This window comes from Conger conger, chromosome 6 (genome assembly GCF_963514075.1).
Source record: "Conger conger chromosome 6, fConCon1.1, whole genome shotgun sequence".
In the NCBI taxonomy this organism is placed as follows: domain Eukaryota; kingdom Metazoa; phylum Chordata; class Actinopteri; order Anguilliformes; family Congridae; genus Conger; species Conger conger.
The window spans coordinates 26190301-26333451 of NC_083765.1; the positions used below are offsets into that span (position 1 = coordinate 26190301).

At 41.8% G+C, this 143151-nt stretch overlaps 8 protein-coding genes, 2 long non-coding RNA genes and 1 other non-coding gene across 15 annotated transcripts in view; 8 read left to right on the forward strand and 3 right to left on the reverse strand.

Moving 5' to 3' along the window:
- LOC133130862 (NACHT, LRR and PYD domains-containing protein 3-like) overlaps nucleotides 1-2339 on the forward strand; it is a 13591-nt gene extending 11252 nt beyond the window's left edge. For all 4 annotated transcript variants that reach the window (XM_061245787.1, XM_061245788.1, XM_061245786.1 and 1 more), the window contains one exon: nucleotides 1-2339. This exon is cut by the window's left edge and continues 37 nt beyond it. In XM_061245787.1, the coding sequence (XP_061101771.1) occupies nucleotides 1-457 (457 nt within the window). In that variant the 3' untranslated portion in view covers nucleotides 458-2339.
- A 5135-nt stretch (nucleotides 2340-7474) lies between these two features.
- patl1 (PAT1 homolog 1, processing body mRNA decay factor) lies at nucleotides 7475-23222 on the forward strand. The gene is made up of 18 exons (XM_061245497.1): nucleotides 7475-7604; nucleotides 8778-8880; nucleotides 9104-9471; nucleotides 11964-12044; nucleotides 12447-12647; nucleotides 14439-14540; nucleotides 16742-16828; nucleotides 17044-17240; nucleotides 17575-17719; nucleotides 17969-18086; nucleotides 19312-19409; nucleotides 19916-19975; nucleotides 20075-20220; nucleotides 20574-20733; nucleotides 21352-21477; nucleotides 22191-22282; nucleotides 22434-22583; nucleotides 22873-23222. The coding sequence occupies exons 1-18, from the start codon at nucleotides 7590-7592 to the stop codon at nucleotides 22892-22894; spliced, it is 2271 nt and encodes a 756-aa protein (XP_061101481.1). The 5' UTR covers nucleotides 7475-7589; the 3' UTR covers nucleotides 22895-23222.
- A 7285-nt stretch (nucleotides 23223-30507) lies between these two features.
- trnar-ucu (transfer RNA arginine (anticodon UCU)) lies at nucleotides 30508-30599 on the forward strand. The gene is given in 2 exon segments: nucleotides 30508-30544; nucleotides 30564-30599. It is a non-coding gene; the product is annotated as a tRNA-Arg (tRNA).
- Nucleotides 30600-31833: 1234 nt separating this feature from the next.
- Nucleotides 31834-53477, forward strand: osbp (oxysterol binding protein). Its single transcript, XM_061244719.1, is given in 19 exon segments — nucleotides 31834-32321; nucleotides 32467-32637; nucleotides 33477-33685; nucleotides 33848-34013; nucleotides 35103-35214; nucleotides 35631-35829; nucleotides 36154-36268; nucleotides 36901-36958; nucleotides 37127-37294; nucleotides 37422-37667; nucleotides 41099-41219; nucleotides 41345-41448; nucleotides 41539-41634; nucleotides 41766-41823; nucleotides 41826-41926; nucleotides 41928-41957; nucleotides 42259-42484; nucleotides 44588-44626; nucleotides 47912-53477. Coding segments are annotated over 18 exon segments (2325 nt in total). The 5' UTR covers nucleotides 31834-32321; nucleotides 32467-32503; the 3' UTR covers nucleotides 48055-53477.
- Nucleotides 53478-53631: 154 nt separating this feature from the next.
- Nucleotides 53632-58147, forward strand: LOC133131358 (uncharacterized). Its single transcript, XR_009709011.1, has 2 exons — nucleotides 53632-53722; nucleotides 55335-58147. It is a non-coding gene; the product is annotated as an uncharacterized LOC133131358 (long non-coding RNA).
- A 12049-nt stretch (nucleotides 58148-70196) lies between these two features.
- LOC133131519 (transport and Golgi organization protein 1 homolog) lies at nucleotides 70197-82007 on the reverse strand. Its single transcript, XM_061246900.1, has 25 exons — nucleotides 81970-82007; nucleotides 81453-81581; nucleotides 80801-80882; nucleotides 80508-80610; nucleotides 80139-80262; nucleotides 79211-79246; nucleotides 79057-79124; nucleotides 78749-78816; nucleotides 78225-78247; nucleotides 77881-77950; nucleotides 77691-77808; nucleotides 77252-77393; nucleotides 76937-76972; nucleotides 76778-76845; nucleotides 76594-76615; nucleotides 76024-76111; nucleotides 75802-75940; nucleotides 75450-75582; nucleotides 75291-75323; nucleotides 75118-75211; nucleotides 74155-74293; nucleotides 72885-73002; nucleotides 72596-72645; nucleotides 71235-71320; nucleotides 70197-70882 (listed from the first exon to the last, which is right to left on the reverse strand). Exons 2-25 carry the CDS (start codon nucleotides 81567-81569, stop codon nucleotides 70695-70697), a joined length of 2145 nt encoding a protein of 714 aa, XP_061102884.1. The 5' UTR covers nucleotides 81570-81581; nucleotides 81970-82007; the 3' UTR covers nucleotides 70197-70694.
- Nucleotides 82008-82860: 853 nt separating this feature from the next.
- On the forward strand, nucleotides 82861-90701 carry LOC133131355 (uncharacterized). 2 transcript variants are annotated; one of them, XR_009709010.1, is made up of 4 exons: nucleotides 82861-82912; nucleotides 86377-86498; nucleotides 89925-89999; nucleotides 90246-90701. It is a non-coding gene; the product is annotated as an uncharacterized LOC133131355 (long non-coding RNA). The 2 variants fall into 2 exon arrangements; XR_009709009.1 differs by lacking the exon at nucleotides 82861-82912 and adding an exon at nucleotides 85298-85443.
- Nucleotides 90702-92906: 2205 nt separating this feature from the next.
- LOC133131439 (uncharacterized) lies at nucleotides 92907-96644 on the reverse strand. Its single transcript, XM_061246807.1, has 2 exons — nucleotides 96546-96644; nucleotides 92907-94744 (listed from the first exon to the last, which is right to left on the reverse strand). The coding sequence occupies exon 2, from the start codon at nucleotides 94711-94713 to the stop codon at nucleotides 94069-94071; it is 645 nt and encodes a 214-aa protein (XP_061102791.1). The 5' UTR covers nucleotides 94714-94744; nucleotides 96546-96644; the 3' UTR covers nucleotides 92907-94068.
- A 13608-nt stretch (nucleotides 96645-110252) lies between these two features.
- On the reverse strand, nucleotides 110253-125845 carry LOC133131183 (titin homolog). Its single transcript, XM_061246402.1, has 27 exons — nucleotides 125708-125845; nucleotides 125286-125341; nucleotides 124779-124907; nucleotides 124131-124212; nucleotides 123838-123940; nucleotides 123442-123568; nucleotides 122051-122086; nucleotides 121898-121965; nucleotides 121590-121657; nucleotides 121066-121088; nucleotides 120558-120627; nucleotides 120325-120442; nucleotides 118037-118178; nucleotides 117725-117760; nucleotides 117566-117633; nucleotides 117306-117403; nucleotides 116980-117023; nucleotides 116812-116899; nucleotides 116590-116728; nucleotides 116238-116370; nucleotides 116079-116111; nucleotides 115906-115999; nucleotides 114930-115068; nucleotides 113789-113906; nucleotides 113500-113549; nucleotides 111864-111949; nucleotides 110253-111511 (listed from the first exon to the last, which is right to left on the reverse strand). Exons 1-27 carry the CDS (start codon nucleotides 125805-125807, stop codon nucleotides 111324-111326), a joined length of 2436 nt encoding a protein of 811 aa, XP_061102386.1. The 5' UTR covers nucleotides 125808-125845; the 3' UTR covers nucleotides 110253-111323.
- Nucleotides 125846-127272: 1427 nt separating this feature from the next.
- ccdc86 (coiled-coil domain containing 86) lies at nucleotides 127273-134579 on the forward strand. Its single transcript, XM_061246667.1, has 4 exons — nucleotides 127273-128012; nucleotides 130740-130869; nucleotides 133631-133705; nucleotides 133980-134579. The coding sequence occupies exons 1-4, from the start codon at nucleotides 127372-127374 to the stop codon at nucleotides 134118-134120; spliced, it is 987 nt and encodes a 328-aa protein (XP_061102651.1). The 5' UTR covers nucleotides 127273-127371; the 3' UTR covers nucleotides 134121-134579.
- An 8137-nt stretch (nucleotides 134580-142716) lies between these two features.
- LOC133131449 (microtubule-associated tumor suppressor 1 homolog A-like) overlaps nucleotides 142717-143151 on the forward strand; it is an 8825-nt gene continuing 8390 nt past the window's right edge. Inside the window, exon 1 of the mRNA XM_061246818.1 lies at nucleotides 142717-142811. Within this exon, the coding sequence (XP_061102802.1) occupies nucleotides 142755-142811 (57 nt within the window). The 5' untranslated portion in view covers nucleotides 142717-142754. The remainder of the gene's footprint in view (nucleotides 142812-143151) is intronic.

A 143151-nucleotide genomic window follows, 5' to 3' on the forward strand; every position in this document is an offset into this window, starting at 1 on the left:
TTCAAATGTGGTCCTTTCTGAGGGGAACAGGGGGGCGCTCCGTAAATATAAGGCTTTTGATGACCAGTACACTCCACCACTGCTGTGCAATGAGGCGCTGACTGACCGCCACTACTGGGAAGTGGAGTGGGGGCCAGGAAGCTTGGAGCTGGGGGTAGCCTACAAAATACTCAACAACTTTGGTGAGCTTGGAAATGACGACCAATCCTGGATCATAAGCTGCGACCCACAGATGATCGTGGCTATTCATAATAAAACACACACACTCATAATGACCTTACATGCCCAGATCAAATACAGGGTGGGAGTGTATCTGGACAGGCCAGCTGGTACCCTGGCCTTCTATAAAATCACCTCCAAAGGACCTATCCACCTGCACACCTTCAATGCCACCTTCACCCAGCCCCTCCACCCAGCTTTTAAACTCAGTTTTGATGTCCCTGTGACTCTGTGCTAGTTATTCGCCAACCTACATTTTAATAATATAAAGAGGTTTATATGTGTCACATCCTAAACTCTAACTAACCAGCGATCAAGATTTGTATGTGTTCAATACAAATCATACAATGAACACATATGGCAGCAATTACACATACAAAATGTATGTTAAATAATAGGAAGGTTTGACAAATGTCATGGCAAATGTATGCACAGAGATAGGGATAAATAGTGTATACATATGTGGTGAGAAATGTGTGAGACAGTTCACTGTATACTGTATGTGGTCATACAAAATTTAGCATGTAGAAGTCTTTACCCAAATAGTTGTTTAAGTATTGCAATGTCAATTTGTGATAGCCTAAATAGCCCTTCAACCCTATCATGGTGGTGTACAGATCTACCTAATACATTGCTCACTGTGTGCACCTTCACCCCTTTTCTTAACATAAGCATGGAAATGACATACACAAAATCTAATGGTTACTATTCTTGAACCCTTCTGACTACAGGCATAATTGCCATAATCCTGGTGTCTTCAGAAAGCTCACCCTTTGGGGTTTGTCTTTCAAGAGTCAAATAAAATTAAGAGAAGCTCAAACACAGTGAAAGTGGAATATTTTCTTCTCACTGAAAAGATTTTGTTTTAGAGTGCATACATATTATTGTAGCAGTGCCTAACACGCTTAGAAACACAATGGAGACAAATCCACTTTTAAGTTTGATGACAATATCACCAAAAACTAGCATTCTGCATTGTTTTTTTCAAAGCTATGTCTAGGCAGTTTTCCAAAAACCCTATCATAGTGGTGTACAGGTCTACCTAATACATTGCTCACTGAGTGCACTTTAACCCCTTAAATATCACCCCTTTTCTTAACATAAGCATGGAAATGACATACCCAAAATCTAATAATTTACAGAAGCTCAAACACAGTGAAAGTGGAAGATTTTCTTCTCACTGAAACTATTTTCTGTTTAGAGTGGATACATATTATTGTAGCAGTGCCTAACACGCTTAGAAACACAATGGAGACAAATCCACTTTTAAGTTTGATGACAATATCACCAAAAAGTAGCATTCGGCATTGTTTTTTTCAAAGCTATGTCTAGGCAGTTTTCCAAACATTTGAAGACTCCAAAGGGACACATGGATAATAAGTGATATTATATATGTGTATTATACACTCAGTGAGCACTTTATAGGGTATTAGACTTCTACTACTGTAGCCTATCCACTTAGAGTTATGATGTATTGTGTGTTCAGAGCTACTCTTCTGCTCACCACTGTTGTAATGTAGTGTGCTTATTTGCGTTACTGTCACCTTCCTGTCAGCTCTGACCAGTCTGGCCATTCTCCTCTGACGTCTCTCCTTAACAAGTCGTTTCTGTCTGCAGAACTGCTACTCATTGGATTTTTTTTATTGTTTTTTGCTCCATTCTTTGCAAAATCTAGAGACTAGTGTGCATGAAAATCCCAGGAGATCAGCAGTTTCTGAGATACAAACCACCTTGTCTGTCACCAACAATCATTCCACAGTCAAAGTAATTAGATCACATTTTTTCCCAATTCTGATGGTTGATCTGAACATTAACTGTAGCTCCTGACCCGTATTTACATGATTGTATGCATTGCACTGCTGCCACACAATTTGCTGATTAGATAATGGCATGAATAAGTATGTGTAATAAAGTAAAAATGTTCCTAATAAAGTGCACTGTGAGTGTATGTGTAAAATACTGTATTGTGCTCACTAATGTATACCATACCAAGGTTTTAATATATTTGAGGCTGAGCTGGGAAAGGGCATTCCATGCATTTTACCTCTACAGGTTAAACTGCTATATTGTTTTTCAGTCTGTATGTATAAATATAATAAACAAGGAGCCTGATGACAGTAGATTGGATTGAAAGACTTATTTGTATTACCATTTAAACAGTAAGTTTTTTGTTCATCTCATTTTTCTCCAAATTATGTAACAAACTCTCGAAATATCCTTTTAACTCATGTCATCTATGCATACATTAAATAATAGTTCCTTTTACACTTTTCACATATTCATGAAACAATCTTATAAATTCTGTCGTTTGTAAGAATTTAAGGACTATTTCTAATTTATAGAATGATAGCTTTGTTTTCGCCAGATGAAGATTTTAAGGAGGGGAAATACGTTGGGGAGTCTGCATAATGCAGTGGGTGCAAACACACATTATTAAAACACATGATATTTTTACCACATTGTATTTAACCAAATGTTTTAACAACCATAAAATGTGAGCTCTATAACCTCAAACAATTTCAGATTGCCTATTAAACTAATTTAGACCTATCTGGTTAATGTAGCAGGTAAATTCATTTTGTCATTTAGTGCTTGCACAATCCACAGCAGTGGTTCACAAGGGTCCCCAATTTTTTTTTTTACCTTACGTAGTTAAATACATTACATTGCTAATGTTCATTTTAGTTACATAGTACTTAGTAGAATGCTGTGAAGTTATTAGGTAACGTTATAAGCTAGCTGCAACAGACAACGCTAACGATAGCCTCATTCTGTCTTTGTAACGGAATGTTAATTAACTTAGTCCCTCACAATTGACACTTACTTTTATGAAATGTCAAATACGTTTTTTAAACCTTTTTGGTGTAATGAAGCACCTGCTTCGATCATCAATACCACAATATCATAGCTAATGCTGCGTTCCAGACAACTCGGAAGTCGAGTTTTTCCTACCGCCTACCTGGAAAAGTGCACTCAAAGTCTTACTTGTGAACTCGGGGCAAATCCATCTACCCCAACTTCACAAGAAGCAGTTGTCTGACGTCACACAATAATGGCAGTGCCCATGGAGGCACACATCATAAATAGAATGGTAAATGGAATGCAGCATAACTTCCGGAGTGGAGTCTGCTTGAATCTTGGAGGTCGGCAGTAGTCTGACAGCCCGTCCACAGTTAAACTCATTGGTTGTCTGCAATGTCAATCGGTGCTTGTTTTTATCAGTCAGTCTGGAAGTCAGCAAACAACTCTGCACACAACTAGAACAGTTGAAAAAGATTCTGGGCTGCAACCCCGGAAGCCCCCCAAAAAAGTGTTTGCCCCAGCTGTCACCCTCTCCTTGTGCGTTCCTCATACAGCAACAAGTGGAGAACATTGTAAAAGTACAATAATCATTACAGCAATATATTGTATACCAATATATTGATTGAGGCCCATTGATTGAAGTTTGTCAAATACCTAACCCTCATCAACACGTCAAACACATTCCACATGCTATTTATTTTGCAAAAGCAGGCTTGCTCCTTATTTATAAGCATACTGAATACTAATAAAATATTTAGAATGCATTTAGATGCTCAGTGATATAAAATGGGGTTACTTCAATGAAAATGCTCTCAATATTGGAGACAAAGATGTATTCATGGTCTTCCTCAGAATATTTATATGAGCAGCTCGAGCAACGAGAGATTCCTTGGAAATCCTCCAAAGGAAGTCCTAGACGTAGACATCGCAAAATAGCAGAAGGTTTCGTTACTCAGGCAAAACAAAAAACAAAAAAAACGCACATAATGACACATAATGTTATTTGCTAAAACGCTTCTCAGCCGTTACTTCAATACCATACCACACCACAAGCCGGTACTAGGCTGAGCTGAAGTTACTGTTTTTTTTTGTGGATGGGGGATCACGCATTTACTGTGCAAACAGATTTGTCAGGGGCGTGGGACACAGGTAAAAACCAGAGACTAGAACAGAACAGAGCATAACCTTGCACTAGTCGAAAACGAGTTATATGAGTCCAGTCTCGTACGTGGGCTTCTTGTATTCCGGAGAGCCTATACAAAACACAGATAATAGAATTCCTATGTACAAGTACTTTTGTAGAAGTATGCATGGATAATTCCTCCAGAGACATTCTAAATAAACAAAGGGCATTCATGCCATGAGCCTTTTCCTATAATTTGTGATAAGCTCAGAGAACACATTTGGAGGGATTTTTTTTACCATTCCTCCATGCAAAACTTTTCATAATCATTGTTATCCTTGGCATACCCCCCTCTTCTTTTCATGGGATTTAAGTCTGGAGACTGAGATAGCCATTGCAGAACATGCAATGTTGTTTTTATTTATCTACCATTTCTGTGTGGATTTTGATGCATCTTTTGAGTCATTGTCCTGCTGGACAATCTAACTATGAGTCTTAGCTGCTTGGAAGAGGCAACCAAATTTTCTGCCAAGATTTCCTGGTACTTTGTTGAATTCATTGTACCATTGATCTTAAATTAGTGCCCCTGGACCACTGGCAGCAAAAGATCTCCAGAACATCAATGACCCACTGCCATGTTTGATAGTAGGTATGAGGTGCTTCTCCTTGTATTAATTCAATTTTGCTGCCAAAAATGTTGATGTTGGTGTGTTTGGCTAAAATTATCTGACCATTGCATTCTTTTTTTAAAATTGTGCTCAATAAGGGCCGTCTTCGTGCCACTCTTCCAATACTCTACCAATCTCTGCAACTCTTAAACTGTGATCCCTAGGTTACTTATGATCTCCGTCACCATCTTCCTTACTGTCAATGGGGGAAAGTTCATTTTTCGTCTTCAGGGCAAATTTGCAATTCATAAGTTTTATGCTTTTTTAAATTATTGCCCTTAGTGCTAAGCGGTATGTTTAACAGTTTATGTATTTTTTGCACCCATTACCTGACTTGTGATGGTCAATTCCTCTTTGTGTCTTCTGAATTAACTGTTTGGCTTTGGCTTTTCCCATTCTGATGGTTGACAAAGTGATTTGCATACTTGTTACCTCATTTTTTATACTCTAGTGAAACAGTGAGTGATTGAATGACACAATATACAGTCCCATCCAAAAGTATTGGAACAGCAAGGGCAATTCCTTTGTTTTTGCAATACAAGCCAGTATTATTCAACACACATCTACATGTAATAAAACAGGTAATAAACATGTTTATACAAACGTAATTAAAAATGTATTTCATTTGAATTAATTTTAAAATATGAAAATGGGAATGTGTGTCTACTGTCAACATCACTAACATTAGCAACAGCTAGTCATCCTGCTGACTTAACTGGCTGTTCATAAATTAACTGATTTCAGAGCACTCTATGACATTAAAACCAGAGCACTCTGAAATCAGAGCAGTGTGAATTTACAAACGCACCCCTAGATATATTAAACTACTTAGAACATAGCACCTTTGGTATTAGACCATCCCATTTTTAGATGAGCAACAAAAATTGAACAGAAAGTATTTAAGTAAAAGAAAGTGAATCACACTCAATATTTGGTAGCATATCCCTTACTTGCAGTATCTGCATCAAGCCTGCAACCCATTCACATCACCAAACTTGCATTATTAATTTGTGATGCTTTTCCAGGCTTTTACTGCAGCCTCTTTCAGTTGTTGTTGTTTCGGGGATTCCCTTCAATCTCCTCTTCAGCAGGTGAAATGCATGCACAATTGGGTTGAGCTCTGGTGATTGACTTGGCCAGTCTAAAACGTTCCACTTTTTCCTCCCTAATGAAGTCCAATGTTGTGTTGGCAGTGTGTTTTGGGTCATTGTCTTACTGCATGATGAAGTTCCTCCAAGTAGTTGGATGCATTTCTCCATAAGTTTGCAGTCAAAATATTTTTGTAGACTTTGGAATTCATCCCGCTGCTACCGTCATTAGTTACATCATCAATAAAGATTAGTGAGCCCACTCCAGAAGCAGCCATGGAAGCCCAACGCATGACACTTCCTCACTGTGCTTTACAGATGAGCTCGTATGTTTTGGATCATGAGCAGATCCCTTCTTTCTCCACACTTTGGCCTTTCCATCACATTGGTGGAGGTTAATCTTGGTCTCATCAGTCCATAAAACTTTGTTCCAGAACTTTTGTGGCTCATCTCTGTACTTCTTTGCAAATTGTAATCTCGCCTTCCAATTCTTATTACTGATGGTTTGCATCCTGTGGTATAGCCTCTATATTGCTTCTCCCTAAGTCTCTCTAACATCTGAGATACCTTGACCCCTGCCCTGTGGAGATTGTTTGTGATGTCACTGACTGATGTTTTGAGGGTTTTCTTCACAGCTCTCACAATGTTTCTGTCATCAACTACTGCTTTCCTAGGTCGACCTGTTCAATGTCTGTTGTTCAGAACGCCAGCGGTTTCCTTCTTTTTTCAGGATATTCCAAGTTGTTCTACAAGCTATTCCCAAAGACACCTCTCTGGTCTTCATGTTTCCTAACACAAATGCAGTCTTCACAGGCAAAACCCAAGGCTAAAACCAAGAGTAGACATTCAGAACTATTAATTGTTTAACCAATCAATCTAACAGGACACATCTGGACAACAGGAAACACCTGTCAGTCACATGTTCCAATACTTTTGTACACCTAAACATTTGGTGTTCTGATGCAAAAGGTGATATGTTCTAAGTTGTTTAACAAATTGAGAAACCAATACCAGGAAATAAAAGCTGAAATTTGGATCTCATGTATAGCTTTTGACCTCAAACTCAACTTGCTGTTCCAATACATTGGGGATTGTATATTACACATATTACAGATTAGTTCAGTTAATGTCCTTCAAGTTAAGTACCCAAACCTTCTCTGCTTTTATTAGAAAGGAAAAAAGGATATCACGTACCCCATAATAATCAGAACAATGTTGATTATATGCTTGCCTTGTGAAGGTAGGAAGTCAAGATTTGATTAGCTTTTCCTTCATAAAAAATTATGCCATGACATGCCTTTTAGAACTCATGACAAACTTCTGAAAAGATCATTATCTCGTGCGGACACCCTACTACTACTACTACTACTACTACTAGCATGTCACAATGAAATGATAGCATTCGTCCTATGTGAACAATAATGATAATATTTATAATGAAATGTGTTTGTCTTCGCCAAGGGGAGATTTGATTGTTTTTTTCCATGGTTATTGATGAAAGAGACGATTTTTTTTAGGTTGTATCGGCAAATAATGGTGCCATACTGGAAACTTGGTAACTTATAGCGCTCGCAAAACCTCGCCCTCAACTTAGGCGCGCGTCCACAAAGTGGCGCGTTCACAGCACTCGCTGCTGTGACACTGGGGAAAAACCTAGCGAAGCTTTTACCTATCCCGGATTCGACATACATGTTCCGTTTTCAGGTAATGCAAGTTTGTCGTAACTAACCCTGTTTGTAAACGTATTTAAGAAAGCGTTACCCTATGTAGCTACCATCTTTAAACGGGCTTATATATCCATGTCGGGAGCGGAACGAGATATTGTTTACAGGCATCACTCTAATAAATTCTCACTTGCGGCCTAAAGCACCGGCGTTTCCGTGTCAGTCTCCCCTTCGCCAGAGAAGTCAGGCCGGGCCATCTATGTTTCAAATGCACGACCAAGTAACTGTATTTGGCTTCTTTTTCACGATTGAGCGATTATGGTTAGTTGCGACGTATATCTGTTTTCTACGTAGTTTGATACTAACGATAATCAGAGTATAGAAACCAATAATAAAGAATTCTGAAACGAAATGCGCTCGTCTAGTTTGGTACGTTAGCTGGTTAAATTAGCTGGCCATCTTTACTAACCAAAGGAAAAGTGCGGTTTGTGTAACGTGAAATATGATGTAGCACTTTCCTATTTAGTTATATAAGAGACGTTAGATGTAATGGTAATCTTCAGAACAAAATAAGTGAAAGGCCAAAGCCTGTGATAATTGGCCTTTAGCATTATTTTATTGGACCGTAACATACAAAACGTTGCGCCAACGCATGCCTCCATCTAGCTAGCTAGACTGGTAAATGCTCGGGTTTAGCGACACTCTGGCATTACCAGTTAACTAGCTTACTTGCGCTGACATATTTTCACATGTCGCTAGGGGACGTTAGTCGTTTGCTAACAAGCGTAGCCTTTTTTTTTTTTTTAATTTTTTTTTTTTTTTTAATACCTCCGTTAACTGCAAGTTAACTGTGATAGCCAGTCTATTCCAAATGCGCGTAACGTTACTCGTCTGATCTGCGAACTTTGATGGAACCCCGCCACGAAGGATATATGGTCTGTGCGAACCCCCTTTTTTCCAATTTATAGTTGCATGCTGTAGTATGAGGAAATGTCGAACGACGGCTAGTTTTGTTTAGGGTAAGAACCATTGACTATAGCTTTACTCCTTGACAACGCTGACGCATACCCAGATTAAATTGAATCTTAAAAATACTCAGTGAAACGTAAGTAAGGTGGAAACTAGCTGTTTAGCCGGTGATCTGACCTGTCCGTAAATGCTGTTCAATTTACCAAATGACTGTTTTTATACCTTTTTTCATTTGGTCTGCTAGTCCCTGGATGATGACTGTACGCTTGAGGAGGAAGAGGGGCTGGTGGAAGAGGAAGATGAGATCGACCAGTTCAATGATGATACTTTTGGGGCCGGTGCAATAGGTAAGGGCCACTCTATCAGCAGGCTCTTGTTTGGGATCCTATCCGCAACATCCCTCTTCTGAAAAGCATGTGAAAAATGTTAGTGTCTTCAAATAATAAAACATAAGGCTAATGTTTCTGCTACATCTTTCTCATTCAAACTCTGCCTGGTCAGAAATTATGGATCCAAATGGAAATACCTAAAAATATATTAAATAAGCGTCTCTCTCGCTGTCTCTCTCAGACGATGACTGGCAGGAAGAACATGCACGTCTGGCTGAGTTGGACGAGCGAGTACGGGATGGGGTGGGAGGCAGCGGGGATGTGTCTACTGCATCCCTCCCTGCTCCTGCCAGATGCATCCCCTCTTCCCTGCCGCCTCCAGGGCTGGAAGAGAGGGGGGGTGGGGACTTGGCCGAATCCCTCACCAGGCTGATTCTGGGGACAGACCCTGCCATTGCAGGGGTGGGTGCGGCCGAACCTGACCGAGTCCGCCTGCCCCCGCCCTCACACCAGCAAGCCCCGCCCTCCACCCTTCCTGGTGCTTCGCATCCGCTACTTGGTTACCAGCAGCACCAGCATTTGCTACGCCGGGGGACGGCGCCCCTTCAGGTGAGTCACTGAAGGCACAGGCCACCTGTTCACCACCACTGGGCTCACTGCACCATAATGCGTGGTAAACGGACCACAGTGGGGGCGACATGGCTTAGGCAGTAAGAGCTGGCAGTCGTCTGGCAGTCGGAGGGTTGCCAGTTCGATCCCCAGTCCGGGCTGTGTCGAAGTGTCCCTGAGCAAGACATCTAACCCCCAAATGCTCCTGACGAGCTGGTCGGTGCCTTGCATGGCAGCCAATTGCCGTCAGTGTGTGACTGTGTGTATGAATGGGTGAATGAGAAGCATCAATTGTACAGCGCTTTGGTTAAAGGCGCTATATAAATGCCAACCATTTACCATTTACCAGTCCAGGTGCCTTAGCATTTCACTTTCAAATGTGACCGTTTTCCAGTCCAGTGCTTGTGTCAGTGAGAGATGGTGGTACAGTGAGATCATATTTTGGACTAATTGCACCATTTCTCAATGAAGAGCCTGATCCTGCCTGGATCACTACTTACCCCTTTAATTATTTAGCGCTGAATCCAGGTTTGCTCAGTATTCCATTTTCCAGCAGTCATTATGCCCTATTCTCAGGGCTTGACATTCACGTTTTGAGCTACTTGTCCGAAGGCTAACATTTTTTAAATTGTCTGAACAAAGGCCAAAAGGCCGACAAAGACTATGATCTGTTAAATTGACAACTTGTAACAAATTCAATCCTCTGTCTGTGTCTGTGTCTGTGTCTGTGTCTGTGTCTGTGTCTGTGTCTGTGTCTGTGTCTGTGTCTGTGTCTGTGCGTGTGCAAGCATGTGCACGTGTATGTGTATGTGTATGTGCTAGGGCTGGACAGTTTCCTAGTACTTTTTTTATTTTTTATTCATTGTGCCATTGATCTTAAATGGTGTCCTTGGACCACTGGCAGCAAAACATTTCCAAAACATCAATGACCCAGCGCCATATTTGACTTGGTATGAGGTGCTTCTTCTGGTATGCATTCCATTTGCCGCCAAACATTTCGATGGTGTATAAAGCCAAAACGTTCAATTTGGTCTCATCTGACCATAGCACTTTCGTCCAGTCATGTCTTTGTGCCACCCTTCCAAAGAAATGGAGGTGCCATTTCGTGTTAAAGCAGGAAGTGATGGGCCACAATATAGTTCCTTTTGACTGAGATTAACTAAATAAAAATAAAATTGTATTGCTAATTTCACTTTGTTTGCTTTTATTTACAATTTATTTAAAAGATGAGATTACTAAATCCAAAACTTTGAGAGTAAATGTATTGAAATAAAAGTATTGGTTTTATTTGCACTTCATTGTACATTGCTCTTGTTAAAAGCATCTGCTAAATGCTGTTAATGTAATGGAGTGTAGTTTTCCCATCTGTTTGAGTAGAATATATACATCGTCATCAGTGTTGTTTATTATATGCCGGCTTTTTTCTCCATTTTTATTAAGGGTGCCTATAATTCTAGAGCCCACTGTATGTCACTTGTAAACATTTTAGCTATGTGAAAGTAAAAGTTGTCTCTTTATGAACGTATGTCATTTCAGTGGTGTTTGAGCGTGTTCTCACTTGTAAATGGATATGGAATATATTGCACATTTCCCATGTCCATATCACAACTTCACTCTTGTCAAAACGGACACAAGTAGCCGTCCTTTAAACATGAGCCGACAATGATCAAAGTGATAATAATGGCGCTGATAATGGAGATGGTTATGATGGATTTTTTGTAAAGTTGGCATGAATGCTGATTTACACATTTAGAAGTTGCACCTTTGAGACCCACTATGCCGCCTTTGCTGCCAAGTATCCAGCTTGCACTGACATGTCAAACAGTGCATGAACTTCCACATCATGCAGCATCATATAAATGTCCAGATATTTTATCCTCTGTGCAGTTTGCGCTATTCAGTCATGTTCCAGAGTTGCCATTCTAAATCAACATCACCTGTTCTTTTTTCCATTATTTTTGTTGATTGTGTTACTCCTCAATTATGCTAAACAGAAATTAATTTCATAAAAAATGTCAGCCTTTGCGATTTTACGAATTGCGTTATTTTAAATCGCGGTTTCTGTGTGAAATAGATTCATTGTTCAGCCCTCGTATGTGCATGCATTTTTTTGAGTGTGGATCAGTGTGTGTGGATCAGTCATCCGTAAGATGGTGATGCTTAATTATAGCATGAGCTAACTAGGTGTCATATATCAGAATGGCCGAGATCATTTGAATCGGGAATAGGACCTGGATTAGAAAAGTGGAATTACCTTAATCCCCTGGACAAGGATACCGGTGTTTGTGCATGTGAAAATGAATAATTTCTGGAGCTAGAGAAAAGGCATATAAAGAACCAGCCTAACTCCTGAACTTCGGTGGGAATGTGGTGTTATTCCCCAGTCAATCTCTGGTACATTTTGTGTACATTTTTTTGACAGTTGGGAAAAACCTATTCCATACATTTCCATAAATGAAATCCTGTCTATCTGCTTGTGTTTTTCCTCTCAGATGAACTCTCACAGTATTTGGGAGAACAACATGGGCTTCGGGCCGGTCAGTGTTGCTCCTGGACTCGGTGCTCACATGGAGGTAACTGTGTAGCTCTTTCTAATCTAATAGAGTCTAATTCAGTTGGCGGTGAAATGGCTGCTCTTTCTGTTGTCACGACACCGCATTAAAGGATGAAATTCCTTTGAACTCCAAGTATTAATTTCAACCAATGCCTTGAATAATTAAGTTTATAAAAGCTATGTTAACCACTTAATTGTTCGGACTTCACCGATTCCAGTGGTAATCAAGTAATCAGAACACTAAATGTAAACGATTTCAAAAGCAAAAGTGTGTGTTAATAAAAAATCATGAATTATACTTTAGGAATTGTAATTAATGTTGGGATAGAAACTAGTATAATGCTGGACTGTCCTGGATCAGGGTTGGGAATGAAAACATTTTTCCCGTTGAGCATGCTCTGGTCATGTCTTTCACTTCCAGGACAGCCCTCTCATGTCCATTATCAAGGAGGTGGGGCTGCCTAAGCGTCCTCCACCAATCAGAAGCGACGAAAACCGGGACCTGTCAGAGAGAGTCCCGCCCCCTCGCGCTTCTTCGCCTGTGATAGGCAGCCCTCCTGTGAGGGCAGTGCCCATTGGAACTCCTCCCAAACAGCCAATGAGCCATGTGCTCAATCAACAGGTCAGTGCCCTGCTTCCCTGTTTGGGGAGAAATGCCAACTCATCCTTAATAGTGTGAAAAGAACTGATGGATGGATTGAGCTTACTTACTGATGAAGCGATCAGTTCATGTTAAGTGAGGCTAAGCTGTTCAGCAGTGACTTGACATATCCCTAAACTGGTGTCTACTCTCTCGCACACAAACACACACACCCTCTGTTTCCTTACTGTAGATGTGGTATAAACACATTTGCCTTCTGTACTTCAGTTCATATTGGCTTTGAGTTTATTGTATCCTATGTAATAAGAGTAATGGATTAGGGATGTTGCCAAATAGTTCTTCCATCCAAATTTCTTCAATATTATTTGTATTTGGAAGCTTATCCATATAGCTGTGATAATGAGTGGGGAAAAAACTGGGTCTCTGGCTTTCCTTAATTGACGTCAGATAAGAGGGGGCGGCGTTCAATTGTGCTCATGAGCCAGTTTTGTGGTAGAGTTATTGCTTGATGGACACGTTACACTGCTGAATAGTTGCATTTTGACAAGTAAAGTTTACTTATAATTAAATTCAAATTTATTAGTAGTATTATTATTATTATCATTATTATTATTATTATCCTTTATTTATACAGGGTAGGTTGACTGGGCACACGTGCTCTTTTTCAGCAACACCCTGTTAATGCCCCAAAAGTAGCCTAACATGCATGTCTTTGAATTGCAGCGGGAATTTAAAGTGCCTTTTCCAGCTGGGTGTGCCCGCCTGTTCTGATACTGAAAAGATCATGCTGGTGTTTTGGATACATTTTGTGTCGTCTGAGTAACATTGCTGCAAACCAATTTTCATTGGTTCAGCATACTACAGCGTTTTCCATTGCTGAATTAATTTTATTTACCTTCCCAGCAGTCATCGCTTTAAATTTCCTTATGCTATGAATATCTTGTACAGTTGCTTGATGGGTAATCCAATATTGATAGGTAGTCCAAATAATTTTTTCAAGTTAAGTTAGATTCCCGTTAAATTTTAAAGCGTGGATTGATAAGAGAAGAGGAAGAAAATGTAAGACGGAATTTTTAACCAGCTGATGACATTCTCTGTGCTTTGCTAAATGTCACTCCATCACAACAAGTGGAGTGACATTTAGCAGTGGCACAAAGAATACTTTTCTGCCATTGAGAAAGTTAAATGATTGTTAGCATTTTTTCTAAACTGACTTTATTATCTGAAATGGAACTATGGTTCTTTTAGCGGAGCTTGTTTGACCGGAGGAGTTTAACCAACATATTGTATTATTACCCCAGTTGTTTTTCCACTTGAATAGTAATTCTTTTTCATTGTATCTAACGTTAACAAGATTTCGGGGGTTGTGTTGCCTCCTAGGATATTTTGAGCTCATTTGCCTGGGTGCCATAAAATATTTAGCTCAATTGTTAGCCATCTACCTGTACATTTGCATAACATGTTAGTCTGTCGTGATACTTCATTATTATAGGCTAAAAGGTGATGGTGGAGCGATGCTTTAATATCCCAACAATCGGTGTGCCAATGACAAAAAAACAGAAGAGCCTGGATTGTCAGCCAAGTTTTTTTTTCTTTTTTCCTCCCTGTGACGCAAAGCCCACTTCCGTTTTATCCCAATACAAATATGAATACAAATAATTCTGTGTCAAATACATATACAAATACAAGTAGTGGCCTCTCTGTACACCCCTATAGGGCTGTTCCTGCTGTATAGTTATATTGCTGTTGTGCTTATTGACCCTATCTCTGTTTTAGTGGTAAGTGCACCCCTGCCTCTCTTGTCTGTTTCAGCTCCATTGCCCCACTGCTGTACATGTAAGAGCCCCAGTCCAGCACCGATACCCCCCTCCCTTTCCTGAACGCCTGTCCCCCAACACCTTGCTCAACATCGCTGTGAGTGTCTCCTCCCTTTCTGTCCATTCTTCCTCAAATTATTCCCTCATTTTTTATTCTTATTATTGTCAACATTATTGCCAAAGCTTGCACTGTCCAACTCTCAATGCCGTCTAATATTTTCCAACCCCATTGGACCCCATTTGTGCTAAAATCACTAAATGCAGCTCAGAAAGGCAGTTCTTCATAGATCAAATTGCCCTATAAACAAGATATTTAGGATGCCAACTAATTTGTCAAAAATATCAGCTGGAAGCTTGTAATTCTAAGGTTTGGATTTGCGTACAGTCACTACTTTCCACATATCAAAAAAGCAATTCACTCCGTTTTTTCGGTAAGAATACAAAGATTGTAATTAGGGTGCAAATTTTAAGAAATTTCCTTGATCGGTTTTTGGTCATATTAATAAACCATCTCAAAAAACAAAAGTTAGTAAACAAAACATCTTGGCAAAATGTCCAGGAGACCTGCCATCCTCAGCGACTAATGCTAGGTATTACAAAATAGTGTCAGTCTGCTGGCAGCATCTGCTGGAATTAATGAACATTGCTGCAGTGTATTTGGAAGTATAATCCAGTATCTCTGTGAAGTAGTTTGGCTGGATGCAAGCATATATGGTAAATGGTAAGCAATAATATTGCACCTTTATCCAAAGTGCTGTACAATTGATGTTTTTTTTTTATTTCACCTATTCATACACACACCAATGGCGATTGGCTGCTATGCAAGGCTTAGGTGTCTTGCTCAGGGACACTTCAACACACCCAGTGCGAGATTGAACCGGCAACCCTCCGACTGCCAGACAACTGCTCTTGCCATCTGAGCCAATGTCGCCATCTTATAACTATAATGTATTGAAGTAGAAAATGCGTAAAACTGCAGACTCGCGGTTGCAGTTCGCTGCAGTTGCACACCGGGGACCGGGGTTCGATTCTCGGTCCTGCCAAAAGCCAAGTTTGGCCGGCTCACGTGGAGCAGCAATAATTGGCTCGCTGCTCCAGAGGGAGGGACTTGGCAGGGTTAGTAGATCGCCGCACAAAAACAGCACCTCGGGCGCCTCGGAATCAAGGTTACAACTTGGTAGGCGAGACGGCTTGAAGAAGGCGTGTTGCTCTCCCGTTGGCCGCCGAGGGACGGGGTGTGGGCGGTGTATCTAATACTAGCTCTAATTGAATCAGACGGGGTCCAATTGGCTACCAAATTGGGTGAAAAAGGGAAAAAATTCGGATAAAAAAAAAAAAGAAAATGTGTAAAACTGTGGAAGTATAGAAAATATTGACAAAATGCTGATAATGAATATCTCCCATTAAGGACAGCGTAAAAGTTAATGTTACTGAATGGCTGGTTGAAATAACAGTAGCTGGACTAGCTGCAAGGTTTAAAAATAAATAAATAAATAAAAACCCAAGAAGTGCTTGCTAATGTTACCTATGATTGTTGCCTAGAGCTAGTTTGACCAAATGTTAGGCAGTCTAACTTTCTGGCAGCTCAGTTTATAATGCTACTTTCTTATCCTATCTTAATTTCGTTTATTATTTCTCTTGTTTTTACTGTTTTTCCTTCACATAGACACCTGCACAAGGATGCATGCAGGCTCATATTTCATTGCCAGCTAGCTAGCTGCCTACGTTTCTTCTGGGTGCTGAAGCCTGCCATGCTTTGGGACTTGTAGCTCTAAGTAGTTGTACCTAAGTGTTCTTCCCATAGAAGTGTGATTCGCCATCAGCCACACTGTTATCATAGAGTTTAGTGAATGGATGTTGGTGGAATCACAAATTAGTCGATTGCTCTTGTTCTGTGTAAATTTAATGCTGTTTTGTATGCTACACAGGGCATGAGCCACCTTCTGTATAAATTAAATTATAACTGAATTTCACCAAAACAACAGGGTTGATATACCCCAAATTTGATCATTTAATTTAATCAATAAAATTTCTAACTGCAAATCATTTATCAACAATTATTCATTAGCATCCCTAATTATAAAGATGAATTATGCTGCTGACCAAAAAGTGCAACGACACGATAAATTAATTCAGGTTTCAGTCCTTTCATAGGATGTGTTGATCATAATTTTTTTTTTTTAAATGACACTGGCCTTATGCACCAAAATGTGATTTCAGTTTCCTCACCATGAGTTCATTGGATTTTCTGTTGGTAGGTTGTGATTTGTTATGAGTGTCCATGTCTGCCTGTTCCAGAACTCTCCACTGTGCAGACACCCATTTTCAGCTGGAGTGGGCCCCGTCCTGTCCCAGATCCAGCGTGCCCAGCTGCTCAGCTCTCAGGTAAGAGGCACCTCACTGCAGTGCCCTCTCTCATACCCGTCAGTCCACTTCCTACCAGTATATCACTCACGTGCTTAACGTTCAGTAATATAATGGAGTAATTCGTAATGCAAAATTATTTTTCTTTTACTCCTGATTGTACAAGTAGTAATGTATAATGGAGTCTCTAACAGTACAGCCACATATCTTCCTCCCTCACTCTTCCTTTCCCGCAGGTGGGGGCCTTCCCCAGGGGTGGTCCTGCTCCTCCTCTCTTACCTGGGGGTGGCGGGGGGTTCAGACCATTTTTCGGGCAGCCCCCTCCAAGGGTTGGACCCCATATCCCCCCGAACCACAATGCAGTTCGCCACAACACCACCCACCTCCACCCTCAGCATCGGAGAATGCTGACGCAGAGGCTACAGAGCAGAGGGTGAGTGTTTGTGTGCGCGCGCACTCCTCCCTTTGTCCCCCCCTCCTGTCCCATCTCCTTTTCCTGGCCCCCCCTCCCCCAGTCCTCTTTTTTCTCTTCTTCTGTGATAGATGGATACTTTGTATTAAGTTACCTTATTTGTAGTCTTTCATTGTGGTTTAAAGTGAGCAAATCACATTATCCTAATTCAGTGCTAAATTGTGCTTATTATAATAGCATATTTAGTGTTATAAATAATAGCATAAATAAAGTCTGTGGTGATTAGATCATAGCCAGGACTACCTCGCTCACCCTCACCCACTTTCGGTCTCTGTTTCTGTCATCCCCCCAACAGTGACAGAGGGGGCAGAGTCGGGGACAGGCGGATCAGGGACCCTTACAGTAACCTGATGACACAGCGGGAGAAAGACTGGGTGGCCCGCATTCAGATGATGCAGCTACAGAGCACTGACCCTTACCTGGATGACTACTATTACCAGGTTGGCATGGGGCTAATTGCTCAGCTGTCAGCCATCCCATTGGGCACAGCTTATGCTGCCGCTGCTGATTGGTTAAAGGCTGCAGGCAGGGAGCACAGACTTGCTCCTTTGTGGTGATGCGTGCATTTCAGTGTGTGTGTTACGCATGCGTCCGCAGCTCTGCATTATGGGCGGCTGCAGCTGTTGTGTGAGGCAGACCCGTAAGTGGGCAGCAGTTGAAGGGTTTTTAATTATTATGTTGTTGCACAGAATTACTACGAGAAGATGGAGAAGAGGCAAGAGCGGGATAGGGACAGCAGCAGGAAGGAGCACACTACCAAACTCATCACTCCCCAGGTGGCAAAACTGGAGCACGCTTACAAGCCAGGTAACCCCCTCTGCTGACCTGCCCATCACATCTGAAGATATCCTACTGGTAAACCAGAAATACCAGCTGTACCATGTGATAAGTAATAATAATACACTTTATTTATATTGCACTTATCCAAACTAACAGTACGTCACAAAGAAAACCTGAGTGAGACAGACAGTGAGTGTGTGTAGGTGTGGGTGAGACAGACAGTGAGTGTGTGTAGGTGTGGGTGAGACAGACAGTGAGTGTGTGTAGGTGTGGGTGAGAGACAGTGAGTGTGTGTAGGTGTGGGTGAGACAGGCAGTGAGTTTGTGTAGGTGTGGGTGAGAGACAGTGAGTGTGTGTAGGTGTGGGTGAGAGACAGTGAGTGTGTGTAGGTGTGGGTGAGACAGACAGTGAGTTTGTGTAGGTGTGGGTGAGAGACAGTGAGTGTGTATAGGTGTGGGTGAGACAGACAGTGAGTGTGTGTAGGTGTGGGTGAGAGACAGTGAGTGTGTGTAGGTGTGGGTGAGACAGACAGTGAGTGTGTGTAGGTGTGGGTGAGACAGACAGACAGTGAGTGTGTGTAGGTGTGGGTGAGACAGTGAGTGTGTGTAGGTGTGGGTGAGACGGACAGTGAGTGTGTGTAGGTGTGGGTGAGACAGACAGTGAGTTTGTGTAGGTGTGGGTGAGAGACAGTGAGTGTGTGTAGGTGTGGGTGAGACAGACAGTGAGTGTGTGTAGGTGTGGGTGAGACAGACAGTGAGTGTGTGTAGGTGTGGGTGAGACAGACAGTGAGTGTGTGTAGGTGTGGGTGAGACAGACAGTGAGTTTGTGTAGGTGTGGGTGAGACAGTGAGTGTGTGTAGGTGTGGGTGAGACAGACAGACAGTGAGTGTGTGTAGGTGTGGGTGAGAGACAGTGAGTGTGTGTAGGTGTGGGTGAGACAGACAGTGAGTGTGTGTAGGTGTGGGTGAGAGACAGTGAGTGTGTGTAGGTGTGGGTGAGACGGTGAGTGTGTGTAGGTGTGGGTGAGAGACAGTGAGTGTGTGTAGGTGTGGGTGAGACGGTGAGTGTGTGTAGGTGTGGGTGAGACAGACAGACAGTGAGTGTGTGTAGGTGTGGGTGAGACAGACAGTGAGTGTGTGTAGGTGTGGGTGAGAGACAGTGAGTGTGTGTAGGTGTGGGTGTGACAGACAGTCAGTGTGTGTTGAGAGCTTTTAATGGACTTGTCACAGCGCAGTGTTCTCTGCATCCCACAGTGCAATTTGCTGGCTCCCTGGGGAAGCTGACCGTGTCTAGTGTGAACAACCCCAGGAAAATGATTGATGCCGTAGTGACCAGTCGTACTGACGATGAGGTGACCCTTTTTTCCCTGCTTACCGTCTGTGTATGTGTGTTTGCACTCACGCACAGGAATCATCTCTCCTTCCTTTTCCCCTTTCACTCACCCACACTCTCTTAGTGCTCCGATCGCTCCTGATTCTGTCATTCTTTTCTTTTTTCTTTTTATATATATAGCGCCATTATCCAAAGCGCTGTACAACTGATGCTTCTCATTCACCCATTCATACACACACTCTCACTCACACACCGACGGCGATTGGCTGCCATGCAAGGCGCCGACCAGCTCGTCAGGAGCATTTGGGGATTAGGTGTCTTGCTCAGGCACACTTCGACACAGCCCGGGCGGGGGATGAAACCGGCAACCCTCCGACTGCCAGACGACTGCTCTTACTGCCTGAGCCATGTCGCCCCATTCTTTCTCTGACCATTCACCGTTCTCACATGCTCATGTCTTCTTGATGACTCACTTATCACTGGATAAATTCTTTTCACTTTAACCGATCCCTGTCTTGTCCCCAGGAGAAGAGGGAGAAGCAGGTCTGGAACAAGCGTAGGCAGATCCTGTACACAGTGGAAAAGGTAAGCGAGCATTCAGTCCGGAAGACCACTTCAGTGGAGTGTAATCCATGGTCATGCCACCCAGTAAATCCACTACCCCCCACCCCCCCCTACGTTTAGATGTACAGCCTGCTGTTGGAGGTGCAGGACTTTGAGAAGAAGTTCATCCAGACTCCAGAGGAACAGAGAGAAGCTCTGCTGGAGCAGCACAAGACCCATACCCTGCAGCTATACAACACGCTGAGAGAGAGGGAATGGGACGACCGGTGAGACCTTTCGTTTGTACACAGCATTGAGGTAGAATGTAGGAGAAGACGGTGGACAGATGAGGGAGTGAGTGTTTAGTCTAGATCCGCTGGTTGAGGTTGTTCTTGGACCTTAGATGAGCAGGTTCTCATCATGACATTCGATTCCCATATCCAATGTGCTTTTACTATGCTTGAATAGACTTTAAAGCATTCTTTTGCGCCTCGAGTGCCTTTTCACCCATTTGCTTCTTTCCACTTTTTTCATAAGTTTCAGATTCTTCATTGGATTCTTAAAATGCATATCGCAGAGCTTAGATGGTAAATTGTGTGCCAGAACATGAAACATTTGTATTTCCTTTCTCCTCCGCTAGGGTGAGTGACGAGCAGTGTCTGATGATCATGTCTGTGAGGAAAGGGAAGCGGCTTGTCTCCCGGCTTCTTCCCTTCCTGCCCCCACCGCAGGCCGCCGCTGTTGTCATGGCAATCGCCCGGAACATGCCGGCGCTAGCTAAGAAGGACAAGCAAGACCAGGTGTGTCCCGTTGCAGCCTGAGGAGATGGGACGAGTGTTGGGGAGGCATGCAAAGACTAGTGGTGGACCTACATGGGTTTTTGAATGGCCGATTCCAATACCCATATTTCGAGAGCCGGGCAGCCCATATACTGATTATTTTTTGCACCTGATGAAATGCAAAAATGTAATGACAACCAATGACTCAAAAATTGCTGACGTTTCTGTCTTTATAATCCTCACGTATGGCGCCAATGTGATGTAGCAGTATAGCTGCAAAAAGTAATCAGTCTCATAAAATTACTTGTATCTTAACTATATAACAAAAAGTATAATTGGCCAACTTGTGTATAAAATAATTGAGTTGTTACTATAGTGCCTGACCAGTAATAAAGTAAACATTTTCCTAATAAAGTGCTCGTGAGTGTATGTCCGTCTATTTGACTTAATTTTGCTTGCTGCGTGTCATCAGTCTTCCATCATTGGCGACTTAATGGTGGTAGCCACAGTACAGTTCTGTGGTACGAGCATTAGTTAAAAATTAGGTTGACCTCTAGTAAAGACCTATAGAGCTGGGGCAGGCTGCAGCAGCAGCAGTTTCTCTGGCCTGCAATGTGTGTCTCTCTCTGTCCTGCCCAGGTGCTGTGCTGGCTGGTGGAGCCAGTTGCTGTGGTCATCCAGTCTCTCTCCAGCTCTGCCCTCACAGACCTGCTGCAGGAGCTCCAGGGCAGTGAGGGCCAGCTCCCCCGTGTGCTGCAAAATAAGGTAAGCCCACGTACACTGTAGAGCTGCATTACCCATGGGAGCTTCAGGTTGCTGTATTTGTACCTGTAGGGTAGATTTGGTTTGCAGTAGACGAGTCATCCGCCTTGACACACATTTTAGAAATGACAGATAGTAGACAAACATAATTTTAAAAAAAACACGACATAACTCAACCACATTTTGAATTAATTCATGAAAACTTTATTGCTCCAAATAGAAATTGTTTTACACAAGAACCTTAGCATGAACACACAATCATTAAATAATAATTAAACATTAAACATTCAACATTCAGCAAAACAAATTTGACCCTTTATTGCTACATTGTAGACCTGGACATAAATGCTTATGTACAGAAATGAAAACAAAGCTCCTTCCTAGTTTTTAAATGTATATCTTACTTTTTTGATTGTACTTTTATCATTTTTATTTGATTTCAGGTATACCACTTTTTAAAAACTTTTATGAATCTGTTTTATGTGATTTTTGTTTTATTTCTGTAAAGAAGATTTCCTTCCATTTTACGGCGTGAAACGTGCTACATAAGTAGTATATTATTTTTCACCACGACCCCCAAGTCATAAGCACAACCCAGCTGCCCTGTTATTAAAGCCTGGGCAAAAGCTGTCTAATGTTGAGCAAAACATTGATGGCCACAAATTCCTAAATGCCTCTGGCAGAGGGTTACAATATCTCTCCCCCCTCCCCCTCAGTTTGGTGTGACACTGCTGTACCTGATTCTAAGCGAGGGCGAGAGGATGCAGAGCTCTGATCCAAACTGTCAGTTAATGGATGACAACCGATGGTAAGTCAATGCAATAGCCCACCAGCAACTTGAGAAATGTTCTACATCATTGCTTGTATAGCATAGAATGGAATGACTATGTGTGTTATAATGGAATCTACAGTCCGATGCCTTTCTCTCTCCTTCCACCTTCTCACTGTCTCTCTTTCAGGACAGAGCTGGTGTTCTCTGTGACCAGGGAGCTGTTGAACGTCCCTCCCTCCTCTCTTTCTCCTCCACTCTTCACCCCTCCAAACCTCCTCTCGCTCTTCTCTCGCTATGTAGACCGACAGCGCCTGGAGCTGCTTCAGGAGAAACTTCAGTGAGTCTGACTGATCACGCACACTTACCCGACATCCTTTCCCATGTCTCCTTTATGGTACCTGCACCGGCAAGATGAGGCAACATTAAGATGACAATGTTTTATGGATTCTAATGCTGATATATTTGAATAGTATTTAAAGTACACGCATGCACATACACTGAAACCTGCACTGTTAAAATGTGTATGCGAGTTGCTCCACCTCATACATGCACTTGGGTACACAGTGGGTGTTTTTAATCCTTCTGTCTTGCTCTTTCTCCCTTTCTTTCCCCTCTTTCTCTCGAAGGATCTCAGCTCTGTCTAGGTAGAAGTGGCTTCACACATCACGAATATCCCTTTGAGGAATGGCCGTTTGTGCATCTGTATGTGTATTCCTGTCTGAGCGACTGGTCAGGGAGTTCTTTGGTTGATACAGATTTTAATCCTGCAAGAAATGTCTCACTTTTTTCTTATGTTTATTAGGTGTGCGTGCGTGCATGTGTGTGTGTATGTGTGCGCGCGTGCGTGTGTGCACAGGCGTGCACCCTCATGCTAGCCTGTGCGAAGAGATTCAAATGGAAGTCACATTTTTAAAAAATCTTGTTAACATGATGCCCATTAATGAAATTAAAATTATTTCTATTGTATAAAGTTGAACCATCTCTTGGTCAGTCTGTCGCCATTCAGAACGGGCTTGACTGAAGCCCACAGCCCAACTGCTAGACTAAAATGCACACCTACTCGGGCACCCTACCTGTGCCAGAAGGACCTGGAGTCTCTGGGATTTGTCACCTGCTCCCTGATACTGGCAAGATGTCCTGCGAATCTGCAGTCTGCAGTACAAGCGGAAGATACATTTTTTAATTAGTATTGATCCCATTGAGACAACGAGAGGGAAAAAAGGCCATTATTGCATGTGAGGGAATATATAATGTCAGAGGAAAAAAATTTTTTGGGGGTACTTTCCCTTAGAAATTTCCATTGAGTAAAGTGTCTTATGCAGAGATCTAGTAGCCGGACCTGCCAACTATGCCCAAAAGTCCAGTACCACATGAACCTCCCCAGTGAGTAAAGTTGTAACTAAGCCCACTGGCACCATTGATGCATGCACAGTGCCAACGGTTACATGTGGATTTCAAAAACCACTAGCCTTACCAGCCAACTGTGTCTGAAAATGGCAGCACCACACAAAGCTCCCCAGTGACTAAGGTTTTATCAAGTCCCACTGGCACTGTTAATGCATGCTCAGTGTCACCAGTCACGTGTGGATTTTTGAATATGCACTATTGCACCTACTAATCATCTCCAGGACTATACACCGTTTAGCTGTAGGATTGACTAAAGAGATAAGTTTTGAGCCTACATTTAAAGGTAGAGAGTGTCCGGGGAGATTATTCCATAAAATCTGAGCTCTATAACCAAATGCTCTTCGTAATTTTAGATATACTTGGAATTTTTAAATAGCCAGCATCATGAACAACATAATCTTGGAGGAGTGTAAAGAATAAGTAACTCACAGATTTTCTGGAGCCAAGCCTTTTAAAGCTTTAGAAGTTAACTGGAATTTATAATCAATTGTAAATTTAATAGGCAGCCAACGACGGGTTTTGAGCGCCAGACTTGTATGCTCAAATTTCTTGGTTGTAGTAAGAACCCTGGCACATGTACAAGTTGTAGGCATTTTAGAGCTGAATTGATTTAACCAGACAGTAAAAATCATAGTAATCCAGCCGTGAGGAAACAAATGCAAGCACCATCTGTTCAGCGTCCTGGAGGGACAACCTCTTCCTTAAATTGGAAATCTTCCTCAGGTGGAAGAAGGCCACTCTGATCATATTATCAATATGGGCCAGGAAAGACAATTCTGAATCTGAACCCTGGAGTGTTCAGAGGACATTACATTACATTAATGGCATTTGACAGACGCTCTTATCCAGAGTGACTTACAGTTGATTAGACTAAGCAGGAGACAGTGTGCAGATCTTATTGTGGCTACACTGGGGATTGAACCACCAAGCTTGTGGGTCCCAGTCATGTACCTTAACCACTAGGCTACAGGCCCCCTCAGAGGACGTATTGTTGACCCGAACAAACAGATCTGTCAGAAAGATGAGGTTAAGTAGGGCAGGAATGGACATACAGCCACAATCCAGGGAGAGAAACAAATACTCAAATTACTAAGGTGAGGACTGTTTCAGTCCTTTGGTGCTTCCTGACCCCAGACTGAAACGTGATATACCCCTTGTTGGCCTGTAGGAAAGAAGAAATCCGATGAACTACACATTTCTTAAGGATCTCTAAAAATGGAAGTTTTTGAAGTAGGTCTATAATTGGTTAGGACAGTGGGATCCAAATTTGGTTTCTTGAGTATAATGGCTTGATTTCTCCCATCTTAAAAAAAATATAGGAACATAAACAAAATAATTATTTTTTTAAATCCTGTCAACTCCTCGGGCAACTGCAACTGGTTGCAAACACTTCCTGTAGCCAGCTTAGAGTCTTTCAATTCTTGCTTCTGGAATTTTTCCCCATTCTTCCTGACAGAACACCTCTAGCTCAGAAATGTACGGCATGTTTGAAATCTCTCCACAGATTTTCAATAATATTCAAGTCTAGGGACTGTGGTGGTCATTCTAAAACCGTCATCCGTATGCTTTGGATCATGTCTTGCTGGAATACCCAACCTCTCTTCAACTTCACTGTCGGGACTGAGCTTTGAACATTAGCCTCTGTAATCTTTTGGCTATTTGGTGGAATCCATTTTCATAGAGAACTGGCCCCTAAAAGTACACCTAGGGCAACAGTGGCAAGGGAAAAACTCCCTAGCTAACAGGAAGAAACTTTGAGCACATAATTTTGTCACCAAAGAAATTAAAGTCATTGCAACTAAATTGTATTGAAACACAGGGATCAACATGATTCTTAGTCTAGCAACATTGATAAACAGGTGCCAAGATTGTTTCTATTTTCGTCTATTAAGGTAGAGAGGAACGTGCTATGGAGAGAGTATGTTTATAGGTTAGTGGGCTGTCTTTCCAGGCATGAAGGAATACCTGCAATTTGGTAGGAATGCTTCTGAGCATTTCACACCAGGTCTCAGGCCATTCCATCTGAATTTATTGGTCTTCCAGACCTTGTCTTGAATTCAACTGTTCCCTGTATCTTCCACTTTTAAAAAAGTTTCTGACAGTGGGAATAGGTAGTTTGAAATGTTGAGTTTTTGTTGCCTTCGCCTTCTTGGTGGAAATGAACCATCTTCATTCTGACATCCTTGGGCAAAGGTTTAGAGCAGGGGTGTCAAACTCCAATCCTGGAGGGCTGCAGTGTCTGCAGGTATTTGTGGTTTCCTTTCAATCAGCAGCCAATTAAGGCCTTGAGAAGAAGGTGTGTGGACTCCTTAGCCACAAAAACAGTTATTAAAAATGTATCTCTCGTGCTGAAACACACCAAAAACCAGCAGACACTGCAACCCACCAGGACTGGAGTTTGACACTCCTGTTTTAGAGGAACCCATGGTGGTTAACACCAGACAGAACAGGCACTGCTGTTGGATACTTTAGAATGCATGTTACTTCAGAATAAAAAGTTGAGCCCAGGAATTATATTCACCTGACTCATTGATGGACACTTGATTGAAACGGCTAACGTTTTAACCAGTTAACGTTTTTATTTATTGTATTTTTTATATATAGTGGTAGTGGTAATTATTATTTTATTTTTTTACGTTTATAAAAACATTTTTAAGACTTCGATATTTTGATTGGAGTTATCGGTTGCCTACAACAGTGGGGTCATACAATTTCAGAGTAGCTAAATTAACATGATTGCGGCACCACCTATTTGAAAATGCAGCAGAGTGCATTGGCAGGCAACATTTTGAAGAGGATAATCTGTAAAACCTTTAGTGTAAATATGTTGCATCAAAGTTAGGTTCAACAACTACGTGATATAACGCGCACCAAAAGCATCATGACAAATTTCTAGATGAAGGAAAACGATAGTGATCTTCTAAATGCAATTTAAATGTGAGTGCAATTCAACCAGAAAGGAGCATATTGCACAGCATGTCACTTGTATAATAACTACAGACATGTTGCCGCTTAATTTTGTTAAGCTGAATAAAGGCTTTCTTGATCCCATGGAATTGTTAGAGCCGGAATATACCATTGATCAAGATCACTACAGCGCAGGTAGGGACGGATCAGACTACAGCAAGATAAAATTTGAACTTCTTGCAGTCTGTAACATAACATGATGGATGGGCACTACATGGATGGGAAATTAAAATGACTGCACTGCAAGATCACAGCATAGACGAGAGGCACACGGCCAAAAACACCACAGCTCATCTTAGATCTGATTGGAATCAGAAACCTCACTTAATACCTTTAAAAGTAAATGAAACAGAACGGCATGATATGGGAAAAACCACAGTGAGAAGTCCATCCACCCATTATCTTAACCCGCTTATCCTGAACAAGGTCACAGGAGGGCTGGAGCCTATCCCAGCATACATTGGGCGAAAGGCAGGAATACATCCTGGACAGGTTGCCAGTCCATCGCAGGGCACACACACCATTCACTCACACACTCATACAATTGCAATTTAGACTCTCCAATCAGCCTAACCTGCATGTCTTTGGACTGTGGGAGGAAACCGGAGTACCCAGAGGAAACCCACGTGAACATGGGGAGAACATGCAAACTCCTCACAGAGAGGCCCCGGCCGACCGGGATTTGAACCCAGGACCTTCTTGCCGTCAGGTGGCCAACTGCACCATCTGTGCCGCCATATAATGAGAAATGACGCTTCAAATTTTGGCAAGTGGTTTTGGCAGCTTTCTCGAGATAAATAAGCACCAAAGATTTTTTCTATTGCAGCCCTTGGTTGGGAGTTGAATTAGCAGGAACCTCTGGCTATAGGTAGCCTATGTTCTGTGCCTTTCCTCATGTAGCGTCCTATCTTGGAATTGATGTTTAGAGTTGCCATTTTCAGGCAATCACCCCTTGTCAGTCTCATGCCTTTGAAATATTTGGAATTTGGAAATATTACCGGTGATGCCCTGCTATAGACATGTTGCCTTTTGTGCAACCATAAATTATAGTTATAGTTATAATAGCTAATTTCAGACTTCTAACGGTCCAAAGTTGTTGCAGCAACAAACACGCTCAAACCACAGCACTGTTTATCCCACCCCTTCTCTGTGAATGGGGTGACGTTCAAAAGCCATTGGCCGTGGCAATTAGAACCATTTTTCAACCAATGAGCTTGAATTATTGCATAGCTGTACAATCTTTTGGTACAGACTGCCGGCCTGTAAACTGCATATTTTGAAACCCAAATTTAAGGACTATAAACACAGGCAGTGGGTGAGCCAACATGTCAGTGAACTTTTTTCAGTGATAGGAAGGGATTTACAATGGTCTTGTAACAATGTTTTAACAAAAGAATTGTATCAAAGTCATTTTTTTCGCCCAAGGTTTTTCTGTTCTGGGTAGGCACAAGCGCAGTGCATCTGATATAGGCAGTAACATTGGAAAGGGAAAATAATAATGGTACATATAATGCCACAAATGAAACTGTAATAATACATGGGGAAAATTATGTGATAACTTGTTTACACCAGTTTTAATTTCCTGCATCTGTCTGTGGGGAATTTGATAATTATTTTACTGCGCTTTATTGCCTCATTGAGGTACACCATATTGTATCCACCCCTGCAAACCAGAGTGGGGTATTCCAGAGGACGGAAAGGTGGAGCACATAGTGTTGATGCATTCAGTATGGAGAGAGGGTGACGAGTCTTTGTAACAAATTATATTCAATGCTCATTCTAGTAGCAAATGTAATGTATATAGTACCATTGTTAATGGACTGATTTGAGGATTTTACACTGAGCAAATTGTCACCCTGTACTGTAAATAATAAACACCCTTACACTGGAAGAGTTATTGCATCTTTGCCATCTTGGTGGAGCCCTGGTAATGCCTGGATTGGGTCAGAGTGACCCTCACCCCAAGGTGGGGTGTGACACCTAGTGATCATCTTTTTAAAAAGTAACAAAGAATAAAAAACATGAAAATAAAAAGCAAACTTGCTTTAAAATAGGCAAAAAGGTCTGCTGTTTTACACACTGTCCTGAAATAAATCCCCAGTCCATCTGAAGAAAATGTGCATTTAAAGGAGTTGGGCGTTTCAAGGGGTGATTGCCTGAAAATGGCAACTCTAAACATCAATTCCAAGATCGGACACTGCATGAGGAAAGGCACAGAACATAGGCTACCTATAGACAGTGGTTCCCGCTAATTCAACTCCCAACCAAGGTCTGCAATAGCAACTCATTTCAACTTTCATGACGTTGTGACATCACAATATGCTTGTTCGTTTCAGCCATACGTTTCAGCCATAAGTTTCAGTGAGGGCCACCATATAGCCAGAACACATCAAAGCACTTGGCACAGACTGCATTCAGTTCGTTGGTGCTAGCCAGCCAATCAGAACAGAGGTTAATTGATATCAATGTATTTTCTCTGTCATTATAACCAGGTTGTCTTGTATGAGTGTATTAATATCTGTACTTTCTGTACATTTAATTTATTGATAAAACCCTTGTAGCTAGCCGGATTGAGCTCTGGGTATTTTCTGCCATATAAGTTAATCAAATAAAATGGATTACACTGTATGAAAATAAAATGTCCAATAAATTACCTTTAGCTAGCCATGTTTTAATTGCACAAAAATTGTTACAAAAATAGTCTAATTTGGCTCATGATTCCAGGTAAAAGCAGGAAATTTCAATTACAATACAATGTTGTTGAAAAACGTGCTTTGTACTCTTAGCGCAGAACAAATGTGCCAATAATGTGCCAGATAGCCAAATGGTATTTTTGCCTCATACATGTCTCATCCTCTCTGATAGATTAATGTAACCGCCATACTTTGATCTATCAGAGGGGATGGGACATGTATAGAGGTCTTTCAATGCTTGAAATGTTTGAACAACATTGTATTATAATGTCCGGCCGGCTTTTACCTGGTAAAGGAGACTATTTTTGCACTAAAAGTGCATAAAGCAACACCAAATCTATTACTGTAGCATTCACACATACCACCCCTGCACAATATTGTAAAACAATTTAGAAGAAGGTAGGAAACTGATGCTTTTATATTTGCTTTTATATTACAGGTAGCCTATTAATTGGCGTAACTGGCTAGTTAAAATATTGTTTCTTAATATTTTGTAACAGGTATTAATGTTACCCCACTTATCTGCAGCGAGCTACCCAGATAGCTTGCAAGGTAAATTCGCTTGTCTTTTTCCTGTTATTCAACGATTATTTGATAATTAAACGCAAGCCTTTTCTTGTAATGTAGAGGAAGAAATGTAATGTAATTAAAATAACAGACGTTAAAATTCGCCCTCCTCCCACAGTCAAGCAAGTAGAATGTTGGTAGGGATACGTACCCGGATTGGCCAATTTTTGGTAGGGAAACCTGCCCCGATTAGCCACGTCCTACCATTTTTTGGTAGCGATACGTGCTCTGATTGGCTGCCTCCTCCAAATTTTAGTTAAAAAGTTGGTAGCGAACGGGGATTTGATTGGATTTCGTTAAACAAAATGTACAGAGATTCACAGCCTCCCTAGGTTGAATGTTCTCGCCACTTTTAGACAAATCGGCTAATAACTGAAGGAATAGGCTGCAATAATAACAACAGTAATACTACATATTGACAACAAAACAAGACGCCAGCATGTTACACATCTTTACTGAATAGAAACTTGGTTTCTATTTTACTTAAATATGACGCTAGCGAGCATAAATGGGGAAATATCTGGTCTCTAGTAGCGTGCTAATTGCGTGCCATTGTTACTTGTTGTCTTTAGTAAATTGTGAGCCCTAACAGTACATGTAAGCTATTTCAGAGTTCTATCAACAGGTGGCTCCGTGGCGCAATGGATAGCGCATTGGACTTCTAGTCAAACACATGATAAGTGATTCAAAGGTTGTGGGTTCGAGTCCCACCGGAGTCGCATCTTTTGAATTTAATTTTTTTTGTTTATATAGAAAAACTGAAAGATGTACTTTCACTTTGTGCCAAATAAATAGACAATTCTCAATGAATGTGTCCTACAATGACGGCCTTAAGGTTGCACTGTTTACGATAGACGATAATAGTTAACGCTAGTCTACAGTGAAACAATACGGATCTCCGGGCGACTAAACGCAGTTAACGAACTATTCCCATCCAAATTTTACCTATATGATCATATGAACTGTATTACAACGAAATTGGTTAATAGAAAATGAAAACACAACAGCATATCATTAACTTGCTCCAAATTCTCAAAGATTGAGCTAAAACAGTGCTCATGGTCATGAAGGTGTGTAATTTCTTATTATTATGAGGGTTATTTGCATCTATTACATCTATTATGGACAATAATTTGGCCTTTATCTTCGTGTAATCAGCAAGCTTTGGTTTACGAACGATAGAGGTTACAATGTCCACTATATCCTCCCTCCTGTCACTAAAAACAACCCGCTAGTCAGATATGCTAGCTAACTATGAACTAGCCAGACAGCTAACTTCCTTGTTGGAGGGGGGAGAGTCGGAGAGGTAGGCAGAGGTGTAATTCGCTCAGCAGTGGTCTGATTTAGCTTCCTAGCTAACCTACATTTAAAAAAGCGAATTGGTTGGCAAACTATGCCATACATTTATATACGAGGTCAGCTTCAAGGGTTACATTTTCTGTGTTGTCAGAAATATGGATGACGATGTTTTTGAGGCTATATCATGCTCATAGCTAACGTTTATGTAGCCCGGTGGCTAGCATGCTAGCTAGTGTTAGCTCCAGAATGAGAACGACGAAGTCGCTAAAATGACAGTCGGAAACTGCTGGGACTTGTATTAGCTTTGTTTATTTGAATGACATTGGGTTTTTAATTTTGACGAAGGTCAGGTAGAGCGAGTTAAACCTTAAATCACGCGCGTATGTGCTGTTAATATTATTATTAATAATAATATTATTTAAATAGCGGTACTAAATGGGTCGATGTCAGGGTACTTCACAAAGAAGATTCGGTTGTCATTGCTGTGAATTGGGTGTCACGACTTACTGTAGCGCCAGGCTTTGCAGCAGTATGGTGCTGTGTGGAAAGGCCGAAAATAATGCGATGGTGTTTTGGGGTTTCTTTAAATGTTCACTAATGGTAGCTAATGTTAACTAGCTCTTTGCTTTATATGTCCTGGTTGTTTACATTTGGCAATTATTAACAGTATGTACTTGTAGTCAAACGTTAGCTAGCTCGAAGTAGCCTGCTTACTTTTGATATGCTACGTATGGCCACGTAGCAATTTTTCTAGATAGCTAGTGACCTCACTATAAGTTATATATAACTTGGCTAGCTATGCCTGCCAGGGGAGCACCTACTAGCTAGCTATTTATCTAGTTAGCTGTTATCTGCTTGCTTTGTAACTAACGTGTTGGTCTCTCCAGAGCGTAATGCATTATTAACGAAGTGATTTGCGAACTAGTTATCTAGCCCATGAATCTGTATGAGTAGCTAGCTAGCTAGCTAGGTAGCTAGCCTTGCTTACATGCCCAGATAGCTAAGTTAAATGTTGTAGCATCATCAAATCTGTTTGGCTTTGGTGTTCGGCAGAATAGCTAGCTAAAGCTAAACTCCAACAATCACTTGGGCTGGCTAGCTAGGTTACCGGCATTAGTTTACGTTATCGTTGTCTATTAACAGTTACGTTATCGCTTGTTGGATAATTCACGTTAGCTTTCTGTTCACGTTAGAAACACTGACATTACGTAAATTGAATAATTGAGTATTAAATCTTATCTTTCTATTACGATTATTTAATGTCCCCTTTTGCGTTTTTGTTTTCAGGCCCTGATCTAGAAACGTGAAGGCGGGGGCTGTCGTAATGTCGGAGCCCAAGGCATCCACTCCGACACCCGGAGACATGTACAAAGGCTGGCTCTTCAAATGGACCAATTACATAAAGGGATATCAGAGGCGATGGTTTGTCTTGAGCAACGGCTTGCTGTCCTACTACAGGTATTTATGATGACGGCTATGATCCTGATTTCAATGAACTAAGGTCACTCCTGTAAAACGAGATTTGGTTAAAAAAAAAAAAAAAAAAAATCAACTATCCTAGGTAGTGCATTGTCACTAAGCTCTTGTATTTTGTCATATCAACGTGTCTTGCGCTATTGATTAGCTGGGGTGTCATGGGGGGCCTTGAGATAATAGGAAATTATTGAAAGCTTCAATCACTAAAAATCAAGATATATAGCTAATTAGTCCACTCAGTAAATAACACAAAGTGTGAAATTAAAAATACATAAAGTAGTAGCCTTTTAAATTTCTTTAGTTGCTATGAATGGGGGAAAGAAAGTAATTTTTCTTTTTCTTTGTATATGTTAAAAGTTTATAAGGGCTTGGGAGCAAAAAGATTAAGAAGCCACTGGTGCTAGTCTGTATCTGCTAGAACCACAATGCTGCACTGAAGTAGTAACTTTTAGCCCACGGTGTGCTTTCAATTATTGATTAACCTTTCTGTTCTCCATGTGCATGCGTGTGAAAGAACAGCTTTGTTTGCACAGCAGTCAGATATATTGTAATTCGGACATTCAACAATGCACACAATAGTCCTTAGAAGAGAACTGTTCATGTCATCTGAACACTGTTCAACAGTTTTACCAGTTGTTTCTGTCAGAATCAGTGGTTCAATCGAGGCAACAAAGTCACTGGATGTACCCAAACCCTCTGTCTCTTTTTGTTCTTGTCCATCTCCTTTTTCACCACTCTTCCTGTTTCCATCCCATCTCTTTTCTCTTACCTCCATATTGCTTTTTTCTTTTCTTTTCTTTTTTTCTCACCCACTCCAAAAGGACGCAAGCGGAGATGGGGCACACATGTCGAGGCACCATCAACCTGGCAACAGCGAATATTGCTGTTGAGGACTCATGCAACTTTGTCATCTCTAATGGCGGAGCACAGACGTATCACCTGAAGGCCAGCTCAGAGGTGGAGAGGCAGCGGTGGATCACTGCTTTGGAACTAGCCAAAGCAAAGGCTGTGCGCATGCAGGCCGAGTCAGGTGTGTGAACCTTTGGATCTCATGCTTAAATAGGCTACCTGCACGCCTGCTTCCGGAACTCCTATTGGTTATTTGTATGACTTTAATCAGTCTCAAAACTTTTACAAAATATTTGCAGCTGCCGAACCGACCCTTTCTCTCCCAACCCCTCCTTTTCTGCAGATGATTCAGGCGATGACTGCTCCACGTCCTCTCCCCCTCCCTCCGGACAGGGTGGGGGAGCTCGCAATTCAGAGGTGCAGTCCACACTGCGCACTCTGGGGAGCAAGGTAGAGGACTTGAGCACCTGTAATGACCTCATTGCCAAGCATGGCTCAGCATTGCAGAGGTCAGTTCTCTCTCTCTCTCTCTCTCTCTCTCTCTCTCGTTTTATTTTCTAGACTGAAGGGAATTAATGAGGAATTCATAAGTGCTATTTATCTTCTCCTATTGTCATCTGAATAAATGTGATTGTTTGTTCATGCCTCGCAGGAATTTATTAATGATACTGATGGTATTCACACATCTGGGCAGTTAATTGTATCATAGTTGTGCTTTGGTTTCGAACATGGAGGACTGAGAGTATATTAGTCCGGTTGCAGAAATACGAGAATTTTCAGAAAGTTCCCAGAACTTTCTGAATTTATTGATATATATAACTTCAGTAATTTACACAGCAGTTGTGTTTTAAACAAGTCTTTACAAAATGAGATGATAGTATATGGCTGTGGCTATCTTGTCCATTCATTTTAAGTTAGTTGACTGGAACATTAAAGCAAAAATTTAATTTTTAATTAATTTTCTCCAGATTGCCCACATGGGCCAATCATTCACAACAATGTATGAACATGAATGATCTGTCAATTGACAGCATTTCTAGTCATCTTGAGCATACAATTCTAAAGTTTAATCACATCACATTCAATTAAAGTTAAATCATGTTAATTTTGTTTAGCAGATGCTTTTATCCAAAGCGACATAGAAAAAAAGTACTAGTGCCTAGTCTACACATATCAATGACCAATTGGTTTGTAAATGTAAAAACTTGCTCCAATTTCTCAATACATCTAATGTCTTCATATTTGTTACGTCATTCAAATTTCATAAATTCTCGTTGATTTCACAAAAATCTGGAGGGGAATCCGTTTACATCCCAATTATTTTCTCTGGTCTGCGGAATTATGTGGAAAAACAGGATTAGGACAGTTCTTTTTTGAATTACCAATTGCTGATAAAACAAGTTTTATTCTTTAATTTCAATTGAAATTGGTGCCAGGATGTTGAATTTGAATGAAAATAAATGTAATTAATTGAAAAGAAATTCCAATGGCTATTTTTTTTTAAGCTACATGTTTTGTTACGATAAATTAAAATGTCTTTTTAAGGAGCACCAAAAATTCAGAATTGACCTTAACCCTGAAAGTAACCGTTTGCTCAGATCTCTGTCAGAGCTTGAAGGCGTACGGCTCGGAGGAGAGACTGGTGACAAGATTCGGCAAGTGACCGAGAGGGCGACACTGTTCCGCATCACCTCCAATGCCATGATAAATGTGAGTCTCAAACTTGTGTTTTCTCTGCAGAAAAAATGGTTGAAACTGGACCTGAAAACGATCGCCATGATTGTGGTCACATTTCAAAATAATTATTTTTCCCCTAACCTTTTTCTGCACACTATTGAAAATAATTTCATCGCTGTTTAGTGTCTGAATAACTGCCCATCGTTATACCATTCCTGCATTGCACTTGTGGGGTATGACACATGGTACATGTACTGTACCCCTACAAGTGCAAGTTATGATTAAAAGCCAGAGAGTTTATAGTACAAATATAATTATAAAAGAAGAGGTGTCTGAATCATGTCAATGGACTCTGATCTTGCTCTGAGAGGTTGATTGCCTGTTCAAGATGTGTGAGCACAGGGGGGGGCTCCTGATGTGACTGTTTGATGGGTCTCTGATTGCTCCAGGCATGCCGGGACTTCCTGGCCCTGGCTCAGACCCACAGTAAGCGCTGGCAGAAGGCCTTGCAGGCGGAGAGGGAGCAGAGGGTGCGGCTGGAGGAGACCCTGGAGCAGCTGGCCAAGCAGCACAACCACCTGGAGCGGGCCTTCAGAGGGGCCACTGTGCTGCCTGCCTCGCAGGCCAGCCCGAGCGGAGAGGCCAAGGGTGAGCCCCAAAAAGCAGGTTCCCAGCGTCAACCCTCCCGACCACTAGCCCCAAAGCTACACCTTCGCTGTAGTTCCCAAGTGCTTCCGCTGTGCTCTCATGTCATGTGCCATTGCTCGGTCAAGATCCAGCTCAGCTCTGTATCCCTGATGCTAACATGGTGTTTGGCTGTTATTTGTTTAATCATTTATGGGCCTAATGGCAATAGTTTTTTCTTTATTTATTTTTTAATGTATCATTGCTACTCTCCATCTTGCTTGTTCGCTTGCTCTCTCACCATCTGCCTGACTCCCCTGTGCTTGGCTCTGCATCTCTCATTCTTAGGCTCTGCCTCTGGTAAAGGGGACGCAAGTGATGAGGATGATGAAAATGAGTTTTTCGACGCAATGGAAGACGTGGCCGAGTTCATCACTGTACCAGCCGATCCCAAGTACCACAAGTCTGTTCCCCCTCTCTTTTTCCCGTTTAACTGCTTCTTTTGACAGCTGTGACAATACTCAAACAGCCTTTAAACAGTAGTAGGCCAGCTGCCTGTGTTCACAGTCTATTGATTTGTCAGTACAGAATATTGGTGCACTATTCTCAGCTGCCATGTTGCACATGACCAGCCACAGGAAGAAGAATGCAAGCTCAGCAACCCAGCTAATAAATAAAACCTTAGGGCAGGCGTGGGGAACTCCAGTCCTGGAGGGTCGTAGTTCCTGCAGGTATTTGTCATTTCCTTTCAATCCACAGCCAATGACGTCATTGAGGGCAAGATGTGTGCACTTTTCAGGCATAAATGACTTGGATTAATCACTCGTGCTGAAACATGCCAAAAACCAGCTGACACTGCGGCCCTTCAGCACTGGAGTTTAAGGAAGGTTGAAGCTCCACCGTACTTGTATGTTCTCACCCCCCCCCCCCCCCCCCCCCGCAATTAAAAACCTGGCTTTAATTGGTTTCTTCTCTTCCGATACACATTTCTGTAGCCAACTTAGTATTTTTTATGGCCAATTTGTACTTTATTCTTTCTTTTACCCCCATGCCACTTGAAAGTATTTTACAGAAATGTTTTCTCCAACCACCCAGGAGGTCAGGCAGTAATATCAGTGGTATCAGCAGTGAGATTGGAATGGATGACCAGTCGGTGAGTGACTTTCTGAGTATGCGTACTGGTTTTCAGTGTGTGTGTGTGCATGAATGCTGGTGTATGTTGCTGTCTTGTCAATCACTGATTTTTTTTTAATCAAGTCTTTTAATAAATCATGTGAAGGGTGCCATCAGGTCTTTATTGTCCTCCTTGGTTGTGATACAGCTTGATGAGCAGTCCCTAGCATCCAATCCAGAGTCGCCCCAGTCCCAGGAGGTGGAGCCAGTGAGGAAGAGGCGGACTCGTATACCCGATAAGCCCAATTATTCCCTCAACTTGTGGAGCATCATGAAGAACTGCATCGGCAAAGAGCTGTCCAAGATCCCCATGCCTGTAAGTGTTTGTCCTCTTCAACTCATCGATCTTTGTAACTATTATTTCTCCCTTCCTCTTTCACCCTCCCTCCGCTCTCTTGATTATGTCCTAGTTTATGCTGACCCCTGCCTCACTACCCCTGCAGGTGAACTTCAACGAGCCAATCTCCATGCTGCAGCGTCTCTCCGAGGACCTGGAGTACTCGGAGCTGCTGGACAAGGGAGCCAAGTGCCAGAGTTCCCTGGAGCAGCTGTGCTATGTGGCAGCCTTCACCGTCTCCTCGTACTCCACCACTGTGCACCGCACCGGCAAGCCCTTCAACCCCCTGCTAGGAGAGACCTTCGAGCTAGACAGAGTGCGGGAGAGCGGGTACCGGTCTCTGTGTGAGCAGGTGGGGGCAAGCGATGGGATGGATGTGTGTGCGTGACAGAGTTATGCAGGTCTGTCTGTGTGTGAGAGTTAGAGGTCAGTGTGAGTGTGGGAACAAGTGAGTGAGTCTGTCTATAGCAGTATCTGCATTAGATATTTAGGTCTCTGTGAGTACAGTAGGTGTGTGTGAGAGGTTGACGGGTTTGTGTGGAGGTGCATTAGAGAAAAAGCATGCCAAGGTCATTAGAACAAACTACAGAACAGGTCAGATAAGGTCCAATTCACATAGGATCAGTTGTACAGCCATGAACATTAAGTCTAGTACACGTAAGCGACCAAGTCTAAGTAATAATGTCAGGAACTAGAGTATTAAGATAAATACAGAATAAAACAGTCTTAGTTGAAACTACAATGTACAACAAGGGGCTAAAAGATTGAGACGGGTAAAACGAGTGGAAATAGAGCACAGTACTCCCGCATAGTACTGTCAAGTTATAGTGTGACAAGGTGAGTCTTTATACTGTAGTGGAAAATGGGCAGTGAGTGAGCAGTTCTTATAGGAATGGGGAGGTTGTTCCATCACTGGGGAGCTAGGGTGGAGAAGCTCCACAGTCGGGACAAGTGAGAGCCATTCAGGTGGCTGCATGTGCAAGTTGCCATGTGGCAGCAGAACGGAGTGGTCAAGCTGTTGTTGTGTCAGGTTGAATTATGTCCTTGAATTATGCGGTGACTGAGTTCTTGTCATAGCTTTGTGAGGGATGAAGAGCAGCTCCATCCTGTCAAGGTTGAGCTTTAGATGGTGCCGAGCCATCTGCAATGAGATGTCTCCCTGGCAGGCAGTTATTCTCTCATTAACCTGTATGGCCGAGGGAGGGAAAGAGGATATTTTTACATTACATTACATTATTGGCATTTGGCAGACGCTCTTATCCAGAGCGACGTACAACAAAGTGCATACCCATAACCAGGGATAAGTTCGCTGAAAGACCCTAGAGGTAAGTACAATTTCAACTGCTACCTGTACAACAAAGATAAGGACAAGGGCCTTTGATATGTATCATCACATCATCACATGATATGAGAAGCCATGTGAAGCAATTACTGAACAAGAGATTTTGTGTAAATGGAATACTGCAGAGTCCAGTTCAGAGTCCTGTGGGAGACCTGGTAGGACCTATCCGCAAGATAAGAAGCAAACCAAGAGAGGGCAGCTTTGGACAGAAAAGGCAGTAATGATACTGGTCAATAGTTCCTAACATCAAAGGGATCTAAGGTTGGTTTCATAAGGAGTAGGGTAACATGAGCCATCTTAAAGTCTGGGAGAGCATTACTACTGGCAAGGCAGCCATTAATAATGAGGACGGATAAGGATGGAGCCCACCAGTTATAGACTTGAGGACAGCTGATGGGATAGGGTCAAGCAGTGGTTGCGTGATTGTTTGTGATGAGTTGAAGTATGTCCCTGGGTTCCAGCACCTTGAAGGAGGTCAGTGCAGCAGTGGGTGGTGATTAGTGCTGGGGACAAAATATAGTCTCAATTCCTTTGTTGTTGCAGTACACTCAATATATGTGGGGCAGAGATGAAAAGATGAACACAAGACAAAAGTATAGAATTTCAGCTTTTTATTTCCAATGGGGGCACATTGGCTCAGGCAGCAAGAGCAGTCATCTGGCAGTCGGAGGGTTGCCAGTTTGGTCCCACCCTGGGTCTGTCAGTGTCCCTGAGAAAGACTCCTAACCCCTAAAAGCTCCTGACGAGCCTTGCATGGCAGCCAATCACCATTGGTGTGTGTGTATGAATGGGTGAATGAGAAGCATCAATTGTACAACGCTTTGGATAAAAGCACTATATAAATTCCAACCATTTACCATTTATACCTAGATGTTTTAAACTACTTAGAACATAACACCTTTGGAATCAGACACCCAATTTTTAGGTGAGCAGAGAATATTTAAGTAAATGAAAGTAAATAACACTTCATATTTGGGAGCATATCCCTTGCTTGCAAAACCTGCATCAAACCTGGGACCATTGACATAACCAAACTGTTGCATTCTTCTTTTGTGATGCTTTTTCAGGCTTTTACTGTGTTTTTACTCTGTATAAGAGTGTCTGTTAAAAGATGATAATGTAATGTCAAAAAAAGGGTTTGCCAGGCTGCGGCTAGCTGTAATTGTACTTCTGTGGTGGCAGTACTGCACTTGAGCTAAGGCATAAAGGTTAGAGACCTCTTATTGCCACTGAGGTTGTGTATGAGCGCATCACAGCTCTGCAGAAATACTGCACGGGTCAATACAGGTAAGACAATCTGGACAATCAGCTGCCAGAGTCCTCTACCGCTCTCATTTCCCCTGTTTTCATCTCCACTGTGTAGCCCCCCATACAGTACGAATTTACTTGAAACAAGGTCCTCAACCTCACATATAAGGCTCGCTCTCTGCCCCAGACTACATTACCCAAGCTGCTTCACTTTGACACCCATGCCCAGCCCACAAGGACCTTTTGCAAAAATGCACACCATAGTGACAGGTGACATTTTTTCAATAGCTCCCCAGCGTTTGAATCCTAATTTATGAAAGCCAACTCCCTTATATACTCAAATTACTTTGCCTGTGTTTTCTTTGATTGCTTCCATTTTGCCTGCATTTCAGGTAATTGATTATTTCATTTGAATTGTAATTGTATTTTACTTTTACTTGATTTTACTTGATTGTGATTATGTAATTTTCCTATGCATTGAGTATGGGACAAGAACTAAATGCATAACATGTATCACGCTCTTATCCAGAGGGACGTACAGTTGATTAGACTAAGCAGGAGACAATCCTCCCCTGGAGCAATGCAGGGTTAAGGGCCTTGCTCAAGGGCCCAACGAGCTGTGTGGATCTTATTGTAGCTGCACCGGGATTGGAACCACCGACCTTGCATGTCCCAGTCATGTACCTTAACCACTACGCTACAGGCTGCCCCACGATCATGTCGGGAATTGAAGTTTTGTGCCGCTTCGCAACCCTCACATATGGCAAGGAAGCGTAAAGGGCATTCAGAACTGCAGTGCTGTCTGCAAGGCTCTGATTCTGAAGCTTCTCTGGAAGGGAGGACGGCCTCAGGGCAACACTGCCATCTAGTGAGACGCCTGTAATTGCAGGAGAACTCTGCCGGTGAAAGGGCTGAAAAGCGCTTGAATGGTTTTGATAATTTAGATTTTTCCCCATTCTGATGGTTGATCTGAATATTAACTGAAGCTCCTGGTCCATATCTGCATGATTTTATGCATTGCACTGCTGCTACTCGATTGGCTGATTAGATAATCTCATTAATAAGTAGGTGTACAGGTGTTCCTAATAAGGTGCTCAGTGAGTGTATATAATTTATATATAGTGTTCATATCACTGACTGAGATGGAGTGTGAAGCTCATGTTCTGTTTTACCCCTTCCCCCCACGCACACAGGTGAGTCACCACCCACCTGCAGCAGCGCATCATGTGATCTCTGAACGAGGCTGGACCCTGAGGCAGGAGATTGCCGTCGCCAGCAAGTTCAGGGGAAAGTACTTGTCCATCATGCCTCTAGGTGAGATTGGGGGAGGGGTTATGCTTGGGGACAAGTTGGGTTAAAACGAGAATCTACTTATTAAATCTTGTTAAATCCATGTTTCTGTGTGCAATGCCTCTCTCTCACCTGTCTCTCATTTCCAGGTTCAATCCACTGTATATTTGAGAAGAGCAACAATCACTACACTTGGAAGAAGGTCACCACCACTGTCCATAACATCATTGTAGGAAAGCTGTGGATTGACCAGGTGAGAGAGGAGAGATGGAGACCATCATAAGTACATCCGTACTCACTCCTTTGGGTCTCTTCTTCACTAATTATGCTCTCTCCCTCTCAGTCTGGGGAGATAGACATTGTGAATCATCGTACAGGAGACCGCTGTCACCTCAAGTTTGCCCCCTACAGCTACTTCTCCCGAGATGTGGCCAGAAAGGTAGGAATCGCCAGCCCTTGCCTTTCTGTCGCAAAGGCTGTGCTGTTTTGGAAAGCATACTTCTAAGGTCCTTGCTTAGTGTCATTCCTCAGCCGTGTGTGTAGGTGGAGTTTCTCTCTCCCTCTCTGTAGGTGACTGGTGTGGTGGCCGATAAGGAGGGGAAGGCTCACTTCGTCCTGTCGGGGACATGGATGAGAAGATGGAGTTCTCGCGGGTGATGCAGAGCAGCAAAGGAGGGGAGAACGGGACTGAGGGCAAACCCAAGACTGTGTATCAGACGCTGCGCGCACAGTGACCTGTGGAGGAAGAACCCGCTACCGTGAGTGCAAATGCGAGTATGCTGGGACTGTGTAAGCACTGTCATAATGCAGCAGTGCCGTTTGTATCCTCTCTATTCGGCATGTTTTCCACACTCACTCACACATTCTCGATATCTCTCTCCTCTCTCTCTCTCTCTCTCTCTCTCTCTCTCTCTCCTCTCTCTCTCTCTCTCTCTCTCTCTCTCTCTCTCTCTCTCTCTCTCTCTCTCTCTCTCTCTCTCTCTCTCTCTCTCTCTCTCTCTCTCTCTCTCTCTCTCTCTCTCTCTCTCTCTCTCTCTCTCTCTCTCTCTCTCTCTCACAGGAGGGTGCTGAGACCATGTACTACTTCTCCTCTCTGGCTCTGACGCTGAACGAGCCAGAGGAGGGCACGGCTCCCACAGACAGCCGGCTTCGCCCAGACCAACGCCTGATGGAGGACGGGCACTGGGAGGAGGCCAACGTGGAGAAACAGCGTCTGGAGGAGAAACAGCGCAGTGTGCGCAGGGAGAGGGAGAGGGAAGCTGCCCGCACTGCCAACTCTACCGAGGAGGGTGAGCAGGAGGCCAGCCTTAAAAGGCATTTAACAGTGCCATTTCATAGCGTGGTTGGAATAGGGATATTCTCTGTCCATTCTCGCAATTTCATTGGTCAATTTATTCATGCTGGAGGCAGGCGGGGCTATTGAACGGCTGCTCTTGAGTGAACTAATGAACAGCCTTTTGTTATGGTATTGGGTCAGAAGGGTAATGGAAATTATAGAAAATTCTGTAGCTTGTATAGTTGTATTATTAAACTCTGGAGTAAGAGGAAACGTGTTCTGCAGTTTCCCATTTAAGCATCTGTGATGGGATGGGAAACGAGCACTGTGTTCAACAGGCGGTGACCCATACTTGATCCACAACTAAATAATTCTGATTCTTTGAGCAAATCTTTCAGTGTCTGGCATCTTGTGATAATATTGATCATAATATTTATTTACCTTTGGTAGCATTGCAAGATTCAAAGGGAATACACTTGATTTGAATGAAAATTTTTAAATGATGAGATAAAACAGATTAATTATGGCGCTTTTTATTGCACATAATGGTATTGGACCATAATGTAAAAACCATTAGACATTTGTATTCCATGAATCTATGCCCTTTTACTGTTTTTGTCAATTCCAATTCCTGTTAAATCTATGAATTTTTTATTATGAATGGCCACTGCTTCTACAGGCCAAATGATTATTATGATCATTATTATTGTCAGGCAATTAGTTTTGATCAGAACAACAAAACATTACTTACTTTGTTTTATTTTACTCATCTGCCCATCCAATGAAAACTCTAGCTATTTTTGGACCGTTCATAGTTTTCTGTCATTTTGTCATTTTGTCATTTTGTCAAAAAATGCACTGCTTTCATAGTGGCCATTTTGAAGATGTGGGTGTGCTTAGGCAGTGCGCCAAAACACAACACTTACTCACATATGTAGTGAGTGCCACAAGAGCGTGTGAGTGTGTTAGGGACGTGTGTGTGTGTGTGTGTGAGTGTGTGTGTGTGTGTGTGTGTGTGTGTGTGTGTGTGTGTGTGTGTGTGTGTGTGTGTGTGTGTGTGAGTGTGTGAGTGTGAGTGTGTGAGTCAGGGGCGTGTGTGTGTGTGTGTGTGTGTGTGTGTGTGTGTGTGTCAGGGGCGTGTCTCTGGGTGTGAGTGTGTCTGTGTGTGCGTGTGTCAGGCACGTGTCTCTGGTGTGTGTGTGTGTGTGTGTGTGTGTGTGTGTGTGTCAGGGGCGTGTCTCTGGGTGTGAGTGTGTGTGTGTCAGGGTCGTGTCTCTGGGTGTGGGTGTGAGTGTGTGTGTGTCGGGGCGTGTCTCTGGGTGTGAGTGTGTGTGTGTGTGTGTGTGTGTGTGTGTGTGTCAGGGGCGTGACTGGGTGTGAGTGTGTGTGTGTGTGTGTCAGGGGCGTGTCTCTGGGTGCATGTGTCAGGGGTGTGTCTCTGTGTGTGTGTGTGTGTGTGTGTGTGTGTGTGTGTGTGAGTGTGTGAGTGTGTGAGTGTGAGTGTGTGAGTCAGGGGCGTGTGTGTGTGTGTGTGTGTGTGTGTGTGTGTGTGTGTGTGTCAGGGGCGTGTCTCTGGGTGTGAGTGTGTCTGTGTGTGCGTGTGTCAGGCACGTGTCTCTGGTGTGTGTGTGTGTGTGTGTGTGTGTGTGTGTCAGGGGCGTGTCTCTGGGTGTGAGTGTGTGTGTGTCAGGGTCGTGTCTCTGGGTGTGGGTGTGAGTGTGTGTGTGTCGGGGCGTGTCTCTGGGTGTGAGTGTGTGTGTGTGTGTGTGTGTGTGTGTGTGTGTCAGGGGCGTGACTGGGTGTGAGTGTGTGTGTGTGTGTGTGTCAGGGGCGTGTCTCTGGGTGCATGTGTCAGGGGTGTGTCTCTGGGTGTGGGTGTGAGTGTGTGTGTCTAGACTGAAGACTAGACTGAAGCCGCAGTGGGGTCCGGCCTCGTCATGTGATGATGCTGTGACACAACTGCTGCCGCATGAGCCCCTGCTTTAAGGGAAGGGGAGGGGTCTCAGGGAAGGGGAGGAGTTATATTTGCATCTTCATGAGTAGATACCTTTGCCCATTTCTCCCTCTCTCTATGTTCCCATCCCTCACTCATCTGTGTCTCTGTCTCTCTCTCAAGCTGTCATTGAGGATTCCATTACTGACTCGCCTCTGAAAAGCAAGTACTCTGCTCTCTCTGCCTCACCTTCTCCCGCTGTCTGTTCCTCACTTCTGCATGCATCTCCACAAGTGCTACTGGCATGCGCATGCACACATACACACGCTTGCATGCACACACAGGAACATGCACACAGATGCACACATACAGTGCAGTCCATACGTATTTGTTCAATGGTACAATTTCTATTGCTGATTTGTTGGTGTATTCAATTGCTTCCTTGGTGCAGGTATACAAGCTTTCAGTATCTAATCTTGATTTTGATTGAGTCTGTTGTCGGAATTTGTCAAGATGACCATGACCAGAGTTGTACCAATAACTGACAAGGAACCATTATGAGGTAGAGAAAAAAAGACACCAAGAGGCATAGGCCTTGTCGAAACAAACTGTTTGGAACACCATTGAGAAGAAAGAATGCTGGTGTATGTTTGGCATCATTGCCTTATTGTGGGATAAAGCACGAGCCAATGAGTTTGGATTTGATTGAACTTGAGCAGAGAAGATGCTTCTGTACACTTCAGAATTCATTCTACTACTATATGGGCAGACAGTTAATGGGACATGGGTGTAAGATTTGTCAACACCGATATACAGTGGCTTCAGAAGACTTGTGGACGTGGTGTTTATTCAGAAATCTAACACAGTCAGATGTGTCAACATTCGCAAATAAAAAGCAGCCTGTAGCCTTGTGGCTAATGCTATTTTTTTTAGACCCATGATGGCAGCTATTACTTTCGTATTGTGGAACGTACAGGGTCTAGGCTCTCCAAATAAGAGAACTAGCTGGCGTATGAATTTCTTGCATAGGAAACACATTGGACATGGCATTTATTCAGGAATCACATTCAACACAGACCGATGTGTCGAGATTCGCAAATAAAAAGCAGCCTGTAGCCTACAGGCTAAGGTACATGACTAGAACGCGGAAAGGTTGTGGTTCCAAGCCCTGGTGTAGCTCTGATAAGATCCGCACAGCTGTTGGGCCCTTGAGAAAGGTCCTCAACCCCACATTGCTCCAGGGGTATTGTCTCCGGTTGAGTCTAATCAACTGTACGTTGCTTTGGAGAAAGGCATCAGCTAAATAACAAATTATTATTATTATTATTATTATTATTATTATTATCATTATTATTATTATTATTATTATTATTATTATTATTATATAAATACTACTGCGGGGCAGCACGGATGGTGCAGTGGGTAGCACTGCCGCCTCACAGCAAGGAGGTCCTGGGTTCGAATCCCCATCAGCCGGCGCCTCTCTGTGCGGAGTTTGCATGTTCTCCCCGTGTCTGCGTGGGTTTCCTCCGGGTACTCCGGTTTCCTCCCACAGTCCAAAGACATGCAGGTTAGGCTGATTGGAGAGTCTAAATTGCCCATAGGTATGAGTGTGTGAGTGAATGGTGTGTGTGCCCTGCGATGGACTGGGTGTATTCCTGCCTTTCGCCCAATGTATGCTGGGATAGGCTCCAGCCCCCTGCGACCCTGTTCAGGATAAGCGGGTTAGGATAATGAATGAATTAATGAATGAATTAATTAATGAAATACTACTGCTTTTTACTTTCTGCTAGAATTTTGACAGTGTCTGAGGAGCTGGTCCAAATAATAATTTGACCCAGCTCTGATATTCACACCCCTCTGCTATGCTGATATAGGTGCATATATACAGTATACACTCGGTGAGCACTTTATTAGGCAGTTATTATACTTATTTTTTAGACTTAAGTTGCCTGCTGCAGTTTCTGAGATACTCAAACCACTCTGTCTGGCACCAACAATCATTCCACGGTTAAAGTCACTTTAATCACATTTCCTGCCCGTTCTGAAAAACAGCTGAACCTCTTGACCACGTCTGCATGCTTTTATGCATTTAGTTGCTGCCACATAATTAAATATTTGCATTAACAAGCTGGTGTACAGGTCTACCTAAAAGTGATCACTTAGTGTATAAGTGGAGAAGTGATATTTCCTTTTGAGGCAAAATCTTCTCCTCTCCATCTTTCTTATCTTCCTTCCATCTGTCTTATCTTCCTTTCAGTCTCATTTATTTTGTTTTGAGTCGACTTGTAGCGTAGTGGTTAAGGTAAATGACTGGGACAGGCACGGTCGGGGGTTCGAATCCCAGTGTAGCCACAATAAGATCCGCACAACCGTTTGGCCCTTGAGCAAGGCCCTTAAACCAGCATTGCTCCAGGGGAGGATTGTCTCCTGCTTGGTCTGATCAACTGTAAGTCGCTCTGGATAAGAGCGTCTGCCAAATGCCAATAATGTAATGAGTCCATTTGTGGCTTTTTTTCCCCTACATTTTATTAATTTTGCCTGGATCTTATTTTCTTTTCACTTTGACAAATTCCTCTTCCTTCTGTCTATCCTCCTGCCTCCACGGTCCCTTTTAGTGTATATTTCATTAACCTGTTTTCAGTAAATGTTTTGGTTCTATCTGTCCCCCACACAATTTTCTGAATCCCTTGCTGTGCATATTTCTCATTGTCCCTCATCTCATGTCCATGAGCTCTGTCCGTCTGTAGTCCACATCGTCATCTTCTTCCTCCCCATGACACTCATTATAACCTGTTTGCTGTTCCTTTGTTTCTGCTCCATCTTTATTTTCCTTTATTTGCTCAATGGCCAGTGGATTACATGGGAGGCCCTTATGGAGACCCAGTGAAAAGCAAGTAGCTCTCGCTCCCTCCTCTTCTCTTCCATCCCTGTTTTCATCAGTCCTTTTCGCTCTCTCCGATCATTAGGATGCTCTAAAAGTGCCGTAGCCATTTTCTCTGGGTGACTGTTGCAAATCTAGCTTTGCTTGCCCCCTGACCCTTACCTCCTTCCAGCGTGTCTGATGTCACCTGGCCAACGCCATACACTAAACTGAGGTAATGTTTGCGGAAAAAAGTGGGCCTGTTTTTCAGCTACTCAGAGTTCAGTGGGTAGTGCTCATTACCTGAGTGTGGATGGCTCTTCACTGTGGCTATCTCTGTTAAGTGCATGGTTTACAGGTCAGAGACATAGCCAGTGATGTAGGCTAACTATTCTGAGGAGTAGTGGCCCTGGTATATGAAACCGCAATGCGTGTTTTAAAAAGAAAAAAAGATCTGGTACCAGGTATGTCCCAACATACACTACTCATCCAGAAAGACTAGCAGTGCCCTAGACTTTTCCTCAGACTGCTGTGGTCACAATGTTAGCGGTAGCTGGTGTGGTGCGGAGGTCACTGACTCTTGACCTCCCAGCGGCGAGGGTGATCCAAGATGACCAGAAATGTTCCACTTCTGTCTGTTTCAGGCACCCACCAGGACAGCTACAAAGCCTTGTGGTTCGAGAGGTGCGAGGACCCTGCCACGGGAGAGTCCACACACATCTACAGGGGTGGTTACTGGGAAGCCAAGGAGCAAGGAACCTGGGAGGCTTGCCCAGATATATTCTGATGTGATCTGAACCTCCGTAGAGAGAAGCCCATACACTGTTGCCTGCCCTCATCTTGCTGTGGTCAGGGAGGGTGACGGGGCAACTGTCCAAAATCAGTTTTCATTAATAAACACCCCCCCCCCCCCCAACTATATGTCAGTAAATTGTTCCCTCTCAACTGCAAGACACTTAGGGTGGGCACAACCAGCTGGCAACTGGGGAGGGGCACCTGCTTAATGCCTTCATCCATTTTAGAGATCAGCTTTTTCTCCCCCACATATACTACAAATTACCCAGTCATAGCCTTACTCTTCTCTCTCCTCCTCCTCTGAACTTGGGCATATATAATATCAAATCAGGTGTGGTTATTAATTGCTAGCAATGTAACACTGTTTAAACAGGAACCCTTAATGTAATTACTCACATATGACCCATCACACTAATCCCTGTGGGTTACCACATCACCCACCACACTTTTGCTGTTGCTCATGGACTTAAAATGGAGGAGGCAGATGTGGTAGCGATGTGTCTGTCTTTACTGTGTTTCACAAGCACTGTTCTGGAGTGAGTATGTGAGTGCTTGTGATGTCTTGTCTGCGAACCCCATTGGTATATTGCACCTTGTACAGTTCTCCTGACTTGGCACTAGAATGCGTGGAATTCTAGAAGTTGTTGACTCAAAGTTATAGACCACTTAATGTTACAGCAGATCTTGACATGCGTTTCTGCAACACATATACAATACTGTTAAAAAGTTTGGAGTCACCTTGTCTTTTCCTGATTTTTCTGAGTTAATGTTTTATTTTCTCTGTATGTAATCAAACAATCAATATGTGGCCAAAGCGCTCAGCTTTGATTAAAGGGTATTTTTATACATTTGGTTTCACCACACAGTAATTATAGCACTTTGTATATGTAGTCCCCCATTTCATTACATTACATTACATTACATTACATGGCATTTAGCAGATGCTCTTATCCAGAGCGACATAAAATGAAGTGCAAATCAAACACAAATATGAGTGCTAAGAGGACCTGAGAGGATGGTACAGTTCCGAGTCCTAGTGTAAACATACAGATAATCAGAACCCTTGAAGAGTACAATCTATCAATGTTTTATCAATGTTTAAGATAAATTAACATAATGTCAAAGAGTAATATTTTGTTGCATATCCTTTGCCTGCCATGACTTCCTGATGTCTGTGACCCGTTTTAAGTCATCAAGGATCCATGGTAACAAATGAGCCTCAAACCACTGTGCTGCTGTCGGATATGCAGTAGAAAACAACAATAATTGTTTCTCCTGAATATTTTTTTCTGTTGAGTTCATCAGGAGAAGCAATTCTTGTACTATCTACTGCATATCTGGCTGCAGCATGATGGTTTGAGGCTCATTTGATATCTTGGACCCTTGGTAGCTTAAAGCCATTCGGCCAACAAATGTGTTCCATACTGTATCAGCATCATTTACAGCTGAATCTAGTCCCAACCCCCAATTCCCATTGAGATCCATTCAAATGCAGAGTTTTAGTATCGCTTGTAGGACAACCTGAAAATAAGATATCTAGACTGTGATGATGTTGATGGGTCACAGACATCAGGAAGTCATGGCATGCAAAGGATATGCAACCAAATACAAAACATAAGACTTTTATTTCACGTTGTTAATTTGTCTCAAACAATGAAATGGGGGACTACATATAAAAAGACCAGTACTTACTACACACTGAAACCAAAATAAAAATACCTTTTAGTAAAAGCTCTGAGTCTGCAATTTGACCAGGTATGAATTGTTTGATTACACAAAATAAAATCTAAAATTAGAAAAAGCTGAAAAAGACAAGGTGACCCCAAACTTTTGAATGGTAGTGTAGGTTTTTAGCCAGTGTCATTTGTTATGGACTCCACCAAACATTTATCTGAGATGTGGTTTGGTGTGACTGTTCCTAGTATGGTTCCTCAAAAGCACCTGGTCTCTGTTACCCAGACTGTGCTAGCGTATTTCTACACATTTGGCCTCATGCAAGAACATTTTTATTAACACAAATTTCTCGTACTTTTTTCGTACAAAGGGCTCGTACGAGTGTGCCACGTCGGATTCAAGAAATGCACCGAACTTCAGACAACTGCCATATATGGGGATGTCCATTATAATGCAGTATATATGGTACTGTGGGTGGGTTCAGCCAGAGAGATTGCCAATGGGATAAACAAGAGCAAGGGCCATCAAACCCTGTAGTGAGTAACTGATTGGGTAGACTGGTTCATTGGTTTTCATCTAAACTTATCAATATGGCTGACCGGTGACTTTCTCTTATTCCTTCTAAACGGTTCATTAAAATATGTTTATGAAAACATTTGAGGGGAGAATGCAATGCAGTAGCTGAATCCTGATTTATATTTGCTGTGAGCTGTGCTGATGTGCACTGCAGGCTCTCGTTTACATGACTCGTACGACAGGTCGGGAACACTCTTAAATGTTCCTACCTAAGAGTACATTCTAAATAAGAGAACTTGTGAATGAGCCGAGTTCTCTGAAATCACTTGTACAAGTGATTTAAGAACACAACTTACGAGTGGTTCTTGCATGAGGCCCATTGAATCTGAGCTGGCCCCTTAGCCACTGTCAGTAATCACGCTGCATCCAGAATCAAAGTCATATTGGATGGCTCTTGATTGAACCTTGCTTAGGAGCAGTGTCGCCACCTACATTGTAGTCACTGCTGAGCTGCACTTTTTAAGCCAAATTTGGCATGACTGAAATTACTGGTTGCTAAGCAAGTTTTTAACTCCCAGTTCTGCACCTGGTGTAGTGTTTGGGGCACAAGGAAGTTTTCAATAAATGCCAAGACAATGTTTCTCTTTCAGTTTAAGAAAAGCAGCTTGAACCTGCAGAGTTTAAGCTCAGTCATGGTAAATGCAGTACGTCAAAGTACAGGTCTTTGACTGATGCACTGAATTGAAATTGATTTGTGTGTCTATGGTGATTCACAATTACTATTTGGACAGGACTTTTGCACATAGTCTTTTTTGCACGGAGATACTGTCAGATCAAGTTAATTCTGTATTCTATATAAGAGGAAACACAGAATGCTGAATTATCATTGGATCCATAGATGCCTCCAATCACCCCCCCACGTGTTACGACACGATGAATGCCATTCTGCTTCGGCCACTGGCATGTATTCTATTTTGACCAAGGTCTCTAGTGTGCAGCAACAGGAACCCTCTGTTCCATAGACAACACTAATGTTCATTTAAAGGAAAAATAATACATTTATAGTGGTATAATATCAGTGGTTCTCTGTGTTGATTGGTGCATTTACCCAAGGCCCATGAGCTTTGCAGTTACCCATTTTCATACAAGCACAATGTGTGCTTTTTGTTTAATTGATCTTTTTTTTTTTTGCCTTTAATGAAGGGTCTTCTCTCTGTGTTTGCTGCTCTTCAGTCGGATGTCTGCTACATCTTGCTGCATACTGTCGCAGATTAGTCTCAAATGAAGGATTTGGCACAAAATGTATTATGTATACACAAGAGAACTAGCAATAGAATATGGTAGAATATATTTTTTAAATCACTTTTTGTTTAGTGGGCGTTATCTTGTATTGCAGGAGAAGGGGTGGTGTTTTTGTAGCACTGAGCCCAGGAAGTGTTCTGTGCAGCATGTAGGGATGTACACCGTTCACAGTGAGACTGACTCAACTCCAGGGGCAATATCGTAACTGGCACTGTTAAAGTGACAGTTCAGCTAAAAATGAAATTAAGCTATGTTTCTCCTTACCTGGAGCAGTATCTGTCCATCCAGATTGTTTCGCTGAAATGTAGTATATTTTCATAGTATTTGCTGTAGTTCACCCTGTTAAAGTGGTCCAAATGGGTCCTTCATCCTGTGGCTTCAAAGCCGCAAAACTTTTTTTTATGTCAAAGAAATTTGACTCGTTAATATCTCAACCATGAATTTTCAAAGCTGCTATGTGCTTTGTAAGTTGCAAACAAGTTGTAACAGTATATTGAAACTACAAAACGTCCCGTCACCACGACTGAAGTTCCATACTAGTCTGCCTGCCTGCTACGCAGCTGGTGTACTTCGATAGAAGTAAGATAGTTTGACACAAATTTGTAGAATGTTTAGAAAATATTTAATCTATCAGAAAATATGTAGAAAACAACACATTTACATTCATCATTTGGCAGACACTTTTAATCCAAAGAGACTTAAGTGCATAGGTTCTTCCACAGGTTAAAAGCATCAAATCCATAACTAGTAAAACACGGATTTCAGCTGGACTATCTGGATGGACAATCCGTAGTTCGGCTGGACTATCCGTACTGGAAACATACGTTAATTTCATTTTTGGGTGAACTGCCCCTTTTAAGTAGTATGAAGTATGTGTCAGAGCCACGTGCCAAACTAGAAGAACCAGTTCTGTGGCTGTGTGTTATTTGTCTACTCTTTGTATATGCTATACAACTTGTGTACTTGATAGTAAGCATGGAAGCTGTTTGTGCAGAACCTAAATGTAAATGAATGGGAGCTTAGGTTCCCGTTTGGCTCCAATATGTGCATACGTGACCGCTTTATTTTAACAACCCTGCAGGCTGTCAAAATTGCAGCAGGACGGTCTGTAGAAACTGCCCCAAATATTGGTCCTCTGGATCGGTTTCCACGTTTTTCTCAGAATGGTTTGAATGAGGGATGGGGAAAGCTAATCACGTCCGGAGCAGATATTGTCCAGTTTACACTGGATTTTTCAGTGTAGTAAATAGTTTTTCCACGTATATAAGCATATGCAAGAGTGTGTGTCACAAAACAGCTTGAATGAAGTTGAACAGAAATGTGTGTGGTGCAATTCTGATTGATTTCTCCCCCACCTAAACATAACAAGATTTTTTTTTTTTTTCAAGTGTACTTACGTCAAGTAGGGGGGGGGGGGGTCAAGAAATACAAAACAAAGTTATTGCAAATGTCTGTGCATTTATCAAAGGATTAAGTAAGAACAATTATCAATGATGTTTGAGAACAATGTGATTTTTCATCTCTAATCCACTCCCTCCCGCACACATACACACCATCTCCGTTAGTCTTGTTTTCCACTTTTATGGAAAAAAGTTTTTTTGTTTTTTTTAACAGATGGGGAACTACTGTCAAACTTGGACTTTAATGCATTTTTATTTCTAATTTTTCTGTTTTCTTTGTACAATAGTAGTCAATTGGCTTTTTCATCGCTGTTATACTGTTGTAACCTTTTTCCAAGTTTACATTGATCTTTTATTCCTTTTGATTTTCATTATTTTTAAGCATTTTTATTTTCTTCAACCAGAACAATAGAGTGGAAGTTCTGTCACTGGTTCTCTCTATCTCTCTTTGACTGCAAGTTATTCTGAGTGTATATTACATGACGATGCTGAGCGATGGGATAATAAAAGATGAAAGAACGTTTTCTGAACATGTTGTAATTCCTCTGCATGCAAGTGGAAGTAGTTTTTGAACGGAAAATAGTTTTTCAATCAGCCAAATGTGAAATCATTGCGTAAACTTAAAATCGAAACTTAAGCTTCAAATGAAAACTTTCACGCTAAATGGTAGCATACTCGGTTTCGATTTCATATTGCTAATTGCAAGGGAAGCATCCGCATTTCAAAGAAGTGAGAGACTGCTGAGCCAGACGCTTTACCTGAACTCAGGTAGGCTATTCTGTTTTTAGCTAGGGATGCAGATTATGTTGGGGGGGAAAAATAGGCTTAATGTGTAATGATTGTTCGGCTATTTTATGTGGGCATCGACTCGGTACTATTCTACTGTATGTATGCCTATGTGGACTGGAGTTGTACCAGTTAGGCAGCAAAGGAAATTTGCCTGCCTCATACACGAGTTGTTCTTTTTATACCAATAGTGCAATGTACTTGCTAATAACTATAATCAAAACACTGATTTGCCTTGTATGAATCGGTTGTTCTGTTTTGCTAGAGAGCAAGCCACCAATCTGTGTTACATAACAGGCGGACCGAACGAAGTTAGCAACGGACCAAATTACTTCACGACTAGCCAGCCTTGTTTTGGCTAACTACTGAAACGTTTCCATAGAAACATTTAATACTATGAGGAAATATACCACCTTTTACAAAAGGGATTTGGTGAGAAGCTCTCGCGCATTCATTAAAATTATACAAAACCAATGCTGGTAACAGTTTTATTCTTACCAGACAATTTTGATGACTTTATTGCGTTTTCTTCAGTATTCCATTCATTGTTCTCCTTTATATTAGTACAATAACATTACAAATATTACAGTTCCTGACCTGCGCTAGATAGACTTCTTTTCACGGTCTCTTCGCGTTCTCAATAGTAGCTAAACGTTGTCAACTGGCTATCAGTTATCCTGTAACTGTAACCAGCACAGTTGGTGCAATTTCTGTTATTTTTGCTCTGTCGTCCATCATATTCGATTTCAAATGAAACCATGAATGCGAGGTTGAAATGCAGATAGTCCCCTCTAAGTTAAATGTATTTACATCCATATCAGGTGATGCCGGATGTAGGAATCCCATCGCTTTTTACACATAGCAACCCCATTTTAGGAGACCCGAAGTACTTGTAGGTTGGCTTCTCATCTAGTTCTGAATAATCAGGTGTATTCAATTTCTTCCTTAGTGCAGGTCTAAGAACTTTCAGTAGCCGTCTTTACTTGCAGAATATTTCTTCATTCTGAATAATTTGATTCCAAATGAACCGTTTACATGCACACTGAGTAAATGGATCCAATTAAAGGTGTGAAGCCAAGCATTTAATAAGAATAAAGCATGTTTTATGATCTCGCGCAGCTCAACAATACACGCACATCTCCAAATACGTATTGTGTATTATGTAAAATAATTGCTCATTTCTGCCACTTACAGGCAGCAGCGTCAGCTAACTATAAGACTCATGGCTGTCATCTTTGCTTGGGGTGTTTGCACAAAGTATTAAACCATGGGTGCCAATTACTGTGGAACCAGTATTTTGAGGAAATTTATTTTTCTTTGAAAAATGTAAGACTGATTCCATTGACTCATTAATAAAGCACACTGCTTTGCACATGTTGGGGGAAAAATAGCTTATGTCAATAAGTATTTGTTTTTTGTTTAAAGCATTTTCTGTGCATATTTATCAAGGGTGGCAATAATTCTGGAGCCCACTGTATGTTTGTGAAGGAACCACAGTTTTTAAAATTTATTTCTGTGCTTTCTGTTCCCCTCACTCTGATTCTATATACCTCTCTGTATCTCCTCTTTTCCTCTCCATTTCTTTCTGCTGCAGAGTCAAGGATTTCCATTTTGAATCTGAACATGGTAATTTCCTCTTCCTGTGATAAGCCTGAAACATTGAATGAACTGTCCCAACTGAGAGACTGTGAATTTGGTCAGCCTCACCCCAGGCATGGGCTGAGGCTCCTTCATTGGCTTGCCCATGAGCACTTCCGTTCGGCAACCCTCCAGTGTGAACCCAGTAGTGGTGACTATGGGTTTCATTACTTTCAGAACCGAGAGAACGATCTGCCTTCTGTGAGAGATGGGTACAACTACTACACAGTAGGCAATCTGAATAAGCGAAAGGCGCAGGATTTGCCTAGCTACGTTTTGGAAAACAACAGTGGGAACCAGGATGACAGCAACAGTGACCGCATTATCCTCAGCGTGGGCCCTGGGAATGTTATCGACAAGATATATGCCACTGAGCACCAGGGAAAAGGGCGTTTTAACAACAAGCGCACATATTGCATCAGTAAAGGCCTGATGATGATAATCAATAAGCTGGAGCTGGCAACGTTTTTAAGTCGGATGGAGAACAACCCACTCAACCTTCAAGCCCCAAAAATGAAGGCTGCTTCTGCCTCCATGCCCGATACAGTGATCAACATCGAGTCCTCTTCCCCTTCCCGTGGATTCTGGGACTATTGTATCATACTTTGAGCTGTTTCATGTGCCTTTCAGGCTGATTTCTGATTTCAAAGATTGTGGAAAAAGTAGGAGACAAGGAACAAGAATCATGATGTTAATGCAATTTATCAATCTTAGTTTTACAAAACGGGTATTTGACAGAGGTGTTGGCTCATAACTTAGTGGTACCTTGTGGAGTGGTTTATTTTATTATTATTTTTTTTTTCCAGATTTTTCCCTTTTTCTCCCAATTTGGTAGCCAATTGTACCTCGTCTGATTCAATTGGAGGTAGTCGTATTAGATGTACCGCCCGTACCCCGTCCCTCGGTGGCCCGAATGAGAGCGGCACGCCTTCTTCAAGCTGTCTCGTCTCGTGCCCGTTGCCGTGATTCCGAGGCGCCCGAGGTGCTTATTGTGCGGCGATCTAATAACCCTGCCAAGTCCCTCCCTCTGGAGCAGCGAGCCAATTATTGCTGCCCCACGTGAGCCGGCCAAACTTGGCTTTTGGCAGGACCGAGGTTTATTTTTTTTTAAACCAAACATTTACTGAGGGGCTAACTTACTGTTTGGCCATAGACACTAAAATTATTAGACTGTGTAAACAAACTCAACTGAGCCAACACTGCTCACATGGAGGGTTGCTACACTGCTCATGTTAGCATGACTTATTCATGGCTTCATATTCATATTTTTATACAGATGTAGGCTTTTATACAGACACTATTAATTTTAGGGATGTCACACATCCTTGCTAAATGGCTCAGCCAGAGTCTCCCATGGAGAGGCAAGATCAGGCTACTTCCCAACTCTTTGTTATGTATGACTGGACTGTACTTAACCACTCCACACACTGAAATCTTTTGAGATCATTATAACAACCAACTGCCCGAATGCTCTGTTTCTCTCTCACACATTTTTGGCATAAAATCTCAATAACTATTCACATTCACTCTTATTCCCATTCTGCACAGCTCAGACTTTTTTCCAGACTGTCAAGACCAGGGCCTTAAAAAGTAGCACAGACAGGGGATAACAAAGCTAGGAGACCTATTTGATGGGCAGATTTTATTATCCTTTCTGCAGATACAGCAGCGCAGAGTTTTTTAGATATCTATAAATTAGATATTTCATTACTACAGACAATACATTAATGACCAATAATACCATTTCATATGTGGAAAGAGCCTTGTCCTTACAGGTAACTAAGAAGCGCATTAGTGTACTCTACAGGGCCCTACAACTACTACATAGTAGGCAATCTGAATAAGCCAAAGGTGCAGCATTTGCCTTTCTATGTTTGGGAAAACAACAGTGGGAACCAGGATGACAGCAACCGTGACCGCATTATCCTCAGCGTGGGCCCTGGGAATGTTATCGACAAGATATATGCCACTGAGCACCAGGGAAAAGGGCGTTTTAACAACAAGCACACATATTGCATCAGTAAAGACCTGATGATGATAATCAAGGAGCTGGAGCGGCCAACGTTTTTAAGTCAGATGGAGAACAACCCACTCAACCTACAAGCCCCAAAAGTGAGGGCTGCTTCTGCCTCCATGCCCGATACAATGATCAACATCGAGTCCTCTTCACCTTCCCCTGGATTCTGGGACTATTGTATCATACTTTGAGCTGTTTCATGTGCCTTTCAGGCCGATTTCTGATTTCAAAGATTGTGAAAACGTAGGAGACAAGGAACAAGAATCATGATGTTAATGCAATTTATCAATCTTAGTTTTACAAAACGGGTATTTGACAGAGGTGTTGGCTCATAACTTAGTGGTACCTTGTGGAGTGGTTTATTTTTTTTTACCAAACATTTACTGAGGGGCTAACTTACTGTTTGGCCATAGACGCTAAAATTATTAGACTGTGTAAACAAACTCAACTGAGCCAACACTGCTCACATGGAGGGTTGCTACACTGCTCATGTTAGCATGACTTATTCATGGCTTCATATTCATATTTTTATACAGATGTAGGCTTTTATACAGACACTATTAATTTTAGGGATGCCACACATCCTTGCTAAATGGCTCAGCCAGAGTCTCCCATGGAGAGGCAAGCTCAGGCCACTTCCCAACTCTTTGTTATGTATGACTGGACTGTACTTAACCTCTTAACCATACTTAACTTAATGCTCTGTTTCTCTCTCGCACGCATTATATTAAACCTGAAATCTCTTGAGAGAAGTTGTCAGTGTGTTCTTCATCGTCCTGCATTTAATTCCATGGAGAAGGGCAAAATATCCTAACATTGTATATTAATATATTTATTGAGGTCCATTGATTGAAGTTTTTGTCAAATGCCAAACCCCAATCAACAAGTCGAATACATTACATTACATTACATTATTGGCATTTGGCAGACGCTCTTATCCAGAGCGACGTACAACAAAGTGCATACCCATAACCAGGGATAAGTGCGCTGAAAGACCCTGGAGGGAAGTACAATTTCAATTGCTACCTGCACAACAAAGATAAGGACCAGGGCCTATTTCTTTTTTTTCTTTTTTTTTTTAAACAACAAATAAACAAACAACAAAGCAAAAGTGACCAAACTTAACTATCCAAATACTGCTTACCTAGCCAACTAAAAATACCGATACACAAAGCAAGTCACAGGGACAACAATTAAGGTTCACAGGGAGGTAGGGAGGGATGGGGAGAGTTGATGCTTGAAGAGGTGCGTCTTCAGTTTGCGCTTGAAGGTGGGGAGAGATTCTACATTCTACATTCTACTTCTGACCTCAATGGGGAGTTCGTTCCACCACCGTGGAGCCAGAACAGACAGTAGTCGTGAGCGTGAGGTGGAGGTTCGGAGAGGGGGAGGTGCCAAGCTGCCTGTGGAGGCTGAACGAAGAGGTCTGGCAGGGGTGTAGGTTTGTAGGTAAGCTGGGGAAGACCCCTTAACTGCTTGGAAGGCTAGCACCAATGTTTTGAATTTGATGCGAGCCATGACAGGCAGCCAGTGGAGGGAAGTAAGCAGGGGGGTGACGTGTATTTGGGAAGGTTGAAGACCAGACGAGCTGCTGCATTCTGGATAAGTTGGAGGGGTCTGATGGCGGACGCTGGGAGGCCAGCCAAGAGGGAATTGCAGTAGTCCAGGCGGGACAGAACCATTGCTTGGACCAGGAGCTGGGTCGAGTAGGGGGTGAGAAAGGGGCGGATTCTCCTTATGTTGTATAGGAAGAACCTGCATGACCGGGTCACCGCCGCAATGTTCTCGGAAAGGGATAGTCTGCTGTCCATCACCACGCCGAGGTTCCTTGCACTGGGTGATGGTGTAAGTGTGGTATCCCCTCGGGAAATGGAGAGATCCAGATGTGGAGAGGTAATGGCAGGGATGAATATCATTTCAGTCTTACCTGGGTTGAGCTTTAGATGGTGGTTGTCCGTCCAGCTCTGGATGTCACTCAGGCAAGCAGAGATACAGGCAGAAACCTGTGTATCAGATGGTGGGAATGAGATGAAGAGTTGGGTATCGTCCGCATAGCAGTGGTAGGATAGCCCATGTGCAGTTATCACAGGGCCAAGGGAACGAGTTTAAAGAGAAAAAAGAAGCGGGCCTAGGACTGAGCCCTGGGGAACTTCTGTGTCAAGGGGCCGAGGTGTCAATACCGTACCAGCCCAGGCAACCTGGAAGGAGATACCAGAGAGGTAGGACTCAATCCAGTCCAGGGCTGTGCCACAGATGCCCGTTGCTGACCGGGCGGACAGGAGGATGGAGTGATCCAGTGTCGAAGGCAGCAGAGAGATCTAGAAGAATGAGGACAGAGGAGAGGGAGGCTGCTCGTGCGGCATGGAGCGACTCACTGACGGAGAGGAGCGCGGTCTCTGTCGAGTGGCCCAATCTGAAGCCAGACTGATGGGGGTCTAGCAGCTTGTTCTTAGAAAAGAAAGAAGAAAGTTGAGTAGAAGCAGCTCGTTCTATGGTTTTACAAAGAAAAGGAAGAAGAGATACCGGGCGGTAGTTCTGGATGATGGAGGGATCCAGGGTAGGCTTTTTTAGCAACAGAGTGATGTGGGCCCTCTTGGAGGATGCTGGAAAACAGCCGGAAGACAGGGAGGAGTTGACAAGGGAGGTGACAAAGGTGACAAATACATTCCATTATTTCACATGCTATTTATTATTCAAAAACAGGCTTGCTCCTTATTAATTAGCATGCTGAAAAATAAGAAAATATTTTGAGAATGTAGAATTTAGGTACTCACCGATATAAAATACAGTTACATCACTGAAAATTCCCTCTATTGTGCAATCAAAGGTGTTTTCACTCTCAGAAATCATTCACTCATTCATTCAATCTCTCACCTCAGAAATATTAAGTCAGACAAGAGATTCCTTGAAAGTCCTCCAAAGGACGTCCTCTATTTAGACATAAGCATTGCAAAAGAGCTTTTTTGGTTGGACAACATCAACCTTTTTTGGCGTAAAATCTCAATAACTATCACTCAGGGAGGCCAATATATCTCTTATCCTGAAAAAGGGAAAATGCCCTGACAATTGTGCCTCCTACAGGCCAATAGCCCTACTCAATTCCGACCAAAAATTGCTCTCCAATATGTTAGCCCTGTGTTAGTGCTACCCCACATAATTAAGGAGGATCAGACTGATTTCATTAAAGGTCGAAATTCATGGCTCCTTAATATTATTCAGCTGTCTCAGGGCCGCTGAGACCCTGGCCTTGTGCTTTCTCTTGATGCCGAGAAGGCTTTTGACCGGGTCGAATGGTCTTATTTGTTTTATACACTGAAGGAGTACACTGGGAGATAATTTTGTCAAATGGGTCAAGGTTCTGTACAACTCCCCAACTGCAGCAGTTTTGACTAATGGGCTGAGATCCAATAACTTCCCCCTTCACCATGGGAACAGACAAGGTGACCCTCTTAGCCCGCTGCTATTTGATCTAGCTATTGAGCCTCTGGCCCAGACCATAAGACAGAATGCCATAACATCTGGTATCTCCATTGGTGAGAGGGAGCACAAAATTACTTTATACGCTGATGACGTGCTAATATTCCCTGTCTGATTCAAACTATCTCTACATTTGGCACCTTCTCAGGGTATAAAATTTATCTGGCAAAATCTGAGGCTATGCCTCTGGGATCTTTAACGTCTGTTCCAGGCCTCTCTCAGCCCTTTCCTTTCCGTTGGTCACCCGCTGGTTTTGTTTACTTGGGAATACATAACACCTACATTTGGTCAGTTGTTTAAGACCAATTAACCTCCCCTTTTGGAAGCTATAAAGGCGGACTTGGAGAATTGGACCCCCCTACCTCTTTCCTGGCTGAGCACCTTTATCTGGAGCAAAAGGAAGCCCCTACTAAAGGTGGCAAAACTCCAAATGGCTAGCTCCGATGGGGGAGCAGATGTGCCAAATGTGAGATTCTATCAGCTAGCCGCCTGTCTTCGGGTTTTGGTGGACTGGCTCAAATCTAGACCCAGCCTCAATCTGGCTCGATATTGAATCCTTTCAGTCCAAATATCCCCTGTGGTCACCTGCTGTTTGTACAGAACTATATGTCTGTTAAGGACCTCTGCAGTAACCTTATCACTTTTAAGTGCAGTTAAAGTTTGGAGATCTGTTCGTAATATAGAGGGCTGTGCTCAATTCACATCCCCTCTTACTCCCATTCTGCACAGCCCAGACTTTTTCCCAGACTGTCAAGACCAGGGCCATAACAAAGCTAGGAGACCTATTTTATGGGCAGATTTTATTATCCTTTCAGCAGATACAGCAGCGCTTAGGCCTACACAAATCTGAGTTTTTTAGATATCTATAAATTAGACATTTCATTACAGACACTACATTAATGACCAATAATACCATTTCACATGTGGTAAGAGCCTTGTCCGGGAAACTAAGAAGCGCATTAGTGTATTCTACAGGGCCCTAAATTCCAATTTATCTCTAACCTCCAGTGCTACTACGCAAGCCTGGGAGAGACCTGGGTGTCTCCATTAATGATATGATTTGGCAGTGAGTGTGGGTGCATGCGGGTAAAATATCCATTTGTAACCAAACTAAATGCACACAGCTTGGAATTTTACACTGCACACATATAACACCTGTTCTTGAAAACAAAATGAATGCGAATACATCTCTGCTTTGCTGGAAGTGTGACACAGAGACTGGTAATTATATTAATTGTTTGTGGTCATGTGTAAAACTGAAACAGTACTGGTCTGGTATTGTGGATGAATTGTGTCTCATTTTTGGTGTTCCAATAGAATTAAACCCTATGTGCCTTCTACTGGGCCTTCCAGATTGTGATATAACAAACACAAGAGGTTATTCAACTTACTGACCTTTGCTGCCAGGAAGAATATTCTGCTATTCTCGATCAAAGATACTGCAGGTCAAGAAATTGTCAATTGTGGCTACAGTAGTGCTGGCATGCTGGCAGTCTTATTATAGTGGACCCGTTCCTGGGTGTCATGAAGAGGACAGTGTGGGCTGTCTATCCTTCAAAGAGAACTTGAGGTAAGGAATGTGTTAACATGTCAAGAACATTACATACATGTAGGTACCTACCAGGTTCACTGTATGTAAACAGACTATCATGGTAAAAAAGGCGGGGGTATGGTTGCCACTCAATGGACCTTTCCTCGGTTTCAGTGTTCCACGGTTCAGACATCCTATTGGTCAATTTTAAGGAACAGCATTGTCAGGAATGTCAAACTTAAATGGTAAATGGTTGGCATTTATATCGCGCCTTTATCCAAAGCGCTGTACAACTGATGCTTCTCATTCACCCGTTCATACACACACTCACACACCAACGGTGATTGGCTGCCATGCAAGGTGCCGACCAGCTCGTCAGGAGCATTTGGGGGTTAGGTGTCTTGCTCAGGGACACTTCGACACAGCCCGGGCGGGGGATCAAACCAGCAACCCTCCGACTGCCAGACGACTGCTCTTACTGCCTGAGCCATGTCGCCCCTTGACAAAAATAATTTTTGTATCTAACTTGACAGTAAGATACAAAAAAAAGAAAGAAAAAGAGACATGCTCGACTTTTCATCAGGGTGTCATGGGGCATCCCAGACACCACATTGCTGATCTTCAATTATGTCACACTACAAGGTATAAAGATACCCGTTCGTCGTTTCCGACATTCAGGGGCGGCCTGTAGCGTAGTGGTTAAGGTAAATAACTGGGACAGGCAAGGTTGGGGGTTCGAATCCCAGTGTAGCCGCAATAAGATCCGCACAGCCGTTGGGCCCTTGAGCAAGGCCCTTAACCCTGCATTGCTCCAGGGTAGGATTGTATCCTGCTTAGTCTAATCAACTGTACGTCGCTCTGGATAAGAGCGTCTACCAAATGCCAATAATGTAATGTAATGTAATATTTGGGCCTGACGCTGGAAATTTGTCGGCGGCGACAAAACCGTGTCAAAATCTGGCTGAATTTCTGTAATCTGATCTGGTATAATCAGAATCAGTTGAAAGGCCAACTGTCTAATTACTTTTGGTCCACAGAAATGTTGGAAATATCTATAAAAAGGGACATAATTCCTATTCATATCCTCAAATGACAGCCATCACCTTCACCTCATATTCTTTGTTTCCAATGTGCTGGAGTACAGAGCCACAAGAACAGAAATTCTACTTTCACTTTTTTGCACTTTATTGTGTTGTAGATTTACAATTTTAAATGAATAAATTGATATTCCTGCCCCATCAATCGACACTCTATAGCCCATAATGACAAAATGAAATCATGTTTTTAGAAGTGCAAATCTATTTATATAAGTATTCAGACCCTTAATTCAGTACTTTGTAGAAGCCCCTTTGGCAGCAATTACAGCTTCGAATCTTCTTGTGTAAGTCTCTACAAGTATTGCACAAGAGACGGGTGCGTGGGGGGGGTTGGACCCAAAATGCAGACTCAGAAACAGGGGTAGTAAAGTCCCGTCAGGGCTTTATTCGGGGGATATCCAGAGAGCGTAGTCAAAAACAGGCAATGTTCGTACACATAAAATCCAGCCAAAAAACCAAAGCGCAGTATCAAGGGAGAAGGCAGTCTCGTAATCGGTACACCATGCAAGAAGTGCATGGTGCACCGATTAAGCCAGGAAAGCTGTCAGCGGGGCAAAAGTACAGGCGGGCGGTAGGCAGGCTCAGGGTCGATGACGGCGCAAGAGTCAAGACCGAAGTCTGCTCCGCGGGGCAAAAGTACAAAGACAGCAGGCAAAGTCGTGGTACAGGCAGGCAATGGTCAACAAAACAGAAGTCAATAATCTTTGGTCAATAAACAGGCTTGGATCGTAATGGGTAGACAATGACTTGACAAACTATGCTCAAAAGGTGCACTGATGAACAGGGAGCAACAATTTCGCAAAGACATGACATGAAACTGAGCTTTATATGCAGGTGTAGACAATTAGCTTGAGAGCAGCATGCGAATGGAAATCAGGTGTGGAGGATTGACAAGTTAACGAGGTAATTAGTAATCATTAGTAATAAACTTATCCTGCCCTAGCGTTAGTAAATTAGTAAATGACATGTACAAGAAACGTAAGGTAACATGAACACATGGTTAGAATGTTAGTATTACCCAATCCTGATCTAGCGTTAGTAGATTAGTAAGAAGACAAGGGAAATTGAAACAATTAGGGTGTGAGTGACAGAAAGGGAGAGAGAAAGCAGGAATGCAAGATTTGCAGAAAGACACAAAAAATCAATGAACAGTACAACATAACATGAAACAAACATAAATCGTGACATAACAAGTTTGTAACTGTGACATGAATAAACTACATAACGTGACATGACAAGACTAACAATTAAATCATCACAACTAAACAGGAAATGTAACATGACATGAAAATTAAATGTAACAAGAAATAAAGCATAACAACATGGCAAGACTAGACTAACATAATACGTGACATGACAATAACTAAACATGAAACATGACGTGACGAACATGAAATGTGACAGCAAGACTAAGAAATACATGGTAACAAGAACTAAACATGAAACATAACATGACATGACAATGAAACGTAACAAGAAATAAAACATAAAAACATGGCGAGACTAGACTAACAAAATCCGTGACATGACAATAACATAACTAAGACAATGACTAAACATGAAACATGACGTGACAAACATGAAACGTGACAGCACACCTGGATTTGGGCCGTTTATCCCATTCTTCCCCGCAAATCCTCTCAAGCTCCGTCAGATTGGCCACTCAAGGACAGTCAGAGATTCGTCCTGAAGCCACCCCAGCATTGTCTTGGCTGAATGGGTCATTGTCCTGTTGAAAAACTGCCTCCCGAGTCTGAGGTTGCTTCCACTCTGGAGCTGGTTTTCTTCAAGGACCTCTCTGTATTTGTTTGCATTCACCCATCCCTCAATTCTGACCTGTCTCCCTGTCCCTGCCGCTGAGAAGCACCCCCATAGCATGATGCTGCCACCACTGTAGGGTTTTTACGCTCTACGAAAACAGGGCGCCAATTATGTGGGGCATATGCTCCTACACGGTATGTGTAGAGTCATGAGGATTGATAATGAAAACATAAGACGTATGGCGAGATGTGAGAGATGGTTATACCATCCGTCTACGAATAGGTAAAATATGAATCTCATAAAATATTTTATAATAACCATAAATTGTCTATTTCAATTAATCATTAAATTAATAATTGAAATTACGCATTTATAGTTAGTTAATCTTAACTAAATCAAATACTACCCATTCGGTTGATACCGAACTAATATAAATGATTCAGCTAAGAAGGTGAAGACATTCTAGAGTTCTTTAAATAAGCAGAGGCTGACTTCATTCAACATAGGAGTAATATTAATACGAACAATCTTGGAATATATGACAAAGTGCATTATCCACAAAGTACTGAACAGGGCTAAGCACAATTCACTTCAGTTTACAACAAACTAGTGTGCGTGTGTGAGTGCGCGCGCGCGCGTATGCGTGTTAGCATTTGGCGCGCATGTGCGCAGCCATGTGGGGAGGTTGTATGTTCTCCGGAATGTCTTACGTGTTTTAAGGAGAACAAAGAAACTAAGATGGAGGGAGATTTGAAAGTAGCTGGAGCTAGTGAGGAAACTATGGCGCATGAAGTGGCAAACAGATCAAGGATAACCTTACGGTTTAAACAAACTTACAGGGGTTGCGGTTCAGGCTCTGTCGCTTGGGTGCGTGGCTCTTCTCAAGGACACCGGCACTCGTGTATGCTCCGGACCGGTTTGCAGTGCTCCGTGGCGGGTGCTCGGATAGGCCCGTGCGAGCGTGCGTTGCTCGGTCTTGCGGCCTTCCCAGTGGTGCACATGAGACGCTGGTCCAGGCAAAGTTTCTTCCGGAGCGTTTTTGGACGCCTGTTCGCAGAGGAGTATTTTCGGAAGAATGGTTGAGCAAGAGGTGTTTGAATAAGAGAGGTTTGAGTAAGAGTGCCGTTTCACCCTTTCATAACTCTTAGCACAGTATCGAATTACAGTACAACAGGAAGTGGTTGCAGTTCTGAGTTCTGTGGAATGCAGGGACTTGTAGTCGCTACCCCGCCATGCTTCACTGTAGGGATGGTATTAGCCAGTGCCTCGTGTTTGCCAGGCATAGTGCTTGGAGTTATGACCAAAGAGTTTCATTTTTACCTCATCAGACTAGATAATCTTTTTCCTTATGCTCTCAGAGTCCTTTAAATGCCGTTTGGCAAACTTCAAAGTCCAAACTCCAGGCTGTCATATGCATTTTACTCAATAGTGGCTTCCGTCTAGCCACTCTACAGTAACAGTGGTGTGGAATGCGTTAAAAATGTGGGGAAGCCAATTAAATTTTTTTTTATAAATAAACAAATGGGGAAAAAAAACCTCAAATCAGACATTGTATGTATCCCTCATAATTCACTGCTAAACACAAATGTATTCACTCTCGGGCACTGAATTGTAGACAGTGACGTAATGTTGTGCGACAAATGTATTTGTTGTACAGTTTATATACGCACACTGAGCATCATGCGGATATGGCTCTGGAGCTTCAGTTAATGTTCACATCAACCATCAGAATATATATGATCTCAGTGATTTAGACCGTAGCATGATTGTTGGTGCCAGGCTGGTTTGAGTATTTCTGTAACTAAAACAAAAAACATCCAGTGAGCAGCAGGATATCATAATGGCTTGTTGATGAGAGAATTCAACCGAGAATGGCCTGACTAGTTCAAGCTGAAAGAAAGGCTACGGTAACTCAGATAACCACTCTGTACAATTGTGGTGAGCTGAAAATCATCTCAGAACGCACAACACGTCGAACCGTGAGGCAGATGGGCTACAACAGCGGAAGACCACTTCGGGTTCCACTTCTGTCAGCCAAGAAAGGTGAGGCTGCAGTGGTCTAAAATTCTACAGGTCCCGCATCACCTGTTAAGAAAGACGTCATCATAAACAGCAGTACGTACCAACATATTAAAATAACAAAACAATGCACCCCCCCCCCCCCCCCGTGAGCTTACAAGATTTCCATTTTCATTTAAAAATGAAACTTTTGAATGCACTTTACTTATGATTATCTGGTTATATATGTACACAATATAATGAAGTGTTTATAGACAAGTTTATACATCATTCATTATCCTAACCCGCTTATCCTGAACAGGGTCGCAGGGGGCTGGAGCCTATCCCAGCATACATTGGTCGAAAGGCAGGAATACACCCTGGACAGGTCGTCAGTCCATCGCAGGGCACACACACCGTTCACTCACACACTCATACAATTGCAATTTAGACTCTCCAATCAGCCTAACCTGCATGTCTTTGGACCGTGGGAGGAAACTGGAGTACCCAGAGGAAACCCACGCAAACACGAGAACATGCAAACTCCATGCAGAGAGGCCCCGGCCGACAGGGATTCGAACCCAGGACCTCCTTGCTGTGAGGCTACCCACTGCACCATCCGCGCCACCGAGTTTAAATCATTTCATTTTTAATCATAAAAAAACTGGTTTAAGCAGGTGGTTTTAATGTTGTGGCTGACCTCTGTATATATTTTATATATTTATTGACATAAACTTTATTTTCCAACATCAGGGGAACTATTTAAGATCAAGTGCACAATTAATTCAGCAAGTACCAGGATGTTTTGGCAGAAAATCTGGTTAACCCTGCCCGGAAGCTAAGACTTGGTCAAAGGTAGATGTCCAGCAGGACAATGACTCCAAAGCAACACCAAAATCCACACAAAAATGGTTGAATTAAAGCAACATGAATGTCCTGCAATGGCCATCTCAGTCTCTAGACTTAATCACATCAAAAACCTGTGGTCTGAACTTGAGAGCGGGATGAATCAGCACGAGAATATCAATGATTCTGAAGATTTCTGCTTGGAGGAATGGTCAGAAATCCCTCCAAATGTGTCCAATTTACCAATAATTATGGAGCCCACTGTATATGCACTCACCAAGCACTTTATTATGTATTTATAGGATTAATTATACTTCTAATGCTGTAGCTTATCCACTTAAGAGTTATGATGTGTTTTGTGTTCAGAGATGCTCTTCTATATACCACTGTTGTAACGTGTAGATATTTGCATTATTGTCGCCTTCCTGTCAGCTTTGACCAGTCTGGCCATTCTCCTGACGTCTCTCATTAACAAGGCGTTTCTTTCAGCAGAACTGCTGCTCACTGGATTCTTAAAAAGTTTTTTGCACCATTCTTTGCAAACTCTAGAGACTAGTGTGCATGAAAATCCCAGGAGATCAACAGTTTCTGAGATACTCAAACCATCCTGTCTGCCACCAACAATCAATCCACGGTCAAAATCACTTAGATCACATTTTTTCCCCATTCTGATGGTTGATGTGAAGATTATCTGAAGCTCCTGACCCGTGTCTACATGACTATGCATTGCACTGCTGCCACACAATTGGCTGATTAGATAATAGCGTGAATAAGTAGGCGAGTGTACATGTTTTGGTATAATTTTGCAACAAGAGAAAGAGAAAGAAAAAATAGGCAAAATATTTAAAGAATAATCTACATAATTCATGGACTCATGTTTTTTCTTTTTTCTATATTTCATTAGAAATGAAAGAATTATAATTAAGCCAGTCAGCCTGCATTCCAGGGGCATTGATACTTAAATATTTAAGGAGATTAATTCATGCATGCAGATTTCCTTTATTTATTTTTTTGGTATATGTTTCACAGTAAGTTCAAGAAAGAAAAAAAAAACTAAGTGAAATATTTAAGGAACATTCTGCCTAATTCACAAATTCATTCAACATTTCCCATAATGCTTTTGGTATATGTTTCACACCAAACCGAAGGAAAAAACGAAAAAAAAAAAACAAAGTGAAATATTTAAGGAATATTCTGGCTAATTCATGAATGAATGCAGATTTCCTTCATTTTTTTGGTATATGTTTCACAGTAAGTTCATGAAAAAAAACTGAAATATTTAGGCAACATCCTGCCTAATTCACAAATTCATTCAGCATTTTCCATAATGCTTTTGGTATATGTTTCAAAGCAAACTCAAGAAAGAAAAAAAAAACCAAAGTGAAGTATTGAAGGAATATTCTGCCTAATTCATGAATGAATGCAGATTTCCTAAATTTTTTGGTATACGTTTCACAGGAAGTTCAAGAAAGAAAAAAAACCAAAGTGAAATATTTAAGGAATATGCTGCCTAATTCATGAATGAATGCAGATTTCCTAAATCTTTTGGTATATGTTTCACAGTAAGTTCAAGAAAGAAAAAAAAAAACAAAGTGAAATATTTAAGGAACATTCTGCCTAATTCACAAATTCATTCAACATTTCCCATAATGCTTTTGGTATATGTTTCACACCAAACTGAAGGAAAAAACGGAAAAAAAAAACAAAGTGAAATATTTAAGGAATATTCTGGCTAATTCATGAATGAATGCAGATTTCCTGAATTTTTTTGGTATATGTTTCACAGTAAGTTCATGAAAAAAAACTGAAATATTTAGGCAACATCCTGCCTAATTCACAAATTCATTCAGCATTTTCCATAATGCTTTTGGTATATGTTTCAAAGCAAACTCAATAAAGAAAAAAAAAACCAAAGTGAAGTATTGAAGGAATATTCTGCCTAATTCATGAATGAATGCAGATTTCCTTAACTTTTTTGGTATATGTTTCACAGGAAGTTCAAGAAAGAAAAAAAACCAAAGTGAAATATTTAAGGAATATGCTGCCTAATTCATGAATGAATGCAGATTTCCTAAATCTTTTGGTATATGTTTCACAGTAAGTTCAAGAAAGAAAAAAAAAACAAAGTGAAATATTTAAGGAACATTCTGCCTAATTCATGAATGAATGGAGATTTCCTAAATTTTTTGGTATATGTTCACAGCAAGTGAAAGAAAAGAAAGAATACTGAAAAAAAAGTACTCAACATATTTTGGTACGTTTCACAGGAAATGAAAGAAAACGGAACTGCCATATTTTTGGTCTGCGTGTCACACCAAGTGAAATACAAAAGAGAAGTCAAGAACAGCTCCAGCAGCAGGTCCAATCGTGCGCCTTTCATCCAATTTCTCTCCTGAAGAAAACCTAATTGAAAGTTATTCTAATTATCGCACTTTTTTTTGAGCATCTGTATGTAAATGACAGTTCTCATCTTGTTTTTGCCCATTTATGAATCTGCAGCCACTTGATTGAAATGCCTTACACAGCCCAAGTTGAGGACTGCAGGGTGAAATGCATATATGTTACCCTTCCTATGATTTCCTGAAAAGCTTAGGGCTGCTGATGGTGCTCTACTGAGGCCACTGAGGATCTGCGAGGCTTTTGAGTGGGCTGCACATCCTTCACTTCGATAAGGCTCTGGGATGCTCGGACAAGATGGGTTCTGCCACTGGAAGACGGAGTGGAGATCTCCAGATCGCAAACCTCCGTCTGGCTGAGGAGAGGGATGTCCTTGGAGTCTGTAAAGACAGCACGCTGATTAAAGATCCACTGCTCTGTCATTACAACACAGACAAACACTGAGACTAATGAGCATTAATGTGCAAAATGTCTTTGTGCCTCCACCTGACCTTCAATGCCCGTGCAGGCCAGCTACGTAAAGGAGGAAAGCAAGTGGGATGTTTGAAGTCAGTGGTGATTTGGTGCCTCTGCTTATAGAATGGGCTTGCAAATCTCCTTTTGAAATGTTAACCTGCTTGCTGAAACACTGATAATCCCACCAGCAGCACAGAAACTGCAGTCCAGGAGGGCAAAGTGCTTTTTGGTTACCATGGGTAGTAAGCTTAAAGGCCTGGCAAGGCGTGGGCTTACCTGACTGAAGGGGCAGGGCTTCATATGAGTAGCCAGAGCTGACCTCAGAGGTAGTTTGCTGGAACTCAGCCATGGCCTCAGCCATCCTGCAAACACGTGAAAAATGATACATACCTTTCAAAACAAACTACAATCAATGACACTTGATGATGACGTATGAGAGTCTGAGGGCAGCAAAGAACCAGTGCGTGGCCAGACCGTTTACAATGGGGTGGCCAGGTTAGATACAATTACTTCATTGGGGTGGCAATCTAGGGCAGGGGTACAATACTAATCCACATCCACAGAAAATGACATGATGTGGCTACCCCTGTCTGTTTATGGCCTGAGTACGATCCCATTCGGACATAAAAGGCACACAACTTAAGCATGTAACAGTGATGTGCCTCCATCTTACGCAAAACATGACACAGTTGAGTTCCCCATATGTAAATAGTTCTGTAAATATTAACAGATCAGATTATCACGAAAAGAGTTGTTTCATTTCATTAACATTTTGCAGAATTTGCAATGGGTTGTTTATCTTGTTTTCAACATTTCAGTGCAATAAGTATCCCATTTCATGAATGACCGCTGCTATGGGTACGCACAGAACTCTATTTTGTATCAGGACTATTTTCATATAACTATTTCTCAATTTGACCATTGTCACTTAAGATAATAATTGTGGCGTCATGATATCCATGTGGCTCAACTTTTCTTATGTATCTTATATTTAAATATCAATATTGCAGCAGGGAATACATAAACATTCATGAACTTGGTCTAAATTGAGCATCATAGCTTATATCCTGCCTGTAGGCTAGCTCTAGCCCATGCTTGATCAATTTGATCGCTGTGTCTGCATGTGAAATGACAAGGCTGCAAATGCCACATGCTCTTGTGTTTCCTCATAAATCTAAGTTAATTGTTATTATGGCTATTAGGCTACTGTATGATTTGTGCTAGCTATAAAGCATATTCAGTTAGCTAACATTAGCTACATAGATATACATTTGTGCAGAGTCATAGAAGGATTTACAATGATGAAGCAAAGTGCTATAGTTATAGTAAAGTGGTTATACCCAAGCTACTGAGAAGAGTGAGCCAGAAACGGCTACAGGTAACGTAACGTTAGCAGTCATTGTCTTGCCCCAATACTGCCGTTACTCCTGAAATGGGCAATTAGCAATTAGCTGCCCTAGGCCTGTCGGCTTTTTGGCACTAATCAAGCGCCATAATAATCAGCCATTTGACACACCAAAGGAATACAAGCCAATTGACAGCCAAAGTCCACTGAAAACACCAGCCCCATTTCTACCCTTTGGGTGGTAGCATTGAAGAAACTGACCCATCTAAGAGGCTTTAGCTAAGTAGCTTACTGATTTTGGAGGGCAATAATGGTGTTCCTCTCTGCTTCTAAGTCTTCAATCTGGGGAAATAAGAAATGAATGTGACCGTGACACATCAACACACTCTGCTTGATCTAGTAATGGTATGCATTCAGCATTTATTTTAATATCTAAGATACCATAAAAAAACAAAAAAAAACAAAATACCAAATACCAAAATACCAAAAAATACCATACTCAGGTATGAATTTAATCGATTAAAGTGATCAGGAACTGGCCGAATGAGTGCACAGTATGACTGCCGGGCATACTTGCTCACCCGGGCCTTGATGCACTGGCTTTTCTCAAGCTCCTCCTCCATCATCTTGATTTTCGAGGCCAGGGCCTCCATTTCTGCATCCTGCACTCTCTGCGCCATGTCCACCTGCACCATGTTCCTACAACACAGAGAGCACGGCACTGCACCATGTTCCTACAACACAGAGAGCACTGCACTGCACCATGTTCCTACAACACAGAGAGCACTGCACTGCACCATGTTCCTACAACACAGAGAGCATAGCTCTGCACCATGTCCCTACAACACAGAGAGGACAGCACTGCACCCTGTTCCTACAACACAGAGAGCACGGCACTGCACCATGTCCCTACAACACAAGAGAGCACAGCCCTGCACCATGTTCCTACAACACAGAGAGCACGGCACTGCACCATGTTCCTACAACACAGAGAGCACGGCACTGCACCATGTTCCTACAACACAGAGAGCACAGCCCTGCACCATGTTCCTACAACACAGAGAGCACGGCACTGCACCATGTTCCTACAACACAGAGAGCACTGCACCATGTTCCTACAACACAGAGAGCACAGCCCTGCACCATGTCCCTACAACACAGAGAGGACAGCACTGCACCCTGTTCCTACAACACAGAGAGCACGGCACTGCACCATGTTCCTACAACACAGAGAGCACAGCCCTGCACCATGTCCCTACAACACAGAGAGCACGGCACTGCACCATGTTCCTACAACACAGAGAGCACAGCCCTGCACCATGTTCCTACAACACAGAGAGGACAGCACTGCACCATGTTCCTACAACACAGAGAGCACGGCACTGCACCATGTTCCTACAACACAGAGAGCACTGCACTGCACCATGTTCATACAACACAGAGAGCACTGCACTGCACCATGTTCCTACAACACAGAGAGCACGGCACTGCACCATGTTCCTACAACATAGAGAGCACGGCACTGCACCATGTTCCTACAACACAGAGAGCACGGCACTGCACCATGTTCCTACAACACAGAGAGCACAGCACATGGCTCCTGAACCTCCTCTGTGCAAGGATCTGAGGTTTATCCTGAGAATAACACTAAACAACATAATGATTGAGGAATTAAGTTTATGTCTTACTGAAGAGTATGTTTGGTGTCATTTTCAATTGTAGATGTTTGTAGAAATACAATTACACCGGTACCAAGATCAGACGCTGAACTGCTGCAGTCATGTGCTCATGTGGAATATGATGTGTGCACAAACACCTCTCCCTCGGCCCAATCTATTGCTGGTTACTTACTGCTGGAGAGCCTGGACTTTCTGCTGGCACAGCTCACTCATATTCTGCAGTTGACTCCGGAGGGCTGTGATCTGATCTTCCAGCTGGCATTTTTCACCTTTCAAAGCATCCCTGTCCTGCTCCAGAGTTTTTATTTTTTCTGAGGCACAAATTACCACATTGTCAGGGGAATGAAGTTTAAAGTGAAATGCGGATAATTTCTGAATCCTGCGTCGAAGTGTCCCTGAGCAAGACACTAACCTCCAAATGCTCCGGACAAGCTGGTTGGTGCTTTGCATGGCAGCCAATCGATGTTAGTGTGTGTGTGTGTGTGTATGAATGGGTGAATGAGAAGCATCAATTGTACAGCGCTTTGGATTAAGGCGCTATATAAATGCCAACCATTTACCATTTGAAAGAAAATACCGAACCACAGCTTGTTTTCTCCCAAAATTAGTCCCAGCCAAGCCAAAGCCAATGCTCAAAGACCAGAAAATGTACACATCCCTTTTTAAGGTTTTAGGGAAATTAACCCAATCCTAGTGGCTATTATGTTGACATTGAATACATTGAAGGACTACTTTTGGGAGTGATAGCTCTGGCTATTAATGAAATATTTCCACTATGTGGAGAGATGAGACCAGCCAGTAATTAAACCAAGTTATGAAGACAGCAGTGACACTCTGGCTTCCGCTTCATTCTGGTACGGGCTGATCTAGAATCCTCAAAGTAGTGGCTGCAGGTGAATTGACCATTTTTAAGATTGGGAATCTTAATAGTATGACAGGCTCCAGCGTGAAGTATGCCAGGTGACCCCGGCAGACTCCTGGTTCCTGCTCCTTATCTGCAACCCACTGGGAACTGGCCCTTTGAAGTTTCGCATGGGCAAATGGTGAATGAGGAATCCGTTCCCTGAGAACATTTCAGACACAGTGAAGTTAAATAAGTCATGGGGTGGCTAAAAATGTTCACCGAGCAACATACCTCCCAGCTGCTGGGACATTTTTTTCTCTAGCTGCAGTTTCTGCCGGTAAATATGTTGCGCCTCTTCAGCTGCACAAGCAAGCTTCACCTGTGCCTGTGAATACACATCAAAAAAATCATCATCTTCTAACTTCCCTGCCTGTAAACAAACAACTTTATTATGGACTCCTTACCAATTTATCCCTTGACTTTTTAAGAGATACAATCTGTGGAGAAAGATGTGACAATTAGCAACACATCTTCAAAAGGCTTAAAAAATATAAACCTCATTCCACAGGTCAGATGTGTCTCCTGAAAGGAGTGCGGTGTTTGTGTTGGGTGAAGCTGTTTACCTCAGCTTTGTAGGAGAGCTCTGATTTCTGATGCTGCTCAGTAATCGCTTTGATCTTTAGTTTGTGAGTCTTGAGCACCTCCTTTACTTTCAGCTCTTTATCACGACGCTCAGAGTCCACCTGAGTTGCCTTCCTGCAATTCAACCATTTCAAACATTTTATGTGGATGGCAATATGGTAAGCTGACTTAATTCTTAATTTGCATATTCCCAGTTCTTTGTCTTTCTAATGGCTGTATATGGAAGAAAAAAACCATCTGCCCCTTGATTCCTGAATCAGTTTCATTGCAATACAAGCTGTTATTGCTTAAGGCCCTCCTTTCCCAAGCTACAGTATATTGCTAGCAACCTACTTCTGGAGAGCATGGTCTTTCTGCTTGCACAGTTCATTCATATTCTCCAGTTTTCTCTGAAATGATTTATTCTGAAGCTCCATCTTGAATATTTCCTTTTTCAGAGTCTTATGGTCCTCTTCCATTGCTTTGATTATTTCTGAGGGCCAGAGGGTCACAGCTCAGACACAGGTAAGTGAAATGAATAGTGCACCTGGTGAGAATACTCTCCGGGCTATGCACCTTCCAGCTGCTGCACCTTCAGTTTCTCTGCGGCCAGCTCAGCAGGGCACCGACTTTGTTCAAACTGATCTGCACTCTTTGCCTGTGTCTGAAAATACATCATTTAAGCTTTGATCTTGTAGTGAGAACAAACCAATGTAATGTAATGTCATTTTGACACTAACTTACCGATTTGTTCACCATATCAACATTTTTACTTGAGAAGGTACCATCTGAAAGGAAGTACAAAGTCATCTGAGAGAGTGTGCTACAGGAGTCTAAGGTGATCAGTAACTCACAGGGGATTAGATTTGAGGACATGCATTTACAACATACACAGTTTCAGAAACTGAAAAGTCAACAGACAGTATGGAATTATGGGCCCAGTAACAACCAATCCTCAACCATTAAAGGAGATGCCTCTGCTTACGTGTCTCTTGAAACCATTCCCCTAAATACTAATGATTCACCAACAGCACAGATTCTGCAGTCCGGGAGTGTAGTGTATGACTCACATTTCCTCTGAGGCTTTATCTGTAGGTCCGATCGGCTTGAGGAAGCCTTTCTCAATGGTTCCGGGTATGCTGATACTTTAGCACTGACCTCAGATAGTCTGCAGACAGATAAAAACAGCTTATTCAGATGAGGATTGGCTATTGGAACAGCACCAGCAGCTGTTTGCCATTAAATGATCAGTCCTGAGGAATTACCCTCCCCAGTGGAGGAATTACCCTCCCCAGCAACTCAAGAGGCTCTTCTTGGGAAATTAACTCACTTTTTACTCAGTTTGGCCATTTCTTTCCTTTTGATGGTTAGGGCCCTTTCAGATGCACAGGCAACAACCTGTAGACAAAACAAGAGTACTGAATATTCTGTCACAGTTGGATTGAATAACAATAAAAGTTGTTGCTTTCACTTCTTATGAAGTTCTTACCCAATTCTCCTGTGCTTTTTTCTGATGAAAAACAATCTGAAGACAAATAAGTAACAGTCAGCAGATGATGACTGAAATCAGTTAACATCATTTCAGCAGTACAGCAAATAAACTTAATGAGCAAATAATAATAAGTTATGGTACAGTAGACTGTACCTGCAAGTGAATGAAAGTAATGAGTTGCTAATCAATAGTAAGTACAAACTGCAATGAGCCATCATTTAATTCTGAACCTAACCCACAAAATCTTCAAACAGGACTTGATTCATCACCCTATAGGAAAGTGAGAGGGAGCATAAGAGTACATTTGCTCACCTGTTTCTTCAGGCCATTCTGAGTTCTCTCATTCTTCTCATTAATCTCCTGGAGCCTCAGTTTGAAATTGCGTATTTCTTGCTTTGGTCCTGCGGATTTGATCTCCTTCACATGCTGCTCAATCTGCTCCTGAGCCAGACTCCTACAGAACAGAAAGGCTTCAGATCTTATATCTGCCCTAATTTCTGCATCTCGGGTATGTTCATTACGCAAATGGCCACAGTTCATTCCTTTCCTCCACCAAATGGATTTGATAAAACAAATATCAAGAATTCTAGGTTTCTTAGGTTTTCTATGCAGATGTACAATAATTACAGTTTAGAACTACAGTAAAAGCCAGGACCAAAACATAAGGTCATCAGGTTCCTGACTTGTGTACAATGCCTTGCATCTACAAAGCACATTTTTCCCTGAGGTGGTAATAAGGCTTGATACTCACTGCTGCTGAGCACTGTCCTTCTCCTTGCACAGGTTATGCATAATCTGCAATTTCTCCTGCAGAATCTTATGCAGGTTTTGCAGATTTGTCTGGTCACATTCCATGTTCTTGATTGTCTCTGTGTGCAAGAGATCAGAATATGGGGACTGTTTAAATTACCCTGTTATCATAAATATTCTGTGCAACGTACCTTCCATCTGCATAGTCTTCCTCTTCTCTTCCTGTAGTTTCTCCATGCACTGCTTACATTCGAGAGCAACCTGTCCCAAAAACACATCACTCGATCTGAGCTATTCACTTCTTACAGGCAGTGCAATGTACAAAATCATGCAGATACGGGTCAGGAGCTTCAGTTAATATTCACATCAACCATCAGAATGGGGGTTGATCTAAGAGTGGTATGCAGAATGTATCTGAACACAACGCGTCAAAACTATATGTGGATAGGCTACAGCAGCAGAAGTCTAATAAAAACTTAATAAAGTGCTCACTGAGTGTATGTCATACTTCATTTTGTGTGGGTAACAAACTTACTGATGTCCCAGATGCTGCGCAATCTGAAATGGAAACCACACAAACAAACACAATGAATCAGAATGTAAGTTGAAAATTACAGGCACCTGATAAAGATCACTAACCAAATGTAATGTTATCGTATGTATGATGTCAACCAGTTAAGGCACTCACTTCTAAATCAGCTTCCATCATGGCAGATGGTGTGCAATTTAAAAACACAGTGATTGTTTTCCAAATACCAGTGTTTATTTTCTATGCTGAGTAAATCAATCACCCCTATCCTCAAGCACATGGAATCTTTCTTGGTATGTCTGCGCCAACTAATTTGATGGTAGGGCCTAAATCACATCAGGCTAATTTAATATTAAATCTAAATTTCCACTGATCATTGTTGATTGGAAACCTCTGCTTGGGGGGAGGTGCTTGTCTCCTACAGTAGTTATCATTTCCACCATTCACAAAGCACTGAGAAATCTGATCTGTGATTCTTCCACCACATGATTATGGCGGGACATGTATAACATGCACGGGCAGGGGCTCACCTTTCCGAAGAGGTGGCACAATGACAGGAGTCTTTATTTCTGCCAGTTCACTGCTGACCTTAATGATGCTGGCAACAGATGAAAAACATCTTCTCATTCAGACAAGACAAGACAGGACAATTCACTGCACAAAAACATCACCCCCTTGGCATCAATTCCATACCCACTGAACACAGCTTCACAGCCTCAGACAATGGTGATGACTGTTAGAAATTCACTGATGACTGTTAGATAGTAATGTGTGGCCACATCAGCCATCTCAGTGCTGGGCAGTAGTCCAAGCTGGCTACATTAGCAAATTAACTTACTTCTGTCTCAGGATGGCATTCTCTTTCCTCTCAGCTGCCAGAGCATGTTCAGCAATATGAGTGCTCATCTAGAGATCATAAGAACAGCCATGTAATTATTCTGCCCAAACAAATCTGTTCACAGAACAGAAATTTAATTTGTGATCATTCTTACCAAATACTCCTCTGCCTGTTTTTTATGAAATTCCATCTAGATGGGAAGAGTCAAAATGAGTCAAGCAAAATGATTAAATCCTGGGAACTCTGTGAAATACACTCAAGAAAAATTATTGAACACTGAGAATATTAAGTGAACTGCACTCTCCTAACTGAAATATCCTCCTGCTTGATTACACCTCTTTACACCACACAAATGATGGTTAATAGTAAAAATGAGCAATTAGTAATACAGTAGTGTGCAAAAATGTGGGCACACCTGGTCAAAAAGCCATTTACAATTAATATCTCGGTGAACAGAAGATAACCTGGCCTCAAAATGGTACACCGCTAAACATGACACATTTCTTCACATTTTATTTAATTTTATTTTATAGTTTATAAAGAAAAAATAAAGAAAAAGGCCTTGTGCAAACGCTTGTAAACGCTTCCTGTAGCCTGCTAAGAGTATTTCAATTCTCGCTTTTGGAATTTTCCCCCATTCTTCATAGCAGAACACCTCTAACTTCTTTCTTTGGCCTCCTTAGTAATCAATTTTTTTTAAAGTAACAAAGAATAATCCAAAACTTTTGCACAGGTTCCTTTTCCTTATAATTTATAAACAGTAAAAAAATTAGTTCAGGTTTGCTTTCGATCACATACAGATTGTAATAGACATTTCAAACAGGGGCGCCCAAATTTTTGCTACAGCATGAGTATGTTTTGTTACAGCAGAGAGTAGATGCTTCATAAGTGTTTAACACACAGATAAGTAGGCCAGAGCTGTTGTGCTTGAAAAGAAAAAAGAAAAAGAAAAAAGACCTGCCAAGTTTCCGCACACCGACAATGAGAAAATGAGAATACAATAACAGGATTTAATTTATAGTCTTGGCTAATATGAATGTCTATAGACCTGGCATTCTATAATATTGGGTTAATTTCTTCACCTGAATCTTGATTCTGCCGTTGGTGTTCTTGTGTTCCTGTTCTGTCTCCATGGTGTTTGGTTTTTGAGATTTCATTTCATCTTTCACTTCTGACTCTTTGTCATGGTCCTCAGATTCCAAAGTCCTGGAACACACAGGGCACAGTATATTTTCATTTTTTTCTAACTACAGTGAGCTCCAGAATTATTGACCCAACAATATATATATATATATATATATATGTCTACTCTTGGTTTCAGGCTTGGGTTTTAAACGCCTGTAAAGACTGAATTTGTGTAAGAAAAGATAAGCCAACATGAAGGCCTGTCATTTTGACAGACATTTTGAAGCTTAGAAAAGAGGGGAAATCAAAAGTGCCCTGATACTTACTGTGGCGTGCTGTCTGGGTCCTGACACAGTTTTAACTGCAGCTCCAGATGAATATTATCATTCTGCAGGACAACTTTCTCCTGCTCCAGCAGTTTGATTGTTCCTTAACAGAAAACAATTCAGTTTCAGGGACATGTGACAAATATTAAACTTGTGAAAAATGTTTGACTTCCACTATAATAATGTACACAGTGCGTGTCCGTGGCTTTTCCCCTGCTGCATGACCAAGATTTACTCAGTGTGCCAGCTGACTAGTCTGAAGTCATAGATGTGCAATATACTGTCCAACAGACCTTCCAGCTGCAGGACTTTGGCCAGCTTCATCTCCAATTGCTGATTACCATCCTCCGTCATCCTGGATAGAGCTCTTTTCAACTATCAGAAGACAAATCACTCACTATTCATTTCATATCAAAAATATTCTGAGGTACTGGTTGAGCGCCATTGTGTGAAGTTTGCATGTTCCCGGGTCGTTCTGTGTGAATGAGTGAATGGTGTGTTGGCCCTGAGATGTATTGCATTTGTTTTTGATGTGGCTGTGTACGTCACAATTTCTTATTTGTAATCAAACAATGCTCACAGATTCTCAGCTTTTATTATACTATTTATACTATGCATACTATAACAAATAATATTTCTTATACTACTTATTATTTTGGTTTCAGCATGTACAAATTATGGCACTTTTTTTATACATTGCAACATTTATACATAACATTTGGGACAATTTTGGCTTCACATGTGTTTCTGAGGTGTGTTCTATTTCTTCCTTAGATCATGACCCTTTTGTTTCATACTTAAATGAACTTCTGGTAATTAAAATCGAATCCCAATAATCAAATTGCAGCAGAATGATTAGGAATATGATCAGATATCTTCAGTCTTTACTGAGATAGTAAAGGCAAGGGGGAAATATTACTAATGATGATTTAAAAAAAGACTTACAGTGCTCATTCTTCGCCAAGCAAATGTCATAATCATTATATTAATGACCACCATGATCAGCAAAACATTCCAAGGCAGTCCATAGAAATCAGGACCCAGATCGAATGGGCCAGGCATGCTGTCAAGGAGCTGAAATAAAGATTCATTCAAAACCATCTACTTAAGAACTCCAGTTCACTGGGGGTATACTGGGCTAATCAGCCATTAATGCACAATTACTACCCTCCAGATACTGAAAATGTATTTCCCAAGAAATGTGATTCCAGTTTGCTTGGAGGAACCAACTAATAGGCACCTTTAATAACTAATAGCAGCTTCAAAATGTGAAGCTAATTTCTTTGCTTCAATAATAACCACTTGTAGGCCTACTTGAACACAATTATAACATATATTACAACAGCAGAGTAATAATAATAATTAATAATAATAATTACATGATCTCATGTTCCAGAATACTTCAATACATAATTGCAAACCAAAACATAGAAGAAATTAAGTGCCCTGGTAACTCACTTACCAATTTACCACAACCGTGCAAACACTCGCGCAGCTGATGGAGGCTCCAATCGCCATCTGTTTCAAATTTAAAAGAATTATCATATTTATCAAATCAACGTGCAGGTTACGCTTATGTTGAAAATGATCTGTTACAGGCCAATTAAACAATTGTCTGTATTACAGCCTATAACATAGGCTACAGGCGATGTTCTTACTGTAGCATTGATGGCACAATTACATTGATTATATTGAAATGTAGTAATTGATATACCGTATTAGACCAAACCTGATTAACCCGTGAACTCTAGTTAGCCACTTAGCAAGCTAGTCACATAGCATTGCAGCATTGACTGTCGATATTATCAGCTAGTTTACTATCGCCGAGGTGTAGCTACATTTCCCATCGGCTATTATTCCAGGCGACGATTAGCCTACCAGTTAATACCATTCCCGCGGGTCTTGGTGGCTCGATTGAAAGCCATTGTAAAATGTGTATAACACGGTATACACATTCTAAAATATAATATAGTTCCATGTGCAGTTACATGGTGTGTGTGTGTGTGCAGCTGCAACTTAATTTGTTTCAAATCGCCAACAATAGATCATTTCTAAATCTGTCAAATATATATATACACCAGAATAAGACGCTGCCTTGTTATAGGGACGTCACAATGGGTGGAATGTTGGTTGTTTTCTGATGTCATAAATGCTTGTGAACGATTATTTTTGGTGAATGTTGGGAGCTCGCATTTCTGAAGAGAAACTTAGAAACATTTACTTTTTAGAGTGTATAGAGTAGTTGAGTGCAAATAAACGTAGTTACAGCCAAGCCCCGGTTTTGTTTTCATGTAGTGTATAACTAATCTGTCTGTATGAATATACCCAATCCGCTAATTGCTTTAAGAGAGAGAGAAGAACCTCTGCAGGACTGGGTTGCACCAGCTGTCTACTTCAGTTCAAAGGTAGTCTAGTTGGCTATAACTTTAAATCCTAATAATACTCTTAATTTATGTATTACTCACTAACATAAAAACACAACGGAAATAAGATAACGTAACTAGGTCAAAGTCATGTAGCCTACACCTACACTCAACAGGGGCATGTTCTGAAAACGTTTTGTTATATTTTCTCCCAACAGTGTGCTTGTTTTGCAACAGGCTTTGAGGTATATTTTGTTCCTGTGTTGTTGGTGTGTCGAGGGTGTAGCCCGAATTAGTAATAATGTAGTCCTATGCTTTAAAGGCTGGAGAACGCCTTCTCAGGCGCGATAGGAGAAAGCTGTAGGCTAATATGTAATGACATTGTTAATAACAAATGCTTTTAATTGGACTGTCTATAAGCTTTACATGGGTTGGCCATGTGCAAAATCTGTAATTGGCTATTGGAATATTTGTGGGTTCAGCAAAAAATAACGCTTATGATAGGGCTATTTCTTCAACACAGGACGTCGACTTTGATGATGGCGAAGCCGAAAAGCTTGTCCCGATTTTCTTCACTCCCCCTCGTTTGCTTCTATGCGCCACTCGTTAACTCCACTCCTTTGCTCCGCTTAATTCCGGTAGAGTGGAGGAGTGGTAATGGATGAGTGGAGAAAAGGTGGTGGAGTGAGAATTAGCACCCCTGTGTGGCAATTTGTTTTCCTGTTGGTTTCTATTGGCTTCGGTGTCTATATATTATATACTCCAAGAACCGAACTGAATGGAACCACGCGACCACGTTTCCCTTCCAGTTGTTAACCTATACAGTTCAATGCATGCGATGCATCCTCGATAAAAGGGGCGGATCAAGAACAAATTATGGTATTTTATTCGTTTTTGTTTCTTTGTGTTCTTCACATTGGAACCGTACTTGGTCTGTGAAAGATGACGTTAAACAAGGCCGAGTATACAAGAAGGAACTACAATAGATATTGAGGGTTAATCAGGTTTTGGTCTGTGTTTTCTTCACCCTCCCGGATGGTGGCGGTATACACCTCATCAATTGATTAATAACAGGAAGTAAATCCACCGAAGAAGATAAAGGAAGCTACACCACAGAGGAAAATATTGCACGCGTTCAGTACACCACACGTGTTTCCAGGATTCTGTTGTGAGATGTCTAAGCGCCGACCGAGATCAGATGAAGAAGATTCTGTACCACCACCCAAAGCTGATAAAAACCCAGAGCATGAGTTGTCTCCACCAATCGTAACACGAACGCGTAGCGGCCGAAGGGTTCGAACCCCAGCCGCTCTGATGGACTCGAAGGTTCCGAGCTCAGCTAAAACCCCTAGTCGCCGCGCCAGGAAATCTGTTATTCAAGAGGAACTGATTGATAATGAAGAGTCGAGGTCTGAAACAACGGAATCGATAAAACCAACAAGCGTGTGGATTGACTAAAAGTTTGGACCCGGAAACAAAGAAATGCAAAGTCGACCCAGTTAATTGTAGCGCCCCCTAGCGTGTCTGGCTATTAGTGTGGAGTGCGCTCCCCGAATTCCTATATAGCGAGATCACTCTCTCTAGTGTTAATCAGGCTACTGTAAACCTTTTCACTGTTAGCTTACTCTCAGTATCAAATAAGCTACCCACATACAGGCAAATATCCAAGAGAAGTTTAAACGATTTACTTGAAAAATATGTTATATACAAATATACACATAGAAATATAACAGATAAACACAAATGAATGGCTTGCTTTTCAGTTCCTTAACTGCTATGCATTCACTCAAAACACAGTTCAGTCAAGATATTTAAACCACACTTTTAGTTTCAAACCTAAAACTACGCCGGCAAATATATAACTTAAATGCAGTAACATTGGGCACGCAACCAGTTGTCAGTAGAGAGATGCAGGCCTGTATCGATGCTAGCGTTCGGTGAAGCCTCAAACAAAATGGCTGCTTCGCGCCCAAAGCGCCGCGAGAGAAACCAAAACAAACTTGCGCTGGTTGTCCTCCTCACCGCGATAGGAACGCAATGTTGGCGGCGCTGTGTGTGGAGACGTCGTCACTGCGTTCCTCCTCAATTGTGTTCGGTCCACGGAGATCTTGGAGACGATGAGTGAAGGAGTGACCGGGCTGGCTCTTATACAAAGTCCTTGGATCCTCCAACGGCAAGCTACGTCGAGCTAACTAGCATGTATCCTCGTCGTAAACTCTGTCCGAGTTTTCGATATCAAACACGTTATAACAGAAAATAAATAAAATAATAATACAAGGAGTTTAGGAAATACCCAAAATCCCCATAGGGCTACATAATCCATCTGAAGTTAACAAAGTGCGTCTGCACACAGATGACGATAACTGTCAAGAATCTATCAAATCCAATCGGCCAGCCATTCAACACGAGGAGCTACTAGGTGCCAGGTGCGCATGGAGACGCAGGTCTGGCTGGGGTCCATGGAGAAAACGGACATGAAGAGTGGTCTGTTGAAGTCAAACGTGACAGCGACGCGCACGATACCGCTGGGTAAACCCAAATCGGGACGTATATGGAAAGACAGGAATAAACAGGTAAGTTCTGAATCCGGTCGTTAATCATTTACTAGGAGTTTGTGTTCCCCTCTGCCAGTTCATCAATTCCAGTTTCCTTGGTTGTAGGCCGATATATATCTGGCAAAACATTCCACAACTTATTTCATTATCATGCTCTGTTGGTAGTATGCGTGTAAACAAAGTATATTCATTAGATTAGAACGCGTGGATGCCACTTCACTAACCAACTGAACGGCAGAGAGAGTCTCCATAAAGCTTGATTATACTTGACGCCTCCACGAGCGTCCGCATCATTGAACTGAAATATAATTCAGTTTAATGGTCCGCACGGCCAAATTAAAAAAAGATAAATTGCATTTGCTGAAAATAAAAATTGGGAAATGACTAGATCATTCTATTGAAGGTAAAAACTGCTTTTGTCATTTTGTGGAAGCTAGTGTTGCCGTAACTACTGTTCTGCTTGCCTTTAATCTACATCTCTTGCAATGTATTTTGCAATTGGATCATCCATAATCTACACTGTAATCTTTCAGGTACAACCAATTGCTTTGGCAGTACCATTTGAAATGGCTTGACAGTTAAATTTATGAACTCTGAATGGACTACAACAGCAGAAGACCATTCAGGTTCCACTTCTGCCAGCCAAGAACAGAAAACTGCATTGTTCACCAAAACTGGACAGTTGAAGACTGGAAAAACATAGTGTAATGGCGGTGTAATGGTGTGGGGAATGTTTCCATGGTACACTTTGGGCCTGTTAATACCAATTGCCTGGTGAATTAATTGTATGTAGTTGTGGAAAATATTCTCGGGCTTTGCAGTTCAACTCAGTTTGGAAAGATCTACATTTCTTGTTTGAGTTGAGATTTTAGCTGTGTTGATACTGCTTTTGGGCAGTCTGTCTGAATGTGTGTTATTTTACTTTGTTTCCCTCTCTTTTCTGCCCCTCAGGTTCTCTGCCCTGTTGCGGGGCAAAACTCTGCGGTCCACCTCGGAGAAGAAAATGGAGGCCAAGAGAGAGAAGGAGCTGGTGAATAAATTTTCCCTGCAGCTCAAGGAAGAGAGAGAAAGAGGTACTGTGTGTGTCTCTGTGTGTTTGTATGTCTGAGTTTGTGTGTGCTCCACTTAACTACACTGTGTGTGTGTGTGTGTGTGTGTGTGTTTCTGGTGGGTTCCTCAGATTTAGCGGGGTGTGTGAGGGATGCATCTGAGTGATTAGAGGTAATAATGACCCTATCAGGATTGAGTTGTAAAGCTGAGTGTCTTGCTCTGTTTTATAGATGACATTAGTCCTACTGTTAAAAAAAACAAAACAGCCTCACCTTGATTGTAAAGTTTCATTTGACTTAAGCAAGTGTAACGCCCCAACTCTGCCCCTCTTATTGATTGGTAGGGCTATTCAAACCCTGATATGCTGAAGGTTAGACTATGTAAATCTGAAAAGAATAAAAGCAACAATTAATTGTAGTGTTTGTGAGTATGCCTGCTTATGTTACATATATGAAACCCTCTGGTGCTGTCCAGGCAGTAGCTAAGTAAGTCAGTCTATCATAGTATTTCACAGATCCATATTTACTTGCTGCATTTTGACTTTTATGCGTCACCGAATGGCTCCGTTGCCCCTCCCTGCAACTCAAACTTCCAAATCACATCTTTAAAAATCGAAAGTGGCTGAAACTGGGCAAAAGCTGCCGTTTCATTACCCATAAGGCAGTGCTGCTCCATTGGACACTCGCACGCTCTCTGAGAGGAGGGGTCAATATTGGGCGCCATCACTTTACCACCCCACTCAGCCTCTACAGACCTGCCAGTACAGACCTGTGTGTGGTCCTAGTGGCCTAGAGGCTAAAGTGCTTGACTAGGATCTGGAAGGTTGGTGGTGTAGCCATGATAAGATCCCCACAGCTGTTGGGCCCTTGAGCAAGGCCCTTAACCTTACATTGCTCCGGGGGGGTTGTCCCCTGCTTCGTCTTCGTCATGTTAGGGCTGGGCGATATGACTTCAAATCAATATCACGATTATTTCAAACTTTTATCTGGATTACGATTAATGAAATATTATTTATACAGTTTTTTTTATTCTTTAAAAAAAACAAAAATGTTTTATTAAACACTGCCCTCAGTTCTCTGACAAGGTCTGTACTTTAAATATACTGAACTATTAAAGTTTTTTTTAAATGGAGTGCATATCTTATGTTATATCTTAGAAAATACACACAGCTTGTAAGGGTAATTTTCTTAATTGATTCTTGATTGACAATGTGTGTTAACATAAAGACAATCACATGGTTACAAATAACCTTTTAGTGATAATCCTTATTACTATTAGACCACTTTCTGAATTAAGTGCTTACTATGAGTCTTTTTCTGTCTCTCTCCAGCAGACAGACAGCCTTTGACCTTCATGGCTCTGCCTCTCAGCTAGCACATTCTGGTCTTACAGCAAGGTCAACAAGGGGTATTCAGAAGACAAAATACTGATAAATGTTCATGGCCAGTTTCATGTCTTTTTGTTTTGGTAAAGCCCCCCCTTCTGGAAAAGTGTGTATAAGAGTCTCGCTGATGCTCACCTGTGAAATGTTAAAAAGGGCATTTTTCCCTAGCAAGCTTAACTATTTATGGATATTTATTGACTATTTTGAACGGTTGAAATCAAAGCACACATCGTTTGAAATGAAAACGTCTTGTGGGGGGAAAAAAGCATATTTCTCAGGCCCTGTGCAATCACTTGTGACGTGATCATCTGATAAATATACCGTCTCAATGCATCTGTGGTGCTGGTCCCACCCATCGTCAATATAGCGCAACATAAGGCTCAAGTGTGGCTCAGACTTGGCTGCAAAGTACCGAACAGATTATAGTTCAGCAGCTACTTTCTCACGACACGTTTTGTACATGTTGGACACTGCAGTTTGGGGAAGTTATTTTTGCGGTGGCACAGCATATTGATTTTAACAAGGCGTTTCGCGGTGTAGGCTAATGTGGAATGGCACCAGTTGTTTCATTCCATCTTTGCCTATTACGTGGCATTTGTAAATGCTTGTATGATGATGCAATGTTCACGCACCAGCGAGGTAAAACATTTGATTTGCTGCCGATTCTCTAAATTAAGTATAAATGTCACACTCGTAAACTAAGCCTCATACTACTACTACTCATACTACATTTAAATGAAAATCAACCTGCAGTTTAGTACGAGTAGTGTCTGGTTTCAACACAGCCTCAGTCACTAGTCTCTTTTTTAAGTTTTATTTTTTAACTCCCAAACAAATTTTATAGACTCAGTGGCTTGCTACACTCATGCTCTCTTCTCTTGTCCCATACTCCTAATAATAAAATGTACATTTACATTTTAGTCATTTGGCAGACACTTTTAATCCAAAGCGACTTACAAGTGCATAGGTTCTACCATAAGTCAAAGCATCACATCCAGAAACTAGCAAATACACATGAAATGCTGTTCTAAACATAGTTGTCATCATAAGTGCATATTTTTATTTATTTATTTATTTTTATTTTTTTTGGGGGGGGGGGGGGGGGGTTTAGACAAGGATAGGGATATCAGAAAGGAGGGGCAGGGGAAATCAGGAGGGAGGACTAAGGTAGAGTTTGAAAAGGTGGGTTTTGAGACTGCGTCGAAATAGGGGGAGGGATTCTGCTGTTCTGACAGTGGTAGGCAAGTCATTCCACCACTGAGGAACCAGAACGGAAGACAGGCGTGAACGTGCAGCTCGACCGCCAGGTGCACGTAGAGAGGGAACCATAAGGCGACCAGAGCTGGCAGACCGGAGTGGTCTAGCTGGGGAGTAGGGAGTGATCAGGGATTGTATGTAAGGTGGGGCAGTCCCCTTAGCAGCCTGAAATGCCAACACTAGGGCCTTGAAACGGATGCGTGAGGCAATAGGAAGCCAGTGGAGGCCAATGAGAATGCTTGTTTAAATGTTCAAATAAATTTTGTTCAATCTTTCCAGTTAAATTCATGTCTCCCATTTCTTTCTCGTTTGTTTTAATTCCTCACTCTTCACTTTTTTTCTTAAAAATGCCCAAAAGTGCATCACTTGGAAAAATAGATAAATGAGTGCTATGTACATAAACGTGTGTTAAGTGTTGACACCTGTGCTCACACTTCTTCCAAGAACATGGGAACTTGGTTTCAATTTACATTTGTGCTATAAAGTAAAACCGGGAGATATCAGCCAGTATGTCTTGGTCCCAGAATTGCAATATTGCGCCCCTCATATGCATGTATGCTTGTGGTTTCCATTGACAGGTGTGTTTGTGCAAGAATGTCTTGATTTTTACATATGCATATTGCGTATAGCAGGCAGAAGGTTCTCCACAAGGGGGAGCTATTAGGAGAAAGTAAAAGAGGCGCTACATTAGAGCGGTGCTTTGCATCAATGAAACTGTCTTTATTTTTATTTTTATTTTATTTTTTTGGTTTGTCACATGGCTCTGTTTGGCTCTTCACCCATCTGTTTCTTTCCCCCCAATACACAGGAAAAGAGAAAACGGAGGGAGGAAACCCTGAAAAGACGTGAGGAAAACGAGCGGAAGGCAGAGATTGTGCAAGTGGTAAGATGGCAGAATTCCTGCATGACGTGTACATGCACACATACAGTTGTTGAAGGGGTCATATTCCCTGTGGTGATGTCCTCTAATGTGTGGGAATAGTTTGGAACTGCAACATGCCAATGGGTACATTACACTGTGAAGGCAGTTTGACAAACTATAAACTTACACTCTGATTTGTGCACCTTGGTTATTAACGGAAATTTTCTATTTCTCCTCACCTCCTTCCCCTTCCTTGCTCCCTTCCAGATCCGAAATATGAAGAGGATGAAGAAGAAACAACTAAGGAAGATTGAGAAGAGGGATACACTTGCCCTGCTGCAGAAGTCACAGCCTAGGAATCAAAATACTGCCAGGAAAGGTAGCAAGGGGAGCCAGTGAAGAAGATTTTCTAATGCAGTACATATGTAATCTGTTGTCTGAGCTGGAATTTTTATTTGGCCTCTACATACAAAGTGTACATTTTCTTATGATGAACATGAGTTGTGCAACTCTTTGTATGCAAGTAAACAAAGACGGTGTTTGGCCACCATTACCTGTCTATTCTGCAAGAAACCAAAACTGAAAAAGACGGGTGTCTCTGCCTGTAACAATGTGACCTAGAAAATATTGTCATCCATGTTTTGAAAACAAAACACTCTATGTTCCGCTATATTTTCCTAAAGAATATTAAGGGATGAATACATGATTAATTGCTTCCCTGTGATGCCTTTTTTGTTAGTTTTTATTTATTTATTTTTTTCCCCTGTTGCCAACCTTACACACTGGGATTTTCCACCCGTAAACAGTCATATACCAACATACCAGCCTTGTTTAAACTAAATAAAAACCAATGGGATTTCTGATGTTTGTTTTTTATTTTTATAAATTTGTGAAATATCTTCTAGTACACCCTGGGGACTCATTCCAATCCCTTGTTTTTCTCCTTTTTTTACTCCCCTGTGAGATATTAGAGGCTGCTGCCAGGTTGACAGCATCCATCCATTATCTACGCTTCTCCTCTTTTACTAAGTTGAATAAATAGTTGTGTTTGTTATATTACAATCTGGAAGGCCCGGTAGAAGGCACATAGGGTCTAATTCTAGTGGAACACCAAAAATGAGACACAATTCATCCACAATACCAGACCAGTACCATTTCAGCTTTACACATGACCACAAACAATTAATATAATTACCAGTCTCTGTGTCACACTTCTACCAAAGCAGAGATGTATTCGCATTTATTTTGTTTTTTTTGCCTCACAGCAAGGAGGTCCTGGGTTTGAATCCCCGTCGGCCGGGGCCTCTCTGTGCGGAGTTTGCATGTTCTCCCCGTGTCTGCTTGGGTTTCCTCCGGGTACTCTGGTTTCCTCCCACAGTCCAAAGACATGCACGTTAGGCTGATTGGAGAGTCTAAATTGCCCGTAAGTATGAGTGTGTGAGTGAATGGTGTGTGTGCCCTGCGATGGACTGGCGACCTGTCCAGGGTGTATTCCTGCCTTTCGCCCAATGTATGCTGGGATAGGCTCCAGCCCCCCTGCGACCCTGATCAGGATAAGCGGGTTCAGATAATGGATGGATGGATGGAGAACAGGTGTTATGTGTGCGGTGTAAAATTCCAAGCTGTGTGCATTTAGTTCGGTTACAAATGGATATTTTACCCGCATGCACCCACACTCTCTGCCAGACCACATCACTAATGGAGACACCCAGGTCTCTCTCCCAGGCTTGCGTAGTGGCACTGGAGGTTAGAGATAAATTGGAATTTAGGGCCCTGTAGAATACACTAATGCGCTTCTTAGTTACCCCTAAGGACAAGGCTCTTTCCACATGTGAAATGGTATTATTGGTCATTAATGTAGTGTCTGTAGTAATGAAATGTCTAATTTATAGATATCTAAAAAACTCAGATTTGTGTCGGCCAAAGCACAGCTGTATCTGCTGAAAGGATAATAAAATCTGCCCATCAAATAGGTCTCCTAGCTTTGTTATCCCCTGTTTGTGCTACTTTTTAAGGCCCTGGTCTTGACAGTCTGGGAAAAAGTCTGGGCTGTGCAGAATGGGAGTGAGAGGGGATGTGAATTGAGCGCAGTCCTCTATATTACGAACAGACCTCCAAACTTTAACTGCACTTAAAGTGATAGAGTTACTGCAGAGGTCCATAACGGACTTATAGTTCTGTACAAACAGCAGGTTCCACGGGATATTTGGACGGAAAGGATTCAATATCGAGCCAGATTGAGGCTGGGTTTAGATTTGAGCCAGTCCACCAAAACCCGAAGACAGGCGGCTAGCTGATAGAATCTCACATTTGGCACATCTGCCCCTCCATCGGAGCTAGCCATTTGGAGTTTTGCCATCTTTAGTACTTTTTTCCTTTTGCTCCACATAAAGGTGCTCAGCCAGGAAAGAGGTAGGGGGGTCCAATGCTCCAAGTCCGCCTTTATAGCTTCCAAAAGGGGAGGTTAATTGGTCCTACAACTGACCAAATGTAGGTGTTATATGTGTTCCCAAGTAAACAAAACCACTGGGTGACCAACGGAAAGGGAAGGGCTGAGAGATTTTACGCCAAAAAAAGTTGATGTTGTCCAACAAAAAAATCAATTTTGCAATGCTTATGTCTAAATAGAGGACTTCCTTTGGAGGACTTAATATTTCTGAGGTGAGAGATTGAATGAATGAGTGAATGATTTCTGAGAGTGAAAACACCTTTGATTGCACAATAGAGGGAATTTTCAGTGATGTAACTGTATTTTATATCAGTGAGTATCTAAATTCTACATTCTCAAAATATTTTCTTATTTTTCAGCATGCTAATTAATAAGGAGCAAGCCTGTTTTTGAATAATGAATAGCATGTGAAATAATGGAATGTATTTGACTTGTTGATTGGGGTTCGGCATTTGACAAAAACTTCAATCAATGGACCTCAATAAATATATTAATATACAATGTTAGGATATTTTGCCCTTCTCCATGGAATTAAATGCAGGACAATGAAGAACACACTGTCAACTTCTCTCAAGAGCAAGAGATTTCAGGTTTAATATAATGCGCGCGAGAGAGAAACAGAGCATTCGGACAGTTGGTTCTAATAATGATCTCAAAAGATTTCAGTGTGTGGAGTGGTTAAGTACAGTCCAGTCATACATAACAAAGAGTTGGGAAGTGGCCTGATCTTGCCTCTCCATGGGAGAAATTGCATTAACATCATGATTCTTGTTCCGTGTCTCCTACTTTTTCACAATCTTTGATACTTCTCTTTAAATGTTCTTACTGCTCACAATTATGTGGTGATCTTTTCTTTTTTACATACTTTGCATGACCAGTGCTGATCACGATTAATTAATTATAATTAAGAGTAGGACCTACCCACACTGCACAATTCCATTTCTTTGCTTATAAGTAGTTAGTCATGTTTTGACTTTTGACTTGTTTGCTGCAGCTATTGTTGACTTCAAAAAGGAATTCCCGGGTCCTAGCTGAGGTTCATCACTGTAAAGTTAATATTGACTACAGCAGAAGGCATGGGACAGTTTGTGAAAATAACTACTTTCAAGGTAAGACAAATATTACAGAATTTCAAAGAACTATATCTTTAAATGCTGATAAATTAATACATTTCATTAGTGTACCTCACTAATTTAAAGGTCATGACCTTTGACTCTACAATAATCCAAATTACTGAACTCTTCACCCTTTATATTAAAATCAAATAATGACATTTTAAAAAGTGTGAGCTGAGATGATGGGGGGGGGGGGGGGGGGTGAAATTTTGATTTCGACTTGAGACTTGACTTGGACTTGCTCAAAATGACTTGGGCACAACTGTGACACACACACAAACACACCAGCTTTCCCATCATGATCACCAGTTATGCATACCTGGGTCAATTCGTTGTTCAGCCACTGGACTGGTAACTTCTTGGAACTAAAAATACAGGACATCAGTAGGATAAGGAGGAAGATAAGGAAGCTTGGAGTAGACAGTCAGCTTAAATTGAATAAAAAAGAAAAAGTAACTATCACTCCAGCAGCTCAGAGACTGCCCCAGGTATAGAGGTATGATGCCTGAAAGGCACATGGAACAGCTCAAAGTATGATACAATAGTCTTCCCAGAATCCACGGGAAGGGGAAGAGGACTTGGTGTCGATCACTGTAGGGGGCATGGAGGCAGAAGCAGCCCTCACTTCTGGGGCTTGTAGGCTGAGTCGGTTGTTCTTCATCTGATGTAAAAACGTTTGCAGCTCCAGCTCCTTGATTATCATCATCAGGCCTTTACTGATGCAATATGTGCGCTTGTTGTTAAAACGCCCTTTTCCCTGGTGCTCAGTGGCATATATCTTGTCGATAACATTCCCAGGGCCCATGCTGAGGATAATGCGGTCACGGTTGCTGTCATCCTGGTACCCACTGTTGTTTTCCCAAACATAGGAAGGTAAATGCTGCGCCTTTGGCTCATTCAGATTGCCTACTATGTAGTAGTTGTACCCATCTCTCACAGAAGGCAGATCATTCTCTCGGTTCTGAAAGTAATGAAACCCATAGTCACCTCTACGGGGTTCACACCGGAGGGTTGCCGAATGGTAGTAGTGGTCATAAATGAAGCGGTCATGGGCAAGCCAATGAAGGAGCCTCAGCCCATGCCTGGGGTGAGGCTGACCAAATTCACAGTCTCTCAGTTGGGTCAATTCATTCAACGTTTCAGGCTTATCACAGGAAGAGGAAAAGACCATGTTGAGATTCAAAATGGGAATCCTTAGGACTCTGTAGCAGAAAGAAATGGAGAGGAAAAGAGAGGAGATACAGAGAGGTATATAGAGTCAGAGTGAGGGGAACAGAAAGCACAGAAATAAAATTTAAAAACTGTGGTTGCATCACAAACATACAGTGGGCTCCAGAATTATTCATTATACTTGATAAAAATGCACAGAAGATGCTTTAAACAAAAAACAAATACTTATTGCATTAAACTTTTCCCCCCCCCAACATGTGCAAAGCAGTGTACTTTATTAATGAGTCAATGGAATCAGTCTTACATTTTTCAAAGAAAAAAAGATTTCCTCAAAAAACTGGTTCCACAGTAATTGGCACCCATGGTTTAATACTTTGTGCAAACACCCCAAGCAAAGATGACAGCCATGAGTCTTATAGTTAGCTGACGCTGCTGCCTGAAAGTGGCAGAAATTATTGTATGTCATACACAATGCCTATTTGGAGATGTGCGTGTACTTTTTAGCTGCGCGAGATCATAAAACATGCTTTATGCTTTATTATTCATTTGAAATCGAATATGCTGGACGACAGAGCAAAAATAACACAAATTGCACCAACTGTGCTTAGTTACAGTTACAGGATAACTGATAGCCAGTTGATAACGTTTAGCTACTATTAAGAACGCGAAGAGACCGTGAAAACAAGTCTACCTGGCACAGGTCAGGAACTGTAATATTTGTAATGTTATTGTAATATAAGTGAGAACAATGAAGATGGAATACTGAAGAAAACGCAATAAAGTCATCAAAATTGTCTGGGAAGAATAAAACTGTTACCAGCATTGGTTTTGTTTAATTTTAATGTTTTTAGTTTTTTTTAACAGATGGGGAACTACTGTTAAACTTGGACTTTAATGCATTTTTATTTCTAATTTTTCTGTTTTCTTTGTAGAATAGTGGCTTTTTTAAATGGCTTTTTTAAGAAAACGCAATAAAGTCATCAAAATTGTCTGGTAAGAATAAAACTGTTACCAACATTGGTTTTGTATCATTTTAATGAATGCGCGAGGGCTTCTCACCAAATCCCTTTTGTAAAGGGCGCTATATTTCCTCATAGTATTAAATGTTTCTCTGGAAACGTTTCAGTAGTTAGCCAAAACAAGGCTGGCTAGTCGTGAAGTAATTTGGTCCGTCGCTAACTTCGTTCGGTCCGCCTGTTGCTATGTAACACAGATTGGTGGGTAGCCCTCTAGCAAACCAGAACAATCGATTCATACAAAGCAAATCAGTGTTTGCATTATTATTGCATTATAGTGACAGTGTTTTCCTGTCACTGCTGTGGGCTTTGGTGTTTCAGTGACGGGAGTTTCTAAGACTGAATTGCTTTTAATCTCGAGAAGCATTCAGTTAGAAATAAGAAATAAGAAATAAGAAATGGAGAAGTTTAGGGACCTAGTTTGTTTTCCTTTTGTTTCCATTTCCGTTCATGGGTTCCGCTTCTGTTTTTTAGAGCGAGTTCGGCGCATAAAGTTTAGCCCGTTCGAGACTGCCGATAAAAAAATTCTCGTATTTCTGTTTTTCTGTTGGCGGATCGCCGGGGAGTTTGGTTCTTGGTCTCCCGCCCCTGCTCCCTCACAGTACATTGCACTATTGGTATAAAAAGAATAACTCTGGTATGAGGCAGGCAAATTTCCTTTGCTGCCTTCCTGGTACACCTCCAGTCCACATATGCATACATGCAGTAGAATAGTGCCGAGTCGATGCCCACATAAAATAGCCGAACAATTAAGCCTATTTTTCCCCCCCACCATAATCTGCATCCTTTGCTAAAAACAACTGTTAGAATAGCCCACCTGAGTTTGTGTAAAGCGTCTGGCTCAGCAGTCTCTCACTTCTTTGAAATGCGGATGCTTCCCTTGCAATGAGCAATATGAAATCGAAACCGAGTATGCTACCATTTAGCGTGAAAGTTTTTATTTGAAGCTTAAGTTTCGATTTTAAGTTTACGCAATGATTTCACATTTGGCTGATTGAAAAACTATGTTCCGTTCAAAAACTGCTTCCACTTGCATGCAGAGGAATTAAAACATGGCCAGAAAACGTTCTTTCATCTTTTATTATCCCATCGCTCAGCATCGTCATGTAATATACACTCAGAATAACCTGCAGTCAAAGATAGATAGAGAGAACCAGTGGCAGAACTTCCACTCTATCGTTCTGGTCGAAGAAAATAAAAATGCTTAAAAATAATGAAGATCAAAAAGGAATAAAAGATCAATATGAACTTGGAAAAAGGTTACAACAGTATAACAGCGACGAAAAAGCCATTTGACTACTATTGTACAAAGAAAGCAGAAAAATTAGAAATAAAAATGCATTAAAGTCCAAGTTTAACAGTAGTTCTCCATCTGTTAAAAAAAACCAACAAAAAAAAAACATTAAATTCATACAAAACCAATGCTGGTAACAGTTTTATTCTTACCAGACAATTTTAATGACTTTATTGCGTTTTCTTCAGTATTCCATCTTCATTGTTCTCACTTATATTACAATAACATTACAAATATTACAGTTCCTGACCTGCGCCAGGTAGACTTATGTTTTCACGGTCTCTTCGCGTTCTCAATAGTAGCTAAACGTTATCAACTGGCTATCAGTTATCCTGTAACTGTAACCAAGCACAGTTGGTGCAATTTGTGTTATTTTTGCTCTGTCGTCCAGCATATTCGATTTCAAATGAAACCATGAATGCGAGGTTGAAATGCAGATAGTCCCCTCTAAGTTAAATGTATTTACATCCATATCAGGTGATGGATGTAGGAATCCCATCCCTTTTTACCCATAGCAACCCCATTTTAGGAGACCCGAAGTATTGTAGGTTGGCTTCTCATCTAGTTCTGAATAATCAGGTGTATTCAATCTCTTCCTTAGTGCAGGTCTAAGAACTTTCAGTAGCCGTCTTTACTTGCAGAATATTTCTTCATTCTCTGTCGTCCAGCATATTCGATTTCAAATGAATAATAAAGCATAAAGCATGTTTTATGATCTCGCGCAGCTAAAAAGTACACGCACATCTCCAAATAGGCATTGTGTATGACATACAATAATTTCTGCCACTTTCAGGCAGCAGCGTCAGCTAACTATAAGACTCATGGCTGTCAGCTTTGCTTGGAGTGTTTGCACAAAGCATTAAACCATGGGTGCCAATTACTGTTGTGGCACCCCACAGGGAGAGAGAGGCAGTGAGAGCAGGAATAAGTGTATCCAAAATTATATTTTAATACATTTTCTTTAAGTGTCTTCAGGACACATTCAATTCAAACTTTCTTTTTTTCCAACAAAGAAAAAAAAACAGGAAAATCACCGGCCCTCTTCGAATTACGTGGCTCTGTCAGCCCGTCTGTATCTGGGGTGGTCCGTCCTATTCGCGCCTTTCCTGGCAAGGAGATCCACGTCTCCGCTTCGTCACCCGGTTCTGCGTAGTTGGCTGTTTTTTCGTGCGTGCTGGCTCCACATCCGTCTCCCTTAGTGTTCAGCCCCGTTCTGTGGTTGTGCCCGGACTTTTGTAGGGCTCCTCTCTCGAACTCGTCCGAGCTGCGCCTGTCGAATCAGAGCACTAGAGTTCATTGCCCACATTCCCCACGCACCTTTCCTCCGGTGCTGCTGGCCTTGGTGCTGATTCTCCGCCGGCTCTCTCCACGGTGCTGACCTGTCAAGATACGAATTCGGGGAATAAACGTTGTTAAGTACTTTCCCCAGCATTTGGCGTTGGCGCACGTGTCGTCTCACTCCCGTGGTGTACCGATCGCCGATCGGGCCGCCACACTGTGGAACCAGTTTTTTGAGGAAATCTTTTTTTTTCTTTGAAAAATGTAAGACTGATTCCATTGACTCATTAATAAAGCACACTGCTTTGCACATGTTGGGGGAAAAAAAGCTTATGACAATAAGTATTTGTTTTTTGTTTAAAGCATTTTCTGTGCATATTTATCAAGGGTGGCAATAATTCTGGAGCCCAATGTATGTTTGTGATGCAACCACAGTTTTTAAATTTTATTTCTGTGCTTTCTGTTCCCCTCACTCTGACTCTATATACCTCTCTGTATCTCCTCTCTTTTCCTCTCCATTTCTTTCTGCTACAGAGTCCTAAGGATTCCCATTTTGAATCTCAACATGGTCTTTTCCTCTTCCTGTGATAAGCCTGAAACGTTGAATGAATTGACCCAACTGAGAGACTGTGAATTTGGTCAGCCTCACCCCAGGCATGGGCTGAGGCTCCTTCATTGGCTTGCCCATGACCGCTTCATTTATAACCACAACCGCCGTTTGGCAACCCTCCGGTGTGAACCCTGTAGCGGTGACTATGGATTTCATTACTTTAAGAAACGAGAGAACGATCTGCCTTCTGTGAGCGATGAGTACAATTACTACATAGTAGGCAATCTGAATAAGCCAAAGGCGCAGCATTTGCCTTTCTATGTTTGGGAAAACAACAGTGGGAACCAGGATGACAGCAACCGTGACCGCATTATCCTCAGCGTGGGCCCTGGGAATGTTATCGACAAGATATATGCCACTGAGCACCAGGGAAAAGGGCGTTTTAACAACAAGCGCACATATTGCATCAGTAAAGGCCTGATGATAATAATCAAGGAGCTGGAGCGGCCAATGTTTTTAAGTCAGATGGAGAACAACCGACTCAGCCTACAAGCCGCAAAAGTGAGGGCTGCTTCTGCCTCCATGCCCCCTACAATGATCAACACCAAGTCCTCTTCCCCTTCCCGTGGATTCTGGGACTATTGTATCATACTTTGAGCTGTTCCATGTGCCTTTCAGGCATCATACCTCTATACCTGGGGCAGTCTCTGAGCTGCTGGAGTGATAGTTACTTTTTCTTTTTTATTCAATTTAAGCTGACTATCTACTCCAAGCTTCCTTATCTTCCTCCTTATCCTACTGATGTCCTGTATTTTTAGTTCCAAGAAGTTACCAGTCCAGTGGCTGAACAACGAATTGACCCAGGTATGCATAACTGGTGATCATCTCAGCTCACACTTTTTAAAGTGTCATTATTTGATTTTAATATAAAGGGTGAAGACTTCAGTAATTTGGATTATTGTAGAGTCAAAGGTCATGCCCTTTAAATTAGTGAGGTACACTAATGAAATATATTAATTTGTCAGCATTTAAAGATATAGTTCTTTGAAATTCTGTAATATTTGTCTTACCTTGAAAGTAGTTATTTTCACAAACTGTCCCATGCCTTCTGCTGTAGTCAATATTAACTTTACAGTGATGAACCTCAGCTAGGACCCGGGAATTCCTTTTTGAAGTCAACAATAGCTGCAGCAAACAAGTCAAAAGTCAAAACATGACTAACTACTTATAAGCAAAGAAACAGAATTGTGCAGTGTGGGTAGGTTCTACTCTTAATTATAATTAATTAATCGTGATCAGCACTGGTCATGCAAAGTATGTAAAAAAGAAAAGATCACCACATAATTGTGAGCATTAAGAACATTTAATGAGAAGTATCAAAGATTGTGAAAAAGTAGGAGACAAGGAACAAGAATCATGATGTTAATGCAATTTATCAATCTTAGTTTTACAAAACGGGTATTTGACAGAGGTGTTGGCTCATAACTTAGTGGTACCTTGTGGGGTGGTTTATTTTTTTTTTACCAAACATTTACTGAGGGGCTAACTTACTGTTTGGCCATAGACGCTAAAATTATTAGACTGTGTAAACAAACTCAACTGAGCCAACACTGCTCACATGGAGGGTTGCTACACTGCTCATGTTAGCATGACTTATTCATGGTTTCATATTCATATTTTTATACAGATGTAGGCTTTTATACAGACACTATTAATTTTAGGGATGTCACACATCCTTGCTAAATGGCTCAGCCAGAGTCTCCCATGGAGAGGCAAGATCAGGCAACTTCCCAACTCTTTGTTATGTATGACTGGACTGTACTCCGCACGGGCAGCCTCCCTCTCCTCTGTCCTCATTCTTCTAGATCTCTCTGCTGCTTTCGACACTGTGGATCACTCCATCCTCCTGTCCGCCCTGTCAGCAACGGGCATCTGTGGCACAGCCCTGGACTGGATTGAGTCCTACCTCTCTGGTTGCTCCTTCCAGGTTGCCTGGGCTGGTACGGTATCGACACCTCGGCCCCTTGCCACAGGAGTTCCCCAGGGCTCAGTCCTAGGCCCGCTTCTTTCCAGAATGCAGCAGCTCGTCTGGTCTTCAACCTTCCCAAATACTCACACATCAGCCCCCTGCTTACTTCCCTCCACTGGCTGCCTGTCATGACTCACATCAAATTCAAAACATCGGTGCTAGCCTTCCAAGCAGTTAAGGGGTCTTCCCCAGCTTACCTACAAAAAATCATCAGACCCTACACCCCTGCCAGACCTCTTCGTTCAGCCTCCACAGGCCGCTTGGCACCTCCCCCTCTCCGAACCTCCACCTCATGCTCACGACTACTGTCTGTTCTGGCTCCACGGTGGTGGAATGAACTCCCCGTTGAGGTCAGAACTGTAGAATCTCTCCCCACCTTCAAGCGCAAGCTGAAGACACACCTCTTCAAGCAGCACCTCTCCCCATCCCTCCCTACCTCCCTGTGAACCTTAATTGTTGTCTTTGTGATTTACTTTGTGTATCGGTATTTTTAGTTGGCTAGGTAAGCAGTGTTTGGATAGTTAAGTTTGGTCACTTTTGCTTTGTTTGTTTGTTTATTTGTTCGTAAAAAAAAAAAATTCTAATATCCTTATCTTTGTTGTACAGGTAGCAGTTGAAATTGTACTTCCCTCGAGGGTCTTTCAGTGCACTTGTCCCTGGTTATGGGTATGCACCTTGTTGTACGTCGCTCTGGATAAGAGCGTCTGCCAAATGCCATTAATGTAATGTAATGTACTTAACCACTCCACACACTGAAAGAGCAGTCGTCTGGCAGTCGGAGGGTTGCCGGTTTGATCCCCCGCCCGGGCTGTGTCGAAGTGTCCCTGAGCAAGACACCTAACCCCCAAATGCTCCTGACGAGCTGGTCGGCTTCTTGCATGGCAGCCAATCGCCGTCGGTGTGTGAGTGTGTGTATGAATGGGTGAATGAGAAGCATCAATTGTACAGCGCTTTGGATAAAGGCGCTATATAATTGCCAACCATTTACCATTTACAACCAACTGCCCGAATGCTCTGTTTCTCTCGCACACATTATATTAAACCTGAAATCTCTTGAGAGAAGTTGTCAGTGTGTTCTTCATCGTCCTGCATTTAATTCCATGGAGAAGGGCAAAATATTCTAACATTGTATATTAATATATTTATTGAGGTCCATTGATTGAAGTTTTTGCCGAACCCCAATCAACAAGTCAAATACATTCCATTATTTCACATGCTATTCATTATTCAAAAACAGGCTTGCTCCTTATTAATTAGCATGCTGAAAAATAAGAAAATATTTTGAGAATGTAGAATTTAGATACTCACTGATATAAAATACAGTTACATCACTGAAAATTCCCTCTATTGTGCAATCAAAGGTGTTTTCACTCTCAGAAATCATTCACTCATTCATTCAATCTCTCACCTCAGAAATATTAAGTCCTCCAAAGGAAGTCCTCTATTTAGACATAAGCATTGCAAAATTGATTTTTTTGTTGGACAACATCAACTTTTTTTGGCGTAAAATCTCTCAGCCCTTCCCTTTCCGTTGGTCACCCAGTGGTTTTGTTTACTTGGGAACACATATAACACCTACATTTGGTCAGTTGTAGGACCAATTAACCTCCCCTTTTGGAAGCTATAAAGGCGGACTTGGAGCATTGGACCCCCCTACCTCTTTCCTGGCTGAGCACCTTTATGTGGAGCAAAAGGAAAAAAGTACTAAAGATGGCAAAACTCCAAATGGCTAGCTCCGATGGAGGGGCAGATGTGCCAAATGTGAGATTCTATCAGCTAGCCGCCTGTCTTCGGGTTTTGGTGGACTGGCTCAAATCTAGACCCAGCCTCAATCTGGCTCGATATTGAATCCTTTCCGTCCAAATATCCCGTGGAACCTGCTGTTTGTACAGAACTATAAGTCCGTTATGGACCTCTGCAGTAACTCTATCACTTTAAGTGCAGTTAAAGTTTGGAGGTCTGTTCGTAATATAGAGGACTGCGCTCAATTCACATCCCCTCTCACTCCCATTCTGCACAGCCCAGACTTTTTCCCAGACTGTCAAGACCAGGGCCTTAAAAAGTAGCACAAACAGGGGATAACAAAGCTAGGAGACCTATTTGATGGGCAGATTTTATTATCCTTTCAGCAGATACAGCTGTGCTTTGGCCGACACAAATCTGAGTTTTTTAGATATCTATAAATTAGACATTTCATTACTACAGACACTACATTAATGACCAATAATACCATTTCACATGTGGAAAGAGCCTTGTCCTTAGGGGTAACTAAGAAGCGCATTAGTGTATTCTACAGGGCCCTAAATTCCAATTTATCTCTAACCTCCAGTGCCACTACGCAAGCCTGGGAGAGAGACCTGGGTGTCTCCATTAGTGATGTGGTCTGGCAGAGAGTGTGGGTGCATGCGGGTAAAATATCCATTTGTAACCGAACTAAATGCACACAGCTTGGAATTTTACACCGCACACATATAACACCTGTTCTTAAAAACAAAATTAATGCGAATACATCTCTGCTTTGCTGGAAGTGTGACACAGAGACTGGTAATTATATTAATTGTTTGTGGTCATGTGTGAAGCTGAAATGGTACCGGTCTGGTATTGTGGATGAATTGTGTCTCATTTTTGGTGTTCCAATAGAATTAGACCCTATGTGCCTTCTACTGGGCCTTCCAGATTGTCATATAACAATCACAAAAGGTTATCCAACTTACTCACCAGGAACAATATTTTGCTATTCTGGATCAAAGATACTGCCGGTAAAGAAATTGTCAATTGTGGCTACAGTAGTGCTGGCATGCTGGCAGTCTTATTACACAAGTACACAAAATGCAGTTTTTAAATGAAGGTTTTTATTATTAAGGGAGGAAAAAAAATCCAAACCTACATGTGTGGCCCTGTGTGAAAAAGTGATTGCCCCCTAAACCTAATAACTGGTTGGGCCACCCTTAGCAGCAACAACTGCAATCAAGCGTTTGTGATAACTTGCAATGAGTCTCTTACAGCTCTGTGGAGGAATTTTGGCCCACTCATCTTTGCAGAATTGTTGTAATTCAGCCACATTGGAGGGTTTTCGAGCATGAACCGCCTTTTTAAGGTCATGCCACAGCATCTCAATAGGATTCAGGTCAGGACTTTGACTAGGCCACTCCAAAGTCTTCATTTTGTTTTTCTTCAGCCATTCAGAGGTGGACTTGCTGGTGTGTTTTGGATCATTGTCCTGCTGCAGAACCCAAGTTCGTTTCAGCTTGAGGTCACGAACAGATGGCCGGACATTCTCCTTCAGGATTTTTTGGTAGACAGCAGAATTCATGGTTCCATTTATCACAACAAGTTTTCCAGGTCCTGAAGCAGCAAAACAGCCCCAGACCATCACACTACCACCACCATATTTTACTGTTGGTATGATGTTCTTTTTCTGAAATGCGGTGTTACTTTTACGCCAGATGTAATGGGACACACACCTTCCAAAAAGTTCAACTTTTGTCTCGTCAGACCACAGAGTATTTTCCCAAAAGTCTTGGGGATCATCAAGATGTTTTCTGGCAAAATTGAGATGAGCCTTAATGTTCTTTTTGCTCAGCAGTGGTTTTCGTCTTGGAATTCTGCCATGCAGGCCATTTTTGCCCAGTCTCTTTCTTATGGTGGAGTCATGAACACTGACCTTAACTGAGGCAAGTGAGGCCTGCAGTTCTTTGGATGTTGTTGTGGGGTCTTTTGTGACCTCTTGGATGAGCCGTTGCTGCGCTCTTGGGGTAATTTTGGTCGGCCGGCCACTCCTGGGAAGGTTCACCACTGTTCCATGTTTTTCGCCATTTGTGGATAATGGCTCTCACTGTGGTTCGCTGGAGTCCCAAAGCTTTAGAAATGGCTTTATAACCTTTTCCAGACTGATAGATCTCAATTACTTTCTTTCTCATTTGTTCCTGAATTTCTTTAGATCTCGGCATGATGTCTAGCTTTTGAGGATCATTTGGTCTACTTCATTTTGTCAGGCAGGTCCTATTTAAGTGATTTCTTGATTGAGAACAGGTATGGCAGTAATCAGGCCTGGGTGTGGCTAGAGAAATTGAACTCAGGTTTGATAAACCACAGTTAAGTTATGTTTTAACAGGGGGGGCAATCACTTTTTCCACACAGGGCCATGTAGGTTTGGATGTTTTTTTCTCCCTTAATAATAAAAACTTTCATTTAAAAACTGCATTTTGTGTTTACTTGTGTTGTCTTTGACTAATATTTAAATTTGTTTGTTGATCTGAAACATTTAAGTGTGACAAACATGCAAAAAAATAAGAAATCAGGAAGGGGGCAAACACTTTTTCACACCACTGTAGGTACCTACCAGGTTCACTGTATGTAAACAGACTATCATGGTAAAAAAAGGCAGGGGTATTGTTGCCACTCAATGGACCTTTCCTCGGTTTCAGTGTTCCACGGTTCAGACATCCTATTGGTCAATTTTAAGGAACAGTATTGTCAGGAATGTCAAACTTAAATGGTAAATGGTTGGCATTTATATAGCGCCTTTATCCAAAGCGCTGTACAATTGATGCTTCTCATTCACCCGTTCATACACACACTCACACACCAACGGTGATTGGCTGCCATGCAAGGTGCCGACCAGCTCGTCAGGAGCATTTGGGGGAGCGTAGTCAAAAACAAGCAATGTTTGGGTGTCTCGGTGGTGCAGCCTGTAGAGCACTGACCGCATGCTCATTGCGAGCCGCGACGTCGGCGGTTCGAATCCGACCGTCTGACATTTTTCGCATGTCTTTCCCTCTCTCTCGCTCCCATTCTTCCTGTCTCTCTATACTATATACTGTCCAATAAAGCTGAAAAAGGCCTAAAAAATAAAAAAAAATAAAAACAAGCAATGTTCGTACACGTAAAATCCAGCCAAAAAACCAAAGCGCAGTATCGAGGGAGAAGGCAGTCTCGTAATCGGTACACCATGCAAGAAGTGCATGGTGCACCGATTAAGCCAGGAAAGCTGTCAGCGGGGCAAAAGTACAGGCGGGCGGTAGGCAGGCTCAGGGTCGATGACGGTGCAAGAGTCAAGACCGAAGTCTGCTCCGCGGGGCAAAAGTACAAAAACAGCAGGCAAAGTCGTGGTACAGGCAGGCAATGGTCAACAAAACAGAAGTCAATAATCTTTGGTCAATAAACAGGCTTGGATCGTTATGGGTAGACAGTGGCTTGACAAATACGTTCAAAAGGTGCACTGATGAACAGGGAGCAACAATTTTGCAAAGACATGACATGAAACTGAGCTTTATATGCAGGTGTAGACAATTAGCTTGAGAGCAGCATGAGAATGGAAATCAGATGTGGAGGATTGACAAGTTAACGAGGTAATTAATAATAAACCTATCCTGCCCTAGCATAAGTAAATTAGTAAATGACATGTACAAGAAACGTAAGGTAACATGAACACATGGTTAGAATGTTAGTATTACCCAATCCTGATCTAGCTTTAGTAGATTAGTAAGAAGACAAGGGAAATTGAAACAATTAGGGTGTGACAGAAAGGGAGAGAGAGAAAGCAGGAATGCAAGATTTGCAGAAAGACACAAAAAAGTGTATGCTAATCAATGAACAGTACAACATAACATGAAACAAACATAAATCGTGACATAACAAGTTTGTAACTGTGACATGAATAAACTACATAACGTGACATGACAAGACTAACAATTAAATCATCACAACTAAACAGGAAACGTAACATGACATGAAAATTAAATGTAACAAGAAATAAAGCATAACAACATGGCAAGACTAGACTAACATAATACGTGACATGACAATAACTAAACATGAAACATGACGTGACGAACATGAAATGTGACAGCAAGACTAAGAAATACATGGTAACAAGAACTAAGCATGAAACCTAACATGACATGACAATGAGACGTAACAAGAAATAAAACATAAAAACGTGGCGAGACTAGACTAACAAAATCCGTGACATGACAATAACGTAACTAAGACAATGACTAAACATGAAACATGACGTGACAAACATGAAACGTGACAGCACACCTGGATTTGGGCCGTTTATCCCATTCTTCCCCGCAAATCCTCTCAAGCTCCGTCAGATAGGCCACTCAAGGACAGTCAGAGATTCGTCCTGAAGCCACCCCAGTATTGTCTTGGCTGAATGGGTCATTGTCCTGTTGAAAAACTGCCTCCCGAGTCTGAGGTTGCTTCCACTCTGGAGCAGGTTTTCTTCAAGGACCTCTCTGTATTTGTTTGCATTCACCCTTCCCTCAATTCTGACCTGTCTCCCTGTCCCTGCCGCTGAGAAGCACCCCCATAACATGATGCTGCCACCACTGTAGGGTTTTTACGCTCTACGAAAACAGAGCGCCAATTATGTGGGGCATATGCTCCTACACGGTATGTGTAGAGTCATGAGGATTGATAATTAAGACATAAGACGTATGGCGAGATGTGAGAGATGGTTATACCATAAGTCTACGAATAGGTAAAATATCAATCTCATAAAATATTTTATAATAACCATAAATTGCCTATTTCAATTAATCATTAAATTAATCATTGAAATTACCCATTTATAGTGAGTTAATCTTAACTAAATCAAATACTACCCATTCGGTTGATACGAACTAATATAAATGATTCAGCTAAGAAGGTGAAGACATTCTTTAAATAAGCAGAGGCTGACTTAATTCAACTGAGGAGTAATATTAATACGAACAATCTTGGAATATATAACAAAGTGTATTATCCACAAAGTGGATAATTACAGTGCCTCGTGTTTGCCAGACATAGTGCTTGGAGTTATGACCAAAGAGTTACATTTTTACCTCATGAGACTAGATCATCTTTTTCTCTCAGAGTCCTTTAAATTCCATTTGGCAAACTTCAAAGTCCAAACTCCAGGCTGTCAAATGCATTTTACTCAAGAGTGGCTTCCGTCTAGCCACTCTACAGTAACAGTGGTGTGGAATGCTTAAAAAATGTGGGGAAGCCAATTAAATTTTTTTTTATAAATAAACAAATGGGAAAAAAAAAAACTCAAATAAGACATTGTATGTATCCCTCATAATTCACTGCTAAACACAAATGTATTCACTCTCGGGCACTGAATTGTAGACAGTGACGTAATGTTGTGCGACATAAATGTATTTGTTGTACAGTTTATATACGCACACTGAGCATCATGCGGATATGGCTCTGGAGCTTCAGTTAATGTTCACATCAACCATCAGAATATATATGATCTCAGTGATTTAGACCGTGGCATGATTGTTGGTGCCAGGCTGGTTTGAGTATTTCTGTAACTCCTGTGATTTTCAAGCACAACAGTCTCTAGACTTTACTCAGAATGGTGCGAAAAACAAAAAACATCCAGTGAGCAGCAGGATATCATAATGGCTTGTTGATGAGAGAATTCAACCGAGAATGGCCTGACTAGTTCAAGCTGAAAGAAAGGCTACGGTAACTCAGATAACCACTCTGTACAATTGTGGTGAGCTGAAAATCATCTCAGAACGCACAACACGTTGAACCGTGAGGCAGATGGGCTACAACAGCGGAAGACCACGTCGGATTCCACTTCTGTCAGCCAAGAAAGGTAAGGCTGCAGTGGTCTAAAATTCTACAGGTCCTGCATCACCTGTTAAGAAAGACGTCATCATAAACAGAAGTACGTACCAACATATTAAAATAACAAAACAATGCACCCCCCCCCGTGAGCTTACAAGATTTCCATTTTCATTTAAAAATGATGCACTTTACTTATGATTATCTGGTTATATAAGTACACAATATAATGAAGTGTTTATAGACAAGTTTATACATTATTCATTCATTCATTATCCTAAACCGCTTATCCTGAACAGGGTCGCAGGGGGCTGGAGCCTATCCCAGCATACATTGGTCGAAAGGCAGGAATACACCCTGGACAGGTCATCAGTCCATCACAGGGCACACACACCGTTCACTCACACACTCATACAATTGCAATTTAGACTCTCCAATCAGCCTAACCTGCATGTCTTTGGACTGTGGGAGGAAACCGGAGTACCCAGAGGAAACCCACGCAAACACGAGAACATGCAAACTCCACGCAGAGAGGCCCCGGCCGACAGGGATTCGAACCCAGGACCTCCTTGCTGTGAGGCTACCCACTGCACCATCCGCGCCACCGAGTTTAAATAATTTCATTTTTAATCATAAAAAAACTGGTTTAAGCAGGTGGTTTTAATGTTGTGGCTGACCTCTGTATAAATTTTATATATTTATTGACATAAACTTTATTTTCCAACATAAGGCGAACTATTTAAGATCAAGTGCACAATTAATTCAGCAAGTACCAGGACGTTTTGGCAGAAAATCTGGTTAACCCTGCCCGGAAGCTAAGACTTGGTCAAAGGTAGATATTCCAGCAGGACAATGACTCCAAACCAACACCAAAATCCACACAAAAATGGTTGAATTAAAGCAACATGAATGTCCTGCAATGGCCATCTCAGTCTCTAGACTTAATCACATCAAAAACCTGTGGTCTGAACTTGAGAGCGGGATGAATCAGCACGAGAATATCAATGATTCTGAAGATTTCTGCTTGGAGGAATGGTCAGAAATCCCTCCAAATGTGTCCAATTTACCAATAATTATGGAGCCCACTGTATATGCACTCACCAAGCACTTTATTATGTATTTATTAGATTTATTATACTTCTACTGCTGTAGCTTATCCACTTAAGAGTTATGATGTGTTTTGTGTTCAGAGATGCTCTTCTATATACCACTGTTGTAACGTGTAGATATTTGCATTATTGTCACCTTCCTGTCAGCTTTGACCAGTCTGGCCATTCTCCTGACGTCTCTCATTAACAAGGCGTTTCTTTCAGCAGAACTGCTGCTCACTGGATTCTTAAAGTTTTTTGCACCATTCTTTGCAAACTCTAGAGACTAGTGTGCATGAAAATCCCAGGAGATCAACCGTTTCTGAGATACTCAAACCATCCTGTCTGCCACCAACAATCAATCCATGGTCAAAATCACTTAGATCACATTTTTTCCCCATTCTGATGGTTGATGTGAAGATTATCTGAAGCTCCTGACCCGTGTCTACATGACTATGCATTGCACTGCTGCCACACAATTGGCTGATTAGATAATAGCGTGAATAAGTAGGCGAGTGTACATGTTTTGGTATAATTTTGCAACAAGAGAAAGAGAAAGAAAAAATAGGCAAAATATTTAAAGAATAATCTACATAATTCATGGACTCATGTTTTTTCTTTTTTCTATATTTCATTAGAAATGAAAGAATTATAATTAAGCCAGTCAGCCTGCATTCCAGGGGCATTGATACTTAAATATTTAAGGAGATTGATTCATGCATGCAGATTTCCTTTATTTATTTTTTTGGTACATGTTTCACAGTAAGTTCAAGAAAGAAAAAAAAAACTAAGTGAAATATTTAAGCAACACCCTGCCTAACTCACAAATTCATTCAGCATTTCCCATAATGCTTTTGGTATATGTTTCACACCAAACTGAAGAAAAAAACGAAAAAAAAACAAAGTGAAATATTTAAGGAATATTCTGGCTAATTCATGAATGAATGCAGATTTCCTTAATTTTTTGGGTATATGTTTCACAGTAAGTTCATGAAAAAAAAACTGAAATATTTAGGCAACATCCTGCCTAATTCACAAATTCATTCAGCATTTTCCATCATGCTTTTGGTATATGTTTCAAAGCAAACTCAAGAAAGAAAAAAAAACCCAAAGTGAAGTATTGAAGGAATATTCTGCCTAATTCATGAATGAATGCAGATTTCCTAAATTTTTTGGTATATGTTTCACAGGAAGTTCAAGAAAGAAAAAAAACCAAAGTGAAATATTTAAGGAATATGCTGCCTAATTCATGAATGAATGCAGATTTCCTAAATCTTTTGGTATATGTTTCACAGTAAGTTCAAGAAAGAAAAAAAAAAAAGTGAAATATTTAAGGAACATTCTGCCTAATTCATGAATGAATGGAGATTTCCTAAATTTTTTGGTATATGTTCACAGCAAGTGAAAGAAAAGAAAGAATACTGAAAAAACAGTACTCAACATATTTTGGTACGTTTCACAGGAAATGAAAGAAAACGGAACTGCCATATTTTTGGTCTGCGTGTCACACCAAGTGAAATACAAAAGAGAAGTCAAGAACAGCTCCAGCAGCAGGTCCAATCGTGCGCCTTTCATCCAATTTCTCTCCTGAAGAAAACCTAATTGAAAGTTATTCTAATTATCGCACTTTTTTTTGAGCATCTGTATGTAAATGACAGTTCTCATCTTGTTTTTGCCCATTTAGGAATCTGCAGCCACTTGATTGAAATGCCTTGCACAGCCCAAGTTGAGGACTGCAGGGTGAAATGCATATATGTTACCCTTCCTATGATTTCCTGAAAAGCTTAGGGCTGCTGATGGTGCTCTACTGAGGCCACTGAGGATCTGCGAGGCTTTTGAGTGGGCTGCACATCCTTCACTTCGATAAGGCTCTGGGATGCTCGGACAAGCTGGGTTCTGCCACTGGAAGACGGAGTGGAGATCTCCAGATCGCAAACCTCCGTCTGGCTGAGGAGAGGGATGTCCTTGGAGTCTGTAAAGACAGCACGCTGATTAAAGATCCACTGCTCTGTCATTACAACACAGACAAACACTGAGACTAATGAGCATTAATGTGCAAAATGTCTTTGTGCCTCCACCTGACCTTCAATGCCCGTGCAGGCCAGCTACGTAAAGGAGGAAAGCAAGTGGGATGTTTGAAGTTAGTGGTGATTTGGTGCCTCTGCTTATAGAATGGGCTTGCAAATCTCCTTTTGAAATGTTAACCTCCTTGCTGAAACACTGATAATCCCACCAGCAGCACAGAAACTGCAGTCCAGGAGGGCAAAGTGCTTTTTGGTTACCATGGGTAGTAAGCTTAAAGGCCTGGCAAGGCGTGGGCTTACCTGACTGAAGGGGCAGGGCTTCATATGAGTAGCCAGAACTGACCTCAGAGGTAGTTTGCTGGAACTCAGCCATGGCCTCAGCCATCCTGCAAACATGTGAAAAATGATACATACCTTTCAAAACAAACTACAATCAATGGCACTTGATGATGACGTATGAGAGTCTGAGGGCAGCAAAGAACCAGTGCGTGGCCAGACCGTTTACAATGGGGTGGCTAGGTTAGATACAATTACTTCATTGGGGTGGCAATCTAGGGCAGGGGTACAATACTAATCCACATCCACAGAAAATGACATGATGTGGCTACCCCTGTCGGTTTATGGCCTGAGTACAATCCCATTCGGACATAAAAGGGGCGACATGGCTCAGGCAGTAAGAGCAGTCGTCTGGCAGTCGGAGGGTTGCCGGTTCGATCCCCCGCCCGGGCTGTGTCGAAGTGTCCCTGAGCAAGACACCTAACCCCCAAATGCTCCTGACGAGCTGGTCGGGGCCTTGCATGGCAGCCAATCGCCGTCGGTGTGTGAGTGTGTGTATGAATGGGTGAATGGAGAAGCATCAATTGTACAGCGCTTTGGATAAAGGCGCTATATAAATGCCTGCCAAAAAAAAAGGCACACAACTTAAGCATGTGACAGTGATGTGCCTCCATCTTACGCAAAACATGGCACAGTTGAGTTCCCCATATGTAAATAGTTCACTGTAAATATTAACAAATAGATCAGATTATCACGAAAATAGTTGTTTCATTTCATTAACATTTTGCAGAATTTGCAATGGGTTGTTTATCTTGTTTTCAACATTTCAGTGCAATAAGTATCCCATTTCATGAAGTTCCATCTAATGACCGCTGCTATGGGTAAGCACAGAACTCTATTTTGTATCAGGACTATTTCCATATAACTATTTCTCAATTTGACCATTGTCACTTAAAATAATAATTGTGGCGTCATGATATCCATGTGGCTCAACTTTTCTTATGTATCTTATATTTAAATATCAATATTGCAGCAGGGAATCCATAAACATTCATGAACTTGGTCTAAATTGAGCATCATAGTTTATATCCTGCCTGTAGGCTAGCTCTAGCCCATGCTTGATCAATTTGATCGCTGTGTCTGCATGTGAAATGACAAGGCTGCAAATGCCACATGCTCTTGTGTTTCCTCATAAATCTAAGTTAATTGTTATTATGGCTATTAGGCTACTGTATGATTTGTGCTAGCTATAAAGCATATTCAGTTAGCTAACATTAGCTACATAGATATACATTTGTGCAGAGTCATAGAAGGATTTACAATGATGAAGCAAAGTGCTATAGTTATAGTAAAGTGGTTATACCCAAGCTACTGAGAAGAGTGAGCCAGAAACGGCTACAGGTAACGTAACGTTAGCAGTCATTGTCTTGCCCCAATACTGCCGTTACTCCTGAAATGGGCAATTAGCAATTAGCTGCCCTAGGCCTGTCGGCTTTTTGGCACTAATCAAGCGCCATAATAATCAGCCATTTGACACACCAAAGGAATACAAGCCAATTGACAGCCAAAGTCCACTGAAAACACCAGCCCCATTTCTACCCTTTGGGTGGTAGCATTGAAGAAACTGACCCATCTAAGAGGCTTTAGCTAAGTAGCTTACTGATTTTGGAGGGCAATAATGGTGTTCCTCTCTGCTTCTAAGTCTTCAATCTGGGGAAATAAGAAATGAATGTGACCGTGACACATCAACACACTCTGCTTGATCTAGTAATGGTATGCATTCAGCATTTATTTTAATATCTAAGATACCATAAAAAAACAAAAAAAAACAAAATACCAAATACCAAAATACCAAAAAATACCATACTCAGGTATGAATTTAATCGATTAAAGTGATCAGGAACTGGCCGAATGAGTGCACAGTATGACTGCCGGGCACACTTGCTCACCCGGGCCTTGATGCACTGGCTTTTCTCAAGCTCCTCCTCCATCATCTTGATTTTCGAGGCCAGGGCCTCCATTTCTGCATCCTGCACTCTCTGCGCCATGTCCACCTGCACCATGTTCCTACAACACAGAGAGCACTGCACTGCACCATGTTCCTACAACACAGAGAGCATAGCTCTGCACCATGTCCCTACAACACAGAGAGCATAGCTCTGCACCATGTCCCTACAACACAGAGAGCATAGCTCTGCACCATGTCCCTACAACACAGAGAGGACAGCACTGCACCATGTCCCTACAACACAGAGAGGACAGCTCTGCACCATGTCCCTACAACACAGAGAGGACAGCACTGCACCATGTCCCTACAACACAGAGAGGACAGCACTGCACCCTGTTCCTACAACACAGAGAGCACGGCACTGCACCATGTTCCTACAACACAGAGAGCACGGCACTGCACCATGTTCCTACAACACAGAGAGCACGGCACTGCACCATGTTCCTACAACACAGAGAGCACGGCACTGCACCATGTTCCTACAACACAGAGAGCACTGCACTGCACCATGTTCCTACAACACAGAGAGCACGGCACTGCACCATGTTCCTACAACACAGAGAGCACAGCCCTGCACCATGTCCCTACAACACAGAGAGCACAGCACTGCACCATGTTCCTACAACACAGAGAGCACAGCCCTGCACCATGTTCCTACAACACAGAGAGCACGACACTGCACCATGTTCCTACAACACAGAGAGCACGGCACTGCACCATGTTCCTACAACACAGAGAGCACGACACTGCACCATGTTCCTACAACACAGAGAGCACGGCACTGCACCATGTTCCTACAACACAGAGAGCACGGCACATGGCTCCTGAACCTCCTCTGTGCAAGGATCTGAGGTTTATCCTGAGAATAACACTAAAACAATACAACATAATGATTGAGGAATTAAGTTTGTCTTACTAAAGGGTATGTTGTTTGGTGTCATTTTCAATTGTAGATGTTTGTAGAAATACAATTACACCGGTACCAAGATCAGACGCTGAACTGCTGCAGTCATGTGCTCATGTGGAATATGATGTGTGCACAAACTCCTCTCCCTCGGCCCAATCTATTGCTGGTTACTTACTGCTGGAGAGCCTGGACTTTCTGCTGGCACAGCTCACTCATATTCTGCAGTTGACTCCGGAGGGCTGTGATCTGATCTTCCAGCTGGCATTTTTCACCTTTCAAAGCATCCCTGTCCTGCTCCAGAGTTTTTATTTTTTCTGAGGCACAAATTACCACATTGTCAGAGGAATGAAGTTTAAAGTGAAATGCGGATAATTTCTGAATCCTGCGTCGAAGTGTCCCTGAGCAAGACACTAACCTCCAAATGCTCCGGACAAGCTGGTTGGTGCTTTGCATGGCAGCCAATCGATGTTAGTGTGTGTGTGTGTGTGTATGAATGGGTGAATGAGAAGCATCAATTGTACAGCGCTTTGGATTAAGGCGCTATATAAATGCCAACCATTTACCATTTGAAAGAAAATACCGAACCACAGCTTGTTTTCTCCCAAAATTAGTCCCAGCCAAGCCAAAGCCAATGCTCAAAGACCAGAAAATGTACACATCCCTTTTTAAGGTTTTAGGGAAATTAACCCAATCCTAGTGGCTATTATGTTGACGTTGAAAATTGAATACATTGAAGGACTACGTTTGGGAGTGATAGCTCTGGCTATTAATTAAATATTTCCACTATGTGGAGAGATGAGACCAGCCAGTAATTAAACCAAGTTATGAAGACAGCAGTGACACTCTGGCTTCCGCTTCATTCTGGTACGGGCTGATCTAGAATCCTCAAAATAGTGGCTGTAGGTGAATTGACCATTTTTAAGATCGGGAATCTTAATAGTATGACAGGCTCCAGCGTGAAGTATGCCAGGTGACCCCCATTGAGGCAGACTCCCGGTTCCTGCTCCTTATCTGCAACCCACTGGGAGCTGGCCCTTTGAAGTTTCCCATGGGCAAATGGTGAATGAGGAATCCGTTCCCTGAGAACATTTCAGACACCGTGAAGTTAAATAAATCATGGGGTGGCTAAAAATATTCACTGAGCAACATACCTCCCAGCTGCTGGGACATTTTTTTCTCTAGCTGCAGTTTCTGCTGGTAAATATGTTGCGCCTCTTCAGCTGCACAAGCAAGCTTCACCTGTGCCTGTGAATACACATCAAAAAAATCATCATCTTCTAACTTCCCTGCCTGTAAACAAGCAACTTCATTATGGACTCCTTACCAATTTATCCCTTGACTTTTTAAGAGATACAATCTGTGGAGAAAGATGTGACAATTAGCAACCCATCTTCAAAAGGCTTAAAAAATATAAACCTCATTCCACAGGTCAGATGTGTCTCCTGAAAGGAGTGCGGTGTTTGTGTTGGGTGAAGCTGTTTACCTCAGCTTTGTAGGAGAGCTCTGATTTCTGATGCTGCTCAGTAATCGCTTTGATCTTTAGTTTGTGAGTCTTGAGCACCTCCTTTACTTTCAGCTCTTTATCACGACGCTCAGAGTCCACCTGAGTTGCCTTCCTGCAATTCAACCATTTCAAACATTTTATGTGGATGGCAATATGGTAAGCTGACTTAATTCTTAATTTGCATATTCCCAGTTCTTTGTCTTTCTAATGGCTGTATATGGAAGAAAAAAACCATCTGCCCCTTGATTCCTGAATCAGTTTCATTGCAATACAAGCTGTTATTGCTTAAGGCCCTCCTTTCCCAAGCTACAGTATATTGCTAGCAACCTACTTCTGGAGAGCATGGTCTTTCTGCTTGCACAGTTCATTCATATTCTCCAGTTTTCTCTGAAATGATTTATTCTGAAGCTCCATCTTGAATATTTCCTTTTTCAGAGTCTTATGGTCCTCTTCCATTGCTTTGATTATTTCTGAGGGCCAGAGGGTCACAGCTCAGACACAGGTAAGTGAAATGAATAGTGCACCTGGTGAGAATACTCTCCGGGCTATGCACCTTCCAGCTGCTGCACCTTCAGTTTCTCTGCGGCCAGCTCAGCAGGGCACCGACTTTGTTCAAACTGATCTGCACTCTTTGCCTGTGTCTGAAAATACATCATTTAAGCTTTGATCTTGTAGTGAGAACAAACCAATGTAATGTAATGTCATTTTGACACTAACTTACCGATTTGTTCACCATATCAACATTTTTACTTGAGACGGTACCATCTGAAAGGAAGTACAAAGTCATCTGAGAGAGTGTGCTACAGGAGTCTAAGGTGATCAGTAACTCACAGGGGATTAGATTTGAGGACATGCATTTACAACATACACAGTTTCAGAAACTGAAAAGTCAACAGACAGTATGGAATTATGGGCCCAGTAACAACCAATCCTCAACCATTAAAGGAGATGCCTCTGCTTACGTGTCTCTTGAAACCATTCCCCTAAATACTAATGATTCACCAACAGCACAGATTCTGCAGTCCGGGAGTGTAGTGTATGACTCACATTTCCTCTGAGGCTTTATCTGTAGGTCCGATCGGCTTGAGGAAGCCTTTCTCAATGGTTCCGGGTATCCTGATACTTTAGCACTGACCTCAGATAGTCTGCAGACAGATAAAAACAGCTTATTCAGATGAGGATTGGCTATTGGAACAGCACCAGCAGCTGTTTGCCATTAAATGATCAGTCCTGAGGAATTACCCTCCCCAGTGGAGGAATTACCCTCCCCAGCAACTCAAGAGGCTCTGCTTGGGAAATTAACTCACTTTTTACTCAGTTTGGCCATTTCTTTCCTTTTGATGGTTAGGGCCCTTTCAGATGCACAGGCAACAACCTGTAGACAAAACAAGAGTACTGAATATTCTGTCACAGTTGGATTGAATAACAATAAAAGTTGTTGCTTTCACTTCTTATGAAGTTCATACCCAATTCTCCTGTGCTTTTTTCTGATGAAAAACAATCTGAAGACAAATAAGTAACAGTCAGCAGATGATGACTGAAATCAGTTAACATCATTTCAGCAGTACAGCAAATACACTTAATGAGCAAATAATAAGTTATGGTACAGTAGACTGTACCTGCAAGTGAATGAAAGTAATGAGTTGCTAATCAATAGTAAGTACAAACTGCAATGAGCCATCATTTAATTCTGAACCTAACCCACAAAATCTTCAAACAGGACTTGACTCATCACCCTATAGGAAAGTGAGAGGGAGCATAAGAGTACATTTGCTCACCTGTTTCTTCAGGCCATTCTGAGTTCTCTCATTCTTCTCATTAATCTCCTGGAGCCTCAGTTTGAAATTGCGTATTTCTTGCTTTGGTCCTGCGGATTTGATCTCCTTCACATGCTGCTCAATCTGCTCCTGAGCCAGACTCCTACAGAACAGAAAGGCTTCAGATCTTATATCTGCCCTAATTTCTGCATCTTGGGTATGTTCATTACGCAAATGGCCACAGTTCATTCCTTTCCTCCACCAAATGGATTTGATAAAATATCAAGAATTCTAGGTTTCTTAGGTTTTCTATGCAGATGTACAATAATTACAGTTTAGAACTACAGTAAAAGCAAAGACCAAAACATAAGGTCATCAGGTTCCTGATGTAGGGGAAAATTCACAGAACAAAAGATCTCCCTCCTAAAAGCATGATAAACAATCACAAGTCAAAATCAGACTCCACCTTAGTGAGCAGGCTGGTTCCTCCAAAACTCTCGACAATGTGAGCTAAAAGTTTATCAATATATCTGTACTAAAGTATGATATGTACCCTGTATAGTTTCAAACTGATTAACTGCTAAATTGTGCTAGAATTACACAGCAGCCAGCTGGTGGGGGGGGGGGGGGGGGGCTTCTTGAACTGTGTAGACCAAACTGTCAAGGACACGGGCAGAGCAAGATATGACTGTACAGCTGATTTCTCCGGGACTCTCGATGTTTCATGCCAGAAGTGTATCTATTTGACCTAGAACATTAATTATAGCTGAGCTTATGAAAACGCAAGAAACCACAGTGAAAACTGTTGAAATGAGAGCAAAGAATGCTACGTACATTTACTCCCTTAGAAGAGAATAATTAATCAAATGTTTAGTATGTGTGTATATTAGAAAAGTATATTAGAAGTGAATATTAATTAAATGTTTAGTTTGTCTGTATATTTTCAATGATTACTGCTGCTTAGTTTGTCTTATAAAAGCGAAAGATACAGAGTGACGTGTATGGATGACGTGTTAGAGGGAGGGCATCCAGAACTTTGGTTGTTTGCCAAGAGCAGGTGCGGGGTGAAGTGAGGACACGTAGTTGGCAGAATGCCCTGAACTTTGTACAGAGTTGGCAGAGCATAAGGACCGTTGGCAATTTGCCACAATGACGTTGTGGGAGGAGCGTTGGGAGGAGTTACGATAAGAAAAGTGTGGGTGATTTGCCAGAATGAGGTTTGAGGAGGAGTTGTAGGTGGAGTAACTGTGTATAAAATGGTTGTAAAAATGACAGTCGGGGTTCAGTTCTGGAGAGCTGATCCGGCTTTATGTGCTGCTGCTAATAAAGTCTGATTTTCCTGAAGATCTTACTGCCTGGTGTCATTTTTTCCCTCGCGAAGATGTTTTTCGACAAATTGAAGATTTGGACTCTGTCGTTTCCTAGACACGACATTACGAAAGAGAAAGAGAAGCTCCCGGCGACTGGAGACCAGGGCGGAAAGTACTTTTTGATAGGCTGCAGCTGCAGCTTATCAGGGAATTAAAGTATTCAAGGACTCTGATCTCCTCTCCCAGACGCCGGAGGCAACATTCTCTCGTATAACTAACCCGGCAACTAAATTGAGGAAGAAAAACGTAGCAAAGTCATCAGGAAACACACGGGGTGAATGAATGGACTAAGTGTGTGTGTGAACTTCAAAGGGGTGATATAAATTGTGTTGAAAAGTGTTTTTGTTGAAGCAGAACTCATATTAAGTCTGAAGGTATATTGATACTGTGGACTGAAGGTATATTGTTGCTGCTCACGGTTTAAGGTGTGTCAGAGATTTGGAAGGAAAGAAACCCAAGAAGGTTATCCTGCAAGATCTCTGATAAAAGTGTATTTTGTGTTGAAATTGTGTTGAAAAGTGTTATGTGATAAGGGGCCAGAGACTTGGAAGGAAAGAAACCCAAGAAGGGAAATCCTGCAAGATAGATATCTTGCTCTGCCCGTGTCCTTGACAGTTTGGTCTACACAGTTCAAGACGGGGCCCCCCCCCTGCCAGCTGGCTGCTGTGTAATTCTTGCACAATTTAGCAGTTAATCAGTTTGAAACTATACAGGGTACATATCATACTTTAATACAGATATATTGATAAACTTTAGCACACATCGTCGAGAGTTTTGGAGGAACCAGCCTGAGTCTGATTTTGACTTGTGATTGTTTATCATGCTTTTAGGAGGGAGATCTTTTGTTCTGTGAATTTTCCCCTACACTGACTTGTGTACAATGCCTTGCATCTACAAAGCACATTTTTCCCTGAGGTGGTAATAAGGCTTGATACTCACTGCTGCTGAGCACTGTCCTTCTCCTTGCACAGGTTATGCATAATCTGCAATTTCTCCTGCAGAATTTTATGCAGGTTTTCCAGGTTTGTCTGGTCACATTCCATGTTCTTGATTGTCTCTGTGTGCAAGAGATCAGACATCAGATATTTCTCCTGCAGAATCTTGTGCTATCTTTATGATAACAGGGTACTGTTTAAATTACCCTATTATCATAAATATTCTGTGCAACGTACCTTCCATCTGCATAGTCTTCCTCCTCTCTTCCTGTAGTTTCTCCATGCACTGCTTACATTCGAGAGCAACCTGTCCCAAAAACACATCACTCGATCTGAGCTATTCACTTCTTACAGGCTTTAATACTTGCACTGTACAAATATTTGGTCTAAAATTGGCCATAAACTGCAATAGTGGGCCACATTTATATTGAAGAAATTGGTTGAAATACACTCACTGAGCACTCTATCACTTATTCATGTGATTATCTAATCAGCCAATGATGTGGCATCAGTACAATGTACAAAATCATGCAGATACGGGTCAGGAGCTTCAGTTAATATTCACATCAACCATCAGAATGGGGTTTGATCTAAGTGACTTTGACCACAAGAGTGGTATGCAGAATGTATCTGAACACAACTCGTCAAAACTGTATGTGGATAGGCAGCAGAAGTCTAATAAAAACTTAATAAAGTGCTCACTGAGTGTATGTCACACTTCATTTTGTGTGGGTAACAAACTTACTGATGTCCCAGATGCTGCGCAATCTGAAATGGAAACCACACAAACAAACACAATGAATCAGAATGTAAGTTGAAAATTACAGGCACCTGATAAAGATCACTAACCAAATGTAATGTTATCGTATGTATGATGTCAACCAGTTAAGGCACTCACTTCTAAATCAGCTTCCATCATGGCAGATGGTGTGCAATTTAAAAACACAGTGATTGTTTTCCAAATACCAGTGTTTATTTTCTATGCTGAGTAAATCAATCACCCCTATCCTCAAGCACATGGAATCTTTCTTGGTATGTCTGCGCCAACTAATTTGATGGTAGGGCCTAAATCACATCAGGCTAATTTAATATTAAATCTAAATTTCCACTGATCATTGTTGATTGGAAACCTCTGCTTGGGGGGAGGTGCTTGTCTCCTACAGTAGTTATCATTTCCACCATTCACAAAGCACTGAGAAATCTGATCTGTGATTCTTCCACCACATGATTATGGCGGGACGTGTATAACATGCACGGGCAGGGGCTCACCTTTCCGAAGAGGTGGCACAATGACAGGAGTCTTTATTTCTGCCAGTTCACTGCTGACCTTAATGATGCTGGCAACAGATGAAAAACATCTTATCATTCAGACAAGACAAGACAGGACAATTCACTGCACAAAAACATCACCCCCTTGGCATCAATTCCATACCCACTGAACACAGCTTCACAGCCTCAGACAATGGTGATGACTGTTAGAAATTCACTGATGACTGTTAGATAGTAATGTGTGGCCACATCAGCCATCTCAGTGCTGGGCAGTAGCCCAAGCTGGCTACATTAGCAAATTAACTTACTTCTGTCTCAGGATGGCATTCTCTTTCCTCTCAGCTGCCAGAGCATGTTCAGCAATATGAGTGCTCATCTAGAGATCATAAGAACAGCCATGTAATTATTCTGCCCAAACAAATTGTTCACAGAACAGAAATTTAATTTGTGATCATTCTTACCAAATACTCCTCTGCCTGTTTTTTATGAAATTCCATCTAGATGGGAAGAGTCAAAATGAGTCAAGCAAAATGATTAAATCCTGGGAACTCTGTGAAATACACTCAAGAAAAATGATTGAACACTGAGAATATTAAGTGAACTGCACTCTCCTAACTGAAATATCCTCCTGCTTGATTACACCTCTTTACACCACACAAATGATGGTTAATAGTAAAAATGAGCAATTAGTAATACAGTAGTGTGCAAAAATGTGGGCACACCTGGTCAAAAAGCCATTTACAATTAATATCTCGGTGAGCAGAAGATAACCTGGCCTCTAAATGGTACACCGCTAAACATGACACATTTCTTCACATTTTATTTAATTTTATTTTATAGTTTATAAAGAAAAAATAAAGAAAAAGGCCTTGTGCAAACGCTTGTAAATGCTTCCTGTAGCCTGCTAAGAGTATTTCAATTCTCGCTTTTGGAATTTTCCCCCATTCTTCATAGCAGAACACCTCTTTGGCCTCCTTGCATTTCCAGCATGTTCGATATCTTTCAATAATATTCAAGTCTGGGGAGTGTGGTGGCCATTCCAAAACCTTCATCTATCTTTCAGGAGGTACTTCATGGTTGATTTCCAGGTATGCTTTGGATCATTACTTTGCTGGAATACCCAACCTCTCAACTTCAATGTCTGGACTGACCTTTGAACATTAGCCTCTAGAATTTAGTGATATAATGCATTCTTCCTTCTACTTGCACAATATTTCCGTGCCCCCAGCTGCCACACAACCCCAAAACATAATGGATCCACCTCCATGCTTCACAGTTGGCAAGGTGTTCTTCTCTACAAAGGTTCACCCTTTTTTCTCTCATCACACATTCTTTGTTGGTCGCCAAAAATGTTGGTTTTGATCTTCAGAATAAAGAGCTTAGCCCTGGAATTATACCCAGCTGACTCACTGAAGCCCTAAAAAATAAATCATCTGGGTCTGGGCCTTTTTTTGAAAGTAACAAAGAATAATCCAAAAAGGTCCTTTTCTTTATAATTTATAAACAGTAAAAGATTAGCTCAGGTTTGCTTTCGATCACATACAGATTGTAATCGCATTTAAAACAGGGGCGCCCAAATTTTTGCTACAGCATGAGTATGTTTTGTTACAACAGAGGGTCGATGCTTCAGAAGTGTTTAACACATAGATAAGTCGGCCAAAGCTGTTGTGTTTGAAAAAAAAGAAAAGAAAAGAAAGACCTGCCAAGTTTTCTCACACCTACAATGAGAAAATGAGAATACAATAACAGGATTTAATTAATAGTCTTGGCTAATACGAATGTCTATAGACCCGGCTTAGCTCTTTATAAAGTGTCAAAGAACCATTCTATAGTATTGGGTTAATTTCTTCACCTGAATCTTATTGATTCTGCTGTTGGTATTCTTGCTTTCCTGTTCTGTCTCCATGGTGTTTGGTTTTTGAGATTTCATTTCATCTTTCACTTCTGACTCTGTGTCATGGTCCTCAGATTCCAAAGTCCTGGAACATACAGGGCACAGTATATTTTCATTTTTTTCTAACTACAGTGAGCTCCAGAATTATTGACCCAACAATATATATATATATATATATATATATATATATATATATATATATATATATATATATACTCTTGGTTTTAGCCTTGGGTTTTGCCTGTAAAGACTGAATTTGTGTAAGAAACGATAAGCCAACATGAAGGCCTGTCATTTTGACAGACATTTTGAAGCTTAGAAAAGAGGGGAAATCAAAAGTGCCCTGATACTTACTGTGGCGTGCTGTCTGGGTCCTGACACAGTTTTAACTGCAGCTCCAGATGAATATTATCATTCTGCAGGACAACTTTCTCCTGCTCCAGCAGTTTGATTGTTTCTTAACAGAAAACAATTCAGTTTCAGGGACATGTGACAAATATTAAACTTGTGAAAAATGTTTGACTTCCACTATAATAATGTACACAGTGCGTGTCCGTGGCTTTTCCCCTGCTGCATGACCAAGATTTACTCAGTGTGCCAGCTGACTAGTCTGAAGTCATAGATGTGCAATATACTGTCCAACAGACCTTCCAGCTGCAGGACTTTGGCCAGCTTCATCTCCAATTGCTGATTACCATCCTCCGTCATCCTGGATAGAGCTCTTTTCAACTATCAAGACAAATCACTCACTATTCATTTCATATCAAAAATATTCTGAGGTACTGGTTGAGCGCCATTGTGTGAAGTTTGCATGTTCCCGGGTCGTTCTGTGTGAATGAGTGAATGGTGTGTTGGCCCTGAGATGTATTGCATTTGTTTTTGATGTGGCTGTGTACGCCACAATTTCTTATTTCAATCAAACAATTCTCAGATTCTCAGCTTTTATTATACTATTTACTATGCAAACTATAACAAATAATATTTATTATACTACTTATTTATTATCTTGGTTTCACCATGTAGAAATTATGGCACTTTTTTACACATTGCAACATTTATACATAACATTTGGGACAATTTTGGCTTCACATGTGTTTCTGAGGTGTGTTCTATTTCTTCCTTAGATCATGACCCTTTTGTTTCATACTTAAATGAACTTCTGGTAATTAAAATCGAATCCCAATAATCAAATTGCAGCAGAATGATTAGGAATATGATCAGATATCTTCAGTCTTTACTGAGATAGTAAAGGCAAGGGGGAAATATTACTAATGATGATTTAAAAAAAGACTTACAGTGCTCATTCTTCGCCAAGCAAATGTCATAATCATTATATTAATGACCACCATGATCAGCAAAACATTCCAAGGCAGTCCATAGAAATCAGGACCCAGATCGAATGGGCCAGGCATGCTGTCAAGGAGCTGAAATAAAGATTCATTCAAAACCATCTACTTAAGAACTCCAGTTCACTGGGGGTATACTGGGCTAATCAGCCATTAATGCACAATTACTACCCTCCAGATACTGAAAATGTATTTTCCAATAAATGTAATTCCTATTTGCTTGGAGGAACCAACTAATAGGCACCTTCAATAACTAATAGCAGCTTCAAAATGTGAAGCTCATTTCTTTGCTTCAATAATAACCACTTGTAGGCCTACTTGAACACAATTATAACATATATTACAACAGCAGGGTAATATGTGTAATAATTACATGATCTCATGTTCCAGAATACTTCAATACATAATTGCAAACCAAAACATAGAAGAAATTAAGTGCCCTGGTAACTCACTTACCAATTTACCACAACCGTGCAAACACTCGCGCAGCTGATGGAAGCTCCAATCGCCATCTGTTTCAAATTTAAAAGAATGATCATATTTATCAAATCAACGTGCAGGTTATAATACGCTTTTGTTGAAAATGATCTGTTACAGGCCTATTAAACAATTGTCTGTATTACAGCCTATAACATAGGCTACAAACGATGTTCTTACCGTAGCATTGATGGCTACAATTACATTGATTATATTGAAATGTAGTAATTGATATACCGTATTAGACCAAACCTGATTAACCCGTGAACTCTAGTTAGCCACTTAGCAAGCTAGTCACATAGCACTGCTGCATTGACTGTCGATATTATCAGCTAGTTTACTATCGCTGAGGTGTAGCTACATTTCCCATCGGCTATTATTCCAGGCGACGATTAGCCTACCAGTTAATACCATTCCCGCGGGTCTTGGTGGCTCGATTGAAAGCCATTGTAAAATGTGTATAACACGGTATACACATTCTAAAATATAATATAGTTCCATGTGCAGTTACATGGTGTGTGTGCAGATGCAACTTAATTTGTTTCAAATCGCCAACAATAGATCTGAATCTGTCAAATATATGTATACACACTCCAGAATAAGACGCTGCCTTGTTATAGGGACGTCACAATGGGTGGAATGTTGGTTGTTTTCTGATGTCATAAATGCTCGTGAACGATTATTTTTGGTGAATGTTGGGAGCTCGCATTTCTGAAGAGAAACTTAGAAACATTTACTTTTTAGAGTGTATAGACTAGTTGAGTGCAAATAAACGTAGTTACAGCCAAGCCCCAGTTTTGTTTTCATATAAAGTGTATAACTAATCTGTCTGTATGAATGCATTTCCGCTAATAGCTTTAAGAGAGAGAGAAGAACCTCTGCAGGACTGGGTTGCACCAGCTGTCTACTTCAGTTCAAAAGTAGTCTAGTTGGCTATAACTTTAAATCCTAATAATACTCTTAATTTATGTATTACTTACTAACATAAAAACACAACGGAAATAAGATAACAACGTAACTAGGTCAAAGTCCTGTAGCCTACACCTACACTCAACAGGGGCATGTTCTGAAAACGTTTTGTTATATTTTCTCCCAACGGTGTGCTTGTTTTGCAAAAGGCTTTGAGGTATATTTGTTCCTGTGTTGTTGGTGTGTCGAGGGTGTAGCCCGAATTAGTAATAATGTAGGCTGGAGAACGCCTTCTCAGGCGCGATAGGAGAAAGCTGTAGGCTAATATGTAATGACATTGTTAATAACTAATGCTTTTAATTGGACTGTCTATAAGCTTTACATGGGTTGGCCATGTGCAAAATCTGTAATTGGCTATTGGAATATTTGTGGGTTCAGCAAAAAATAACGCTTATGACAGGGCTATTTCTTCAACACAGGACGTCGACTTTGATGATGGCGAAGCCGAAAAGCTTGTCCCGATTTTCTTCACTCCCCCTCGTTTGCTCCTATGCGCCACTCGTTAACTGCACTCCTTTGCTCCGCTTAATTCCGGTAGAGTGGAGTGGTAATGGATGAGTGGAGAAAAGGTGGTGGAGTGAGAATTAGCACCCCTGTGTGGCAATTTGTTTTCCTGTTGGTTTCTATTGGCTTCGGTGTCTATATATTATATACCCCCAAGAGCCGAACTGAATAGACCCACGCGACCACGTTTCCCTTCCAGTTGTTAACCTATACAGTTCAATGCATACGATGCATCCTCGATAAAAGGGGCGGATCAAGAACAAATTATGGCATTTTATTCGTTTTTGTTTCTTTGTGTTCTTCACATTGGAACCGTACTTGGTCTGTGAAAGATGACGTTAAACAAGTCCGGGTATACAAGAAGGAACTAGAACAGATATTGAGGGGGGGAAAACGGCTTTGGACGCAACCCTTCTTTTTTGGTCTGTGTTCTCTTCACACTCCCTGCCAGTAGGTGGCGGTATACAGCTCATCAAGTGATTAATAACAGGAAGTAAATCCAACGAAGAAGAAGATAAAGGAAGCTGCGCCACAGAGGAAAATATTGCACGCGTTCAGTACACCACACGTGTTTCCAGGATTCTGTTGTGAGATGTCTAAGCGCCGACCGAGATCAGATGAAGGAGAATCTGTACCACCACCCAAAGCTGATAAAAACCCAGAGCATGAGTTGTCTCCACCAATCGTAACACGAACGCGTAGCGGCCGAAGGGTTCGAACCCCAGCCGCTCTGATGGACTCGAAGGTTCCGAGCTCAGCTAAAACCCCTAGTCGCCGCGCCAGGAAATCTGTTATTCAAGAGGAACTGAATGATAATGAAGAGTCGAGGTCTGAAGGAACGGAATCGATAAAACCAACAAGCGTGTGCATTGACTATAAAAGTTTGAGTCGTGGACTGGACCCGGAAACAAAGAAATGCAAAGTCGACCCAATTAATCCATCTGAAGTAAACCAAGTGCGTCTGCACACAGACGATAACTGTCAAGAATCTATGAAATCCAATCGGCCAGCCATTCAACACGAGGAGCTACTAGTTTCGGACATTAGCCTGCAGACACATGGAAGCGGACAGAAGGAAAACCAGGTGCGCATGGAGACGCAGGTCGGGCTGGGGTCCATGGAGAAAACGAACATGAAGAGTGGTCTGTTGAAGTCAAACGTGACAGCGACTCGCACGATACCGCTAGGTAAACCCAAATCCGGACGTATATGGAAAGACCGGAATAAACATAGGTAAGTTCTGAATCTGATCGTTAATCATTTACTAGGAGTTTGTGTTCCCCTCTGCCAGTTCATCAATTCCAGTTTCCTTGGTTGTAGGCCGATATATATCTGGCAAAACATTCCACAACTTATTTAATTATCATGCTCTGTTGGTAGTATGCGTGCAAACAATGTGTATTCATTGGATCAGAACGCGTGGATACTACTTCACTAACCAATTGAACGGCAGAGAGAGTCTCCATGAAGCTTGATTATACTTGACGCCTCCGCGAGGGTCCGCACCATTGAACTGAAATATAATTCATCATTGCTTGTAGAGTTCACTCATAGGCCTTTCACACCGGCAAGGTGTGTAATTTTGAACCGGCCAGCGCGTTCAGACCGAAAATAAATTGGTTCGGAACCTGTAAAGTTGGTTCTCAACTGGAACACAAAAATAGTTTTTTTTCTTTTTTTTTTTTTCTTGCAAACTGTGACGTCATCAGTGGGCGTGTCATTCCGTCTACCTTGTCCATTGAGCAACGCCCTCCATTGAGGCCGGTGGAACATTGGTTCTGCTTAAATTGGTATGGATGCGGATTGGTTCGCCAGAAAGCACCAAGGTTCTGAGACTCCAGAATGGAACCCGAGCCAGAACCACGTCTGTCTGAATGTGGTATGAGAATGGTGCGAAGAACAAAAAGCATCCAGTGAGCGGCTGTTCTGTGGTTTTTGGTCAACAGAGAATGACCAGACTGGTTTGAGCTGACAGAAAGGCTTCAGTAACTCCAATAACCACTCTGTACAATTGCAGTGTGCAGAAAAGCATCTCAGAATGTGTCGTGTCTAGGAAACGACATAGTCCAAATCTTCAATTTGTCGAAAAACATCTTCGCGAGGGAAAAGACGACACCAGGCAGCAAGATCTTCAGGAAAATCAGACTTTATTAGCACACGTGCATAAAGCCGGATCAGCTCTCCAGAACTGAACCCCGACTGGCATTTGTACACCCATTTTATACACAGTTACTCCACCTACAACTCCTCCTCAAACCTCATTCTGGCAAATCACCCACACTTTTCTTATCGTAACTCCTCCCAACGCTCCTCCCACAACGTCATTGTGGCAAATTGCCAACGGTCCTTATGCTCTGCCAACTCTGTACAAAGTTCAGGGCATTCTGCCAACTACGTGTCCTCACTTCACCCCGCACCTGCTCTTGGCAAACTACCAGACCTCAAAGTTCTGGATGCCCTCCCTCTAACACGTCATCCATACACGTCACTCTGTATCTTTCGCTTTTATAAGACAAACTAAGCAGCAGTAATCATTGAAAATATACAGACAAACTAAACATTTCATTAATATTCACTTCTAATATACTTTTCTAATATACCGACATACTAAACATTTGATTAGTTATTCTCTTCTAAGGGAATAAATGTACGTAGCATTCTTTGCTCTCATTTCAACAGTTTTCACTGTGGTTTCTTGCGTTTTCATAAGCTCAGCTATAATTAATGTTCTAGGTCAAATAGATACACTCCTGGCATAAAACATCGAGAGTCCCGGAGAAATCAGCTGTACAGTCATATCTTGCTCTGCCCGTGTCCTTGACAGTTTGGTCTACACAGTTCAAGACGGGCCCCCCCCCCCGCCAGCTGGCTGGGCTCACTGTGTAATCCTAGCACAATTTAGCAGTTAATCAGTTTGAAACTATACAGGGTACATATCATACTTTAATACAGATATATTGATAAACTTTTAGCACACATCGTCGAGAGTTTTGGAGGAACCAGCCTGCTCACTAAGGTGGAGTCTGATTTTGATTTGTGATTGTTTATCATGCTTTTAGGAGGGAGATCTTTCATTCTGTGAATTTTCCCCTACAAATGCACAACACATCGAACATGAATGGGCTACAACGGCAGAAGACCATTCAGATTCCACTTCTGTCAGCCAAGAACAGAAAACTGCACTGGGCACAGGCTCACCAAAACTGGACAGTTGAAGACTGTAAAAACGTAATGTAATGGCGGTGTAATGGTGTGGGCAATGTTTCCTTGGCACACTTTGGGCCTGTTAATACCAATCAATTATCTCTTGAATGCCACAGGCTATTTGAGTATTGTGGGTGACCATGTCCACAATGTTACCCATCTTCTAATGGCTATTTCCAGAATGATAATGCACCATGTCACAAAGCAAGAAAACAAGTAATCTCAAACTGGTGTCATGAACATGACGATTCAGTGATTTTTCACTGGCTTTTTCACCGGATCTGAATCCAATAGAACAACTTTGGGATGTGGTAGAATGGGTGATTCACAGCATGAATGTGCAGCTGACAAATCTGCAGAAATTGCATGATGCAATCATGTCAACTTGGAACGGAATGTTTTCAACATCTTCTGTAATCCATGCCAGGAAGAATTGAGGCTGTTTTGAGAGCAAAGTATTAGTGTTCCTAATAAAGTGCTCAGTGAGTGTATTTTAGTGTGTATTAAGGTTTAGAGAGTGGGCCAGACCAAGAGTTATGTATTGATCACAAAATGTCCAAACCAGAAAGATAAATTGCGTGGTGAATTAATTGTATGTAGTTGTGGAAAATATTCTCGGGCTTTGCAGTTCAACTCAGTTTGGAAGAACTTACATTTCTTGTTTGAGTTGAGATTTTAGCTCTGTTGATACTGCTTTTCGGCAGTCTGTCTGAATGTGTTTTTTTACTTTGTTTCCCTCTCTTTTCTGCCCCTCAGGTTCTCTGCCCTGTTGCGGGGCAAAACTCTGCGGTCCTCCTGGGAGACGAAAATGGAGGCCAAGAGAGAGAAGGAGCTGGTGAATAAATTTTCCCTGCAGCTCAAGGAAGAGAAGGCCAGAGAGAAAGAGGTGCTGTGTGTCCATTTGTCTATCTGTGTGTGTCTCTGTGTGTTTGTATGTCTGAGTTTGTGTGTGCTCCACTTAACTACACTGTGTGTGTGTGTGTGTGTGTGTGTGTGTTTATATGTGTGTGTGTGTGTGTGTGTATGTGTTTCTGGTGGGTTCTTCAGATTTAGCGGGGTGTGTGAGGGATGCATCTGAGAGATTATAGGGGTAATAATGAACCCTATCATGATGTATAAACAACTTTTTTTGAGTTGTAAAGCTGAGTGTCTTGCTGTTTTATAGATGACATTAGTCGTACTGTTTGACTTAAGCAAGTGTAACGCCCCTCTTATTGATTGGTAGGGCTATTCAAACCCTGATATGCTGAAAGTTAGACTGTAAATCTGAAAAGAATAAAAGCGACAATTAATTGTAGTGTTTGTGAGTATGCCTGCTTATGTTACATATATGAAACCCTCTGGTGCTATCCAGGCAGTCGGTAAGTAAGTCAGTCTATCATAGTATTTCACAGATCCATATTTACTTGCTGCATTTTGACTTTTATGCGTCACCGAATGGCTCCGTCGCCCCTCCCTGCAACTCAAACTTCTTCCAAATCACATCTTTAAACATGATGAAGTGCCCGAAACTGGGCAAAAGCTGCCGTTTCATTACCCATAAGGCAGTGCTGCTCCATTGGACACTCGCACGCTCTCTGAGAGGAGGGGTCAATATTGGGCGCCATCACTTTACCACCCCACTCAGCCTCTACAGACCTGCCAGTACAGACCTGTGTGTGGTCCTAGTGGCCTAGAGGCTAAAGTGCTTGACTCTAGGATCTGGAAGGTTGGTGGTGTAGCCATGATAAGATCCCCACAGCTGTTGGGCCCTTGAGCAAGGCCCTTAACCTTACATTGCTCCGGGGGGGTTGTCCCCTGCTTCGTCTTCGTCATGTTAGGGCTGGGCGATATGACTTCAAATCAATATCACGATTATTTCAAACTTTTATCTGGATTACGATTAATGAAATATTATTTATACAGTTTTTGTTATTCTTTAAAAAAAAAATTATTTTATTAAACACTGCCCTCAGTTCTCTGACAAGGTCTGTACTTTAAATATACTAAACTATTAAAGTTTTTTTTAAATGAGGGAGTGCATATCTTATATCTTAGAAAATGCACACAGCTTAACTATTTATGGATATTTATTGACTATTTTGAACGGTTGAAATCAAAGCACACATCGTTTGAAATGAAAACGTCTTGTGGGGGGGAAAAAAAGCATATTTCTCAGGCCCTGTGCAATCATTTGTGACGTGTGATCATCTGATAAATATGGAGACTCAATGTATCTCTGGTGCTGGTTCCATCCATCGTCAATATAGCGGAAACGTAAGGTTCAAGTGTGGCTCAGACTTGTACACGTTTTGTACAAGTTGGGCACCGAAGTTATTTTCGCGATGGCACAGTGTATCTAGTCGAGGATTTTAACGAGGTGTCTCGCGATTTAGGCTAATATGCAATGGCACCAGTTATTTCATTCCATCTTGAATCGTTTGCATATTATGTGGCATTTTTCAATGCTTGTATTAGCGACAACTGCTTTGTGGAAGCAATTTGCCACCTGTCGGTCCCTCTTTTTTTGAGCCATCCACTCTCCATATTCGGTAATATGATTGTGTTCCAAGTCATTAAACAAATTGGTGATGTTTCCTTTGTTCGCTGAAATAGCAGTGTTTACATTTGACGTCTTTTTGTTCGGTGGCGTCTTCACCGAAGCCTAAATGTGTCCAAACGACAGGCACGGCATTGTTTTTCGGTATAAGCAGCTCGGGTTTATTTATTGGCTCAGTTCACTCGCTTCCGTTCATGAACGCATTGGGGAAAGCATTAACCGACATGAGCAAGATGTAAGTCGGTGAGAGTTTCTAAATGTCGGTTTCGATACATTTTCGGTTGATTGCCCAACCCTAAGTCATGTTGGATGAAAGTGTCAGCTAAGTAATAATGGCTTAATCAGACTTATTGGTAAAATAAGTTTATGGCAGTGATGGACTGATATGATGATGCAATGTTCACGCACCAGCGAGGTAAAACATTTGATATGCTGCCGATTCTAAATTAAGTGGAAATGTCACGCTCGTAAACTAAGCCTCGTACTACGTTTAAATGAAAATCAACCTGCAATTTAGTATGACTAGTATGTGGTTTCAACACAGCCTCAGTCACCTCTTTTTTAGTTTTATTTATTTATTTAAAATAATTTTTATGTCTAAACTCCCAAACACATTTGGGACTCAGGGGCTTGCTACACTCATACTCTGCTCTTGTCCCATACTCCTAATAATAAAATATGCACGTTTAAATATTTTGCTGTTCAAATAAAATGTGTTAAATCTTTCCAGTTAAATTCATGTCTCCCATTTCTTTCTCATTTGTTTTAATTCCTCACTCTTTTATGATTATTTGTTCTCACTGGCTTCACTTTATTTAATCAAAAATGTCCAAAAGCGCATCACTTGGAACAATAGATAAATGAGTGCTATGTACATATGCATGTATGCTTGTGTTTTCCATTGACAGGTGTGTTTGTGCAAGAATGTCTTGATTTTTACATATGCCTTTTGCGTATAGCAGGCAGAAGGTTCTCCACAAGGGGGAGCTATTAGGAGAAAGTAAAAGAGGTGCTACATTAGAGCGGTGCTTTGCATCAATTTTCTTTGGTTTGTCACATGGCTCTGTTTGGCTCTTCACCCATCTGTTTCTTTTCCCCCAATACACAGGAAAAGAGAAAACGGAGGGAGGAAACCCTGAAAAGACGTGAGGAAAACGAGCGGAAGGCAGAGGTTGTGCAAGTGGTAAGATGGCAGAATTCCTGCATGACGTGTACATGCACACATACAGTTGTTGAAGGGGTCATATTCCCCGTGGTGCTGTCCTCTAATGTGTGGGAATAGTTTGGAAATGCAACATGCCAATGGGTACATTACACTGTGAAGGCAGTTTGACAAACTATAAACTTAAGTCACACCATAGTGTACACACTCTGATCTGTGCACCTTGGTTATTAACGGAAAGGGACTTCCTTTTCTATTTCTCCTCACCTCCTTCCCATTCCTTGCTCCCTTCCAGATCCGAAATACAACTAAGATAAAGAGGATGAAGAAGAAACAACTAAGGAAGATTGAGAAGAGGGATACACTTGCCCTGCTGCAGAAGTCACAGCCTAGGAATCAAAATACTGCCAGGAAAGGTAGCAAGGGGAGCCAGTGAAGAAGATTTTCTAATGCAGTACATATGTAATCTGTTGTCTGAGCTGGAATTTTTATTCGGCCTCTACATACAAAGTGTACATTTTCTTATGATGAACATGAGTTGTGCAACTCTTTGTATGCAAGTAAACAAAGACGGTGTTTGGCCACCATTACTTGTCTATTCTGCAAGAAACCAAAACTGAAAAAGACTGGTATCTCTGCCTGTAACAATGTGACCTAGAAAATATTGTCATCCATGTTTCGAAAACAAAACACTCTATGTTCCGCTATAGTTTCCTAAAGAATATTAAGGGATGAATACATGATTAATTGCTTCCCTGTGATGCCTCTGTTTTTTCTTAGTTTTTTTTTCCTGTTGCCAACCTTTCACACTGGGATTTTCCACCCGTAAACAGTGTTATACCAACATACCAGCCTTGTTTAAACTAAATAAAAGGTTTCTGATGTTTCTTTTTTATTTCTATAAATTTGTGAATATCTTCTAGTACACCCTGGGGACTCATTCCAATCCCTTGTTTTTCTCCTTTTTTTTAATCCCCTTTGAGATATTAGAGGCTGCTGCCTGGTTGACAGCATCCATCCATTATCTATGCTTCTCCTCTTTTACTGGAGCCTATACCAGCATACATTGGGCGAAAGGCAGGAATACACCCTGGACAGGTCACCAGTCCATCGCAGGGCACACACCGTTCACTCACACCCTCATACTCACAGGCAATTTAGACTCTCCAATCAGCCTAACCTGCATGTCTTTGGACTGTGGGAGGAAACCCATGCGACATGGGGAGAACATGTGAACTCCGCACAGAGAGGCCCCAGGATTTGAACCCAGGACCTCCTTGCTGTGAGGCGGCAGTGCTACCCACTGCACCATCTGTGCCGCCAGGTTGACAAAGTTTTTATTTTATTTTTTTATTGCTAACCAGCATTATTCGATACTGAGTTGGCTTTTTCAAAACTCTTCATACAGTGTTCTGCAGCAACATGCTGCTTGGCACAGCAGTTCATTTCATGCCCAAAATGCAGAACTACCAAAGCCATGCAAACATGTCTCAAAATCATTCTAAAAAACCCTGCTCGCCTTGTTCTTTGTTGAGTCTTTGTTTCAACTTCCTCCAGTTTGTTACTAGCCCCTCTTGTATCTCCGTCTCTGTTTAATTCCAAATATTTTCTTCCCCAATTCAGTTTTTTTTTTCTTTTGCCTTTTTCTTTGTGGATAAATTGTGTATTTACTCAGTAAAAACATTTTTTTTTTTAAAAACCTCATTCCATGCCTCTTTCTGCATTTGGGACCCCCAAACCTATGAAACCTTATTTCAAATCGCTCAATATAAGAACTGCGTTCCAAAAAAAAGAAATAAATAATAATCTGTCAGGGTGGTGGCTCTGTATCATATATTTAGTTATATTTGAAACAGTCTGTGCTTTGAGATAATTGAACTCATTCTGCGGCGATACCCATATGAAGTGTTAAAAACCTACACGACCTGCCAGGAAATCACTGTCCCCCCTGTTCAGATTGGCTCTGGAGATGCAGTGTGATGCATGTTACGTCACGGATACAATACAGAGGAAATTGCACCGGTCGTATTGTAGTGGGTTATGTTGGCGGGCTTGTATTTTTGGCCTCTTTTCGATAAATTCGTTATTTTCCGGCATCAGTTTATGCTTGGTAACCACATGAGTAAAATGCCTGGACTTCTTATTTTTGGAAGACCGTTCTTATGTTTAGTGATTTTAAAAAGTCAATGGGATTTTTGAATGCATGGCTTTGACATCAGGACTTTGGTACTCTATTGCCATGTTTTTTTTGTTGATATTTTGAATAGAACATTTTTACGATTGGCTAGGTCTCCTGAACTGAGAATTGTCTCATAGCAAAGACATGCATCTTCTTTCTGCAGGGAAAATATTTTCTCTAATATGTGTATTTTTTAATTGATTGAAAACCTAAAAGTGTTTGATTGTTCGCAGGTCTCCCCTATGATTACATCATTAATTCACATGGCTGTGAAATGCAGACCTGTCTGACTGGAAAGTTGCAGTAAGCTGCACCAAAATGGCAATGAGCTGCTCACACTGACACACCCCGAGCAGCAGCTCTCTCACGTGTGGCGAGTCCCAAAATTACCGGAAGCATTAGGATCATCCAGAAAACATGAAATCCACAGCACGCCAGCTCGCAACATGCCAGGTGCTAGCTGGAAAATATGGAAATATTTTAAGTCTAAATATTACGCTTAAATTCTTGTTGTTCTTGTGTCATTTGCCTAGATTGTTCCTGTTCTGTTATGCTGTGTGGCAACGTAACCGCACCATTTCTGCTCTGAATTATGTGGAATGTGAGGCTAATGGTGGGTGTCGTGGGCTGGCAGCTTTCTCTGTTACCCCCCACCCCCCCATTTATCCTCACGAGTCTCAGCAGATTCCACTGGTCTTTAAAGGGTAACTATGGTAATTATCATTTTCTTCTTGTCCAGCAAGCCAATGCCAATATACCAGAAGTCATAGAAGTCCACTGTTGCCCAAAAAAGTATTTCAAAAGTAAAAGAGACAGGCTCTTGCAGGAGAACCTGAACTTTGTCCTTTAAGGTTTTGCTCTTTTCACAGGATATGTTGATGTTATAGAAAAAATGAAAATGAGCGGTTATTAGCCATCTGTATGTTCTATGGATGCTGTAGAGAGGACCTGGGGGCCTGAGACTGGGGGCGGGGCAGACATCTTAGCGGATCTTTATTCAGCAGGGACTTCGATTTTGACATTTGATCATACAGATATTCTGGGTACTGTAAACGCTACATGCTAGCCTGGACTCCCAACATTAACACTGAAGGAAAGTCTTTCTTTTCACCAAAAATAAATGCATTTAATAAAATCCTTACATATCACTTTCCCCCATCAAATATAGATTTGAAAATGATTGAAAATTGGAGTGAGATGAAGCTGTGTTATGGAGGCTAATAGCTGTTGTGGAGTCATGCTAATGCTTCTGTGGTCCATAGATACTACTACCCTGCTGTCTGCATCGCGAATGCACCATCCCCCTACCCACCCCCCCCACCCCACCCCACCCCACCCCACCCAGAATTTATGGAGTGACATACTTGAGACTTGAGCTTGAGTCTGAGTAGTTGTGTTCGTGTGTGGTGTGTTTGTCTGGTTTGTCTCTGTGCTTTGTGGGACAGGGGAGGTTACAATGCTGAGAAGCTTTTCTTTTGCAGTGGGCAAGACCAAGAAGCGGGCAGGAACCCGGATTCAGCCGTCCCCGGGACAGCCTCAGCCGGGCCCCCCTCCCCAGGACATCGAGCAGCTGAGGAGCCTGCTGGTGGATAGTGGCCACAGGTTTGAGGCCATCACAGTGGTGACGCAGCAAATTCTTGCTGAGGTAGGAGGCGCCCAATCCACAACCCCCCTCTATATGCATCTCTATCTCTTTCCCTCTCTTCACCCATCTATCAGTCTGTCATGTACGTTGCATTTATTATCATTCGGTATGCTTATAAATAAGGAGCCAGCCTGCTTTCAAATAGTAAATAGCATGTGAAATTTTGTAATGTGTTTGACTTGTTCATAGGGGTTGGGTATTTGACAAAAATGTAAATCAATTGACTTCAATGAATATATTAATATATTGTTGAAGATATTGTTATTGTGATCATTGTACTTATTTTTTATGATCTTCTCGATCAGTTGCTGAGTGAGGCATGGAGCGCATGGAGAGGGAGGTTGGGATGGAGAGATGGGGGAGGGTGACAGGCAGGGGGAAGTGCAGGATAAAAAGTGCTGTTTTATTTAGTAAGCAGAATTCAGTATTTTACACCTTATACCACCCATAATATGATTTTGTCTCCAAATGTCCTTTTTGGAATCCTTTTTGAAAAACTAGTTAAGAAAAAACAAATTGTCCAGTGTTGTGGCTGTTGAACCACTGTGTTTCTAAGTGCACCAGGCACTAATCTGTATCCACTCAATTACATTAAATCTTTTCAGTGAGGGAAAAAACGCTTTCTCTTTCACTGTGTTTGGGCTTCCTTTACTTTGTTTTAGTAATATGAAGTGTAGTTCTGGCTCTTGGAAAACAAACCCCGAAGAGACCAGGGTTATGCTTGTAATCAAGGGTTCAAGAATCCATCCATCCATCCATTATTAACCCGCTTATCCTGAACAGGGTCGCAGGGGGGCTGGAGCCTATCCCAGCATACATTGGGCCAAAGGCAGGAATACACCCTGGACAGGTCGCCAGTCCATCGCAGGGCACACAAACCATTCACTCACACACTCATACCTATGGGCAATTTAGACTCTCCAATCAGCCTAACCTGCATGTCTTTGGACTGTGGGAGGAAACCGGAGTACCCGGAGGAAACCCACGCAGACACGGGGAGAACATGCAAACTCCGCACAGAGAGGCCCCGGCCGACGGGGATTCGAACCCAGGACCTCCTTGCTGTGAGGCGGCAGTGCTACCCACTGCACCATCCGTGCCGCCCGGGTTCAAGAATAGTAAACATTTTATTTTCGGTATCTCATTTTAAAGCTTGTGTCAAGAAATGGAGCAATACTTAATATCTTTGAAAATGTTGCGTGATTCTACGCATGAATGAGATAATTGAAGAGTCCAAGTGCCTTGCAGTAGCATCCACAGCAATAATTATTGAAATGTAATGACACCTGTAATGACATTCTCAATATATGACATTATTGGCTTTCTTGGATTTTGTTGCTAGGAATTCCATTTTTCCACACAGCAAGGGAATATCTCAATATTTTCTCTCTCTCTCTCTCTCTCTCTCTCTCTCTCTCTCTCTCTCACATACACACAGTTGCATGCATGTGCAGGCATGTCGACCCTCCATTTTGTTATGTTGTTGCTAGGGTAGTGGGTGTCTGTTTCCCCATGGCGAACTGACTCACTGATAAAGAGACATGAGGTCATCAATGCTGCAAAATGGAGCATTCTTGAAATGCCTTTGTACTTTTATGATGAAAATGAAAATATTGTGTCCCTGAGATGCTGTTGTTTTTACTGCCTCCCCCACAGGAATCTTGGGTTCACTGGCTGTGAATGTATCATGTGGTTTAGGAAAATGTCAAAATTCCAATCTTTGGTCCTTATATGTTATGTACTCTATAGTATGCTTGGTTCTGAAGTGTTGCACACTTGCATGTTTTGTGCCCTTTTGTTTCTGCATGTCTGATCAAAGCATGTTGCGCTGGGTATGGGCATAACAGATGGAGACAACAAAGAACACATAATACTGGTGAAGGCTCTCATATGTGGGTGAGAAGCAAGACTACATCCTCTGTGCGAGCTAGAATATTCCCTCAGAAGCCTGCATATTTAATGAGTGGCTTGTATATGGTTGTACATTTTTGTTGGTGGATTCTTTGGTGTGTTTGTGTATTGTTATTCCAAGGAAAATACGGTTTTACTAGATTTTTTTGTTGCCTGTTACTGAAGTGCCTCAATACTGTGTGCCACACAAACCACAGGAATTCAGGAGTCCAGCACCCAAACCACTACACTCACAGCCCTTTGTATAGCCTACTTGGTGAGGTCACAAAGGAATTTTGGACTGCCTGGGTGCCATATCTCCTGGTATAATAGATATCTCCCTGTATTTGTGATCATACCTTTATACTTAATTGCTTCTCAGACCTTATCTGAGCATGAGTCACTCATACAGTGGACCCAGTGCAGACGGGGCACTTGGAATGTGATATATATTATTTACTTTGACACAGCCTTTGGGTTCAGGTTTTACTTATTTCATTTTCTTATTATTTCCTGAAACCTAGGATGACATATATCCCCAAGGGCTGGGAGCCGAGCAGGCCCACAGATTATGTGTGTTAACTCCATCCTCTAGAGTCTCACCCGAGGGCATTGCCAGCAACAGGCCTTACACACTGGAAGCCCAGACATGCAGTTCAGACAATCCCTGCATTATTTGACATGGTACAGCACAGAGGCAGCAGAGGCTATTGGCTCCATTTATGCTGCATTTAAGAATGTGTTTTTTGGATCACTACAAAAGCAATGTTGATCTTATCCTGAGATGAGCTTGTAAGAATGCTAAAATAGCTGTTCCCCAAGAGCCTTATCTGTAGACGTTGTTTTCTGTGTGAAAGTCCTCCAGGCATCCCATGAGGACATCATCCTCTGTACTCGCTTCTCGTGCTTTTCTTGTTCCGTGTGAAATTGACGTAAGGGCAAAGTAACGGTTTGTTCACAGTGCGCATGAATACGGTTGCAAATTCCCCGTTCCACTCCTAATGCCGTTAGATTTGGACACGGATACAGTCACGAACCATGTCAGGGTTTTCGTCTTTGAGCAGATTTCCCATCTTTTTGGGTGCTTGTTTTTCACTTGTGAAAGAGCTTAATTAGATAAATTTTAATAAATGCAACTTTTGTTAACAGCTGCATTTCCCACAGACCCACCATCTGGGCCACATCACTGATCTATTTCTAACTCTGCTCTCTCACCGTGCTGACGGATCCGGTTGAATGAAGAAACGTGTCTTTCAGATTAATTATTTTGTGTTTTACTTGTGCCTTTTTTAAGGTTGCATTTATACTGCATTGCATTTCCTTAAATTACATTCCCAGAGTGGAGAACATCACTTTCCCTCGTGGTTCAGCTCACGGGAGCTTTGAGTGTTGCCGCTGATCTGCCCTGAAATTCTTCACTGGGATTCTTGTTTAGATCAGGCTGTGCAGTGTGTGATGAACATGCCACGGTTTGTTCGTTGTTGTTATGGTTTATTTGCCTTGCAAATTTCTTAGACTAGAGCAATGTTTGCTCAAAAAACGGGCAATGTTGTAATTTGCCTATGAAGGGATTCAACCAAACTGGCTATGCAAATGACTTCAAAAGGAAACATGCTTGGGGCTGTGATGGCACAACATGCTAAAGTGCCTGTTGAGTGCCTCACCCTGTAAAACCGCCGTTTTAGTTTGTATTCTGCCGTTGTAGTACGTATTCTGCTGCTATATCAGCACCTGCAAAGCCACACGTGAATGACTTCTTCCAACTAACATCTGCATGCATTAAAATTAAATTCTAAAACGAGAAGATCATCTGCATGCGGGAAATTCAATTCTAAAATGTGGAACAGTTGGTCTGTTGAACGTTGAAAGGTAGGGAAGATTCACACACACACACACACACACACACACACACACAATCCTCCAAGAAAAAGAGAACTACATAACCTTGTTTGCATTGTTATCCTTGAACAGTTTGAAAGTGAGCATGCTGTGCTGTGCAGAAAGGCTCGTGGAGATTTATGATGCCCAATGGCTGGGCCCCACCCCTCAGCTGCCATAGACTTCAGGCATACCATCTGTTGGCTGGGCAGGCCCAGGAGAACTTGTTTGCTTATGATAACCCCCTACCTCTGTCCTTTCTCTTCCCATGTTCCTCTCTCCCAAATGGGGCCTGGGGAGGTGGAGGCTGTGGTAGAAAGATGAGAGAGTGGATTTCCTGTTATTTGCCCAAAAAAAACTGAAAGAAGTTTTATTTTCTTGGGTTTTAATATTCTAGGAATACAGTGTGGTTAAATGGTTTTCTCCTGGAGGCAAAGCTATATTAGCATGCTTCATTTCTTTGAATATTTTTTACTATGATAGACTGAGGTGCTATGTTTTCTTTTCTTTTCTTTTCTTTTCTGTACAATTCTCAAGAATTCCTTAGCCTTTCCTTGGTTACACAATCCAAGCTCAATATACTTTGCATTGCATTCTGGTGAAAGGGGTCCACATGGTTGGGGCTGGGCTTAGAAATGGGCAGAATTGGTAGCATTTGTAACTCATTAGGTGGAAGGGGGAGATGGGTGGGCCTACATCTGTATGGGAGCGTGACAGCTGCCACTGGAGGAGTCTTTAAAAAAGTATGTGTTGGGGGAGGGAGGGGTGTTTTTACAAATCACCTGCAAGCCCTTTGGCTCATACCACTCACTTTTTCATACATTTACCATCCCGCTTCTAATAGAAGCTCAGAAAGTTTTCCCAGTTGTGCTTGTTATTGTGGGGACTGTGGGGTTTGATCTCAGTTGAACAGAACTGAAGTCGGTGGAATAACTTATGTTCCTCAAACAAAAGAGAAATTACAATTCAAATCTGAAATTGACAACAAATTAATCTCCTGAGGATTTCTATTGCTAGCGCTAGTTGTTTCAAAATTGAAGCAGTGCTGCTTTGAAAATCCAGTTGCGGAGCCCGAGGACTTTGTGTTAATGGAGGGAATAGTCTGCAAGTTCAGTTGAACATTTCAAACAAAGAGGAATGGAAATCAACACACCTCACATAGCTACCTTTAGAGAAGATCACACAACTGGATTCTTCTGTAACACCAATCAAGTTTGTTTGTCCACTAGCTTGCATTACCTTACAGAGTAGGTGAGAGGGGCAGGGATCTTCCCTTTTTGCAGCCCTATTCCCCCCTCTTAGGAAATGTACAGTGGGTCCTGCTGTTTGCTCTACCTGCTCTTAGGAGATATACGGTAGCTGGGCTGGCCTGGGGGTGGGGTCTGGGGGAACTTGCTCTGGGATGAGATCCTAAGGTTGTACGGAGTTTGTGGACAGGCGCCTGGGTGGGGGAACAACACACTCTCGAACCCGGGACCATGGGCTGCTCGGACAGCAAACCGGCCCATGCAGGCATGGCCCGCAGCAGGAAAAGGGTAAAAGTGCTCCCCATCTGTGTCTGTGGGGTGAGGTGGGGCGGCAGAGGGGGGCACATTGCTGGCCAAACTCTGCTTGTTTAGTTTATTGTTGTTCCACTGTGCAGAGCAGACCAAGTTGGAGTCAGGACTGTGTGTGTGTGTGTGTGTGTGTGTGTGTGTGTGTATTGAGCAGTTTATCTGTGTCTTTGAGGATTTAAGGTAATGTGTCTGCATTGTCCATCAACTGTATGAAATGTGAGGAGAGGGGGATGTATGCTGGCACCCTGTGCACCAGTGCCAAGGTAATCTAACAGGTAATCCTTTTATTAGTTTTTGGCAATCTGACAGCTGGTTTTGT

Bases quoted from the DNA above. Each gene is read 5' to 3' on its own strand.
- patl1 (XM_061245497.1), top strand. The intron at 12,648-14,438 runs GTCAGTGCCCTG...TGTCTGTTTCAG, and splicing joins GCCATGTGCTCAATCAACAG to CTCCATTGCCCCACTGCTGT. The intron at 19,410-19,915 runs GTGACCCTTTTT...TCTTGTCCCCAG, and splicing joins CCAGTCGTACTGACGATGAG to GAGAAGAGGGAGAAGCAGGT.
- ccdc86 (XM_061246667.1), top strand. From the start codon at position 127,372: ATGTCTAAGCGCCGACCGAGATCAGATGAAGGAGAATCTGTACCACCA. The intron at 130,870-133,630 runs GTGCTGTGTGTC...CCCAATACACAG, and splicing joins AGAAGGCCAGAGAGAAAGAG to GAAAAGAGAAAACGGAGGGA. The intron at 133,706-133,979 runs GTAAGATGGCAG...GCTCCCTTCCAG, and splicing joins AGGCAGAGGTTGTGCAAGTG to ATCCGAAATACAACTAAGAT.
- LOC133131183 (XM_061246402.1), bottom strand. From the start codon at position 125,807: ATGGAACTATATTATATTTTAGAATGTGTATACCGTGTTATACACATT. The intron at 116,371-116,589 runs GTAGGTTGCTAG...GTTGAATTGCAG, and splicing joins AAAGACCATGCTCTCCAGAA to GAAGGCAACTCAGGTGGACT. The intron at 115,069-115,905 runs GTATGTTGCTCA...TTTGTGCCTCAG, and splicing joins AATGTCCCAGCAGCTGGGAG to AAAAAATAAAAACTCTGGAG.
- LOC133131439 (XM_061246807.1), bottom strand. From the start codon at position 94,713: ATGGTCTTTTCCTCTTCCTGTGATAAGCCTGAAACGTTGAATGAATTG.
- LOC133131519 (XM_061246900.1), bottom strand. From the start codon at position 81,569: ATGCCTGGCCCATTCGATCTGGGTCCTGATTTCTATGGACTGCCTTGG. The intron at 79,125-79,210 runs GTAAGAATGATC...TATGATCTCTAG, and splicing joins AACAGGCAGAGGAGTATTTG to ATGAGCACTCATATTGCTGA. The intron at 76,112-76,593 runs GTATCAGCATAC...ATGTATTTTCAG, and splicing joins TATCTGAGGTCAGTGCTAAA to ACACAGGCAAAGAGTGCAGA.